Consider the following 121,896-nt stretch of genomic DNA (forward strand, 5'->3'; position numbering starts at 1 on the left):
ACCAGTTTGCCTGTTCTGATGGACCAAAAACCAGAGTTTCCGGGAGAAAAACCTCTACCTCCAAAGTCACCTTTAGAGTGACCAGATAAAAGTTTCTCACGTCATAGACGGGAATTGAACCGAGGTCTCTCTAACCAAAGGGCTTCGTCTATGCCGATTGAGCTACAGAGGCTCTTAACTATTAGTGATGACTAAAATTGAGTCTGGCTGTTTATTGATTTCCAAATCGTTACAACCAAGAGAATTTCTTCTACTCTTTTTGAAGAATAAATGCGTTTGACGATTTTTTTATAAACTTTTCTTAAAAAATTATATTGGAAAATACGGGTATTACAGATGCATAGTTCTTTAATGTATAAAGTAAAGGTAATACAATAATCATACACTATATACTTTCTCATTCATTTATAAAACAAAAATCAGCTAATAAGGGCTGTGTTGCTTAGTGGAAGTGGCACTTGGCCACAAAGATAGACTTATAGTGAGCCTAGTCACTGACTAAAGGAACTTTTTCTAAGCCTTTCTTCGACCAGTTCCCGAGTTAGTCGATCTCTGCCAAGCGAGTTTTTTTTTCCTTGGAAGCTTGGGTTTTTCATCCCATAAACTCAAGAAGATCGATCGTAGAATCCACATTTCTTCAGACAGTAGCATATCTTGTGTAGAGGCTTAAGTGCTGTGAGGACATTATGTTGGAGGTTTAATGGATTTTTTACAACACTCAAAAAGAATTAAAATAGAATTTAATACTTCCTATATTTCGTCGTAGTCACTAGGACCGGTATAACCTACACACAGCATATAAGCCCTACCGCAAACTGGCTACCCTTATCCGTTCTACGAAAGATCAGCTCCCTCCTCTCTCTCAGCCTGGAGTTTACAAAGTACCCTGTTCCTGTAAGCTTGCGTACTTTGGACAGACAGGCAGATCAGCATCCATCCGCCTAGAGGAACACAAGTCGTACATCGTTAAACACAACTATGGCCATTCAGGCTTGGCTGACCATGTTTTGGACACTACTCACAGAGTATCATGGAAGAAAACCACCATGCTCCACCACAGCAAATTCAAGAAAGAGAGACTTTTCTTAGAAGCAGCAGCTCTCAAAAACCAACCAAATCTTAACAAATACGGTTGTATTAAGCTTCCGAAGATTTGGGAAACGGTCATCACCAGAGGTCCCACCTTACATTCCAGGCCACCTACAACTGCCCTTAGAGGGCGCTCCACCTAGATAGGACTTTAGTGTCACCCACGTGGTTGGGCTTAGTATTGTAAGTTTTTGTGTGCATGTTACATTAATTGTCTTTGTAATCCCCGTAGATGTCCTAGTGACTAGGACGAAATATAGGAAGTATTAAATTCTATTTTAATTCTTTTTGAGTGTTGTAAAAAATCCATTAAACCTCCAACATAAAGTAGCATATCTTGTTAGGGTTAGGGTTAGGTACCAAGAGATGGCAGCACTTGTTCGCGCCTCTAATTAGTGACAGACATGGGCCATCTATCTCTGATTGCTACTGGTGGAGATCGAACTGTCTACTCAGTCTCAAAAAGCTAGATAGGGTTTAAATGCCTTGCCTACTTCCTATAAGGGAATAAAAAGCATTAGTTTATTATTTATTATTAACTCAGCTAATGCATTTTATTCCTTTACAGGGAGTAGGTGAGGCCTTTTAACCTGAACTGAATGCACAGTTTAATCTTCACTAGTAGGTGGCCCAAAACTATCACTAATTATATGCAGCAACCAATGAAGAGAATGGCAAAGAAGTGCTGCCATCTCTCAGTGCAATAACAATCTCATCATACCTGCTTGTCAGTAGGTAAACACACGAAACAAAAATGCAGTGCAAGGAAATTTATGCCAGTTGCATTTCTACAAAGCTTTTTGGTATATGCTCTCTAAATCTTTGTCCTTCCCTCATTGCTTTCATTCTGCTATGGCATTGATTTTCTTTTTCACACAGGAAAATTTTTCTTTGTAAGCTTTTAGTATACAAAAGTATATTAAAAGTATAATTTTAGTATACAAAAAGTATACTATGTCACTGATATAGTAACCCCCTTTTCACCAAGGACAAAAGATCACAGGAGAAGGAGGCTATGAGAAGAAATTATACATATAATTCAACTCGGTTGCTTTCCTTTGGAAAACACTATGAAGACCTAGAAGGAAATATTCCAATCTGCCTCAAAAGAAAAATATTTGACAACTGTGTATTTCTGGTCATTACATATGAAGTGAAAAGTGGACTTTGACTCCAAAATTGATCAACAAGTTGAGGACTATCCAGAGGAAAATGGAAAGATTAATGGAAAGTCTGACCCAAGTATTGTGCTCTTATCCAAGCAATAGGACTGATTGGAGCATTTTGGAGGAGGCCAACGTCCAGTTGGGCTGAAAAGGACTGATGATGAATCTTACAACAAGAGTTCACTAATTGCATTTCTATATTAACAAATAAGCTGTTTGACAACAATTTCTCTTTCACTGCCATATTATATACTGTACTACTAATCGTATTAGAGTTAGCTCACTTAAGAAATCTTCCTCTGTGTATCCACGTGAAGGTACTGTAATGAATTTGAGCATATTAGATTATTTGGACATCAGTTTCTAGTTTCGATCATATTATAATATGCTAGCATAAAAATTCACATCTCTTAGTGTACTTCTTTTGGGAAAGAGAATTTTTCATTTCAGTTTAAATTTATTTTCCCTTTTTACACATCTAAATAAGCATAGCAAAAAAAAAAAAAAAAAAGAAAAAGAAAAAGAAAAAAGGATCTTTTGATATTCTAAAAAGAATTGCAGTTCCCTTTTATGGCCGACATAGTTTTGGTGATTTTTGAATCTTTAATAACTAATTCCCTTATGTCGTGAATATGTGATGTGAAATTAGTTCGATCATATTATAACGTTTATACTAGAAGAAAAGGACGTTTATTTTTATATTATATTCACGTATTGTTCTCTGCATGTTATTATCCTATCATCAGAGTTAGACATGAGTTTCAAGTTTCGTACGTGGTTATTTTAAGAACTTGATATATTTCTTTTCACATTATTCGTTTTTGTCGATATTGTCTACTACTGTGTTTTTTATTAGCGTGGCACTACTGTTTCAGTTTCTACTATTTTTTTTTATGATTATTATTGGTGTTTGTGCGGCAACGCCGACTTAGACCTCGTTGCTCTAACTTGTCAGTCCTACCTGCCGTTGGTAGACATCGAAGGACGTTGCACCGCCTCACCTGTAGAACCCGGATACGAGCCGTAAGGTTAAACACGTAACGACGTAAGGTAAAAATGGCGTCTAAGGTAATGTGAAAAGACACGGATTGTTCAGGTTACTTATTGTAGAGGTAAGTGTGTATAATATTTTTATTCATATATTTTAAGCCTCAAATATTGGGGAAAAAAGTAATAGAAGGTATATGTTACCTGTAAAGAACTTTATCATCTATCTTATTTAGTTATGGACTTTCGCATTAAATTTATCGATACCAGTTTTTGACTTAATATGTACATGTTATTGCGACATGGGTGGTAGTCATTGTATGTTATTGTATAGAAATGAATGAATACTATTTATGTGAAAAGAAATATTTGCAAATTTTGAAGAGATTACAGTAAAGAATTACTGCTCTTAGAGACTAAGTAACATATGAAGGAATACTCGTACGCGATACTTTTGATGTCTTGGATAGGGGGCGCCTAGTAAGTTGAATGTTATGACAAGTTTCGAATTGGTCGTGTAGGTCTTGAAAAGCACATTGAGAAGGGAATATTACTATTTGATTTAAAGTAGATTTATAAGTATTACAAATCTACTTAGCTGTTCACTAGAACTTGTATCTTTTTGTTACCTATCTACGGAATACACTTAAAAGTGTTGTAACGCATATGTAGAACTTTTCTGTTATATTCCTTGAACAATTGTTGTCCCCCTAGATTATTATTTTTTTAATTTACGGGAGTAAAATGAGTTCACCATGCATGTACCACTATCATTTAATGAATATTATGATCACGTCGACAACACGGACAAATAACCGCTAACTGTACATAAATGAGTTCGTTTGAATTGTGCTTTATATCTTCGATGTTGCAAGTAGTCTATAGAAATGTCAAACGATTAAATGCAGCATGTTAACTGGATGCAGTGCCAGTATTCCTTTATGAGGAAAAGGGAGTTTGTTTTATCCATTTATTTTGATATTAACTATAATAAAAGATATAGTTTTGTATGGATTCCGCTACTGGGGAAATTTATTCTAGCTTGAACTTTTAAGTTGTAGTGTATATAATACATCAGGTCACTAATGACACTTATTTTAAATGAATTATCAGATTAACAACAAATCACTTATAAAGCGGACATTTTGTGATTAGTTTTGTCTTAGAGTAGTTGAAGACTCTGATCATTTTAAATTAAAATATTTTTCTCTGCTAAAGTGGCTTGATTCCATACCTTTTCATTTTGTCATTAATCACTTTTATTTATTTATTTGTTGTCTTCAAAGTGCTTAAAGCTAGCATTATTTACTTAGGTCCAGTGACCCACAAAAAACATGAAGGGATAAATGGGGCTGTATCTTTCATTTTAATACTATCATTCTATGGCTTAGATAAGATTCTGATATTGTTAGCAATTTTTTTTTTATTATTATTAAAAGAAATATAGTAAAATTTCTCCCAGAGGAGGATGAAAGCATCTCCCTGCTCCTGCATCAACTTCTGTCAATCACTGTATTGCATCTGGAGCAATATTACATATTAGCCATCATGGTGAGAATGACATAAATTTAAATGTGGTAAAGTCATATAAATATCCTATTTATATTATTGTTATTAACAAATATCTTCAGGGAGTCTGAGGAAGGTCACATATTACCCACACAATTGATAATACCTTTCCTTGAATTTATTCACACTACCTATGTAACATTTCAGAAGACAAGCCATGCCATCATTTACCGCTTTTTCATAAATTAACTTACTCTTGGAAATTTATTCTCTCCAAGAAGCATGCAGATATCTTCATACGCAGGAACATTTTGACATAATTCATAATTACTGCCAAAATTTCAAATTACAAAACCTGACATGCACATATGATATAACATGTAATACCACCAGCAGATAGGAAGAAATCATATAATCTTCACTTGAGTTGCCAAGAATTTTTCTTTTGTGGCATAATAAATTGTAAATCCTATAATTATGTACATGAAAATTTCAGTGCCAATTGTTAAATCAGATATACACAGCAGTTCAAAGTATTACGAATGCCATGCTGCTAGAATAGCTTCTACGTGCTATGATATAAGCTCAATAAAATCTTCAAATGGTGTAAGATGTATGCTCTACAACATTGTCAAGATTGCTTCTGTAGATCGGTGAGTATTTGAGGTGTAGAATTCAAGCGAGATCTCTCTTGAGATGTTTTATGGAATTCATATGCAGTGGCCATGATGACACTTCAATCAACAAACTGCTCTTGAGAAGTGCCAGTAATGTGGCATGGTACATTATCTGAGGTGTCATCATGGCTGCTGAGCTTTCTATTCAGGTTTTTGCATAACCCTCCACTTGCCAATTGCATGGTTTAACTGGAAATTAGCTTTTTCAAAAGGCAACTTTTTACAAGTCTTCAGTGGTCCAGTGATGATTCTTAGTTGACACAAGCATAGGTGCCTTGGCTGGGCACCTACATTGGAGGCTCATATGGAGGATGGTACATTAAATTGTGGTCTGGAAATGCCACCATTTGTCCATGGTCAGCTATTGCAGTTTTTTGCCTTTCACAGTTGTGCCAAGACAACTTGCATTTATCACAATCATCAATGAATGTGGATGCCTATTATTGACATCAGCAACTGTTTTGCCTAGCATCTTTCTGCTCCTGGAATGGAACACATTAATTACAGCACTCTGGAAATAGTGTGCAATATTAGCAATTTCCTGGATATTCCCATCCTTCAGCCAATATCCTACAATCATGTTGTTTTCAATGGCTGTCAGATCACACTCCTTAATCCATGTTGATCAGCATCTTCAAATGAACAGTATATGACACTTGCAGTATCATGTATGCTGGCTTTAACTGTGATACAAGTGCCAGCTTTAGGGTGAAATTACCAGTTGTGAAATAATGGGTTTAATCATCATGTTTTGACTGGACTGTGTGTTAATTTATCTTATTTTTTATGTTGCTCTAACCTACCAAAGGTTTTGTAAACCTATAGTGCATTTGTACTGTGGGTGGGCTAGGATTTTTTTACATGGTCTCGGATGTGCACTCCTCAGCACTGGAAGAAAGGGCGTTTTGTAAGTTCAGTTCTAGTTGCCAGCTAGAGGAACGTCTTCGACTGGTTCCCGAGTTAGTTGATCTCCGGCATGGGCAAGCAAATTTGATCTCCTGGAAACTGGTTTTTCGTTCTGTAAACTCAAATAAATCAACTGTAGAACCCCACACTGTTTCATACATTAAAAATATTGTTAGGGTTAGAGACCACGAGATGCTGACACTTGTTAGCCATGTCTTCACTGGGGTGCCACTTAAAAATTAGTAATAGTCTTGGACCAGCTGTCTCTGATTGACTACCAGTGGAGGCTGAACTTCCCACTCAGTTTCCAGAAGTTAGACAGGGCTGAAATGGCTTTGCCTACTCCTTATAAGGGATGAAAGGCATTAGCTGATAGCTGATTTTTAAATTGTAATCATCTTCAGAGATCTTGTGTTTTTAAATACCTTGTCTCATTATCTTGTGATGAATGGGTAATTTTTTTTTTTTATTAAAAAGAATATTTATCAATTTCTACCAATTTTCACAGTATATATAAGAGATACTTACATCCTAGTGTGCAGAAAAAGCAAGTATACACTATGGTAGAATTAAGGATTTATTAATTTCCAACATGATTTTCTTAATAAATTCATTAATTTACTGAAATTCCAAAAAAAATTTATAAAGATTTCCAGGAGAGAGAGGAAAAATAAAAACCTGTTCACAAAAATCCTTTTGGTTTCCTGATCTTACATCAGTTAGTATTCCAGTTGCTGTGGATGTATATGAACATATGTGGGCAGTAACAGGGTCACCAACTTTAGAAATTCACAAACCACGATGTTATATTTTTGCATTCTCTAAAATGCATATTTGCGTACACATGCACACCCTAGTCACTTGGCTATTCAGCTTAGTCTCATATGAATTCTTTGTCATTCAGTAATTAATAATAAAGTTCTATCCAGTAGCTATTTCCTTTCTTTTAGCATATATGCATTATTTAAATAAAGCATATTATATATAGTTTTGATTTGGCATTTGAATCCATTGATGGAAGGGAAAAAAGGTTATAATTGTGACATTGCTATTTTGGAGACCTACCTTGTCTCCAGAATAGCATTTCACTATTATGACATGCAAAATTGCATGTCATTCATGAGAAATTGTGTCATTTTTGCCACCACTTTGCATCAACTGACATGATTTTCTATTTTCTTATGGGATACTAAGGCAATTGATGTGAAGTTATCAGCCTCTATATGCAAGTAACCTAGTCATGAAGATACTTCATGTGCAAACTATCTTTACTTACGCTTGGATTAAACAAGAATATAATTTCTCAGGAACTATAATTTACTTTGTATCCAAGTGAAGAAAAAAAAAATTTTTTTTTCTACAGTTATCTCTGATCCAGAATATTTTAATAATAAGGTAATTAACCAATAACCTTTTTATTACTTGTATATGAGAAATGACTTGCATTAATTCAAGCTTGGCATCTTCCTGGAGCTGGATTCCACTGATAAGATCTCAATAAAGGTCAAATACATACACAAATACAATTGAATGAGGAAAGGAACATGCTTTCCTCAAAAGGAAAAAGTTAAAAGACCTGTATAAAGAGAAGTATTCCTAGCAAACCAATACGATGGTATAGAATGTAGTAATATTATCAGAAATGTCAACATAGAAGTGGCAAATAAAGCTGCCAATAAAGTATATATTCTTGGTTTAATCCTTTATGCAAGTGTAACCAAATAATGTTTACATGTGAAATATCTTCACGACTGGACCACATGTATATAGAAGCTAAATGACTTCACTTAGATAAAGGACTAACCAAGAATATAATTTCTACATCTTGGCATCTTTTAATTTATAATATAACAAAGTGAAAAAAACTTAAAAGTGGAAAGAAGCAGAACAACAAATAAAAAATTTAAACAAATTGCATTATTGGATGGGATATTAAGGCAATTGATGTGAAGTTACTAGTCTCTATATACAAGTAGCCCAATCATGATGATACTTCACACATAAACATTGTTTGCTTACACTTGGATAAAGGATTAAATCAAGAATATAATTTCTTGGAAATAGACAACAGAATAAGCAAAGCTGGTATGGTAGGAAGTCAACTGAATAAATTTGTATGGAATAAGAGAGAAGTTAGTCAAAATACTAAATTAGCTAATACAGTGTTCAAAATACAAAATACTAAATTATATAATACAGTGTTCAAACCAATTTTAATTTATGGATCTGAGAGCTGGGTCAGAAGTAAAGCACTTGACCAAAGACTAGAGACCGCAGATATGAGAGTCCTGAGAAAGATTATGGGCATGAACAGATGGCATCAATATCATATTAAAAATGAGGATATTAGGACAGAACTTGACATTGTTAGCATCCAGGAATGTGTTAGCAGAACTAATCTCAGGTTATATGGTCACTTAAACAGAATGGGAGAGGAAAGATTAGTAAAATAAGTGTTTTCTGTCCAGTTAGCAGAAAAAGACCTAGAGGAAAACCAAGATATAGGTGGATTGATACAATAAAAAGTGCCTGAGAAGATAGAAGTATAAAATCTGATAAGGTTGGAGTCTTGACAGTTAACAGACTGATTTGGAGGAAAATTGTAGACCATCATCAGCAACCATGGGTCCAATGCCCGTAGGTGTCCGATACCAACTTGATATGATTCTTCCATTGCATTCTATTTTGTGCAAGATGACTCAGTTTGTGTATAGAGTTTCTGCACCATTTGACAATGTTATCGCCCCATTCTCTGTTTGGTCTTTCTTTTTTGTTTTTTCCTTCAATCATCCCAAACAGCAGCATTTTTATTTTCCTCTCATCGCTCATTCTACATATATGGCCAAAGAGACATGGTTTCACTTAGTTTTAATCCTATTTCCCAAGTAAGCAAACAGACAAAGTTAAGTTTGTGCCTGCAAGTAGTGCAACTCAGGTGCAAACTTGACTTTCTTGTCTGTTTGCTTACTTAGGAAATAGGATTAAAACCAAGTTTATATAAAATTACTTGGTATCTTGAATACATAATATACTGTTAGATATTGAATGGAGAACTTCTTGACAAGTTATTCATTCAGGATCTAACATGTAAGCCTTACAAAATAACAAAGAAATTTGCATAATACCTGCTTACCAGTGGAAGGTGAGAAACACCTAAGTTGTTGTATGTGAAAGTGTATATCAGTATGCGTAATGTATTGGAATTATGTCAGATTAGCATTTCATGTAAAGGAATAATGGCTTAACTTTGTATTATTAAGCCGCAAGTGTCTGTTGTAACACTGAAGGCTGCATCTTAGGGGGAAGGCTGATGTAAGCGCATTATCTCGAAAACAACACCTAATAGCAAGGAGGGAAAGCAAGGGATCAACCTAAGGGTGATGTAAGTTATGGATCATGCGAAAAAACAATACAGAAAAAGAGGGCGCTGAGAAAGAATGTTTAAGGCAATACGTGCCAAGCTCTAGGCTTTTTTTCTGTTTCTTCTGGGATTTTGGAAATCGAGGACTCTCAATGAGTGATCGGAGATAGGACAAGCCGAGGGTGCTATGTCGACGGACAGCTGGCCGTATTCATGACTTGCGCTGAGAGGTATTCCGCGGAGACCCGTACGAGAATCAACAGCTCATGCCAAACGCTGAATGACCCACCCAAGCGAGCAGAGAAGGCTCGTGGTTCCAGCCATTTCTTGATTTGTGTCTGGTAGCAGAGAATGGAACAACTCAGTCACGAGACCTGACTCAGAACCAGCCAAGACGAAGGATGACCGGAGCAACACGTGGCAGCTAATAGACCTTCGGAGGGACTTGGTAAAGTTAAGATCCTTTTGTTTTATATCTTGAGATTGTTTGAAGGTAGAATTTGTATCTTGATAAAGCAAGACTGAGGACATTTTAGAGAACTTTGACAGGATAGAATAATTAATACAGCCAATTCTAGTAGACAAAGAATTGTATAGGATAAATCTCTAACTTGTATATGATTGAAGTAGTGAAAATCCTTTGTTAATTGAGTAAATTTAACTAAGAGAGAATTGAGTTGTGAAATATCTATTTAAAGTAAATGTGAATGAAGGATGGAACTCGACTTGAGTGTGACATTGTTTAATTATCCATTTGTATTACATGATTTTGCATGTAAGTTTATGTAAGAAGGTTAGACTAGTATTGGACAGTTTGTATAGCTTAGCATAAGACATTCACTTAGCTAGCAATTCAGAAGTTTTGATAACTTAATACAAGATTTAATGTACCTGTCTTTTAGCATTAATAAACATGTTTTGTTACTTGAACCTGAGTCTTGCCTGAATTTGAGGTGTCAAACTACCACTTGTGAAAATAGAACCAAATAGCGGGAAGGAGTTTAAATAATTATATAATTGTGATTAGATCTTAGGACACATGACTGCAAGGTACCGAGATCTATATACTTGCGTGTGAATTCTAGATTAACGTATATGCCTGAAACCTAGGAATATTTCTATGAGCCTGAATTATATTCTTGTTATAGGAAGCTGGCTGGTGCAGTTAAAATATAAATTTGCCAGTTTCTGAAGAGGAAATATCCCTAGTAGCCAAACCAGGTTATATATTAAGGAGAAAGATATAAAATGAAGGTAAAAGGATATAGAGAAGACTGGATCAATTTGGATCATACTTAAATATGTACTTTAATAAAGAAACGGAAATACAAAATACAGAGACATAACAAAACCCAAGTTAAAAAATTTTCTAGACATAGTTTCCTTTTGATTATTTTCTGGATCAGGTTTTCTTTTGGTTGTATTCATCTGTAGATTTTCTCATTGTTCACTTTCTCGATCTAGCTTATTCTCAAGATATTTCTAATAGTACTTCCTCTCAAATGCTAATATCCTCCTTTCAGATTCTCTCAGGAGTACCCAGGCCTCACATCCATAGAGCATGCTGCTGAAGATATAGGTTTCTACAATGCACAGTTTAGTTTGCGTCTTTATAGCTTGGCTCTTCCATACTTTGTTCATGGCTTTTAAAATAGTTGTTGCTCTGGCTATTCTAATTTTTCTCTCTTTTTTGGGATCCAAGTCATGCGTCATGTGGCAAATTGTAGGTAGGAAGTTAGTAATGATGTAAATTTTTCATGTAGTACAATCTTATCCTGTACACCCTTTCAGGGTATATGTTCAGGAATTTGATGATGAAGATGATATAATTTCTTGGCATTTTTAATTTATAGTATAATCAAGTCAAAAAATTTCAGGTCAGAAAGAAGCAGAAGAAAGAAATTTTAAAATAAGAATTCAGCAGCACTTAGCAGATAGCCCTTCAACTGCTTTCTTCAATAGATAGTTCACCAAATTCTGTGAAGAAAGAACTATCACTCGTGTGGATGGTGAAGATGTCCACCACATAGTATGAATGGGGTTGAGATCTGGACTGTTTCCTGGCCATGGTAGTCACTGAATGAAGTGTTCATTGAGCTACTTATTAACCTGCAACAATAACTAAAGCTTTTTTAAATACTAAACTCAATTCATATGGTACATTTAATGGTTATAACAGCATTTTTTACACTATGACAACCAGCAGAGTTATCCTGAAAGATGCAGTTCGTCGTTATAATAAAGTGGTCTTTGATAGTAGGCAGCAATTCTAATATTTTTTGGTACACTTGTGCATTCGCTAAACCTTTTGTGAAATGCAAACAACCAACACCATGATATGATACGCACCCCCAGATCATCTGACTGGCATCAACAAGAATTTGACTGTTGATGCCAGACAGTCAGGGTTGAATTTTTCCCCTGATCATCTTAGAACTGTCTGTGTGCTGTTGGCACCCTGCAAGTTAAAATGTTTCTCATTAGAAAAAAATTACTCTCTTCTGCTGATCGGGGAGGGGGGGTCCATTTGGCATGATCTTTGCACCAATTTAACCAGGCCAATCTCAATTTTTTGGAGCTTCTTCTTTGGGGTGCCTGGCTGTTAGTCCCTGTCTAGTGAGTCTTCTCTTGAGGGTTACAGAGCCAACTGCAACTTCTGTTTCAGTTCTCTGGATGATGTACAGAGATTTCTTAGGCAGAGCTGCCTTAGAACTTGATCTTGGCATGGTATAAATAGTGGCTTTCTTTCAGCAGATCCAATTACCTTCACTTTCGACATCAGTCGTACCACAGTAGATTGACTACATGATGCCCTTTTAGCTATTTCATGAGAAGAATAGCCTTCTCTATTCAAAGCATGAATCACTTTTTCTGCAAGGTATTAACTGCACATAACTAGCCATAGTGTGATCTCAGTATGAAAATGCGAAAACTAGCTCTTGCTGTCTTTAGCATAAAAAATTCTGACTCAGTAGCAGCAACTATTATATTATACAGAAAACCCATGATAGATGATGCAATATAGCAAAATATCTAATGATAAACTAATGAAAATGACTGTTTACTACTAAAAACTATTTATGTAAAGTGATGTGGATTCTACAAACATGAGTGGGTGTTTATTAATTAAAAATTTTTTTTCCTAGTATCAAGGGCATTCTTCAGTATGACTTCAAATTAAACAAGAACAGAAACTGGTATATTCAACAATGACATACGAATTGTGTGTACTTGGTGTGTGTATATTAATGATAATAAAAAATATAAGTTCTGGAATATATGAAGAACTATTTCCCATGAGAGGGATAATTTAAAAGTTTTTCATTTCTATTTAGATTCGGTCAATGTAGCAAAGTCTTGAAGTTCTCTTTGTATAAATATTCCAATAAATTATTACTTTTATGGAGAACCTTAATTTTCTTCCAAAAGAACTGTGTCTGGTCATGATATTGCGCGCTGCAAGTCCTGACTGTTCTGGCTCATGGAACTTAATGTAGTCTCAATGTTTATCATGATACAAGTGGCTGCAGATGTTCTTGTTTGGCCAAAATATGATAATCCACACTGGCAAGGAATTTTATTCACTTCAGAGTTGGCTAAAGACAGAAATTTATCTTTTAGCTGAGCCTAGAAAAGTTGATATCTTATTGATAGGATGGAAGGACACTTGTAAGCCAACGGATTTAAGTAGTTTGCCTTTATTTGCTGCTATGTGGAAAAAGCTGATACAAAAATTTAATTATTTTATTATTATTATTATTATTCAGGCCTCCATGGAGTCAAAAGACTCATCGTGGGAGGTCCTTCCTAAGAACATAAAGTCTGTCAAGACTCATCGAGGGTGCCCCCCCCCCTAAGAAACACAAAGTCTATCATACCAATCTTTAAACTCATTGACCGTTCTCGCTTCCACCACTCCATCAGGCAATGCATTCCACGGTTCAACTACGCTCCACGCAAAGAAACCACTCCTTACCCTTTTGCTCACAGTTTCCTTTCATAACTTCCAGGGATGGCCTCTTGTCATCACTCCTTCCCACTGTTCAACCAAGCAAAAGAACTCCCCAGTGTCAACCCTGTAACCACCTCTCAACAGTTTAAAAGTCTCAATCATATCACCTCTCCTTCTTCTATCCACCAAACTCTGCGGTCCACATTCCCTCAACTGATCCTCATAACTATCCTTGTACAGTCCTGAAACCATCTTTGTCATCTGTCTTTGTATCCTTTCCACAGTTAATTTATCCCTTTCAAATCCTGGGGACCAAATCTGAGAACAATAGTCCAAGTGTGGTCTGATCAGAGACTTATACAACGGAATGATAACCCTCTTATCTCTGCAGGTCAGTGTCCTTCTCATTATTGCAGCAATCCTCTGTGTTACCTTCACCACCTTTCCAAGATGTCCCCTAAACTTCAGGTTTCTATCAAACATCAACCCCAGATCTCTTGTCTCCAGTATAACTCCTCCCATAGAGTATGCAGCATCCCATCGATGTTTCCCAAACCTCAAGACCTTACATTTTGCTGCATTAAACTGACCCCCATTCATTTGCCCATCTATCTAGCTTATTTAAATCCTCTTGCAGGGCTACCACATCTGCACTATTACTAATAATCCTTCCCAGCTTCGCATCATCTGCAAACAACTGAATATCCCCTTGCAATCCACTGGCAATGTCATTGATATAAAGGTTAAACAATATAGGTCCTAGTACTGAACCCCGTGGGACCCCATTTGTTACCCTCTGCCTCCTTGAAACTGCTCCACCATACACAACTCTCTGATACCTATCAGACAGCCAATCCTGAATCCAGTTGACCAATCTGACATCCAGACCCATGTGCTGCAACTTAAATATCAGCTTATCATGTGGCACCCTTTAAAATGCCTTCGCTAAGTCTAAGAAAATTGCAGTATATGCCTTTCCCTCATCTAATGTTCTTGTAACTTTATTATAAAAGGCTAGCATATTGCTAAAACAAGAGCGCCCTTTCACAAATCCATGTTGACTCTCACAGATAACATTACCCTCATCTGCCCAATGCTGTATACGGCCCCTCACTACTTTCTCCAAGATCTTAACAACTACTGATGACACACAGACTGGCCTATAATTAGATGCTTCCAGTCTGTTACCACCCTTATGCAATGGCACTATCTTACCTTCCTTCCATTCCCTGGGCATCTTTGCCAAAGCCAGACTTTCATTGAAAAGCCAGGTTAAAGGCACTCTCAGTTTCCTAGCACATTCTCTCAAAACTCGTGGTGAAATGCCATCCAGTCCCAAAGCTTTACTGACATCCAGAGTACTCAGTATCTGAAACACACCCTCTTGTACCTCTAAACCTCGAACCAGCCCTATCCCTCTAGCATTAAAACCAACTCCTCCAGGATGAAATACTCCAATAAAGTGTTCATTGAACAATTCCACTATGTCCTCTGCATCAGTCACTCTATTCCCATTTTTATCCCACAATATCATTCTTCCACAGTCATTTCTCCTCCTACTGGCCACATAGCTAAAAAATTCTCTAGGATTTTCTTTGGATCTTAGGGCCAATCTCCTCTCATATTCCAGTTTCGCTTTCCTTACCACACTAGTCACTCTTCTGGCCTGTGTCTTATATTCTTCATGCATCTTCTCTTCACCTGTCTCCTTGTATCTCTTCCATAGCCTCTTTTTTGCATGCAATTCCTGTTTAATATTGTAATTAGTCATTACAACCTTCTCTTTCATCCACTGGAGATCCCAAAGACGGTCATTAATATTTCAGGACGTCCTCTTACTACTCAAGAATTAAATATGTGCCTTTTAAAGTTCTGTTTTGCATTAGCACCAAAAGTCATTCCAGTGATCGACTTTTTTTTTTCTGGTGATTGACAAAGCACTAAGTGATATTTCTTCAGGGCTTCTATTTCAAAAAAAAAAAAAACACAATTTGAATAAATATGGTTGCATAAAACTTCCTAAAATATGGAAAATACTAATACTTCAAGATCCCAGGTTACATTCTAGGCTGCCAACAGGTGCCCATAGAGAGCACCTCACCTAGTTAGGACTCTAGTCTTTCGTCTGTGTTTCACTTATTTTTGTGTTGCCTTCATCCATGCTTTACAAATCTGATATTGTACTTCCTTACGATGTCTCTGCGACTGTGACGAAATGTTGGGAAAAATTAAGTATCTTTAATCCATTCTTAGTGCTGTTTCACTCCCATTAAGCCTCTAACACATGAGTTTCTTCTCTTGCTTGAGCTTTAACACACAGATTATCTCCCTATTTGGAATAACTGATTGCATTGGTGCAAGAGCCAAGATTGTTTCTGACTGCTACAGCATCCTGGCATTGACATTCTTTCTATTAATAACAACAGAACTTGGTATTAGGAAATCTTTAATCTCTTCTGTGATGAACCACCACAATTGAGTACTAACAAGGACCCTCTGGTTCTAAGGATACCCCAAGATTCATAAGCAAGATAGGAGGGATCTTGCTTGAAGAATTGTATATGGCTTTCTTCCAGTAATCACTATCAAATTAGAGATACTTGAACATCAGATATCCAATCTGTGACATCTGATATAGATTGGAAACAGTAGAACATGCATTCTGTAGTTACCCTCTTATCCTGTGTATTTGAAGCAGATGACATCCAAATTCTTTACAATATTGTATTGTTTAGTCCAACAATTTTTATATTTATGGAAATATAAATTGTAGGAGATATAAAATTTTTGGTTAAATGATGAACTTTAACTACATTATTCAAAATCAACAGGTGGAAGATAAAATTATCTGTTTTTATTATGGGAGATTTTTCATATGGTTCCATCCTATTAGTTCTCCGATATAAAGGAGCTAAAGCTTCTCTCTTTTCTCAATACCATCAGGCTTTCTCGCACCTTTATTCTACTCTAAGATAATAGCAAATGTCCTATTACATTTTTTATGTCAATAAAGGTCAAAACCAGTCTGGATAGTGATCCTTCTTTAATAGAGTATTATGCACAATTGAAAGGTGTGCTTTGCATTATGGGATATTAAGGCAATTGATGGGAAATCATTAGCCTCTGTATATAAGTAGCCTAGTTGTGAAGGTACTTCATGCACAAACTTTGTTTGCTTATGCTTGGATAAAGAATTAAACAAGAATATAATTTCTTGGCAACTGGAATGTATTAACTAAAGGCAATTGCAACAATGGCTCAAACTAGAAATTAATACTTTAACAGCTTTATTATAGGTTTTAGTTTACCAAATTCGTTTTCCTTTTTTTTTTATTATAATATCTTGTTCATAAGATTCAGTCTCCTGTAGCTCAGTCAGTATAGACGAAGCCCTTTGGTCGGAAAGACCTGGGTTCGATTCCCGTCAATGACGTGAAGAACCTTTATCTGGTCTGTTTCGACTTAAGGTGAGTTAGCCAGTCTCATACAGAGGTAGGGGGATTTTTTCACCTAGAAACTCAGGTTTTTTGTTCCCTCAGAACAGGCAAACAAGCCCCATGAACACAAAGGTATTACAAGCATGAATATGTCCCAGCCATATGCCGGTTCCGAGCCCGGATAAAATTGGGGGATTGGGGAAAGCAATGGTGAACTATCCTTTAAAAATCTCACCAGGAATACTTTGTGGACAATGCCTACAAAGTCACCTATGGTCGGAAATGACTGAAAGGGAAAACCAGAACATAAGATTCAGAATTTTTGGCATCCCAGGCAGACATTTTCTGCCACAAGAGTTGGCTACTTTAGTAATAGACAATTTTCATTCCCTGGTGGAAAACCACCACTATACTTGTTGAAAGCCTGAAGTCGTCATCATCATCATGCATATCAAGGATTTAGGCCTAGCATGGCCTGTTCAGGCCTTAGAAGTCATGAATCATTTAAGAGGACGTGTGAGGAACAAACAGCCATGGTGCCCACCATAATAAGATGTAGGACCTCCTTTCACTGCAATGACTGTAGCAATCTATGGGGCATACTTTCCACATTTGTACAATAGCACTCAATGGGAATTTTGGACCATTCTTCCTGTACTCATGTAGTTTGAAAAATATTGCATGTTTTGTCTCTATACTGAGGTTTCCAGATAGTCTAGGCCCGTATTCTATTCAGTACTAAAAATGTCCTGTGTATCCAACCTTTTGTGAATGGGATTGATAAAAGAAAAAAAAAGTACAACATACTTTAAAATGGAAGTTAGATTTTACCATGTTGGGAATTTTACCTCTTTACTAATAAGGATCTAGATAGGCCCAAAATAGCTGTTTAGCCAAACTGACATAAAGATGTATAGCCAAAGTTGTTTCAAATATCCATCTTCCTTAAATCACTCTGCCTTTCCTGCAAATTTTTGATATAGCATGATGGCTGAACTATGTAAAGCAGAAGGTGTACAGTTTTGTAGATTGCTGGGGTGGCATCTACGAGCATACATCTTGAAATGTCATCATCACCACCCAGTCCATAACCAGCACTCTCTGTCTACTGATTCCTTCCACACAAAGTCTGTTGTTATTTTCCTTTTTTTTTGTAATACATGGAATAAGGAAGATCCATACCACCTACAATGCTTCTCATACCTCTCCTTAAAGTTGTTTTCTGTCATACCTTCTATCACTCATTCAATACTCTTCATGTAAAAAAAAAAAAAAAATATGATCTAATGACCTTGATAACTACACTTTTACATAAGGTACAGGGATGATCTCTTGTTTTCTCCTCTCCAGTGTATCGAAAATTTTCTTTTGTAATCTACTAGCTACTAGACAGTAGGGGTTTCCAAACATTTTTCTATCGGGCCTCTCCTAAATGTTCAAATGAAACAAATTTTTTTTTTTGTTCCTCGATTTTACTGCCTAGGCAAATATTATATCTGGCATCCAGTTGATTTCTAAACTTTGTCTTCACACTGACTACTATTGAAGTTCCAGATTCACATAGATAGGCTATAGCAAATGGAATTAAAGTTAAAAGAGCATTACTTGCCAAAACTGGATATGCAACCATTTGAGAACACCAGAATTTATCAGAATTTCTATTAATGATAGTTCCTTTGCAAAGATTTGTTCTGTAGTTCAATAAGATCATCCTTATCAGCATCACCTACCAATCAAATTCAAATTAATTTGATTTGTAAGTACAGTATATGATTTCGACAAGCCGACCCTAAATGAAAGCAATGTTTTTGTCTCCTCCACTGCCATGTTACTTGAAACTAGTAAAACTGTACCTCCCCAAGGGAGGTACACCTCACAGTTTGGGAATCCTTGGTATAAACCTTTTTTTAGTAAATTAATACATAATTTATCATATCCCATCTTTACCTGCTTGTCTGCTGAACTTTGTAACCTATAGAGAGTACTCTACAGACCAATCATAATTTTTGTCATTCAATTTTGAACCAACTTCCCAAGCAATCCAGGTGATAACTGTATATAGTAATCCAGATTTGATCATATCAAAATCATATATATAAAGGATAATAACCTTTTCTTGCTTGTCACTGTTTAATATCTAAGTGATCCTTGGATATGTTTTGTTCACTTTTGCAATATGGCATCTGAATTTCAACTCCCTATAAACCACCAGATCTCTTCATCTGAAAGTGCATAAGCTTCACTTATTATTATTTACGGCATCTCCATGGAGTCCGGAGACCCAAATCAACCATCATACACACAAATCCTGTCATAGGTATGATTCTTGAATCCATTCACTGTCGAGGAACTCGCAGATATTTTTTTTGAAAGTATTTCCACTTGGTTAGAAATTAAACTTTCCAAGAAATTATATTATTGTTTGATTCTTTATCCAGGTGTAAGCAAACAAAGTTTGCCAGGGTCTCATCACCTTTATTGAGATCTCATCAGTGGGAACCAGACTCAGAAGAAATGCCATGATTGAATTAATGCAGAGGTCATACAAGTAGTGAAAACATGTATCACCTTATTATTAAAATAATCTAGATCATTTAATTTCTAACCAACGAACATTCTATTTTAATAATAGGGTGATATTTTTCTTCACTACTTTATATATATATATACTGTGTGTGTGTGTGTGTGTGTGTGTGTGTATATATATATATATATATATATATATATATATATATATATATATATATATATATATATATATATATGGGAAATATATGACTTCTGCATTAATTCAATCTTGGTATCTCTTCTAAGTCTGGTTCCTACTAATGAGACCTCAGGAAAGGTCAACTGGTCTGGGTGGTAGTGACCTTTCCCATAGTGCATAGCAAAATATTTGCTATTTATTGGCCTGGTTAGCTGCGTGATTAGCGTATTCGCTCTCCAGCCAAAAGGCTACGGGTTCGAATCCTACCATGGGCATGATGTTTGTGATTGTCTGTGAAAATACTAGTGGTGGTGGTGGTAGATGGCATTGGTGTAAGTGATGAAGGTGGTTGTGGAGTGGTGGTGGAGATGGAGAGTTGTAGAGTAGGTACCCTCCCTCGATGAGGCTTTGGATTCCTGGAGGTGTTATGTAATAATAATAATTTAAACAATAATAATTATTAAATTATTATTTTTTTGCTGGCCTGGTTGGCTGAGTGGTTAGCATATCCGCTCTCCAGCCAAAAGACTGCGGGTTCAAGCAGTGTGCGTGATTGTGAATCCTAAAATGAGGATTGCGCTAATGGAAACCCTGACCTAATTTCATGAATTCGAGTTACTTTTTTTTTATGACCATTGAATTCAACAGATGTCCGTCACAGTCATTAATGCATGTCATTTTGTTATATTTAGATATTACAGTTCGACTCATTCATGCCTTCAGGTTCAAATGTAAAAGTTTTATTGCTAAATTCGCTTACATCTTCCCGAATATACATCAAGCGTTGTTTGTGGTTTATTCATGAACGGGCATTGACCGATGTTTTAAGTATAGACGTCATTAGGAAGCGAGTGACAAAGGCGGACTTGTTCTCTTTTTAAAAGAACTTGCACTCCAAGAGTGAAATTAAGTGATTCCTGAAATGACTCGATTTTAAAAATTATCAAGTGCATTCCTCTCTCCACATATCACAGAGAAAGAGGAACAAGAGCCTTAAGTACTACTTAAGGCTCTTGTGTCTTTTTGTAAAATGTTTTGTGATATTATGTGTCGCCAATGGGAGACGGGAAGCTCATTAAACTTACCAGGATCACGAAAGGATGTCCTGAATTTTTGGAACATATTTAATTCTGAAACTGAAGCGACTTGTTTTGTGTTTGCATAGTGTGTTCACTGCCCTGTACATCAGTAGCCTCAGTATCCCATAATGCAAAAACATAGGGAGGGGCACTACCCAGACTGATTTTGACTTTTATTCAGGCCTCATCAGTAAGAGCTAGAGCTAGGAAGATACCAGGGTTAATTCAGAAATCATACTTTCTATGTACAAGGAGTAAAATATTGTATCATCACGTTAAATATCCAGTATCAAAGATAGTTGGGAAGTGTTTTTTTTTTTTTTTTTTTTATATGCTGGGTTACGAAGTATGTTGTGCTTGACAAGAAATGAAACCATGTTTTATTTATTTACCCAAGGCAGGCATGCATATTCGCTAGTTGTGAAAATCGGTGCAAACTTTATTGGCTAACGCTTAGGTAGACTAGTAGTAAAGTTGTGTATCAACATTTAATAATATAGTGATACGCCATTTTACTACTTGCGTAATAAAAAACATAACTTTCTGCATTGATTTAACCTTGGTCTCTCCCTGGATACAGCTCCTATTGATGACACCTCAAAAGGCAAAATCGGCCTGGATAATGATCCCTCCGATAATGCTTTTGCATTGTGAGATACTGAGGCAACTGACATGAAGTTCACAGCTTCTGTATACAGAATTACACGTTCTTGGATAAAGAACTGAAACAAGAATATAACTTCTGGTCAAGTATAATATACTTGCTATTCTATACATATTCCATACGTTATTCGTTCAAGATGTTTGAATTGCTTGCTGTCTATATCACAGAAATCAGTTTACACCCTTCCCTACAATCCCGTATTTTTTTTTTTCTTTATCAAGCATTTAGTTATGCATTTTTTAATTTATCTCTGAGGTTTTCATTTTTTTAGTACTCCTGTTTTTCGCGTAAGGCTGGAAATCAACACCCCATTATAAAGCCCATGAGATGATGAGTGGAGCGTGGTGTGCCATCTTGCGGTGATTTCTTGGAATTGTTACGTAGTGATAATTGAATAAATTGTATTTGTATGTGATCTTATTGTTAGATATTCGTATATAGTGAACTAATAATTATCACTTTATGCAAGTGCATTTGGCACTGTCTGATGTCTACAAAATACGTTATATGATCCATTTCTTTATCTTGACGCCTTTTGTATGCAAATTTGGTAAATTTATTACATGGATGCTTCGTGGAGTCCAGGAACTCATCCCGGACACCGTTCATCCCATGAACTTTCGTGTTATTACCACGAGAAATGTATTTTTATCTGTTGAGTGTGTTCTTTGGCAGGTTTGCCCGTTTTGTGGAAGAAAAATTCTATCTTCATATGAGACCGAATAACTCATTTTAAGTTGAAAAGCGTAAAAAAATGTTCTATATTGCCGTATTCTTATGTCGGTATGTATCTGATAAAGATCTCGTCCATGCATACATACTGTTTCCCCCCCACACACACACTTCGAGAGTTAAAAACCCAGGAGTGCATATGTTTAATATTCATTCACTTTTATATTTCTAAGCGGGTTTATTTGCATCACCTGGGTAGTAAAATGAATCATTTCTAGCCCTTCATTAAAATCATATAACATATAATTTTGTGATTCGTATAAAACGTTGTGTTCTACTGTGTAGATAAATATTCGCAAGTGTGTATACGCAAATCATACTAAATTAGATTACGATGTGCATCCTTCCGTAAAATTAATACGCCATTCGATTTGTTATTTACTCCACAGTTAAAAAAAAAAAAAAAAAAAAAAAAAATGTTGTCCTGGAATAGTCAACATTCTCTCTCGCTCGATCCATATTCAGATTGTATCAGGGCCGCCTCACCCCCTTATTTTTCGTATACTTTATGCTAATTTTGTCGCCCCGTGCAAATGCACGTCTTGCACCGTCGGCCCTAGACTGCATGATCATAACAAGCCATTGTGAGAGGTCCATGTTATTCACACTTCTTTATAAGAAGTGATCATACTTCTTATAACCAATTCACTGATATGCACTCACAACCATCTCCTGCGACTCGTTCACCATTCTCCAAGAAATAAAATATAGTGCTCAGCTAACCATATACTTCTTATTCAGATTCCAAGAGTGATCTGATCCCTTGTGGAATGGGGAAAAAAAAAAATTCCCATGCTGTTCTATAAAACCATCCTTGACCATCATACGGTTTTATCATATCCTCGCTTCCGTCATAAACCCACGATATACATCCTCGTACAATGTATATCGTATGCTTAATACCATCTTGGTCACCTTTCTCAGAACCTCTTCGCCACTTAATTCCTAATTTCATTAGTAATTTAAGGAGATTGAAGGAATGATACCTCACGGCGTTAAGTTATGTCTTAGCAACATCTAATCCCGCACACGTCAAATCTTCGTCTTTGAATACCGATTTTAAAATTCCGTCTGTTGAAAAAAAATTAATAATATGTAATATAGAGATTGATAGTTAAAGAAAACACTTCAGAATAAAGAACAGAAAATGGAAATAAATTAGAAGGAACTGTACAATGTGTGTAACCAAAACCCACATTCTTGAATATACTTTATTGATAACGAGGTTCATAAATATAATTCTTCCAGATGACTGAACTTGTAAATCATCAATTACAGTGCACCATTTCTCATTCGTTATGCAAAATAATTTATTAAAATATTATTATGCGAATTTTTCATTTTTGACATTTTCAGTTTTCACAAAAATAATAACAGATATTTATTATTAACTTCAATTGTTATTAGTAAAAAATCGAAGTTAATTAGTAAAATGTAACTCTTTGTGGCTGACAAATACTAATATTTGTAGACAAACCCTCTCCCCACTCCAAGAACTTGTTTTAACGATACTTTACAAACAAAGAGAAATAAAAACCAGCCGTCTCATTGTTAGCCAAGTTCTGGTCATGGCAGAATGCCATAAAGATACATATACATTGTTCTCGAGCTAATCATTATCGGCTCATACGTTTTACAATACTGTACTTCGTTAGCTATTATAATAATAATAAATGCAACCTTATATTAGTTGCATCTGAAATCAGATTTGTGTGCTCACTTGTTGACCGCCTATGTTTAAATTTAACTGACTTAATACACTTTCAATGATTAGATATTTTTAATAATTATAATATATATATATATATATATATATAACACTTTCAATTATTAGATATTTTTAATAATAATAATAATAATAATATATATATATATATATATTATTAAAAATATCTAATAATCGAAAGTATATTTAAAGCACTTTGGAATAAAATATCTAAATCAGTATTTAAGGCTTCACTCAGTCGTTTTTTCCCTTCATGTGACCTCTCTTAACGCTCTGAGAAGAATATTGAGCATCATTAGTTTAGAAAAACCTTCGAATTCTTTTCATTTAGCCGATTTCAGGCGAAAGTTTTTTTTTTTTTTTTTTTTTGGAAAGGATGCCTTAAGCACGCGATACACTCGATTTCTGCGAGCATGAAAAATAGTTCTAGTTATCCTGATCATTCCACCAGAAAACAAGGTACATAAAAAGAATATAATTGTTTGCCATAATTTAGTTACTGCGTATTGTGAACTTCGTTGGATCTTTGCACACTTTGATTACACTAATTCTCTCCCAAAAAAAAATGATTTTATACATGTGTATGTATACAGCTTATCGTGTGCAAGTTACAATGAGAAACTTGATACTAACGTCTAATTTAATATCTAGAAACATGCGAATTATTTAATTCGCATGTTTCTAGATATTAGATATTAGTTGGTTTCTGAATTTCGATATTGACCCTAAATAGTTATCTAAATTTCGTATCTACTACACAACTAAATTAAAGTTTATACTTATTTTAGTCTGGAAATATATGTATTTCTAAATTACCGAGAGTAACATATCAGAAATTAAAAAGTTTCTCATCAATTTTAGACAGCAGCAGATTGTAAACAAAACCAAGCGCTAACGTTTATTATTTTACTGATAGAACTGACAATTACATGTATGAGACACTGATGCTCGTTTGCTTTTCTACGAAGAGTTATTACATAAACACCTTCAAATAAGTTTAATACAACGCCCTCTTTCATTTAATTTACACTCAATGATTTTTAAAAATTGTATTATAATTTACTAACCTTTAAGAATTAAAACCACTAAAGCACCTTACAGACTGTTTTTTTTTTTTTTTTTTTTTAATGCTATGTGTATATCAAAATAAAGATATTACAGATTTCAAAATAATTTTTACGGAGGAAGATTTACGAGATTTTTCCAAATCTTATTCTGTTGAATAAAACTACTTGTCACAGCTGGTAAATCTGGAATCGGAGTTATTTGTAAACTTATCAAATAGAGGAATATGAGTTGCCTTGCTGTATTGTACCTCACTCTTGCTGTTTTACTGTGCCTTAAGGTATCCTACCAGACAAGCGGCATTCCTTCATTAAAAGTTATCATAAATATATCATTCGTTACCTTGATGTATAACCTACTACAAGCTCATTGAACCCTACTTAAAAGTTCAGTGTATCGAGTTCTAATTTATGGATTAAAGATGTCGGCATTTATCCAAGTTGACGTATGTTACATTTGTGTGTATTATTATTATTTTTAACTATGTAGTTCAGACTTCGATTTACAGAGAACTTGCTTCTTAATGGCAAATTACTTGATTTTTTTTTTTTTTTTTTTAACGATAACTGTTCATCTCATTTTGTTTTTACTGGCTTTAGAGAATGAACCCGCAATCTTTTAGCAGGACTACTTTGTACGGTTCCATATTTAACATAAAGGATGAACCACATTTCATCGAGAACGGCCTTTTTATCTCTTGACCCACAATCAGACACGCATTCTTGACCGTGATCCAAAAAAGAAAAGTGACCCAGTTTTTCATAAAGCACGATAAGGCAGCAGAGATGCTGACTTAAGATATAGGTTCATATCAGAACATCAACGTGAACGCAAGTAATATTTATAGATTGTAGTTATATCTTTAGTCCCAGATTAAGCAGCTACATGCATAATCTGTAATCTCTGACAGTACTTGTAGACCTCTCCGCTTAGAGCAGTGTCATAGAACAATTACGCCAGTGTGGTAACTGTCATAAAGCGAAATATAGTCTGTGAATGCGTATAATTTTTAGCGATAACACTCCAGTATTTTCTTCACCTGTAGATACCATTGAACAGGTACTTGAGAAAGAAGAAAGGGGGAGATCAACTATTTACCGATTTTCAAAAATAAATAAATAAATAAGGAATGAAACACTTCAATCTATTCCTTTTTGGGGAATGCAAAATCATTAGGTCTTCACAAAAATTCCAAAGCACTGAGGAATGTAATGACTTCGGGATTGTTTCTTCGCGTTACAACATGTCCATGTACATATCTGGAACTTTATGGAACATACCTCGTATTTTATTTTGGGAAGGGAAGGTCATGGACCTTCCCTTCCCAAATGTGGTATAACTTTGTATTTTACAAACATATCATGGATATATTTGTAGAAAGATTACCAAAACAAGCCTTAAAGTACAAACCATTAGGGAAAAGAATACCAGGACGTCCTCTTAAACGATTCAACGATGACGTCTAAGGCCACGCTAGGCCTAAATCCTCGATATGCATGATGATGATCATGGATATCCACCCAAGGTTTCATTGCTACTTTCTGTTAATGTTTTTATTTCTAATTGGTCGGCTATATGGCAGGTCTCTTAATTTTATGAGATTCTACGTTTTTGCCTTTCTCCCGGAAACTCAGGTTTTTTCATCCCGCATACAGACAAATCGTCCTTGAGAACACACGCAATTTTACAGACAAAAATACTAGTGGTGGTTGTGGTCAGTAGATGGCTTTGGTGTAGGTGATGATGGTAGTTGGTGGATTGTAAATGTTTGCAGTGACCAGGTTGGATTGGCTCCATTTTACACGTATTTCTTGGAACGCTTGCCCCTCGTAAAACGGGAGTTACCTGTGCGGTGTACAAAAGAAACGACAAACGGCTGCAAAAATTTCCATATAAATTTAATCAGTAGACTTCCCCCAATAACAGGCAACCGGAACTGTTTGGGTTAAATTCGTTTTTTTTTTATTTTATTTATTTATTATTATTTTTTTTATTAACGGATTAACTGAAAAACTTTCTTACTCTATAGATCGAGAGCATCGCACTGAAACAAACAAAATAATAATAAAAAAAAAACACTTAGCTATTCACATAATCGCGTGCTATATCGTATACCTCATTTAAAAAAGCGGCGTTTAGGCCATCAAGCTTTAATAATCAGAATGACCTTGCTGTTTAGGAAGTCATTTATGCATTTCAAAATTTTTCCGATCTAATTTGCAGGTGGTGTTGTGCGTGAAATCTGCCGGAAGCTGTCAGTATAGCGAAATAACGAGAATCATGTTACACCGACATTTAAAACCTTTTTATTCTTTTAACACAAATGTATGTTGTACTTGCTTCGGATTTTCCTTGTTTCGTGGTAGAAGTACAATGATAAATGTAATAGACTAACTTTATGGGACGTGCCGATCTTTGAGATAGATAAGCTGTAGGTATGCGGTCATGTAACGTTTTTTTTTTTTTTAACTCACTTACAACAGACTGAATTTGAATTCTGAGCACCGTGTTGTCTTGAATGTTTGTAAAAATATTTAGGACGCTGTAGATGATCCCAACCATATAAAATCAGTATCATACTATTTTGTTGATAAAGAACGATAATATATTAGGGTTCTTCCTACTACATTACTAAGGTGGCACTTGCCAAAATTAATGGCGTACTAGAATTTAATTTACTCTTTTGTTTTTTTATTTTACTTTTTATTCGCCTCTCAGTCGGAATAACTTGAGTTAACTAGAAAACCGTATATGTTAAGAATGTTTCCTTGCAACTCAAAGTTTTATTTAATTGTTTTTCATTCTACAAAATAGACAGACTGGCCTCAGAACACACGAAATCAAAACCTATATTTCTTGAACATCTTCCGCTACATCCTAAAGATGCTTAATGAAATTGAGCTTCTGCAACTGAGGGTACCAGTCCATTTAAATTCATCCCCCTAGTCTTATCCCTCATAATATTGGCACTGATCCTATAACATCCCCACCCCTCCTTTTTTTTTTTTTTTAATCTCGGCAAAATGTATATAAAGACTTGTCCCTCAGTGGCGCACTCAGGATTTAGTCTTAGAGGGGGGGCCCAAGCACTCAAGATTTAATCTTGGGGGAGGCGAGTTGAGTAGACGATTTACGAATACACACTACGCATTGCATACTACCTATGACTCAGCATCTGCATTGATCGCCAATCCATGACAAATAGTATAGAAATAGAAGACACGACATAAATTAAAAAAAAAATCAATTTTAATTAGGAAAAGATTTTTTGAAAAATTTTCTAGTGTTTATATCCTTTTTCTTTTGGGGGGGAGGCCAGGGCCCCCTCCCTGGGTGCGCCACTGCTGTCCCTTGTGTGTTAAACTTGTTCATATTCACTTATTTGGTTATGAAATAATGATGGATTTGAAATATTCTCTATTTTTATAATCTTGGGGCTTGTATATTTTGTTTATAAACTATATTTTGGGATGGATTCTGTGTGTTACTTGAGCGTACTTTATTTTTTAGAATGCTCATTGTGTGAGATAAATTACGAAAATATTCATTTCAGCGCATTCAACTTGTAAAAGGAATTGGTGCATGTAAATTAAAATCTTGGTTTTGCATAAGCCTGAATAAAAGTTTCGACCTCAATAAAGGTCGAAACTAGTCTGGGTAGTGGCCATCCCTTAATGCATAACATTATACATATCTGCAAGGAGATGTGTTTTGCATTATGGGAGATACTGGGATAGGAAGGTGGTTAGCTTGGTCCACCTTTGCTACGAGTTTCCTGGTGTTGTACTACATTACTGGGATCAGTAGTACCTACTTTACCCCAGTGGGGTAGCACAACACCATATTCAGTCCTGAAGATATTTTCAGGCGCAAACTTTGTTTGTTCACACTTGGATAAAGGATTAAACTAAATTTATTAAAAGTTGTTTTTGAATGAGCCTAGTTGTTGTTTGACGTGCTAGCTTTTTATGCGGAATGTAGCACAAGTGAAAAAGTGGGGGGGGGGGGGGTAGGACGTCATTGCACCACTTCACTCAAGGGAAGAATTTCGATGAGTGGCCTTCAACTATATTTTACTGGTGGGGGGGGGGGGGATTACGATTTCATAGATCTTGGAATCCATTTAATGTTATGCTACTATTTGCATTGATTCTTTTGGACATACCCAACAATTCATCGACTTAAACTATGTTTTGGACCATAATTTTAACTAGCAGCCAGTGCGTATCATCAGGATACTTGTTGATAGCTGAAAGTATGCTCGGCGCTCGAAGTATTTTAAGTATAATCGACAAAAAAAAAAAAAAATCTACCGGATAGCGTTTCATTTAAGTGCTTTCATTGCTAGACCGATTTTAATTTTCGGTATTCGTTTGTTATTTAAATATATGTAATAGATGCCGATGTTTACTAAAACATAGCGATTTGTTTAGCATATAAACTTAAGGAAATATGCTTGCGTTGTGTATCTGTTGTGTACAAATCATTCTGGAACTCTGGCTGGCTGAATTTTTCCAATTTAGTACTTCGCAAATTCTTACAAAAAAATTGTTGAGCCGTCTAAATTGTTCAATTAATCGGGCTGAACGCGAACTTGCGTATTCTAACATATGACTCCTTATTGACCGAATGGAGTTTAATAAAATATAATGGTTGTCAATATAATAGCAAGCCAAATGTTTAGGAGTCAAATATTTGATTCAATGATGTCATTGAAGCGCGCGCGCACACACACAATGGAACTGGTTATTTTAATCGCTTTGCGATATAATTAGATTTGCAATAGTCCATTTTTTCCCTTTATTTTTAAATACATTGATGTCCGCAAAACACTGGTATTTAAATCTAATTTTATTTATTTATTTCTTTTATGAAGACGCATATACGCGGAATACTTCAGCTTTTTAACTCCGGAGGCCATTAAAATAACAGGATGTCTACACGCTGCTTCAAAACAAAGACGTGCTTGTATACCATGAAAAGTTAGTGTTTATCATACTTGTTACTCTTTTTTTAAATCGCCATTACTTGCGAATATTACTTTAGCATAGTCATTTTTGGACTTGAGAAACTATTGTTTGAACTTGATAATCTGAGAAAAGAGTGGGTTGCCTTCAGCTTGAAGTAGACGAACTAGAATGATGACGTTAATCCTCTTATGCGTCATAGACTAAAATACGTCACGCATATGACTGCACTAGGAATGAATTTCTCAGTATACCCACCTGACTGAACAAACACTGCATGCCACACTGTTCAAGGGTAATTTGGGCGATTTTTACTGGTTCATATCAATTATCAAGAATAGTCTGAATAACATCTGTAACTTAAGAATGCCATGGGTGACTTCACGATACTTGTATTGCCTTCTGAAGAGAGATGTAACTAAAAAAAAAAAAAAAAAGACATGGGGATAACAACGCTTTTAAAAATATTTATCCTTCAGTTTTTAATGCAGATATGTAAAAAATTAAATATTTTTTAAATAACTAAATAAAAATATTAAAAAAACTTGCGTTGTTTTAATGATCGCTTTTTCCGCAGTTTTTTTTTTAATATTATATATTATTTTTTACGTATGGGAAATTATTTTTGTAAACTTACATTAGGCGAAAAAAAATTCACAATACTGTTTCCAATTTAAATTACAATAATTTTTTCACCCTAAATTTCCAGTTAGTAACAATTTGAATATGCTCTGTAATTCCGATCATATAAAAAATCTTTCGTGTTTGTTTAGACATGATTATTTAAGTAGAACCATTTTGTTCCTTCCAAATCAGCAATTTACCCATAGTTGAATTTTTTTCAGTTGTATCCCAAAAGAAATTTAAGTCAGTGTCAGCGAGAGCGTTTTAGTTCAAGAAATCCTTTATATACAACGAATAAGATTTGTTTTTAAACATATTCCTGTAGAAAAGTATAGCTACTGCCTTATTTTTAGTAGTTTCGGATTTTTCGCGCCAATTTTCGCAATGCTTTTAATATTCTAAATTAGAAGGAAGAAAACGTACATTTCACCAATGTTATTAAAGAACTTTGTCGTTTGGTAGACGTTTAATGGACGACATCTTGAATTATGAAAATTTCGCGGAGTACTGTGTCAAAGGTATTGATGTAAAAAGTGAGTTTATTCCACGCTATATTTGTAAAATTTGGCAGAACTTGTCCGGTGCTAAATTTCTATCTAAACTTAAGTTGATTGATTATTGGAAAAGATTTTTCCAATTTTCAATAGTCTAATTTGTATAAGGAGACATTGATCTAAGAGTTTTATTTTTATTTCATTTTTTTTTTTTTATAAGCCGGTATTACGACTGGCTCTTTAATATCAGATGGAAACATGCCAACCATCAGTGATAATTTTAAAATGTACAGTAAGTGTCACATTAATGATGTACATCTGGCACACGCCTAGACACTATTGCATTGTATCCTGAAGTTTTTAGTCTTGGTGATTCATTTTCACATGGAGAAGCGATGCGTAGAATTATCGGTTCTTTTACAGTGTGATTAACTTGGGTGGTTTTAAACATTCCATAGATTTGTCACTGACCGGGACAAAATAATAATTGAATTCGTCATCTAATCTCTTTTCATTTACTGCACTCCTATCTTTAAATGCGATAAGAGTTGGCTGACGCATATCTTTACACTTAACTTATTCACAAACTTCCACTGTTATCTAAAATTGCCTTGGAATTTTAGGAATTCATGGTAGTAATATTCCTTCGTTACTTTTTTTTTTTTATTTAAAATATATTTGATTCTATAGTATTTTAAGCTCTCATTGATTTCGTTTTTTTTTTTAATTTTTTTTTTAATGTAAGTTAGTCTCGTCCTTTATTTAATATTTTGATCCATTTATAATACGAATTATCATTATTTGTTTCAGTCTTTATCAGTTCCCAGGTGCCAATATTTAGATCACATTTCAATACTCTCCAGTCAGTTTGGTAAAGAAGTATTCTCCGTGAGAGATTGATTTAGAACTGTGCTCGAATTTTGCTTCTGCTTACAATCGTAGCAAATTGCGTGATCGATACATGATATACTACCATTGAATTCTCTAGTGTAAATGTATTGTTTGAGACATGCATGGGTTACTAATTCCATATAATCTTTAGAACAGCTGCTGTTATAATATTGCCAAATTTGATCTCCAATTCTTGTTCTCTGTAATAATATACAGATAATACTGATCGCAGCATATTTGTTTCTCTAACGTTCCACTTTTTGATTAATTAACTGAAAATATATTTTCAGTTAATTTTCATTATCTTACGCTATGAAAGTTAAAAAAAAAAAAAACCAGTGAGTATAAAAATTAATTTTTATATTTACGTAGACCATGCACAAATGTTTACTTTCAAACTGTAATCGTGACATGCATATATGTAATCGCGAAATTGGGCCATGACCGTAAAACGCATGATTACTACTGCCCTGACGGCATCGAGATAAGAGCCAGAAAGAGGCTAATCATTGGAATCTTTTGTCATTGCAGTTGTATCCCATGTTTATTCTTAAAGCATCAGTGCCAACGCTCCCATCTCTCAGTATTTGTTTCTCCGTCGCCAGTGTTTTTTTTTTTTTTTTTTTTTTTTTGCAACTCCATTTTTACATTCCTAAATTCTGTATTCGTATAAATTGGAAATAGCAAACAGAACGTTTAGATTTAATTTTAGCAGCTCTTTCAATATTCTAAACTGGAAGGAAGAAAATGTACATTTCATCAATGTTTTTAAAGAACTTTGTCGTTTGGTAGTCGTTTAATGGAAGACATCTTGAACCTCGTCGATTCTTTTAGCACTGCTGGGTTTTCAAACGCCAGTAATAACTTAACTCATTATATCAGTGCTTTTGTTTTTCTTGGAGCTGTAAAGACATTCCTGTGGATTGATTTTTTTAGAATCTGGTTTTACTTCCTACATCATTAACAAATACAACGTAGTACTAAGTATTTGTTGCACAAAGGGAAAAGAGACAGTGGTATAGCCTTGGTATAGCCGGTTTGCACAGAAGTTTTGTAAGCAGACGTTAAGTAGATGCTAGAGAGAACGCCTATTGGACAATAATTGATACCGTATGTATCAGTACTTTTTTGTTGTTTTTCACGGCTGAGTTTGCAGCAGGAAGTATTTGTGCTTCATAACTAGCAGAACGAATTGCACAATTTTAACTGTTTACTTCAGGCAGTGTTTCTGGCTTGGAAGATCACATCTGTAAGGAATTGCAAATAATTTTGGATTTAAGATGTACATATTTGTGTTATTTATGTACTTGTTGCGTAGGGCTCAGACAAAATGGATGGCAGTGGTACGTTATCGGTTAAAGGTATGTAAATACATATATTATTTGAGTACGTTGCCATTGTAATCCGACTAGACCTATTTTTATTCCATTGCCTTTTAGAAAAGCTCTGTTGTATACAAAAGCATGTAATTTTGATGTTTTTAGAAGAAGAAAAAAATACTAGGCCTAATAATACGAAATTTACACTCATAATTAGGTTTCCTTATTTATTCGTTGAATTTTTGTTTTAAATTTTATTTAACAGCTTCTAAGCGATCTAGTTGGTTAATAGGAAGGCTTGGGAATATTTGAAATAATTGTTTAATACATGCTTGAACCTCCATCTGCCTGTACACAAGCCTCGCTTATTTTGTTAACGATGTTTAATCCCAAGTTCATTACTGACAGTGAATTCGCTCTCGCCAGCTTTAGATATCGGAATGAAGAAGGCGAACGATTTTGTTCCTTGGTCAGAGCCTTCATTAAATCTCGGAGTGAAAGTAATCCATAAACGATTTTAGTCATTTCATCAATCACGGATAAGCAAAACGCCTCTTGGTACTTCACAATTGATTCCTCCACCTTTCGTTTCTGTCTTTTACGGCGGATTCGCTTTCATATACGACAGTAGTATTCAGAGCCGGCGCTAGGGTCTCTGCCGCCCGCATGCAATTTCTATCTAAGCGCCCCTGTAACGATCCGGGCGTGTGTGGTTCTTTTACTATAATAAATTTTTAAATTATTTGAAATTTCTTAAATAAATTTTGACAGAACAGCTACACGTTGGTTCACTAAATGTAACGAACCGGCGGTGTTGATTAGGCAGGATAATCGTTAAAAATCCGAATATTCAAAAAATTCTCAAAAGTTAAAGCAAATTTTGATAAAGCCACTTCACTTTAATCGTTGAATATAATGATACAAGGATTATAGCCTTCTCACCGACCCGAATCGCTCACAAAATTAAAATGAATTTTAATTAAAGTTAAAATTTATTTGAACTAAAGTTTAAAAAATTCTTGCATTTTAGAAGTTACTAAATTTTTAGTAACTTGTAAAAATTGTTTAATATTTTTTATAAGTGGAACTATCTTTTAGGAAAATAAAAGAAACTCAAGATAGATGAGAAAATAAGAAAAGAATTCAGAAATAATTAGAACATTTAATATAAGTATTCAAAAAATGATATCTTTACAGAATAACAAAATAAATTAAATTACATAATTATACTTGAAATTTTTTTAATTAAAATTTTAGGGGTTTTGATTTCATATTCACAAAATTAGAAATAATGGTGTTAACGTCTAATTCCGCACATATATCATTTTCAATAGCTATTAACGCCAAACTAACAAGCTTTTTTTTGTGACATACTTGTTATTAAGTAGATTTTAATCAATTTCAACTTGGAAAAGGAACGTTCACCACTCGCTATACTAACAGTTAATGTTAATAGTATTCTTAAAGCAATTGAAAAGTTAGGGAAAGATAAATTATTGGACACAATAAAATTAAGAATATCGAAAGGCTTTTGAATATTTAAATTATCCTTCCGAAAAATATCCCGGAAAGCACATAATTCGTCATATAGTTCTATTGCATTTACGTCTTTATTGTTGCCGTCCTTCAAGAGAATTTCTAAATCGTTATAATTTTTTCGTAAAACTTCGTTATTAATTTGTAGTAACCTATACAAGAAATTGAAATTATCAAAATATGTTTTTGGCTGTTCAAAACGTTCTATTAACGAACACATTGCAACATCTAGAAGTGTATAAAACACATTCACTCTAAATTTATCTTCTGGCTATTGTGGCGTTTCGTCGTGATGCTCGTAGTCAAATTGTCGTGTCTTCTATCGTCGTCGAACTTCCGTACCAATTTTAAATTCTTGTTCTCCATCCACATCTTCCCTCAGTTCTTTTGCCGTTTTTAGAACTTCTTTAAAATTTGTATCTGATCGATACTCTTGTAAGAATATTTTTAAGTTTTCGATAGATTCTTAAGCAAGTGTAATGTTCATATTTTTGTCTTGAAGCATTTTACTCACAGGGTTTATTCTGTTAAGTAAATCATGCCCAGTTATAAGAGAGCAAATAAATTTGTAGTAATTTATTTTAGCACATAATGTTTGTGCTTCATGCTGAGTTTCTTTATTAAAATTTTCATTATTTAAATTTTCAAAACGTGCATCGTAAATTTCTCCTAACTGATATCGTAGAAGGTGGATTGCATTAATTTTACTTTCCCATCGCGTTTCTGATGGCTGTTTCAATGTTAATTTTTTATGAATTTTAAAAGGATTGCCCAACGTTTGTAAGAGAATGAAAAGAAATTGTATATTTCTTGAATAATTGCAAATAAACTAATTGTATCTGCATTCACTTTGGCTGCATCGTTGATGATTAAATTTAGAGTATGAGCAGCACACACTTTTTAAGAAAAAGCTCGAGGATTTTTGTTCAAAAGCAAATTTTTGGAGCCCATATTTTTTCCCTTTCATATTTGCCCCATTGTCATACCCTTGACCTTGAATTTCTTCAATGGGAATGTTCCATTATTGTTGCACATAACTGTGGAATCTGATATATCTGCAAAACCTAAAAAGTTTTCCTGATCTTGACAATTCCATTGTCACAGGAAACAAAGCGAATAATAATGGTCATTTGTTCTGTTTTACTTGCATTAGGTGTGCAGTTTAAAATTATGGAATAATATTTAGATTTTCGAATTGATAATAAAATTCTATTCCTGATTGCGTTACTTAAAGTTTCCAATATTTCATTTTGACTGTCTTTACTCAAATAGTGTACTCTATTGTTTCGTTGTAGGGCCCTTTCAACATGATTTTCCATAACGGGATCAAACTTCGCAAACAGTTCGACTAATTTTAAAAAATTGCCGTTATTCCTTTCATATAATTTATCAGATGATCCGCGAAAAGCTAAATTTTGGCTACCAAGGAATTTTATCATTTCAATCAAGCGTTCTAAAACACTCGTCCAATGTTTCTTTTCCATTTCATACATGCTTTGAGTCTGACAATCAATAGTAGTTCTGTTTTTTAAATTTTTATCAAGTTCCTTCCATTTTAAGAAACTTTTCATGTGAGTTAAACTAGTCTCATGTCTATCAAAGTTGTACTTACATTTCTCCAATCGTTATAACCTTCTACAAGACTACTTGATTCAGTAGGTGCGAAAAGTTTGCAACAAAATAAAAAAAAAAACAGAATTTAAAGTTTCGAAATAAATGAGTCATGTTCTTGGCACGAGCTCCCCGTTTTCCATTTTTCTATTATAATACGTCGCCAAATTTACGACCATATGTATCTCTGGTATATATTATATTTTTCTTTTGAACAGGCCCTATTTCAATTAAAACAACTCGTAATTTTTCATCAGTATTTCCCCATTCACCTGAATCTTCTAAATTTACAGACCTAACAATGTGTTAGTTTCGTGGTCAACTACAACTAAATCTTCTCCTAACTGTTTTAACTTAAATGTCCTAACTTGAATCCTGCGTCTTGTTATCTTGTTCAATAATTCATTCATGAAAACTGGATGATGTGCACGGTTCTTCAACTCGGATTTCTGATGTATCGAGTTGGTTACAATCTGCATCAGAATATTTTAATATTTTAACAAATTTATTAAGAGCCCCAGTTTGTTTCTTAATATCTTCTTTTGCAGCATGACGTGCACCGGATAACTTTTTTTTTTTAATTTTTGATTTTATTTCTATTTTATACCTACAAGAAATTATTACACAACACGAGACAGAGACGAAATAATAGTCCGTACTGCACTACTGTCAGTAGCCTACTGAGATGCGTACCATATCACTGGTCAACTAGCAACAAATGCTTTGTACGAAAATTCGTTACTGCGTATAAAAACTGTTCACCGTTTCACTTTAGATAGACTGCAGTAGACACAACATTCTGCAGGCAAGCATTTAGCCCTCTCGCTGCAAAATTGTAAACAGCCGGCTGATCAAAGAGGCGGCAATATACTTTTTTTTTTAATTTTTTTTCGGTGTATCCGGCCTTATTTATTTTAATATTGATCATTCTAAGAATTTTTTGTTTTTATGATAAAAATTTTGTTTCTTAAAAATGAACTTATGAACCGTGCTCCTGCGGCGGCGCCCCCCTTCGTAGCGGCGCTCGCATGCTCTGCACGCCCGCTTCCGTCGGTCCTGGTAGTATTGAACGTCTCCCTTGGTCATCCTCCATCCTTGAAACATGCTTTTTCTCTAAGTTTCTATGCATTTTCGCTATTCGATCTACGGTGTATAGCATTCAGAATTTTTCTAATATCTTCCTTATATGATCTAATCTCCTACATCCTTATACTAATCAAGAAATTAAATTTCTTTAGCTATACAAACTTTTTTTTATTTTTTCACGTATGTCTTGAATTAGAAAAAAAAAGAAGTTGTCCTTTTCACATCACTGGAGTCAAAGATGACGCATACCAAATGCTAGAAATTTTGTTGGATAAAAAAATAAATACCTAATGACAGAATTCCAGAAAGTTTAGGTTCTTTCTGGATAGATAATACCGACAGCTTGAAGAAATGCAACTATTCTAGAGTATTGCGTTCCTGAAGTGAAATCTGTTATTATTTATTTTTATAAAGTAAAAGAAAAATTAGAAAGATGCAAAACTTTTTTTCGGAAAGTGATGTTACAGTTAAAATTTGTTCGATCCTTACACGTTGAAGGGATTTTCAAGAAATACCATGAATTTAAAAATGAACTTTTCCTCTCCGTTTCAGGTCTCTGCTACACGTATGCCAAAATGTGTGTGGCCAAGTTTTATTATTCCTTCATTACCGTGATGTCTTCCTGATGAGTCTTTTACCTGTCTTATTATTTACTCCCCCCCCTCCCTTTTGCTGGGAGGACCTGGATTCGAATCCATCCCGTCTAGGACGCGAAGACCTTTTATCAGGACTTTTCACATGAAGGTGACACAGCTGGTCTCATACTAATGGAAGGATTTTTCATCCCTCCGGGAACACGCACAATTTAAAGACATAATACACTAGTCTCATAGTCCTAGTTGTCATCGTTATAGAATTCCTGATATGTACCGTCGTGCGGGGTGAGGTGTAAATTATATTATGATAGTACTACATGAAAAATTACACCATGGCTGAATTCCTATCGACAGTTTTCCTCCAAATTAATCTATACCAGATTAATTTGGCACTGATAAGGCACTTCATACTGTATCAATCCATAGAGATATTTGTCTTCTCCTGGTTCTTTTCCCTTACATCCTGGTAAAAAAATAAAAAATAAAATACAAATAAAAGTAACTTTTGACCTTTTCTCTCCTATTCTTGTTAATGTGAACCGATAAGCTCTGCTCACAGTCTCATATTCAAAATGATATCATAAAGGAATTTGACATCGAATGATGTCAAGTTCCTTGGTCTCTATGATTAAGTGTTTTGCTTCTTAGCTCTCAGATCCACAAGTTAAAACTGGTTTGAACCTTAGTTCTTTCAGCTGAAATCCAAATCAATGGGCATCCAAGTTTCCAGGAATGAAATCAATATTTATCATTGGTGTGTTGTAAATTTTTTATGCATTTTCAGCCTTTGTCACTCTCGACAACACTTTTGTTTCTTGGTTTCAAGTTGTTTGTGAGACTTTTCAAAATCGACTTTAATACTTCCCTAATTCGAGATCCAACAAATGACTTAAGTTTTGCTACTTTAAAATCACGATTATGTACTCAAGTTTTTCACGGATCCAGTTTAATCGGTTTAAATAGACAATAGTGGCAAAAGAGAAGTATGGTATAATATTCTGTCTTCTGAATTTAAATTTTTTTTCCATACTTTCTTGGCATAATGTTCCATCGTTGCTACTGCTGGGTATACGAGGATTTGCAAAACTGCCATCTTTTGTGGTTAGCGGTAGACTTGCACCACTTTACTTCCGTGAACCGTGGACGTATTTTCAAGCCGCCTTGAAGTCTTCTCATTTCGGTCTGCCTTTGCAGCCGAAGTGTGTGTGTGTGTGTGTGTTTAAGCTTTTTTGAGCCACAAACTCCTAGGGATTTGTTTCTGTTTTTGCAAACAGAAATAAATGTGCAAATTCAATTTAATTTTTTCTGTTTTATCAGATGAAAATTATTGACTTTTAAGTGCTTTCATCGATGCCAGTGACTTCTTCCTTTTCACACCGGAAGCAGTAGATTCACTATCTATTCGTATCCTCTGATAGTGGTGGAGCAGGTTCTCAAAGATCTAAGAACTGACACACTAGTCTTAATCTAAGTTTGAATGTGCTTCTGATGTTTCTAATAGAAATTCCAGATGCATTGGTTAAACAGAAGCAACAGTCTTTATATGCTGTTTTAGTTCTATTCAGATCACTGTTGCTATCCTTGAAACTCATACATAGACCGACCGGCCTTACTACAAATTAACACGACATGTAGAATGATAAGTAGCCCACTTTTATCTTAACCCCCCCCCCTCGGTTTCACGCCGAAAGCAATAAAAGTACGCATTCGTTACCATGCAAGTTTTGTTGCTGCTTAACTCATCTAGGTGAGTGGCATATAAAAAGAAAGCAGTCCGTATTTGTTTTACGATCTCTTAACTTTAAGCGATCGTAACAACTTAAACGAGATTTTCGAAGGCATCAAAGGAGGAGGCGAGAACGCTAGTAGCCAAGGATTCCTTCTAAGAAACAGGTCTCTATTCATTTTCATCACACTGCTGTAAAGCAGCTACAAAAGTCCAATTAAGTGACATTAATTTAGCCAGCTTGAATGGTGGCACAAGAAATTCATCCAAACGATAATCTCTTTCTGAATAATCGCGCTTCTTTTGGAAGCAATTTCCAAAAAAGGAAAGCTGTACACGATTTTATCTCTCGGGGTTTTCAGATTGCTGATAACATTAGCATTATCGCTCGGAATCCAACAGACGTGAAAACCACGTCACACAAGATTGGTCAGCAATGTTAAAACATTAAATAATAATAAAAATAAAGAACGTTCTAACATTCAGACAAAACCAGATGAATGATTACGCTTTCCAAGCATGCAGTAACATTCTTGAAATACTCAAAGAATTTTCTACAAAACATCCAAGTAAACAATATGACTCAGGAAATTAGCAAAATAATAGAAACTGTTTGGATACCCTTCAGCCGCATCAAGGATATTAAAATAAATCCTTCATTTCTCAGAGAGCAGACTGAACTCTTTAGCCCTATTGGTAGGTCATTTCTCTCTCTGCCCATAGTTGTCACCGTTAATCGGGTTCATAGCTGTCGACGATTTCAAGACGTCGGAATGAAAGTGCAATAGACATTGCCAATTTATCACATTCCTTAAATCCCATCTGATATATCGCTATCTGAAACACCGAGTTCTAAAGTTGATCTTTCTCTTTTTTTCTGGAATTATAGATGCAGAAACGTTACCCACAAAGTTTGCGCAAGCACCTTTAAGAAAACCATCACAAACCAAAATAACATAAAAACAAGATCAACAATAAAGAGCCAAGAGGCTATTTTTCCGGCGATATAAAGTTAAGGAGATAATAAATCCCGTATTATTTTACAGCCGAGTACGAAACTCGGAGATCGAAATCCATCTGGACTCGCCGATAGCTCTTCGGCATGAAACTCTTAGATTTCGATCTCCGAGTTTAGTACCCGGCTGTAAAATAATACGGGATTTATTATCTCCTTAACCTAACAAGATCAATAGTTAGAATATATTTAAATACGAAGATGATCTGAAATGTTCTTGGCCTCGACCATCGATGACAACACTATCGGCACGATTTTTTTTTTTTTTTTCTAAGTTGGTACATCTGTCATAAGCATCCATGTGAAATTGCAAGTCATTCTACCAAGTAGTTTGTTTTATGCAGCTGTCTGAAGCAAAAGTGTTGTCTGTATCCCTTGAAATGGATAAAATTGAGTATTGTGCAGTTATAAATTTCTTTGTAAAAGAAGGTTTAACGCCAAAAGAAATTCATTCGAAGTTCATAAAAGTTTATGGGCACTCTTCTCTTTCGTTTTCGACAATTAAGAAATGGGCTGCCGAGTTTATACGTGGCTGTACCAGTCTTGAAGATGATTCATTGATTAAGTGCACAATATGGTATTGGATGACCGGCGAGTCAAAGTGCTTGTAATTGCTGAGACTATAGGCATTTCAAAAGAACACGTAGGATATATTTTGCATGAAGAATTACAAATGAAAAAGCTTTTTTCGAGTTGGGTTCTGCACTTGCTCATAGCAGATTAAAAACATTCTCCCATGAAAATCGCTGAACAGTGCTTGGAGCATTTTAACAAGAATAAAACTGATTTTGTGCTTCGATTTATTACTATGGATGAGACTTGGATTCGCCATTACACAGCAGTCAAAACAGTGGACAGAAGCCGGTTGTTCAACACCAAAGAAAACAGAGTCGGTTCCATCAACAGGAAAGGTCATGGCATCGGTGTTTTGGGATGCTAAAGGCATTTTGATTATTAATTATCTTGAAAAGGGTAAAACAATAACCGGGGAATATTATTCCGATCTTTTAACGAGACTAGACGAAGAAATTCGTGAGAAAAGAACCGGTTTGCAGAAGAAAAAAAAATCATCTTTCATCAGGACAATTCACCTGCCCACAGGTGTTTTGGCAATGGGAAAATTAAGGGATCTGCACTATGCTATGAATTGTTGGAACATCCACCCTATTCCCCAGATTTGGCACCCTCTGACTTCTATCTCTTCCCAAAACTAAAACTCTTCGAATCAAGAGGTGATTGCAGCTGTAGAGGAGTATTTTGCAGATCTTACTGAGGACGGGATAATGGCGCTGGAATCAATGTATTAGTCTTAAGGGAGATTATGTTGAAAAATAAAAATAATTTTGAAATTATAAAGTCTTTTTTTCCTTGTTAGGCCGAGAACTTTTCAGACCACCCTCGTAAAATAGCAATAACATTTAGAAGCATCATTAGAGAATCGAATTATAAATGATTGAAGAAGTCATGCTTTTGTGGATGCTAATTAAAAAAAAAAAAAAAAAAAGAGTATAAAGATGTTATTGCAAGTCGAAATAGTTAAATTTAACTGTTAGCTGGTTAAGACTTCTTTCGTATACCAAAAAATTTGGAATTATAAAAATCGACTTGAAAAGGTATAGGCGCGGCTTGTAAGCATATTCAAGAAAGTAATTGCGACTGATCCGAGTTTGACATTCACTTCTGACAAATGATTTTCATGTTTTCGTTACTGACAACACCCTATGTGCTCTTCAGTAAGCAACACTGCCTATTCAGCTGACGTGTACTTTCTGATAGGAAGTTTTTGCTGACAACGCCTATGTAATGAGGCAAACGGATAGAAAAGCTATAATTAAGAATGACGACAGGTATTTTATAAAAAGCCCAAGGTTACAACTGCATCACGTATGTTTCACTCTTATTTACCAACTAATGTTATTGCAGGAAACTGTTAATATTTTTCCCCATTATACTCTGTTATTGGAAATGATGCATAATTGAGGTACTCTTAAAATGAACGACATCGTAAAATTAAAAGTATTAGGGATTTGAGATTGTTAAAAATAGGTCCTGAACTGTGGAGAATGCTTCTCTTAAGGACGTCACTGAGTTTTAAGGCGGGAAATTTCTTTTTGACTTGTGTAAAATTATATTCTGTTATGTCCGGAAAGATCACACCCAGTAAATCCATTTAAATATATTGCTTGTTTTGCTGGAAGAAGAGCCCTAGTTTCCAGGAGGAAAGATCCAGCCTACCGATGCATGGGGTGGCTCTCCCTTTCACACCCTGCCACTGAATTAGAAACTTTCATTTTTACGTATAGGCATGCGACTGCCAGTACCAATGATCCTCTTCAGTTCCCTGCCCATAGTTCGGTGAGATATGGGTCAGGAAAACAGCCTTCATTAAATGCTTCGGTTAATTGCTGCACACAGGAAGTTCTGTTTGTCTGTACAAATCTTCTCAGACGATGGCGATCTCGTTCCTGACAGGCTGTCTTAGGACCACAGTTACGCCTCTTAGACAGGCAATGTGGATTTCCACTGATTAAACATCCAGGATATCTCACCTTTTGAGAAATCACTCAGCTCTGCTGTTTTCAAAATCGTGGCATCAGCCAGGCAACCCACAATTTGAGCCCCTTATCATCGAACTCCTCAAAATCCTTTTGTTTTTCCATTGTGATCAACACTACTGACCAGCAGCATTCTTAAATGGTTCCGTAGGACGCAGGTAACTAAGCATTTTGAATATATTGCAAATTATTCTGTGTGCGTAATTTTGCCATTAAAATAGTCCACTCGAAACCATATGGCAAATTTTATAGCGGTCTTACATACCAAAGTTCATTAAATTTCGTCAAGCCAATGCGAACTATCATGTTGTTAATAGAAATATAATTAGAACGAAAAAAAAAAAAACTTAATACTACCGATACGTGATCTCGTATCTTTTAATGACTGAAAGCATATAGAATTAGGACCACGAGATGGCGGTATATACTGCAGTCATCTCTTAATCCTAAAATTGCGGAGTTACAGATCCTACTAGCATGTTCCAAAGATCAAGTATATCGGAACCGGATCCCTACAAAAGGTTTTTCTAAATCTGCAACTAGAAGCATATTTATAACAAACATTTTTTCTCTGCCACCAGAAACGTTTCCAGAAGGCTACATAGCACCTTTCAGTATAGTATTAAGCTAGATATATATTTTTTGTACACTACCTCAAATGTGATACCAGTATTTTAAGATTAGGTGGGTTTTGTGATTTATATTTTGTTAGGAGTTACATGCAAGAAGCTGTCTTGAATGGAAGAGGACAGAGTTTTGTGGATTCCAAAGGATGGGATATCCTTATCCCATACAAGGCTCGATGTCTAAGTTGTAGTAAGGAAGAGGAATCTTAGTCGGAACTCTTGCCATGTATATACAAGAGTTGAAGGAAAGGGACTGATTACCAAGGTGTCCTCTGGATGAGAGAGAGAGGTGGAAGCATAGAAATACAAGAGTTGCATCCCTTAGCTTAGCGAGGGACCAGAACTATCGATTGTCATTTAAACTGGAAGTGAATTGTCTGAATCTGCCCTCTGGTTATTTATTATTATTATTTTTTTTTAATAGCGACTTATGAATGTGAAACTTGCAACCTAAAGAAGTGTAATAGAAAAAGGATGGCTGCTTTTGAGAAGTGGTGTTACAGGAAACTGAGGATATCGTATACTGAAAGGTGGACAAATGGATGGGTGCTAGAAAGTTTCGGTAGAACTTTAAGACTCCTTAAGTGCATTGACAAAAAAAAAAAAAGGTCAAATACTTTGGACATATTAAAAGAATGAAAAGAGATTTCTAAAAACAGTAATAGAAGGTAAAGGCCCTGAAAAAAGAGGAAGCAGACTCTCAATGAGCTGGATGGATGGTATGTCTTAATAGAGTTGAAGCCTCCAGAAAAACATACAAGAAGACAACTTGGCGAGGATTGGTGTGGCACATTACCAAACAACAGAGTGACCATATGGCATCTGATGATGTCCAATGAACTTACAGATGGATTACTTTTTTTTTTTTTTTTGTAGTAACCGATGTTACAGATGGTAAGGTAAGCATGAAATTGGAGTTGGGAGTTCTGGATTTGCCGTTTGTGAGGTGTATAGATCATTATGTACTGTTTTTGGCACATTTGTTAGGCCTTGGTCTGTAGTCAGGAGAGTTGTATTGGGTGAGGAATGAAGGCCCTTATTCCATCAATGATTATTTCATTTATTCTATTGGAAAAGCTGTTTGGATCAGGAGAGTAGAAACCGTATGGAAAAAAAATGTAAAAATCACGCAATTCATGCCATTTTGGTACTCGTTCTAGTGCCCAAGGATGCGACACTGAGATTATCTGAAATATAAGCATAGACAAGGTTATGGTTGGAGTTTCCGAAAAGGATAGTTGTAGTATGCATAGCACCTTTCAGTATAGTATGAAGCCCCCCCCCCCCTTCCAAGGTCTAGTAAAACTAAGTTTTTCCTGAATAATAAAACATAATTTTGAGGAATTTTCCGAAGATTGCGTTTAAAAATGCAGTTGTATTTTAATATATGTTTGATAAATCTAATGCTCGATTCTGTTTCATTGAATCTCAAGTGTTGTTTATTTAACATGCATAATTTTCTTCCCTTAAGTTAGTCGACAAGGACTTGCACAGCCATCTCATACTCAGTACCCAAAACAACTTTGAATAGAGCATTGTTATTAGAAGTAATGGATCCTAACAAAGGTGTTTGGGGACTTTTTTTTATACGACTTCCACCTATGATAGATTATAAACCAACAGTTACATTGGTAACAATTATTACAGTTGTAGGTGGTACCCGGCTAAAAAATCTTTATTAAATTGTTTCTTATGTAGACCGGAAATCCTGTTCTAAAGATAAAACGTGGAACATCTACAAGCCACTCCAGGACTCCAAGAAGTGAGGCGGTGGCCTCACACCAGGCGATGAAATTCATCTTCCATCCATCACATACACATGCATCCATGTCTACGGCGAGATTCGAACCCATAGCCTGTTGGTTGGAGAGCGGATACGCTAACCACTCGACCAACCAGGCTGGCTTTTTTGATATAATATCTTAATTTAGTTAACTTGCTTGGATTGCGCGATAAATTCTAATCGATTGCAGTTGACAGTCCAGTGGACATACTTCCTGTCATGCTATTATGTGCTCTTTTGTGAATTCTACCAATGGCAGTTGTAAACCTATACATTAGCGCAGTGAGCAGGCCAAGGGTTGGGTAAAATTCGTAAACTGTGCTCTGGACCTTAAGGATTTTACCTGACCTTGATGAAATTCATCCACCGCCTGAAGGCATTAACAAACATCTAACAGACTGTTCACGTTGTCCAGAGTCGAGCTATTAGGCTCATGAATGATGTCTCTCTTACAGATTCAACTGCAAACACACTGAACCTGCTTCTCCTCTGCCTTATTCCATCTACCTCTGCCCTCTGGAACAGCCTTCTTCGTGAAGTATTACCAAAGAACTACAACCTACATTTCTTAATAACAGTAATCAATGAACTCCTGAGTCCTCATCTGCACACCAAACACACGGCACTGATGTGCTTATAGGTCTTTCGTGTATGGGATCAATGTATGTATATGTATACACACACACAATATATATATATATATATATATATATATATCTGTCTGTGCCCACAGTGGGATTCGAATCCACAGTCTCTTACTTCTAGTATATTATCTATTTGACCAGCAAAACCACCTTACTTGCGAATGTTGATCTATTTACTGAGTGGAATCCAACTTAACTAGATCATTTCACGCATTCCTTCACTGTTCTTTCAGGTTGATAGTTGCATTTTGTGCAAAAGAAACAAAACAAAAAACTTGCTCTGGAATGTTTGACAGACTTGGTCATGCGAAACATTGTTTTGGATGGTTTGCACCGGTAATCCATTTATCTTTTTTTTAATAAGTACATCCGGCATTTTTTTTTTTTTTTTTTTTATATCTGGACCCAGTTAGTCATTCTACTGAATACATTGTATAACTGTACTTCGTGTCAAAAAAAAAAACAAACAGCTGGCTTGACTGAAAATCATTGGTCATTATACTGATCTTTTCTAACAATTCAAAATGGCTCGTTCGTTGTCTACACGAATATTTTATTATTTACACTGTTTGGGGTCATGAATTATTTCAAGTACGTACGGACAAGGAAGCGGCAAATAAAGCATGTTTTGTTTTTTTTTTTAATTAAAAAGTCAGTGGTCATCTCAAAAATTAATAAAACTGTTACTTACCTAAAAATTTATTTAATAAGGTTTTCGCCTATCTTATCAAGATATCATCTGTATGAAAATAATAGGAACAAAAGCACAAATATATGATAATTATTACTGAAGTCTTAATAATTAAAAAAAAAGCGCGAACAGACGAGAACCCTTTGCTTTGGAGGTTGCATTAAGTTCCATGAGTTGGAACAGTCTGGACTTACAGAATGTTCTACAAGTCCAGACTGTCCCTGCTCGTGGTACTTAAAATTGAAACCGAACTGCCGTGGCCAGAGGGACATTACTCAGTCTGCTATCAATGAAAAAAAATAAAAATAAATCCCTATATTGATATGGAGGGGGGGGGGAAACACGGCGTAATGAAGAATTTTTATCACTAGAATTGCTTTCATATAACTAAATTTTGTCAGCTCTAGGAATTTCTGCTGAAGAATCGTTACTACTTCTAAGCTATATACGATTCTAAGATTGTACATCTATCCCACCCTACGCACTTAATAGCAATCTTTCTATTGTCGTAACTTGTATAATCAAAATATTAACTTTTGACGCTTTCATTGGTTCGCATTGTTTCTTAAAATAGACGGCTAATGCAAAGGTTGATTGCTTTATTTAACGCAAACTAATGAGGCGGATGTCGTTTTGGCATGCAGCTCAAGTGATTATACTTGTTCGTCGGTTAATGACTTTGTTTCTCTTATTAGATGCGTAATTATACTCCGAAAAAAAAAAAAAGAACAACAACAAAAAAAAAAAAAAAAAAAACTGTAGTCTTTGGTATTAAAATAGAATATTTTACGTGCACGCTTTCAACAGGAACAGTTTTTTCTGGCTTTCTAGAAGCATTTGCGGTATTGGCATAATTCATATTTTATATTTAAAAAAAAAACTTTCATTTCAGCCGTGTAAATATACGTATCCAATATATATCCTACTTAGAACAAGTTTCAAAGTTGCATTTAAATTTGAACAAACGTTTATCTTTGTATTCTAATTTCTCCTATTGGTATTGTAAAATGTATTATCCTTTGTATCGCATAGTATTCACTTTTCTCTCTGTGTGTGTGCATGCAGTATATACTAGCAAATATTCTTGATCTTTGCTTAATATTTTTGATAGTCCGATAAAATTCTGTATTTGGAATACATATACTAACGTGTTTTGTAATAGGCTAATATAAATTGAGTTAACTATAAATGCACTGCTGTATAGTTCGTCAGCTATAGTCCATCCCAAGCCCAAATAAAATGGGGGGGGGGGTGAATGGTGAATTACCCTGTAAAAATCTCACCAGAAACCTGTGGCCAGATCACTTTTTTTTTTGCTAGATGGGCGAAGCAAGAATGCTTTCATATTCCCCGTTATCTGTAGAAAAAACTGTATGGATGGGGTAATATAGGCTATAAGCTCTGATCATAGCAGGAGGGTAACTGCAATAGCCGAGTCTCAGTTAAAACTTCATTGGCTACAGCATTGCCATCCATTACCCTCCCTGAGTACCCATTTTAGTTGCCTCGTACGACATGCATAGGCTACGGTGGGGCTATTCTTATCCCGGCCACCACACGGTGTAGGCCAGAGCACTTGAACGCAGGACATTAATGGCGCAGAGGCAGAACGATACTGTTTTGATGGGTGAAGCATAAATGCTTTTCATATTCCCCTCCATCTGAAAAGGAAAGTTCTTTGGGTGGAGAATTATTGAGCTTTAAGCTCGCCCTGAAAGGGCAGTGAGATTAACTGTGTTCAGCTGAGCATAGAATTGATTTGGGTCTCTTGTATTTGCAGAAATCTGCTTCATTATAGTCTGAAGCTTGCTTGATCAGTGGGTTCGGATGATTAATTGTCTTGATGAAGAACTTTTCAGCTAGGTCGTGAAGGAGAGATGTGATGTAGGGTATGTTGACGTCTCTGAATTTCTGATAAACCACCGAGCATCCAAATTCATTCTCAAACATTTGTTCTGTATTCTCTGCAGCTTTTGAATATTTGTTTTCGAAGTAGGACTCCATGCAGGAGTTGCGTAAGTGGATGACTGGGCGTATTACCATCTTGTATATGAGCAGTTTGTTCTGAATATTGAATTTACTTTTTCTGTTGATCATGGGGTAGAGCTGCGCTATTGGCGCAGAGGGTGAAGCTTGACGCTTTTTATATTCCCTGTTGTCTCTTTTGGAAACAGTGATGGGAGAGATTTGTGAGCTATTTTAGCTGCCCTGAGGGGGCAGAAGTGGTTATGTGTCGTCCATGGGTGTTAGGATGGCTTTTGGTCTTTTATGTTTCCAGTGGTCATTACCGTCGTAGTTTCCGGCTTGCTGTATTTATCGGTTTGGATGCGTGGACACCTTCGTGAAGTATTGTTCTGCTAGAGGTAGTAGTGAAGAGATGTGGGGGATACTATGTCCCGGTGGATCTGGGCATTCCTGGAGAACCACGGGACGTCCAGGATCATCCGTAGGCAGATCACTTGCCTATGTGATCCCTCTTATATTAGTGACAACAGGTAGTTCTAAGAATTAACCAATTGTGACTTTACAAGGAATGCTGTTGGAATTTTAACGCATGCGTATTTTGATTTTGGTTTACTGTGGCTATAAAAATAGAGGGGAAGAAAACGAGAAAAAAAAAGTTTCATTTTTGGGTTCCGTACAATGTTAATACTTTTTTTAATTTCAACTTGTTTTAGCTGTAGAGGTAAATTTTTCATAATTAGTTGGATTCATTTATTTAGGATAAATCTGTTTTAACCCATTAGCGTATATTATTAATTTTTTTTTCTGAGCTGATCCTGTCATTGACAAGCGAGGTAATTTTTAAAAAAAAAAGTAATGGGAAAAACTTTAATAATTTCACTATAATCCTAATTTAGGGATTTTCTTCACCTTACACGTGATAACCTTTTTTGGTGTAATATTGATTTTAAATATTGATTTAAAATACGTTGATTGCATCAATCACGTTTCTTAATTTGCATTTTTAAATTCTCATTTCGTAATTTAACACAATTGTAAATACGATGTCATTTCAAAGTCTAAATTCCAATATATATTTTGGAATTCTAACTATGTTATTTTGATTGGAGCGGTTTGTCTGTGACGTAAACGAAACCGCGTTTGTCATCCTGCGTACAGATTTACTCTCCTTTTACACCTCCTGTTCTCCGTTCTAGTTACGGCCTGGTACCGTGTGGTATGTAAACAATGCGACTGTTAGTTTCCGTGGCTGTTTTTTTTTGCCTTGCTGTTCGTCACTCTCTCCCTCGTCTACTACACTGGCACGTGCACTAACTGTCACACGTGTTCAAAAGTTATCGGGGGTCTTCTAGAGTATTTTCTGTCAAGGGGAAGGGTGTCATTGCTATGTGAACACAGTTTGCCAAGATGCTAGATTTTAACGAGGTCTTGTCACGCAATTCATGCACGTAAGTATACTAAATGCTTTAGTTATCTGTGCTGGTTCAGGGACGATGGCAGTCGTTTAGAAAATTAGTTAACGCCTGATGATTACGCAATTCTTGTGGTAGTCAAAGAATTCGTTTGGCCGCATTTTGAATATGATACCGACCTGACAGGCAGGTATTGTGCATTGGTAGAAATGGCGATGCATTCGTTTCATCTCTTGATATGTATTCACATTCAGCTTATATTATATATTTATTTCTAAATACCGAACATTAGTCAAAATAATGTTCGGTATTTGGAACATTAATAAAAAATAATTGGAAAACTACTAGTTTTTTTCCCCTTCTTCTTCCCTTATCTAGAAATAGAATCATTGTTAATATGGTATTACTACTTTGCATCAGTCGCATTGGTACCAAACAGAAATCGATGTCCTTTTTGTGTTGGTATTCGGATTTTAATAAAGCACTGTTAATGATTTGTTAGCAGTGACGAATAAGTGTATAATAGAATTACAAGGGGAGGACATTAAAGATGGGAAATATTACTTAGGGGTGTAAGGAAGGAAGGAACATTATTTCTTCATCATAGAGCAGCAAAAGGAAAGAGAATATTTAAACGTTCTACAGCGAATTATTTATAACGAAATACTGAATGATATTCTTTTATCAAGATTAGTCTTCTCGCTGACCCGAGTACTTCACGAACACTGAATAATAATAATCACAAAAAGTGTGATTTGTTCAACTTGAAATGACATAATACCTATAGGGCTCCCATAAATCTAAATTTGGATGCAATAATTATGGAGTCCTGGGATTCATTGTGAGAAGTTACCTACTACGTTAATATACCTCGCAAATATATTTTCGCCTGTTAACTGCGTGTGTTCTCTATCCGGTTTACCTATTTCGAGGGAGGGGAAAAAAAAATCCGATTTCTGAGAGAGTGGAAAACCTGTTGACCCCACATGAGACTGGCTAACTTGCTTTTCGTTTGAAAAGGCTCATTTAATTATTCCTGGCATCGTGACAAGAATCTAGATTTTTTTTTTTTCCCCCGATCAAAGAGTATTTTTTTAACCAATCTACAGAGGCGCACTTTCGCTATGATTCCTTATGCGGATGCTTTTGTGTACTTAGATGAATCTCGCCTTATCCTGTGCCAAAGATCTGTGACTAATCATCCATTTAACTGGTTCAGATTATCAGGGCATATGTTTTGTTGCATTCTAGATTTCATTTGGAGCGGTTTGCGAGATACTTTACAACAGCACCTTCGTAGCCCAATTGATAACAACGATGCATTTTAATTGGAAAGACCGGTATTCGAATTCCGTCTACAACGCAATGAACTTTTACAAAGCTTTTCAACTGAAAGTGAGTTACCTCATACGGAGGTGTAAAGGTTTTTCGTCTCGCAAAACCAACTTGTTAGGGAATACCTGCAGTTGATAGACATAAAGAAGCGAGCAGAAGTATTAATGGTAAATACTTTCTGAATGTTTTAGGACATTATTAGGTCATTACAGTATTCAACTTAATGATATGTATATGTGCATATTATCCACATGGAGGGAAGACAAAAACGACATTGTTGATAATGATATTTTCACTACAGTTCAGCACAAACTAAACGATCACTTCGTATTTCAAACGATACAGATCGTTTGAAATACGAAGTGATCGTTTAGTTTTAAACGGGATAAAACTAAATATAATACTGAAAAGAAAAAAAAATGTACAAAGGTTTTAAAAGTAATCAGAGTCGAGCTTTTAGATGTGAACTGTAGACTCAAATGTACAAATTATTGGTGAAAAAAAGTTTGTAAACAAAAGCTAAATCCTTGGACATTCCTTGACACAATCTAAAGAAAAAAAATTAAGCCAGGAAGATGCTTGAAATTGTCTGCAAGGTTAGAAAGAAGTGGACTCAAAGCACTCCTGGCCACCTACCGACTTACCAACAACTAAAGTTGTTGGTAAGTCGGTAGGGGGCCTCACGGAGTACAGAGAAAAATGCACACACACAAAAAAAAAACCTTATGCAAGTATTATAAATAATACTTGCATAAAGGGGGATCATCGGAAGGTGACTTCTCATATGGAAGTAGCAGGATTTCTCCTCGTCTTGCAAAACTAACACAAGAACATACTTAGCTGATAGACGTAATGCAGTGACCTTTGAGTGTTGCTTCCTCGCGTTGGTTTAGCATTCAAATTATTATGCGGGTTCCTCCACGGAGCCAAGGATTAATTTTATATACTTTTAGTTTTGTCTAGTTAAAAAAATGAAGGGGTGAAATGAAGTTATCTCAGATAACATTTTACCAATCCCATCTCCTTCAAACTGATCCAAGAACACAAAAGTATCACCGACAGGAAAATAAGGAAAGTGATTTTTTTTGTACCATATATTAATAAAATATATTTGGTAGCTTAGGTTTATGCAATTATGGACTCTAAAGGATCCGGTTTTGAAAATGTTTTAGTTGACTGAATTACAAGGTCTATCTCAGAGATGCAGTACAATAATAGATAAAGATTGTTGATTCAGTAGTAGATGTTTGAGACCAGAAAGATACCGATATTGTGCTGTTCCTATTTTAAATCTACTTTCTGGGTCAGTGCACACGATATTACACACGCAATCCATTGTGCGATCTCCTATAATGTGACCCGAACATAGTTTGCATACATTTATATTGCTTGAACTGTTCAATCTCGTTTTGTTTTGTTTCGTATTTAATTATGTTACTAAAGAAGCCGTGTGCGCGTGCTTACCCTCATCTGTCAGTTTATCTTATGTATGTCACACTTTGCATTTAAAAACTGGGCCATGGACGCGTGGTCTTGTCAAATAGGTGGACTAGTAAGTTGCAATAAAGTAATCGGTATTTTTGTAACTGTTAGTAAATCTAATCTACGGGTTAGGCAGAAAAAGTAAATCGAACAGACGAGCTTCTGAATTAGATTACAATAAATCATCGCATTATGATGGGTCAGATCCATGCCAGAATTAGCCGTGGATCTGACCCTGAAATAGCTCGAAACCGTTACCCAGAACATGCTCTCTGGATGTTTTGTCTTATTCGTATTTAAGGAGTGAAATTTTGCTCCTTAAAGCGTATGATCCTTGGACACATGGTTGAATTAACGATGTCATGTTCGAAGGCAAGAAAATTACTTGGATATACTTGAACGATAAATTGTTTGTGTGTATAGTGCAGTTGTCTATCTTTAATTTAAGATCCCACTTAACTACCCAATTGTTGAAAATGTCATTAGTCATCCAAACATTTGCACTAGAACAGTAGTCAACGGACAAACTTTTGACACCTTTTAAACAACGAGGATTTTTACTTTTTCCAATCACTAGGAGCTCTCGTTTCTCACCTTTCATATTAGCACAACAAAGAACTGTCACTCGCTCTTTTGAAGATTTAAATCCTTTTGTATTTTCATTTTTGAACAAATGAGTATGCTCAGGCATTGCATGAAAATAGTCCTGTTTCGTCTGCATTGTAAAATATCCTCTGGAGAATATTCAGCAATAATTTTTGGCCACTCGGTATTCTTTTCATGAACATTACTAAACCAAATTTTTAATGCTGATTCAGCTTGAGTATCCTTACCAGATTGGGCTCTCTTCCCATCCATGTTTTCATTAGTAAGAGCTGAAGTTTCAATGTTTTATATTTTTATTATTATTAAGATCTTACACAAGAGTTGTGAAATTTTTAATTCACAGCCACACTACGCTGACTCATTTTGGACAACTTATCGTAGTACTCCAAAATTCTATGCTTTTCTTGAAAAGATAAATCTTTACGTTTTTTTTTTTTACTTACTTCTGCCATAATGTTTTAACGAGCACAAAGTCAAATTCACTCACTGAAAGAGAGCGAAAATAAACTCGAAAAATCACAGTTAAATTGTATTTACTCCCCTCCCGCATTTGCCTGGAAGATATAAGATTTACGGAAGAGTAAGATTAACAAAAAAAAAAAAAAAAAAAGTAAGATTTCAACAAATGTTCTTTGTCAGATTTTCTCCTGATTAACCCTTATTTCTTAGAATTCTCAGACTAAACGTTTATTCGATAAACTAAACGAAAATTCGCGACTAAATAAAGGGCTAAACATTCGGGGATTTTGATAACAATAACCGGAACTGATTATAATAGACGGATTATTTTTAATTCATTTTAAATAGTGTGTTTTGGGACCGACTGGTTTTGATAACAATAGCCGATTGATAAAATTAGCCGCGATCACAATAAGCGGATTAATAATAAAAGACAATAATAATAAGATCATTATTATTATTATTGTCTTTTATTATTATTATTTTTTTTCATGTCAGTTTCATTTAGGAAAAAAGTTGGAAAAAAACATAAACTGGAAAAACTTGGCTTGAAAAAAATTTTGCAACACGATCGTATTTCTTTCGACTTCAGGCCGACATTTTAAGCAGTTTCGTTAAAAAAAAGTGGTAAATCATTTTCATTGCACTCTGTGATTAAAATCATTTACCACGTAAAAGTAATTATACGGTAGCACTTCTGGTAGATGGGTAAAATGCAGTTATGATATTTCTGGATTTTGTGAAGGCATTTGAAAAAATCGTGTGGTACATTAGTATTCAAATTGCGACAGATGTTAAGTAATTAGCTAGTCAGCTTCCATTAATTACATGCTAACTAGTACCCAATTCCTAATCGTTTCAATCACATTATTTTGAGTTTTTTTTTTAATTATTAAGAACGGCAATTTTGCGAATAATTTCGATTGCTCTGCATTATGCAAATTAAGAGATGACAACTGTTAATTCACGCGTGCCACACTTCAGTTATTATATTTATTCATTAGATATACTTTTAGATTTAATAACATGTTTGAAAAAATGCCTTTTTTAAAACTTAATTTTGAAGATGAAATTTAAAAACTTGATAAATGGGAATGACAGCAAATGAAATTTAAAAAAAAAAAAAGAGATAAACATGAACAAATTTATATATGAAAGCCCGTCATGATATTTTGAAATTAATGATTATAAAAAATAATAAACATTACTTTTGCATGTTTGTAGCTACACTACTTCTATATCATTTTAAACATTCAGTTAGGTTATTATGTACTGGTATAAACTAATCAATCAAATAGACCTCGGAACACTTTTGACGGGCTCTACATCCAGAAGTATGCTAGAACTAATGACATGTTAAAAAAAAAAAAAAAAGATACAGCTTTAATTTTCAACTTCTAACTTTTATACGTATATTTTGATTTTGTTTTCAAAATCAAAATATATTTGAGCATTAAATGTTAAAATATATATATTTATTCAAAAACGAAATAACCTCAAAAGAATGTAAGTGGTCCGTAAATACACTGAGATGCGAAGTGTTTAGTGACAAGAAAAAGTTAGGGAAACGTTGTTTGTAGAAGAGTGCGGTGAAAATTCAAGTTTATGGCTTGGCAAACAATTCTACACATTTCATATACACTGCTTAGAAAGAAGTTAATGGACACCATGGTGTGTGAGGAACAAACAACCACTGCGTCCATTTTAATGAAATGGAAGACCTCCTTTCGCTGCGATGAATGCAGCAATCCCACGGCATATTTTTCACAAGCGTAGATACGGATCAGCGGGAATTTTGGACCATTCTTCATGTAGGCATGTAACGAGATCCAGGACTGTTGTGGGACGGACGTCCCTTGATCTCACCCGACGCTCCAGTTTATCCAACAGATGTTCAGTAGGGTTGAGATCCAGGCTCTGTGGAGGCCAGTCAAGTGCGGTGAGTTCATATCTACACAGACCACGCAGTTACAACAGCAGCTTTATGACGCGGTGCATTGTCTTTTGCTGAAAGAGACAATGGTCAGTTCTGTAGAAATCCTAAAAGTAGGAAGTGTTGCATTGTCCAGAATGTTCAGATACCCATCTGAGTTCAATGTTCATGGCACCACAAACAGTGGTCCGAGGCCAAATCAGAAAAAAAATAGGATAGCATCACACCGCCACCTCCGAATTTCATAGTTTGGGTTACGCAGTCTAGTAAGAGATACACCGAGCAGTCGCCAAACCGTCCATCTGCTCTTAGCGTGATTCGTTGCACTGTACACGCTCTTTGCACCACTGAAGACAATGCTGCATGTTGGTTCGGGTAATGAGGCTTACATATTGCGGCCCTACCATGGAAACCCAAGTTTTGAGTCTTCGTTCTGAATGTTGTGCAGATTTGTGTTCCAGTGAATTCCCAGAACTATGCATTCAACGTGTCGGCCGGCGAATGGCAGTTTTTACTTATTATCCTTCGTTGCACCGTACTTTCACGTTCGGTGAGTGTGGTGGGTCGTCCACAGTGGGTAGCACTTGCAGTCTACTCCCTTCGCCTCCATCCTAATATGGTATCGCTGATTGTTGACTTGTGATGGCTCTATCACAACGCTTCTTTCAAACTCCGCCAGTTCCCTTCTCGCAGCCTTTTCGCCCGGATGCAGTTGCACTGACTTGGGAGCATCATATTCCTCCACGTTATACCGGCGACAAATACGGGACTCGTTACATTGGCACAATGCACTTGTTCCCATTGGGGTTTGCGTGACTTCTTTCCAAGCAGTGTACTTTCTGAACATCATTGTACTATCTTAAACAATTAAGTACACATTGAGACTATTTTCGTGTCTATTATGATGCTCCATGTCCAATCTTCGAATATCTTTTTTTATAAACTACTTTTGCTGAAACCATGTTTTTCTCATTCTGTCAAATTGGTTTGTCTCTTGTCTTCTAATGCCACCTTCCTTTGTCATCTTTTCTATTTCTTTTCTTTAAATCTCGATTGCCTTCAGTCCAACTTTCTTAATAACGAACATTCAAATCTCCTTCCTCAGAGATAGAAGGATAAAAGCATTTAATGAAATGGAATCAGTCGGATTGTGGAGTGGCCTCTCGCAATTGGTTCTGGAAGTCCATGGAAATGTCAGTTAACAATAACGATTACTTTTTAAAAAAAAATTGCGGAAATGTCCATATTCTCCTCTCATCGTCTGATTTTTATAGACAAATTTATATAATCCCCAAAAAAGTATGAAGAATTATAAAGTGTATCGTGTATAAGTAACCAGATGCTTTAAAAGAATATTTCACGTGCATGCTTCATCGTTTCAAGGTTAGAACGGCCTCTCAAGGTACTCTACTCGCCAAGTAGCAGTTTCAAGGTTATTCATTGTTAGTTGGTAGTTGCTGCAAAGTGAACTAATTTAATTTTGAGCATAAATCGGAATTACATGAGATCGTTCAAATACTTCGTTTTGTGTGTGGGGGGGGGCGCGTTCGTTCCTATCATTTATTATATTCGTGTTATAGCAGAATACAAGTGAACGTGCCCCCTCCCCCACACACACCAGTATTAAGTTGAATAGTGCTGTTTTTTCGTCAGTATAAGGAAGGCGCCTAGAAATACAATTTCGTTAAAGCGAAGTGTTTCATTCATTGTAAGGAGATTCAAGAATTTCATCGCATCTCTGAGTGCGATAACGAAAATACGAATAAGGTTCAGACTACCATTTCCATCTTTATTTAGACTGGCAATTATTTATTAATATGAGATTCAGCATTTACATATGAAGCAAGTAAATTAATTTTTCATCATCCTGTCAATCAGCTCTACTCTTAATTGTTTGAAACAAATTTGAATGTTGCGTTATGCCAGCACAACTTTCGTAATGTGTTTAAAGTATGTACGTATTCGTTAACAGTTAGTTTTTTGTTTTGTTTTTTCTCGAATACTCATTGAAAATAAAAGTACTTTTACGTCAATACACTGAAACAGTTTCTCGCTTTTCATTCCATCGATGCAAATCTGAATGTGAACAAAAGCATGTTTGACATTTATTATATATATATTTTTAAATTTGTATTATTATAATTTGAATTCTAATTGGCGGTTCCGCTGGGATGAAGTCGCACTACTGATCTGTTGCTTAGTAACTGGAAAGAAAGAAGTCACCAAAATTTTAGGTGTCTCCTGATGTTTCGAGATTGTTCTTTTATTAGTTGAAGATTATAAAGTAACTAGGGAAAAAGTAAGCCGTCATTTTGAATGACTTATCTGCATAATTTAAGCAGCATGAATAATCTGTTCAAGTCTAACGAAGTTGCATAAATTAAGAGATTCCCTTTCATCAGCTGTGATGTCCCCCACCGTAACCAGTTAGAAAATGTTAACTTAATCAGCGCTAAAATTAGCGATGCTTGCATTGGAAGCTTTAGCCCACGAGGAGCTGCCATAACAGGTATTAGTAGTAGCTCAAAATTTCATAATTGGGGAGGGGAAAAATAGGGCAGGCGAACGTGTAATCTAAAGTGTGGGTAGGAAATATTTCTGTGGTCGATTTTTTTTTTTCTTGCATTTCTGCACTTTTTGTATAAAGTGCAGAAAGCTGCACTTTGTAGCTCTAGAAATTCGAGCTTTTCCTTGAAACGTATCCCCCCCCCCCCACACACACACTTACTAAGACACTTAAGAGAAAATGTTTGGGAAAAAATAATAAATTTGCTAACGCGCCTTTTAATTGTCCAAATGGAACTCTTTTAACCTTAATGTTGTGGACGTAGGCAGACAGCCAGTCTCCACCATTTCCACGGTCGAGTGCATTTCCACGGCATGTTTAATTGAGAGAGACGATAATCAGAATCCTGACTAATGTTGATTTGCATGTCGTTAATTTTTCTCAGTGAGTGGATTAAAAATCCGAGTTTCTTCCGGGGAAAAGGGCTTCCCTCCCTCCCACCCACTGACTTGCACCAAAAAGTCGGCGAACTCTGGCATCTGTGTGAAAATTAATTTATGAATTCAAATTATGAAATTTGAATCGGACATAGTAGCTATGCAAACCTATTACATCTGTGGGGAATTTCAGTTACCCCTCTGCGCACACTATCCCTGACTGTCCCCCCCCCTCCCCACAGCAACACTCACTCCTTCCCTGGAGTCCCTTAGGAACTGCTAACTGAACTGCCAATCCTCATATAGTGTTGTTGTGGGGGGGGGGGGGGGACAGTCAGGGATAGTGTGCGCAGAGGGGTAACTGAGATTTTTTCCCCTATCAAAAAAAAAACTAATAAATAATAGACGCTAAATAGATAATAAATAAATACATGCATTTTTTTTAATTTAAACAATTCCAAATATTTTATGACAAGTATTTTTTTTTTTTAGTCTTATGTAAAAACAAACACCCCCCCCCCCCCCCTTGTCAAAGATCTCTTCATGTGCTTGATATGTAAAACCAATCGGATGAAAATGTGATGAGGGGAAATCCACGAATTTGACATGTTAGTTGTTCCAACTTCCATTAACAATTTACGCTCATCGGTGTGAATGACTTCTCAGGGAACCTAACCATTATGAATCCAGATGTCACACCGGGTGCATGAGCGTTAGAAATTTCGTTTTTAGGATATCTATCGGGTTACACAGAACGAGTTTTCTCTTGCTTTGTGTGCCTGTGCGTGAAAAGAGGACGCATGTTGCCTTGTCGCGGGCTTCTTTTGATTTTCGAGATCACTTGGGGGCTTGATCATAAAGTGACGTAACACTTTGGTGAGGGAAATAAGGATCAGTATTTTGTGACAATAGGTCGGCATCTCAGTGTATTTTACTGGTGTATGACACTATAACAGAAGGGGAAGGATCTAAAACTTCGAATAACAGCAAACATAATTTATGGACGAGCCATTCAGATGCATATTTTGTTACCATTACCATGCAGGGCAATAAGTGATTTTTTTTATGTAGAATTTGAGCCGATATCGAATACTACGCGAACAAATAGTTCCATTTTGTTTCAGATGGAGCCTGTGCGATACCCTTCTGACAGATGGCTAACAGTAGCAATTTGTTTCTATAAAGCAACCTTTGTTGACATTTTTCTATGCATTATAGTATCTAATTTCCCTTTTCTAATAATAACCAGCAGTTTCTTTTCTCTTTGAGATCTAATGGTTTTCTAAAGGGAAAAAAAAAGTTCTTTGCTGTAATATGAGAATTCGTTGATAATACTTCGAACGTTCTGTAGAAAAGGGAACTGTACAAGTTTAGTCTTGAGCTAAATAGGAAGCGGACATCGAAAAACAGAGCACCACTGATCAGTTTCTAGGGAACAAAAATAAATAAATGATAAATTTAAATGTGATGTATACTGTTTCACAGCTTGCTTCTTAACGGCTTTCACTGTGTCAGATGAAATGACAATCACTGAAGTTATATTAAAACACTGACGTGCAGAATTGAGGCAAGTAACGCGGTGAAATTGATTTTACTCCACGTTTGTTATATAGGAGAATATCGTTAAAGCTAGACTTTTGAAATGCTTTATAACTGTATATAAATTAAACGGAATCGGAACAGATCATCAATTACACTTTTCTTCCTTCATCGATATTGTTTTTATTTAGCGATGTTGTTGTGTACATTTAAGAATTTTCGATTTTTAAGCAGCGTTTTATTATTTGTGTCTGTGTAGTGCGAAATTAAGCGGATTGTGTTCATTAAGTCCAGTTTGTATTTGAGAACTATGACGTCTGCATTACTTCAACCTTGGTATCTCTTCTGAGTCTGGCTCCGACTGATGAGACCCCCAAAGGTCGAAACCAGTCTGCGTACTGACCCTTCCAATAATACATAGTATTATGTACTTCTGAAAAGAAGTGTACTTTGCATTATGGGATACTAAGGCAATTGACATGAAGTCATCAGTTTCTATACACAAGTAGCCTCGAGTCATGAAGAGAATGCGCGCGCAATTTTGTTTGTTTACACTTGGATAAAGGATTAAACAAGAATATAATTTCTTGGCAAGTATAAGAAAGAATGAAAATTGAAGAAAGAAAAACATACACGAAATATACATTAACATTAAATGTATAATATGGAACAAAAAAGCAATGTTGAGCTTAATTGATTATAATGACGGGGATAACTGAGATTAAATGATGAAGATGAGATGGCTATTTAGCTGATTAGTTATTGTGCAAAGTGGTAGGCCTGAAGTAACTCTCAGATACTGCCCTGATTGAGATTAGGACAGTGCTTAAGTAACTATTCTCCTATTAACGATCGATCCAAAATATTTAATCCCAACTTCTTTCCACCAACACCAGAACATGTCGATAATTTGGCACTACAGATGCAGGGTTACATCTTTATCCAGGCCACTTTGAGTGATCCATTATACTCCTCGGTTTGTTCATGTGAGAGGATTAAAAAAAAAAAAAAAAAAAAGTCATTATGAGTCAGGGGGAGGGGAAAGCACTTATTCCAAAGAAATGTTTGTCACACTGACAATAATCGAACCCAATCTTTTCCAAGTAAAGAGCGGAAAGAAAAAAAAAAAAAAAGGACCAGATTGTCTGAATGGATGGCGTTTCCGGTCTCTGGGTTCGAACCTTGCTACGAGCCTGGCTGTTAGTCGCAATGCTTCATCAGGTTTTTGTAGTTTGTGTTGGCACATTGGCATTATAATGCTTACGAAGACGCTAACCATTTATTATATCCACTGATATAATAAATGTTGTCAATGTCTGACTCCATACAGATTATAACGTCGCTTTCATTTTGGTTTCGATTCACCTGACAAGCTTGTACAGTTTTGTGAGCAGTCAACAATATCAGTTGTAATCGTATAAAAAAACTTCGTGTAATTTTTAAGACAAAATTAAATTTTTATCCCCTTTGCTTCCTTCCCCCATCGGAACTCGTGTGTCTACTATAGATCCACTGCGTTCAGTATATTTTTGATAATGATAATAAAAATGCCATGATTTTTGTTTCATATGTTTCGTAACACGTATTGTGCACCTTGAAAAAACGTCTGGTATGTTATTGCAACATGTGTATATGTGATTGATATGTAAATGAAATGGTTGGATACTTGCGTGACGAAACTTTTCGACCAGTTTCCTGCAAAAGCTTTATTAAAGTTGGCACAAGCCGCTCGCGCGAAACTCTTGCGAGCTAGGCGTGGCTGTTTTCCCATACGGATGTTGGGCAGTCAATGGAAGCCAGTGAAGTGTTAAGCACTTTCGCCCCACTGATGTCAACAATGGAAGCCTCCTGTCTATCGTTAGGGCTACGGGATCAAGTGGATCAGATGTGCCGCTAGTGAAGGCGCTACTAAGGTTTCCAAAGTTATACAAATGAAGTCAACTGACAGCCAGTATGTTGCGATCAGAGTTGAACGATATCCTGTAGGGAAAACTTTAAATATAACTGTTCTACTGTTCTGGTTATATATTATGAAATACTAACGAAATGTAAACTAACTGATTGCAAACAATTTAGTGAAGTTTTATGGAGTTGTGTTAATTTTAGAACAGAATTTTTATGGGACTGAGCAAAATGAACGCAAAATCTTGGAAGAAGCTGTGAGTAGTATTATTTCAGGCGAGATTTTTACTTAAATTATCATCATAGTTTATATATGTCGTCTTCTGAATTTAGCAGAAAGGTGATTTTATTTTACTTTATTTTTTCAGGAACAGAACTGCATGCTTCTATAATTGTTGACAGTTGTCCCTAGCAATTAATCCCAACCATTTTAAACATTTTTCATAGTGAATATGGAAATATTTAAATAAAATTTCTCATAAACAGTGTAATACGACATAATGATTCTAGTTACAGTATTCACACCCAGAGATATTATTTTTATAGGATATTATGTTATTTAAAATTTTTATTTAAAAACGTGGCTGTTAACGTTACTTTCACACCATATTTCCATGAAGTTGATAGAAAAATAAGTTGCATTATATCGACTTAGATTAGCATTCATTATTATTAATATTCTGTAAACAAAAGAGATTTGGCAAAATTTAATAGGAATGTGATAATTTTGATGACTATGATTGCATCTGACATATTACTGTTGATGAGAAAGGGTTAATTTTGCAGAAAAGCTGGGCAATTTCATTGTCTAGAGAACAGTTTGGGATAAGTAATACAAAAAATATTTCTCCACCCCTCCTAAAATTTCTGAAATCGCAGTTCTAAAGTTTAGCTTGAAGTTTATAGTGAGCTTACATTATTAAGATGTGTATTAAAATCAATTTTATAGCCCATCACAAAACAACATTCTAACCAACTGCAGAACAAAGCATTGCAACTGACCACAATATTTAGTATTTCTTGTAATTTGAATACTAATATTAAAGTTCTCAATAAATACCTGGATTGTCAGTGGCTATTAGACTACAATTCTTTTATTTATTTATTTTTATGAGTAATAATTTTCCAAGAAGATATTTTAAGGTACAAAAATGTTGATTGGCTACTACGGAATGTAGCCATTTAGTGTGTGTGTGTGTGTGTGAGAGAGAGAGAGAGAGAGAAGAATGTGTATGCACCTGCAAGAATGTGGAGTCCATAATTACTGTGAATGTATATTTATGGATCTGTTTAGTTTGCAGGGGTGGGGGGAACCCTTCTATTTTCTTATCATATAATGAAGAGAAATTTATTTTTAGATGCATACATCTTTCTTCTCTTGATGTTTCTGTTTTAGAATATCTTACATAAACATGTAAGAAATTGGACTACTTCTGATAAGACCTGGGAGATTCTTACTGTTATTTTTTTTGTGGGAGAAGATCTTTGAAACTAGAATGAGTTTATTATTATTCTTTTTTTTTTTTTCTCTCATTAGATTAGTATTTTGATTTTTATACATTATTTGATACAATACAAATAGCACTTATTATTTTAGGTTGTGCACAATGTTCAATAAGAAAAAGAAGAAGCCAATTATATCTGCTCCTACAAATTTTGAACACAGAGTTCATACGGGCTATGATAGGAAGGAGGGAAAATTTGTGGGCTTGCCGCCACAATGGGCTAGCCTAATCCAGCTGCATCAAGATAGGCCAAAGCCAATTGTTGATCCTTCTCATATCACACCAACAGAGATGATGGATTTGAAGCTACATGTATGTTTTTGCTTTATATATATTGTGAAATTTAATGGTGTTTTTGAATATTTTTTAATTTGATTATTAATGTTATGCAAGCATGGAGTCAGACTTGTTGAGGGAGAGCCTTTTTCATGTCACACTGTGTCTAAATGCCTACTATATTTTTATTTGCAAATATTCATTGAAAAACGTACTAATAATATCCATGGGTGTCCATCCCACACACTCACCACTGCTATTAGGAAACCTGACCTCACATGCTTCCTAACCCCATATCTTTATGCGGTGGATGACTCTGAATTCTCTCATCTGCCATTGAGCTGTAAATATCTCATTTTTGTCTGTACTATAAAGATCCCCCACCTACTTATGTTTTCATCATATCTCCTCTTTTTCATCTATTACTCAGTTTTATAGGCTGGATATATAAGATCTTCTCTAAATCCAGATGTCTATATCTGAGCACAGTAGTAAGATATGCCTTATCAAAGCTATATGCAATGGAAAAATGACTTCTTTAGTATTAAGTGTTCTCTTCAAATTGCAGTTATCTGATGTGATGACTTAGCCACAAGTTGATTAAGTCATCAAATTGTAGCACTGTTGACCTCTAAACTTTATCATCATTCTTCATTGACTACTTCTCGCAAATTACTGTTAATATAATACTCTGCAATGTCCTTAGTCCAGAATGCATTAATTGTTATTGCAATAATTGCAACAACAATTTGATACAGACTCCTTGCCCATAGCTGCAAGGAGTCTGTATCAAAAATGTATATTACTATCCAGACCAACCCCAATATCTAATTAATATACAAGTTAAATATAGTCTGATACCTGTCAGTTAGCTCTTCTGTCCTTGTCACAAGCCTGTTTTGCAAACCTATCCCTTTCAGTTTCTTTAACAACCCCCCCCCCCAATGTGGAATCTAGTCAGATAACTTTGGCAACATTCAAAATAATGCAATATATCCATTCCTCTTTTCTAAGTCTACAGTCATTGTTATAACACATGAGCAGATTCCTAAAGTGATATGCTCATGTGTTATAACATGCTGTCCTCTGTAGAAAGAGAATCTGGGTACTCTTTACCATCCTCTGGATGTACCTGCTAACTAATTAGTCTTTCCATCATCTAAATCAGTGGTCTCCAAACTTTTTTGATCGCATACCCCCAAGACAGAAAAAAAAAATAGCGTGTACCCCCAATTGATTGAGCAAAAATCTATTGTAATAAGTATTATAAAGAGGAAATATGCCTTGTATCATCATATAATAATTAAAAACGCTAGATATTGTTGCACATTATTTTTATTATTAACAGCTTACAAACATATTTATTACAATATTTAATGTGAACAATGGCCTTGCATTTCTTTCATAATTTCTTGAAATTCTGGTTTGATGGCTTCTGATACTGCGATATGTTGCTTCTTTAAATTATCTGCAATGATTTCTATACATCTACCAATAGTATTTGCTGATAAGGGAATACATTTTAGTTTATCTGCATATTCTTTACATGGATTATTTCTACCATTTTTATGGTGGTTGGGAGTACAAGTGTTTCCCCAATGGTGTGTGGCTTTTGGTCTTTTGCAATTAAGAATGCAACCTCAAGAGATGCCCCCAAATATTTATCGTTAATTTTAGTGAATTTTTTTAAGTTGTTGGATTGAGAATTACATGTCTTCAAACATCGTTCAGAGAATTGTAAAGATTTGTGTTCATGTTTAGGTTTTAATTGTCTTACTAATAATGATGGTTTCATACTTCCATTACATAGTGTCTCATGACACAATACATATGTAGGACGAGGTTCATTGTTGACTATCGTCGATGTAAATCCTCATTTCAAGTAGTCTTCTTGATAATTTTGAACTTTCTTGGGCAAGGTTTTGTTAAGTTTCAGATTAATGTTTTTATCACTTAATTTGACTGATAATGAACTTGTTTGAATAGAAGAATCAATCCTATCTTTTCCTTGTTGTTCGTCTGATGTAGAAGTATTATCATAATTATCTTTAATTCACAGTTTCTTTGGAGGAAATTTTTTTTAACCATTTATCCATTTTGTGAGGGTTAATTTGTAAAATTTAAATATAATCATTTACTATTGATAATATCAAACACATTTATAAAAAATGTAAGCAATTTTGATAATATTAATTCACTATTTCTAGTGTAAACGTAAAAGTAAGCACAAAAAGGCATTGCACAGAAACAGTATATACTAAAAAATCACGTTAAACTTACTACTAATTGTCAAATAATTAATACAACTGTGGTGTCATCTGTAGAGAGCAGGATAACTAAGCAATTTTCCTTCTCTAGTTGGGCTTGTCAACACTAGGATGCTCTACAAACAATGGCAATAAGAAATAAGAGATTTACTCCCTAGTTTTAAAAATCACGACAGCTTTGCCACAGACGATTATGTGTGCAAAGTCGTCCAATGTGCGCTACTCGCAAATTTAAGTTTACAGGATCTTTATGACATCTTTGTCTATATTAGATATATGTTTAATTAATGAAAGAAAGTAATATTCTTTATCTTTAATTACTTAATTTTTTTCCTATCAATATAAAACTTTTTTGACGTACCCACACGTATTGACTCGCGTACCCTCTGGGGTACGTGTACCACACTTTGGAGACCACTGATCTAAATGACCATTCCAGAAATATTGGTCTATAAGTAGTTGCTTCTGCCCTAGTTCCACCCTTCTTTAATGGATTTATACTTATTGCTTCTACCCTTTAGGAATTGCTTGTGTTAAGACTCAAGTGTGAAGTCAGCTAATTCCCTTGAACCTTCCTTTATCACCATTGCGAAGATCCCATCCGATCTCGCTGCTGTGTTCAAGTCTGTGCAATAGCTTTAACATTTCTAACTCACATCCTTTCATCTAATTCTACCTCAAATATTATTGCATCTGCATTAGTTCATGGTAATGAGAACCATAATTGTCTTTAAAGTAATATGCACAGTTATCGTTATACACCCAAGTAATGTATAGATTGTTGCTATAAACCTTTTAAAGATTATGGCTTTTACCTAATGTAGGTGATCGATATTATTCTTCTGAATTTATTCTGCTAACAGTTTGAGCACTTAATGAAAAATTACTTTTACCTTATGACTGTGTTAAATCTTACCAAAAAATTACCAATGCCAAGGGCATTGGTAATTTAGCCTACTCTTTTTTGATCAGAAGCAACTTATTTGTAACATTTTATTAGCTCTGGAATGAGAATGCTGCATTTACTTATAATTGCATTAATCAGATTGTACTTTTTTCTTTTGCATATTGCAGCTCAAAATCAGTTCTGCATTATAATTATAAGCTTTGAGAGTAGTGATTATAAACAATCATTAACTTTCATCTGAACATGGGAGATGAAAGCTTGTATCCATTCTGCTCTCTTCTGTTTTCTTTTCTTGCAATATACAGACCAAGGAAATAGTATATCTATCTTGATGGCAGCTTTAAGGTTTATTTGTTTATTTATTTATTTTTTTAGTGCTTCTGTACTTGCAATTAAAGGTATGCTATTTTCTTGATGCAATAGCAGATCCAGAAAAGGATCTGGGAAACACTAGGGACGTAGATTGTCCTTACTCCTTCAAGAAATCAGAGCAACATTAATTGTGACTTTTGAGTTAAATTTCATTAATAAAAAATATTAAGATAATCTAATAAGCATTTCTCAGTCATTCTTCCCTAAATCATTCTGGATCCACACTGCCTTGATGCTTTTATTATGAAAGCTGTGAATGTCTGTAATCAGTAATCTGCAATACATACCCCTAGGTTGGAATGACTTATGTTTGAATCCTTTGTTTAATACAAGAAACTCTTTTGAGGTATTTTCTTGTAAAATTAATTGATCTTAGACACAGACAGATTTTTCTTGCAGAAATATACATGCAAAGCAAACTGGCCTGAGAATACGTATTTGATGAATATAAACTTTACCATATGGAAATAGTTCCCTTGTAACTATTTAAACAACCCAGCTAACTAATTCTTCCCAATCATAGTGTAGTGAAAAATAGCTTAGGAGATCTTTGCACAATTATTAAAACATGAAATTTGCAGAAATGACTTTTAAGTAAAATTTTTCACGTGAATTCTCCCCCCAGGTTGAACAAAATTCACAAATTTTTAATGTTTTCATCATGACTACTATTTACATGTTATGACGTCATAAATACTATTCTTAAAATAAAAATTTAATTTAATGATATTAAAATTCATATTAATTTGAAATCTATCATATGCCATGTGTGAGACTAAATCTTCAAAAATACTTCATTTTAATGACAGCTTTCATTTTATGTAATTCGTTAAATCCCTTTCACGACCTCATCATTCATGTAGTAGTCATCACTTGGAATCATGTGAAAGGTATTCCTAACAAACTACATAAAATGTAGTTTCTGTTAGCTCTCATTAAAATAGGCAAGGTACTTTTGCTGAAAAGTTAGCCTTACAAACTCATATCATAGGATTTAAATTAATCTAAATTTTGATATCATTAAATTTATGTATTCATATGAAAATGTAGTTTCTGTTAGTCAACTAAATTGTGGTTATGAGAATGTTTAGAATTTGTGAATGTTCAATTGAGGAAAAGAAAAGTTTATTTGTTTAAAGAAATTAAAAACCAAGTAATATATATATATATATATATATATATATATATATTTGTTAACTTTGGATTCAAATTACAAGTATATTTCTTCCCTGTTATCCATTTGCATAGAATGAAATTTAAAGGGAACATTTCTGAAATTTCCGGGGTGTACATTTACTATGAAGGTGTTCTAAAAAAAACCACATTCAAAATAAAATTACATTTTTCTAAAATTACTTTACTGTTTAGTCATTCATTATTGGACACTTCTTAAGGAGTAAAAAAAACCAATATGACATTAAAATCAGAGGAAATTAATAAGATTTGAACATTAAGAACAGTAATGTTCTGTTACTGTTATTTCAATATCATTTGCATGTGGTATTGTTAAGATGAAATGCATAATGTATGTATCATAGTTGTCACATATAGTTTTAACAAAAAATCAAGGTCTTATGTTATACTAAGTAGAGATGTATAACATCTCAAGCCTCTGAATTTTCAATATAATTTAACTACTGCAAGCAGTGTACACCATCTAAGTTCTTGCTGTAGCACTTCATCTTCAGCTATGTGAGGTGAGACTTGACTCATGTTTTCTTTTCTTCTTAACAATCTGTAATGTGCTCTGCTATGAAGATTTCTCACAAGCACTAGTCTGTCATGTGTAACAAATACCACAAGTAGTAATTTTGTAAGTCTCCAAGATTTTTAAGAATTGGCATGGTAGCTTGGGTGGATGTAAAAATGAGACCCTGTGCAGGAAGCTGAAGGTCACATTTACATCATGTTTCAAAATCATTGCATTTTATCTGTCACGTGGTGAATGGGAAAATGATTATGGTAGAGGTGTATTATGATAACAAAGTACTAAGAACCAGAACTCCTTGGTTCAACCTTAACACAAAATAGTTGTGATTAGAAAACTTAAAACTTCAGCAGTCTCTCAGGAAAGCTTCATATAACTAAGACTACAGAGGAGCTGTAAGCATACATCCAACTCATCACAGATAAAATAAAAATAATTTTGAAATATCGTGACATATATCATTTCTATGTTTATCACACCCACACACACAGCTCTAAAATACTGGCAGCAGTGGCGCACTCGGGATTTAATCTTGGAGGAGGCTGAGCACTCGAGATTTAATCTTTGTGTGTAGGGGGGGGGGGCGAGTTGAGTAGACGATTTGAGAATACACACTATGCATTGCATACGAGATATGACTGAGCATCTGCAGTGATCGCCAATACATGATATTGTGATCTCCTCTGGCCCGGCTCTGGCAAATGAAGTAGTGCCCGAGCAGTACTTTATTCGTTTGCGTTCACAGCGGCCAGGATTCCCGAATGCTATAGGGTATTCCCACCTTATGTGATCGCTAATTCATAAGTAGCATAGAAATAGAAAATACAACGTAAATTTAAAAAAATAAAATAATAATTTTAATTAGGAAAATATTTTTGGGAATTTTTCTAATGTTTTTTCCTTTTGGGGGGGGGGGGTTCCTTTTGTAGATTTGGGGTTCAGTGAGAAATAGCAGATAGGGTTTTGATTCATATAAATGGAGGGGTATATTATTAATATTTGTATTAATACTCCAGATCTTGGTGAAATGGACGTGAAAGAACTTTCTGTATAAAATCTTAATGTTGTTTCTGTTTTGGGGGGTAGGTATATTTGTTATTTATCTACTTTTAAAAATTTTTATGATAGAATTTTTAACAATTTTGCATTTTTTTTGTTATTTTTTATAGTTTTTTTTTAATAATCACAATGACACTACTGTTTGTTTAGTTATCTTTTATGGTTTCATGGTGGAAATTTGTAGATTGGGGCTCGTAGCTGAAGGACTGAGGCCCATATATCCCCCCCCCCCCAATGAATGCCCGAACTTCAGATGTGGCCTCCTCGACAGTGTTCCCTACATACTGCTATACCCAGACTACCTACAGCATGACTTGTCAGAGTAAGCAGCAGCAGGAGGATTATCACTAGCTGATTAGGAAACTTGTTTTGGTCCCATCTTAGGAGTCATGGAAACATTGGATCGGACATCCTGGCTCTGAATCAGCCATCTTGTTAGAATGTAGTTCTTATTTAAATTATCTGTTTTTTATTATCTTAATTAATTGTTGGTTGATTACTAATCCAAATATAGAGAAATTTATATTATCCTGCACCACCCTATATTCAGATTAGTCTATATAATATAGTGGAATCAATCATCAACTAACTTTAGCAATCTCACTTTTCTACAGGCCGAGGTTAATATTATCATTTAAGGCTTCCACAAGGTCCGATAAACTTTATGAGCGGTGCAATGAAAGAGAATCAGGCAAACACCAAATTGAAATCAATAAAAAAACATTTAATGCAGGATTATATAACATGTACATTAAGTATAACTCTGAAAACAAGATAATGCAAATCAACTTAGTTCAAATATTCATAACAAACATAAAACATTAGCATCAGACATCCAGCTGTCAATTTTACATTCTTCCAAATAATTAAAAATGGTTCACACAGTTCAATGTTACAGAATCTTACAATAAATATTCTTAAAGTAGAATTCTCTAATTCTCTCTTAGTCAACAAACACTTAATTCAATTATGAGGCAGTTATCACTTCAAGGGGGAAACACTTTAAAGCTCCATACTTCGGCTAATTTTAGTAGAACGTCACAGTTAATGTTAAGATATATCGGGCGGAGCTAACTCTTATTTCTTCACGCTGAAATATAAAAAAATGGACTGCTCTTACCGGGTTACATCCTTTGCACATTGGATTCGCTATGGGCACACTTAAAACTGAAGTTAACTATCACTTTGAAGTAACACTATTCAAAAGGAATCTTCACTATATAACTGAAATATTAAACATAGAGCTTCACAAGTCTTGACGCACTCGTTTCAGGTAATCTATTTATTCCTTATTTTCTTCTATGCATTAATTTCAGCTTTGCACTATCCTTCCTCAAAACAACAATTGGAATTTGACGTAATTTTAGAATTCCGTAGAAATATTCCTAATTGCCTATTAATTTCCCAGTCCCTTCTTAATTTATTTATGGCATTTCCAAATTCCCTTTACTGCCACACGTTACTTCACTCCATGCTGTCCTGAATGCTTCTCCCCTGTTTACTTTCGTTTTCCAATAAAATACCTCCATTCTTCTCTCCAAAATTTGGTTCTAGCCAGTTCAGCTCATATCAACTCTTCGAATACCACAGCTCATGCTCCACACACGTGCTATCTAAAATTAACTCGGTTTCCTTGACAACAGCCAATCAAATGCATTCAGAAGAATTGCATAAAATTACTTTCTCTTTCAGTAATGTTAATAAAAAAATATATATATCACAGTTCATATAATATACATTTAAATTTACTTACACACAATTTTTTACAACATTTACACAGGAATTAATAAAATAAACTGAATGATATTTTAATACAGTCCTGTCAGTACCAATACATATTTTAGATTAATTATTTAAACAATAATAAACAGACTCCAAGTAATTATATGAATAATAATTTACAAGTAAGAGACTAACAACAAATGATATGTACAAGTCTTGCTTATAACATTGTGGATTATGTTAAATGTGAATGAAGAATTAAAACATACAAAATAATTTCATTCACAATTTAACAAAACCTCTTTACAGCTATATCCTCAAATGGGGAAGATGCTACTCCATAGTTCATTAATAATTGTGTTGAGTATGCACAACAAGGTCATATCTTGCAGTGAATGTGAGAAGAAAAGGGGGTGACTGCTTTGGAGATTAAACATGACAGTAGCTGCTCCAGTTAGCAGGGCAATGAAAATCATCTTTCACCTTTTGGCATTTCCTCCAACTATGGAAGATATGCTTATAAGGTAGTGATATTCACCTCATCACCTCATTGTCCTGTTCAGGAAAGCAGCTTATCCCATGGGAAGGTGGGATTGACCTTATACCAGCCTTAATAAACTACTAATATTAATGAAAGTGCATTTTTAATATGCTGTATATCATAATAGTAATGCTCAAGAACCTTTTTACTCCTGCTTTGTTTGTATCATGTAGCAGATTACTATAACTGAATGAATATTAAAAAAATTGTTGGTGTTTTATATCTATTCCAGAATATATAATTCAATTTGAAATTAAACTGATCAGTATTCATTTCAGACAGATTATGGAAACTACGACCGTGTTAGAATTAATTACTTTAATTTTCAGATGTTTCGACCTTCATATTAAGGTCATCATCTTTAGTATACATATACAGTCTACACGTACGCACACACACACACACAGAGAGAGACCCAGCTATATTACATTTTAAACAGTATGCCAAAGAGACAATGATTTGACTTCTAGAGATCAGGCCAGTAGAATAGCAGTTGATCAGATCATTTTCTCTTTGGCATGCTGTTTTGAAATGTAATATAGCTTGCCTCTCTCTCTCTCTCTCTCTGTGTGTGTGTGTGTGTGTGTGTGTGTGTGTGTGCGTGTGCGTGCGTGTGCATGCTTATGTACTCCAGATGATGACCTTAATATGAAGATCGAAACATTGGGAAATTAAAGTAATTAATTCTAACATGATTCTGGTCTCCATAATTTATCTGAAATAAATGCTGATCACCTTGTAACACGGAAGGAAAAGTAAACTGATCAGTTTTCTTATACATTAACATGAAATTCCATCATACAAAATTATATGAAATCCCTTTTGTAATCTGCCATATTAAATATGCAGATCATTTTCATAGTTTTCATTTAGTTATGATAATTAATAAACTTAATTTTCTGATGGTAATTTTTAATTGAGTTATTTTAAAATAATTATGTAAGTTAATTTCCAGTGCATAGATCATATTATTCTTGAGTAAGATTAAAATTTATAAATTCCATAACTATCTTTTTGCTTTCTTCTCAAGCATTGAATAAAAATTCCTTAACCTTATCTCTTAATTTATTTTATTTTATTTTTCCAGACCATAGTGCGTGGAAGCTTTGGTCCTGGTCACAGAAATGGGCCTATCTCAGTAACCAGATCTAATTCACTGAGGAAAGAGAGCCCTCCACAGATGCGTCGTGACTATCTAAGTCGCCTTCCACCTCCAGTGCCTGAAGATGAGAGTACACACATATCTTCTCATTTGCCACCTGGAGGTCCTCCAGTGTACCATAGTCATTATACTCATCATCATCACATGCATCAACATCCATCTCATCAGCATCCTCAGTCACGTGGTCATCCTCATCATGGGAACTACTATTACCCTGAAGCCCATCGCGATCATGTGGATGGTCATTTTCCAAAGGACAGCACTCCTTCAAAAGGACCTTCTTGGGATGGAGTGGATAATAATATTGGACAGCAACCAGGACAGTGTGGAAGGGATCCAGACTGGGAAAGAGAACATGGTTATCATCCAGACCATACTACATCGAAATCTATGGGTATGGTTCCTCCCCCTCATCTTCATCAGGCTAATCCGTCCCATCAACTTACTCCACATCCAGCTGGAGTTTCTCCAGCATCCCAACCTGGACATATCACAAATGGTGAACCTCCTCCACCCCTCCCAGGAAGGCACCATACTGATCCACTTGTTAATTCAGGACATGTGCCGCATTCGCTCAGCCATAACAACAATAACAGTAACAATAATAATAATAATAATACCACTAATGCTACTAATAACAACAATACTACTTCTCATGCTCCTAGAAGTCCAACACCTCTTAGTGCCAAAAATCAACATCCTGCTCAGGTGCTACAGCCTCAAGTGGGAAAGGAACAATTGCCAGCAGACAATCAAAAGGATACTTTAAAAGTAGGGATTATTTTATTATTTTTTCAGTTTTAAATAAGAATGCGTGAAAGTAGAATTGATATTAGATTAAGTTTTTTTTCCCCCCATGATTTTGTGGTTTGTATGGGAAAGTTACTTACTCATGGGAAGGTTACTCTTTTTTAAGCAGCTTATATTGATGTTTATATCAAATAAGGCTTTTGTTGTGATACATTTGTAACATTTGGCAAACTATCAGCAGCAGTGTGTAAAACCAAGAATACCCACAACTATTAGCTTTTTATTTTATTTTTTTGTTGATGATGAAAGAAGGTATGAATTCTTTCAATATAGGCAGAATTAGATATACAAACAACTGGTAACTTATCAGCATTATTTGTCACAGAGATAACTGGTTTATAGTATGAACTGAATAAGCTCAACTCAAACTGATTGTAGCAAACATATAGGGACCACAGGAATAATTTGCAAATTTTCTTTATAATAAATAGTATTGTGCTTATTAACCTTTGATTGGAACTCTAGTTTGTTATAGAGAAAGACTGTTTATGATAGTGTTTGCCATAACAAGAGTTCACCTAACTTGTATAAATATCTGAATACCTCTGATTTACTGTGCGTGCACGAGTTTTTCTCCCAATAGTAGCCTTACTGTGAGGTTATTTTATGCATGCTCTGTTGTATGCAATGCATTTATTATATGTAGCTTCCAAGTACTGATTAACATTTATATTTTTGTATCAATATTCATATTTATATTTTTACATCTATACATATGTATTCCTATATTTACATCCATATTTATATTTTTATATCTACTTGTATTTATACTATATAATTCAAACATTATCAATAATTTATGTTACATCACAATAACTAGAAGTTGATCTTGTTGATAAAATTAAATAATTCTGAGTAATACTTTTGGATAAGTATGTTTTGAACTGGCCAGTCATCTCTAAAAATGATGTGTTGTATTAGAGACATCCAGATATAGTCCAGTAGCTGACAATCATAAAGTAAGTGATCAACAGTTTGTTGAAGGTGTGGACAACAAATAAATGTATGATGGAAATTTAGGATATTGAATCTGTGTAAGTAGTGTCTTAATTTTCCATGTCCCATTAGTAGTGTGGTTAAACCTGGAGAGATGGTATGTATTTTCAGCCAGTCTGCTTCTGATACTTGGCAAGAATTATTTTATTGTTGTTCCATTTTTAGATGCTTTCATTCTTCTTCCCACAAGTTATGGCTTATTTCTTCTGCAAGTATTTTTAACAGCTTTAGAGTATTTTTGGTAACTTGTTTATAACTGCTTCTTTAGCCAGCTGATTTACTTTCATTTCCTGCTGACCAGTATGCACCTTCACCCAGCAGAACTTGATTTCTCATCCCTCTAGAGTGAGATTCCATACCAGATTCTTGTCTGTTCTTTTAACACTAGATGGTTGCTCTGGTTTTTTATGCCATGTATAGTGCTTTTACTGTCTGTCACTGTAAATTGTTGCTGTCTTTTGATAAGAGTTGTTGAGTTCTAATTCCTTGAGATATGTAAGTCAGTGAACTATAGCAAGTTGTTCTGCTTGGTTGTTGGAACAGAGGGGATGCAGTCTAGAGTAGCATTCTTGTATAATGGACTATCTCTAATATACAATGAAAGAACAACCGATCTTTCCTTCAGTTTTGCTCCTGTCAGTGTAGATATGAAAATCATCTTTCAGAGCTTTCCTTCTCCTTTATATGTTTTCTTTGCTGGGCGTAGTTAAGTGGAAGTTCATAGCAGTTCAGATCAATGTTGGCATTTTCGTCATATCTCCCAGAAGTGACTTCATATATATAAGAGAGAATTCTTGCATTTTTCAGGCAGATCAGGGTTAGACAAGCAACACAAGCTGCCTTGAAAGATATTGTCCTGTATCCTTTAATCATTCATATGGTCATAAGTCATTGAACTCTGTTTAACTTTTGTCAGTGTTTCTTAGATTTTAGTGAATCTTTCCAAGGAGGTTCAGCATAAGATATCAATGGTAGTATCTGGTATATATTGTTTTCAGCTCTCTCATTCACCTAATCCCCATTTTATCCTTGCCAATTTAGCCAGAAAGTTTACTATTTGTGAGCTTTTTTTTGGCAACATATGCAATGTGCTTTTTGAAGGTAAATTTTTCATCTATTGGTACTCTTAGGTATTTTAGCTCACTGGCTACCTCAAGAACTTCCCTGTTTAGGAAGACCATTACAGGTTGTTTTGATTTTTTTGCATGAGATGTGGAGCACTTTAGACTTGGTGCTATTGAAGGTAACTTTCTTCTCATATGTCTACTCTGCAATTTTGAAGAGTTCTTCGCTGGCTGTTACTTCTAATTGTAAGCTGTAACATCCTTTAATCATTATGATAATTGGCGAAAGCTTTGACTTTTGTTTCAGTAGTAAAAGGAAGTCTTAATAACAAGTCATACTGGATGTTCCAGAAACCTGGTTCACAGCAAGAACATTGTGGACAGCCTCATTTGACTTCTTTCATTATAGCTGTGGTTTTCAGTTCATGGTTGTTCTTCTGTCTGTAAAATAATTTTTTGTAAAGCCAGAGTTTTTTGGACAAACAGTTGAAATCTCTTAATTAATTAATTATGGCTTGCTACCATGCAGCATTGAAGGTTCCTTGTATGTTGAGTGAGATTAGTATAAGTCTTTTTTTGCTGTAGACCGTCTTCTGTGAACTCTTTAACCTCCATAGTTGCATCTGCTGTGCTTGATGGAAGTCTAAATGTACTGATTGCTGTTTAATAGGTCTCTTGAATAAACAAAGTGCATTATTCGGTTTATCAGATGTTTTTCTAGTACCTCACCAGCAACATTTATGAGACTAATTCACCTGTATTTGCTAATTTATCTTATGTTTCTTTACCTGATTTAATTATAGGTATAATTTTAGAGCATTTTCATCAATATCATCAAATTCCTGACATGTACCCTCAAGGGATGTAGGATATTATGATAGTACTACATGAAGAACTTATATCATTACTAACTTCCTATCAACAATTTTCCTCTAAATCAATCTGCTATCTGTCAAGACTCCAACATTAACAGATCTTATATTTCTATCTTCTAAGGCAATTTTTACTGTATCAATCCACCTATATCTTGGTCTTCCTCTGGGTCATTTTCTTGCCAACCTGGCAGAGAACACTTGTTTTGCTAATCTTTCCTCTTCCATTCTGTTTAAGTGACCATACAACCCGAGTTTAGTTCTGCTAGCACATTCCTTGATGCTAACAATGTCAATTTCTTTCCTAATATCTTCATTTTTAATATGGTATAGCCATTGATGCCATCTGTTCATGCCCCTAATCTTTCTCAGGACTTTCATATCTGTGGTCTCTAGTCTTTGGTCAAGTGTTTTATTTCTAATCCAGCTTTCAGATCCATAAGTTAAAATTGGTTTGAACACGGACATCTTCAGTACAGAGATGAAACAGCAGTTAACAGAAAAGTAAGGTAACAAAAAAAAAAAAAAAAAAAAAAAAAATTATAAATATATAATTAAAAGTTAGTACTCCTTTCAGTCTGCTAATCTTTCCTATCTCCTAAAAAAGGAGATGAATATAGATCATCAGATCTGCATTTATCTCCTTTGTAAATCAGGAAATTTCCTGAAATGTACTCTCAGCAGGGTGTAGAGAGTATTATGATAGTGCTATGTGAAAACATTGCATCATTACTAACTTCCTATTGACAATTTTCCTCCAAATTAATCTCATATCTCAAGACTCCAATTGAGATATAAGATCAGGTCTTATATTTTGGGCTTCTAAGGTAGTTTTTATGGTATTAATCCACTTAGATCTTGATCTCCCTCTGCTCTTTTTCTTACCATCCTGGTGAATAAACACTTATTTTGATAACCTTTCTTCTTCCATTCTGTTCAAGTGACCATGCTATCTGAAATTAGCTCTGCTCACACATTCCTAATGCTAACAATGTCATGTTTGTTCCTAATATCATCATTCTTAATATGGTACTGCCACTGATGCCATCTGTTCACAGCTTAACAGTGGTCTCCAGTCCATTGTCAAGTGTTTGATTTTGAACCCAGCTCTCAGACCAATATGATAAAATTAGTTTTAACGCTGTCTTGTATACAGCTAACTTAGTGTTTTCACTAGTTTCTCTCTTATTCCATATAAAATCATTTGACCTCTGACTATACCAGCTTTGCTATCTGGTATAGTCAGAGGTCAAATGATTTCATTCTATCTGTTTCCAATTTGCATCTTCACTATAAATTGTGCCTAAATAACTATATTGTATTTGTTATAAAGGCTCTCTATTTAGTTTCATGCATTTTATGCTTTTAACGTTCATGCATATTCATAATCTTTGTTTCTTATTGCTGATTTTTATACCAAATTTATTACAACAGTTAAGAAATCCTTCATTCTTATACTGGATTTATTTAGGAAGAGTATCATCATCTACATGCAATAAAACAACTCGGGTTAAAACCCCCAATTTTGATATCAGGTTTAATTAATGTCTTTTCTTCATAATGTGATTCGTATAGATTATTATTTTATGGTATCTCCATGGAGTCCAGAGACTCATCACGTCAGACAAAAATCAACTATTATACACACAAATCCTATCAAATCCTATAATACCTCTCCTTGAATCCATTCACCCTCAGCGAACTCACAACTGGCAATTCATTCCACTCACTCACCACTCCATGCAAAAAATCTAGTCCACACACCCCTACTAACTATACTCTTACACAACTTCCACGGATGGCCGCTAATTCCCTGACTATTTGTCATATATTGAAAATTTTCACTTGCATCAGTTTTATAAAACCCCTTTTAAGAAAGTTTCTATCATGTCCCCTCTTTTCTGCCTATCAACTAAACTTTGTAACCCACAAACCTTCAACCTATCTTCGTAGGGGGTATTTCACAGACCTGTCACCATCTTGGTCATTCATCTCTGAATCTTTTCGACCACCTCCTGGTCTCCAAGAAACCCAGATGACCAAATCTGTGCACAGTAGTCAAGATGTGGCCAAATCATAACCTTTTAAAGAGGGATAATAGCTTCCTTATCTTTACCTTATTTTCCTTACCTTCCTTATTTTACCAACTTTTGCACCCTCTGAACTTCAACTCTTTGTCTGCCATTATCCCCAAGTCCCTAGCCTCACCAATTTCCTGCAAATCAATACCATCAATATGATACACCATATGCATCCTTTTCAACCATAACCTTACAAATTTGCAACGTTAAATTAACAACCATTATCCTTTGCCCTAGAGGATAAATAACAGCGGAGATAATGTGTACACTTTTCTCACACCTGATGTTATTCATTGTAATTTTCTTAATCATCAAATTGCTACTTTTGGTCTACATTAACTTTGATGTCTGTAATGATTTAATGGCATGGGGGATTAGCAATGACTCTTTTGTAGTAGATTTTTTATGTAATATTACACGTGTATTAAGTTGACTTTGCTTGTTTTTTGAATAAGGGTTCACATGTTCTGTTCTGTCCATGAATCCTCTTTTAACTACCATCTTGTTGACTTAGGGGTGTTGGTGGATAGGGAGACGAAGTTCAGGGGACACATTGCTAAGGTGTCCAAGATTGCACATAGGATTACTTAGTTATTGAGTATGTTTGGTTATGTACTCTTAAGGAGTATTATGATATTACTACACTAGGATATTATGGTAGTGTTACAGAATACTATGATAGTACTGCATAATTATATTTACCTTATTACCAGCTGCTTCTATAAACTTCCAAAATTAATTTTCTCATCATTACTAAAAATTGTGCTTAAATAGCTGAAATATTTTCTTGTGATTCAGAAAAAATTTCATAGTAGAAGTTGAAGCAGTTTTACTTGAGGGTATGGTACATGTTTAAAAACTGACAAATTAAATTAAATTACCTAGACAGTATTCTAAATATAGGTGGGGATATCAGAAGAAAAATTACAAAAGCAAAAAAACTAAACAAATGACAATTACAATTAAATATATTGTTTAATTGAAATACCTATGATTAGGTATTCTTCTATTGGTGAAACTTGAACTCTTAACAAGTGCCTTTTCATATTAATGAAAAGATGTTGCTTATATTTGAAATGAGGTACTGTAGATGTATCTTAAAAATATTATACACTAATAATGCCACAAATTCAGTAGTGAGGCAAACAACGGATTCTTTTGTCTTAGTCCGAGAGATATCATAACAAAGATTTATAGAAAATAACTCATTGAGCTTGGTCATATCAATAGATCTAATAGACTGCTTGTATTTGAAATGATGTTTCTTTAAAATATCATACACCAACCTCACAAATTCAGAAGTGAGACAAAGAATTTATTCTTTTTTCTAGTCTGAGAGAGCCCATAAAAATGATTCATAAAAGACAATTCTTCTGGCTTGGTCACATCAGGAGATCTAATGGACTTATTTGCATGCTGCTGAAGGATATTTCCAGAACTTAAAAAAAAAATATATATATATATATATATACAATATAAAAAAAATTGGATAAACACTTCATTTATAGAACTGAAAGCAAAGTGTAGATAAAACAACTGACTGGAGGATTTTTATGGGGAAAAGATACTGATATCTGCCTCTTTGGCTCTATTATGGACTATGGGATAGGAAGAAGAGGGTTGTAGTTGTTGAGAATTCTGCTGGTGTTTTTCTTCATGTTTTGGTATCATATATCCCTTTAAAAAAAAAAAAAAAAAACAGTAACTCATATACACTAGTTTGGGAAAAACTGCTGTAGGTAATTCAAATGACACTGATGTGTCTCATGGAGCAACACACACAGTCTTCATCAACATGTTTGCAACTATAAGAATGATATATGATGATCTTAGTGACATGATTTCTTTCTGCGGTTGGATTATTGTTGACTGAAGGAAATATTTGCGCTGAAAATGCACCGTTGAAACAATTCTTACTGGTATGGAAACATTCATATTCCATTTAACTTTAAATTCCATTCTTATCTAAACCTTGTTTTTTTTTTTTTTTTACCAAGAAGTGGTGTCAAAACATTCAAGAGAAGAACCAAGCATATTACAGCCAGCTTTTATTTAGATCTCTATTTTTCTTTTTGGCATATACTAAAGTTAGAAATATTTAGTTGTGTATTATCAGCACATTCAACACTTGGAAAGGACCAAAAGCAGAAAATTTTTATCAAATTTATAGGATTAGTCATGCTCTTTTGCCTTGCTAAAGATACTGGGTGTAACTTCTGTCCAACCCTGCTTTCACTTCTTTTGAACTCAAATGGATTCTATTAGATTGTTATCATTTTGGACAGATGATTATAATAAATGCCTACTTACATCTCATTATTCATTACCATTTCAGAAAAGTATTCTCCAAACTGTATACCAAAAAGTCTTTTACAATCAATCATGCAATTCTTTATCTAGTAAAGAAAATCCATGAGTAATCAGCTTCTAAAGTATTTTGAAAATCTTTGAACTAAATTATTATGTGACACCTCAGGAGTCCAAGGACTCCTCATGGGAGAGCACGCTACTCCACTACAACTCACCATCTCTTACTTAATCCTCCAGCTACATGAGTCTACTTCCATCAACATGCGCGCGCGCGCGCACACACACACACACACACACACACCACCATCTACTACCCACCACTAATAGTATATATTGTTTGTAAATTGGGTATTCTCTGTCTGATTTGCCTGTATGCAGGAGGAAAAACTCCCTGCTACCTGTATATGAGATCAGCTAACTCACCTTAAATTGAAAAAGACCCATATAAAGATTCTTATCATGACAATGAAAATTAAACTCTGTTCTTTTTCACTCAAAGGGCCTAACGTACCATCATTCTTCCAATTGCACTATGGAGGCACTTAAATTATTGCAAATTTACTTGATCTTATAGCTTACATCACCAAATTTTGGGCAAATTCCATGGAAAAATTTGAAGAAACTCAAGCAGTTGCTCTTGATAACTCAGCTTTGCTCTGTTGATTTTGTGTACAAAGGTCTATTAAGTTTGCTTCTTTGTCATGGTGTCTTCTGCATGCGTTGCTTATTCTCTGTTCATATCGTTATGTGTAATGATGAATTATCCTCGAAATTTGCAACTAATACTAGAACTTCATACGGTTCCATTCTTTCTCGTCCTCTTCATTCTATGTTTGATGACCTTATCCCTGACAGCAAATCCAATTCACATTTTGCTGATAACAGTACATTGAATTTCTCTTTATTTCACAAAACCCTGACGCACATTAATCACAAAAATCTCTAAGTCTACTTATATGACCTAAATTCAGTGTCAGACAGCTTTAATTGCAAAATTCATTTTTTTCTCCTGCAAAAATATTCTCTCTCCCACCCTCACAACATTTTTCTTTTAACACCACTCAAATATCTGGTTTGCCTTGATATCCAAGAAGTTAGATTTTCTTTTTTCAGTCAATGCTAATATTACTTTAAATCTGAACATCTATTAAATCCATATAAATTGAAAGACTTCAAAAATAGTACCTATGACAGATAACTTGCAAGAAAATACACAAAAAAAAAGTTGAAATTGCATATTTCATCAAATTATTAGTGATACAATAAACACATTCAAAAGGAAGAACATATAACTGATTTTTTTCGTGTTTACAGCAACAGTCTTGAGCTAGAATAGTAACATCTAATTACTTCCAATGGCATTATATTGCTAAGGAACTCATATACAAAAATGTGTTAAAAGAAAAGCTGTGCTCTCCAAGGAACAACATAAAGGGAAGTCATGTCATGTTCAGCAATTTGCTCATATTCTATAACAATGTAATGGCTAAGTTGGATAAAGGGAATAGATACACTACAAGGATGTCATTTGAAAGGCTATTGCATAAACTAGAACAGTATTTCTCAAACTGTGGTCTGCAACGATGGGACAGGTGGTCTGCAGGCAGACTTAAATTATTTAGATAAATATATATTTTTTAATTATCCGAACAAAACAAATTAAAATTGAATAAGTAAGTAAAAATTATTGAAATCAAATGGAGACTTAAAAAAAACCCAACAAATAGCATCAGAATGTTCAAAACTCTACAAATTTAACAGCGGAATGACGAATAATAAAAGAGGTGTGTAGTGAACAACGATATAGTTTTATTGCTTCTGCCTTACCTTGCTGTTTTGTCAGATTTGAAGTGAACATGTGTTATCCACATTTCAATCAATTGCTTGTTGATTGATTGATTTTTATTATTGAAGGTTTCCTTCCTTCAACCAAGGCTAATTATATCTTCAGAAGTGCTAAGTGATACTTGGGCAAAGTGTGTCGTGAGTTAATCTCAGTATTTATATATTTTTCAGTAACGTTTTTTAATAATGGAAAAGTGGCTTAGAACTTGGACTTTGAAAAGAAGAGCAAATGAAACAGGTGATGTTAACCCTAATTGTGATACACGTGTTGTAATGGCGAGTAAATCCGATACTATTAATGTAGAAAAAACAAGCAGTTCAAAGAAAAAATACAGTAGGAAATATAACAGTTCATATTTTGAATTCAGGTTGTGGAGATGAAAATGAACAGAAACCTCAATGTCGTTTGTGTTATGAAGTGTTGTCGAACGAGTGCATGAAACTTACGAAACTTTGATATTTAGAAACTAAACATTGTGATGTGAAAAATAATCCAATTGAATTTTTTTTCAGCGATGCTTCATCATCAACAAATTCCTGACGTACAGGATATGATAGTACTACATTAAAAATTTACATTACTAACTTCCTATCTACAATTTTCCTCCAAATCAGTCTGTTACTTGTCAAGACTCCAACATTATTAGATCTTATATTTCTATCATCTAAGGCACTTTGTACCGTATCAATCCACCTATATCTTGGTCTTTCTCTGGGTCATTTTCCTGCCATCCTGGCAGAGAACACTTGTTTTGCCAATCTTTCCTTGCCTATTCTGTTTAAGTGATGACCATACCACTTGAGATTAGCTCTGCCAATGCACTCCTGGATGCTGACAATGTCAAGTTCTTTCCTAATATCCTCATTTTTAATATGATATTGCCATTGATGCCATCTGTTCATGCCTCTAATCTTTCTCAGGACTGATATCTGCAGTCTCTAGTCTTTGGTCAAATGTTTTACTTTTGACCCAGCTCTCAGATCCATAAGTTAAAACTGGTTTGAACACTGTCTTGTTCAAACCAGTTTTAACTGGTTTGAACAAGACATCAATCATTCAATTGACTGCCTACCATGCCAGCTTTGTTGATTCTGTTGTTTGTTTCCATATTTAACTTACCATCTTCAGTAAAAATCATGCCTAAGGAGCTGAAATTTTTTACTTGTTCTACAGGTTTCGCATTCACAACACAGTTGACATTTTTAACAATTCTACCTATTGTCTTTGTCTTTTTAATGCTGACCTTCATACCATATCTATTACAACAGTTATTCAATTTAGTCAGGGAATCTTGCAGACTTGTACTGGATTTAGAAGTATAACATCGTCCGCATAAAGTGAAGAGTTGACATCAACATCTCCAATTTTGATATCATGTTTAATATCACTTTCCTTCATAATGTGATCCATATAGATAATGAATAACAGAGGGGATAATGTACATCCTTGTCTCACGCCAGATTTAACATTAAACCATCTTCATGTACTTCAGTTCTAACTGCTGACTTACAACTCAAATAAAGTCTAAGTATTGCTTGATATAATGCCCCATTGACACCAAATAACTGCAGTGTTCTGAATAGCTTCTCTCTTGGCACCTTGTTATAAGCCTTTTCCAGACCTGCAAAACTTAAATACAGATATTTGTTATATTCCCAAGATTTCTCAACTATTTGTCGGTACACAATAAATAACAGAAAAAACTCACATAAACACTAACTGACAATTCCAAAAAGCGCCACTTAGGTGGCCTTTTTTGGAATTGTCAGTTAGTGTTTAATTTTGAGCTTAATGTACTGAAGATGCCCGTGACACACAGGCGAAAATTATACTAATAAATAATCTTTCTACGCGAGTTTTTTCCGTTATTTATTGTGTACCGATATGTCTACTCACGGTTTACCTCTTTTAAAACTTTCAACTATTTGTCGTAAAGTGAAAATCTGATCCTGACAGCCTCTATTTGGACTGAATCCAGCTTGTTCTTCACCAAACTTCTCTTCGCAATCTTTCTCAACTGTTTCTCAAGTATACTTGCATATATCTTACCAGGAACACTCAGTAGAGAAATATCGCTGTAATTCTTACATTCAGTTTTATTTCCCTTTTTTATGTATGGGTACTGTGAGAGCTCTACTCCAACCATCTGGAATTCATTCCTCTGTCCAGGCTTTCTGAACTATGCAGTGCAGCTACTGTAAGACATTTATACTGCCATACTTGAGCATTTCTGGTTGAATATTATCTACTCCTTCTACCTTTCCACATTCAGGCTTTTGATAGCTTTTTCTACTTCAAGTATTGATATTCCACTGTGCTGCTTGTTTCATTTACAATTTTTCAAAGTAATTACTTCACACTTGAAGGATATCTTTTTCTCCAGTTTTCATGTGGCCTTTCATTCATAATTCCTTTTACAGTACTCTTTCCTCCATTTCTGAACTTCTTCAACAACCTTCAGAATATCTTGCCACTTCCTTGATATTTATTTTCTATGTTCTTACCAAAGTCTTCCCATGACTTTTGTTTATCTAGTTTTACAGTGTTTAACTTTTTTTACATTTGTCTCTGTATTCTCTAAGAGCAAAAGCTGACTTATTTGCCAGGAACTTTTGATATACTTTCTTCTTTTCCTTCACTGCTTCTTTAACTTCCTGTATCTATTATGGAGTTCTGATTTTTCTATCCTTAAAGACAACCTCACCATGCCTCTCTGACTGAATCAATCGGTGTTTTCTTCAAGGCTTGCCACCGAATCTCCAAGGTTGGGTTCCAGTTCTCAAACTCTTTCATTTTTTCTTGAATATTGTTTGTGTATTTTAGTCTACAGTTCACATCTGAGAAATGCTCAACTTTAATTCACTTTAAAACTTTCTGACATTATTCTTTTCAATATGAAATTCAATTTTATCATGGTCAAGACTAAATAGTGATCACTTCCAATTTCAAATCCTCTGTACACTCTGGTGTCCTGCACCAGGGAGAAAACATCACTATCAACAATAACATAGTCAATGAGACTTTTTTTATTCCTTGCCTCTTCTGTCCATGTGAATTTGTGTACATTTTTATGTTGGAACATGGTGTTAGTAATAACCAGTCCAACTCCTGAGCAGAAATCCAACAGGTATTTGTAATTATTATTAGCTTTGCTCTTTTCTCCAAATTTTCCCAAAATATTTTTATATGTCTGACACTCATTTTCTACTCTGCTATTTAGATCCCCAACAAGGACTAACTTTTCCTTTTTTCATTGTGTCAGTTGCTTCCTCTAAAGCATCAAAAAATTCCTCCACTTCTACCTTAGTAGAACCTTCTGTGGGACCATAGGCACAAATAAGTCTCATTGTCCAGTTCCCCATTCTGATATTTGTCCACATCACTCTACTTGAGACTGCCTTCCATTCAAGAAGATTCCTCGTATTTAGTGTCGAATACTATGGCTACTCCTTCTTTTCCTTAATTGTCATTGCCTGAATGTAACATTTTCTATTTATTACTCAGAAAGATCTCTCCAGTTTTTGCTTTTTTCTTTGTCATCCCTATTATGTCGATCTGGTACTCAGCTCAACATAATAGGGTCCTCAGCTAGCTCGAGCTGAGGACCCAGTTCCTCAGCTGAGTTGGGATGTGTTTTAGGATTTGTTCTAGAAGCTGACTCTTCACTGTTTGCCCTGATCCCCTGGCGACAAGGGGAGGGGCCTTGTTTAACCGGTCGACGCCCCAGCTGGCATGAAATTCTGTCATGTTGTCCCATCATTTTATGTTTTGGAATTTAGCTGACCAATAAGAATACAATTTGGTCAGCTAAATCTCAAATTGCCAGCCCATCCTCATTCGTCTAGTATCCACGTAGATACCTATCAGGGTGCACCACGAGAAGGTGAAGATTGGAAATTAGGTCAGAATCCCTGGTCTGTTCTTTGCATTCCTTTAAAGGCTACGTGGAGGTCTCCTCTCAGTTATATATCTCTGACCCTTAAGCACCCCCTCCTTTCATCAGCCAAACTCTGCAGATTACATGACTTCAATCTATCTTTATAGCTAACATTCCACAGTTCTGAAATCATTTTTTTTTTCAACTGTTTCTGCACCTTCTCCAAACTATTTTCATACCCTTTGAACCCTGGTTACCAGATTTGAGCACAGTAGTCCAGATGTGGCCCGATCAAGGCCTTACGGTGGAATTGCTATAATTTTAATCAGCAGAGATAATGTTCATCATAATATTGCAGCAATCCTCTGAGTTGTCTTAATCATCTTTGCGACATGCCCCTTAAATTTGAAATTTCATTCCATTATAACCCCAAGATCCTATGCTTTCTCAACTCCCTCCAGCATACTTCTATATATAGAGTATGCAGTTCCCAGAATTCAAAATCTTACATATAGCAATGTTAAAGTGGATCCATGTTCATCTGCTCACATTTTCAACATATTCAAATCCTCCTGAAGAGCACTACAACAGCTTCACATCATTCACAAACAACTGAATATATCCTTGAATTTCAGTGACAACATCATTGATATAAAGATTGAAAAATAGTGGTCCCAGCACAGAGCTCTGTGGAACTTCACTAGTAACTTTCCTTTTCCCTGATGTTATCCGTCCATTATCAGACAACCAATTGCTAATCCACTCCATGAACTTAATATCCAAACCCATATGTTGAAGCTTAACCCTTTAACTGCTATGGTTGAGTTAACTCGAGCACAGAAAAAAATGGCGACCTTGCTATGATCGAGTTAACTTGATCGATGAAAAATTGATTTAACTCAATTTTTCATCCCGCATACAGACAAATCTGCCCTACAGAACACACACAATTTACAGACAAAAAATACTAGTTGTGGTGGAGGGCGGTAGATGGCGTTAATGTGGATGATTGGTAGTAGAGGTTCGGGTGGAGACTGAGAGTTGTACAGTAGGTGTCCTCCCGCAGTGAATCTCCGGACTCCTTTGAGGTGGCACGAATAATGATAATATGCAGCACTATGCATAAACTACGTGACTGCGGGGATTTCCGTGATGTCACAATATGGCGGCTACCAGTAAATATCCACGTTATCGTACTAATGATCAAATTGATTAATTGTTAACAACAAATGAGTAGGGAGAAGAATTGTCCGAGTTAAGTGAATTGTGTACTTCAGATGAAGAAGATCCTGGTGATTCTACATAAATTAATGTGTGTAATTTGCTTAATCAAGTGGACACCCCTTGATTATGCAAATTTTATAAAACACTATTATTGCCATTTTTGTGAGTGAACAAGTATATCAAGAATGTAATGATGCTGTCCAGACTTCTTACTTCAGTAAGAATTTTAATCAATTTTATTTATAAATTTTTTGCAAAATTAATTCAGCACATGGAACAATATCAGTAGAATATAAAATCAGCAGTTAAAGGGTTAAATATCAGTTTATCATATGGTATGCTATCAAATGGCTTTTCAAAATCTAAAAAAATTACAGTGTATGCAAAACACTGTGTATATGAGGGGGCTTGAAATGTTCTGATAAACACCTAGAACAAAAATGATATCAAAACAACTGATATAACCACAAGAAAGAACATATCTTAAGGCTCATTAATCTTCCCATGTTTCATCAAATTGTAGTAATTTGTTCTTTTTCTTTTAGGATATATAAGAAGACATTAATTCTTCATGGTGATTATGATAACTTTTCCGCACATCCTTGTATGTATATATATGTTACTGTGAAAGACTGAAATTAGAGAATGTCGATATTCTCCTGTGAATGTCGACACATACCAAATACGTCGGTGAAAGACCGACATATTTAGTTATATTATTATACATTCGAACCATCGCCGGTATATGTCGACAAGCATAGATAAGCTCTGGTGGGGATCGAAACGAAAAGCCGAGAACCTAACTTAACCTACCACGTCTTCATATCAAGTCCTGATTGAACAACACAAGTTTATTTCTATAAAAAGAGCAGTCGCAACAGAGAATCTTCTACTGCAAGGAACAAAAATGTTACGAACCTCAAAAAGAAAATTTCCTCCTGCTCAAATTAGTGATACTGTACGAATACAAGTCCCTGATGTCGACCGTGGTCGTACAGATGCCCGAAATGTGTTGGTGGTGGTTGTTGGAATAGAAGACTCCGACTTTTATAAATTAGCAAATTTATAAAAGCAGTACCCTCAAGCAGCTTTATACCCGTAATCAGTTTGTAATTTGTAAAGAAAAGTTGCTTTCCATAGATGAGATTTCTTCTCAAGAAATGTCACTGAGAGAAGCAGCTGCAACTAATTCGAGAAGTGGAGGACAAGGCTATACACTCTGTAATTGCAAAAAGAAGTGTTCCACAACTAAATGCAGTTGTAAAAGCAAAACTTTCTCCTATTTTGACATATATCATAATATTATTTCTCCTATTTTGACATATATTAAAAAATTGCATTTTTGTCTTAACGTAATAAAAATATTTTTATTCAACATTCACCATCATGCATGCTGAATGTCGACATTTGCAGGTGTAAGCGAGAAATAATGATATTTAGTAAATATTTTGTACATACACCAAGCGACTATGTGAATGCTGACATTCACCGGAGAATATCGACATTTGCCAGATATTGGTCTTAATTTGTATGTAAATGACATTGGAAAGAGCTTAAATGGTGATATACAGTTGTTTGCAGATAATGCAAAGTTGGGGAGATTTATGAGAAGTAGAGTAGATACTGTAGCTTTGCAAGATGACCTAAATAGAGTGACTGATTGGGCAAGTGTGGGGATGTCAATTTAATGTTGCAAAGCATAAGATTTTAAAATTTGGGAAGCAAAGATGGGATGCAGAGTATTCGATTGGCTGTGATATTTTAGAGGAGGTGGAGGAGATGAAAGATTTGTGGCTTATGGTGGATAGAGATTTGAAAATTCGTGGACATTTTGCTAAAATTGTGAAGACAAATTATGGGAATGATTCAGAGAACACTTGCATGTAGAAGTAAGGATGTTTTGATTCCATTGTTAAGGTGTTGATCAGGCTGCATATGGGTTATTGTGCACAGATTTGTTTGCCAGATTTTCAGAGGGATGATGACTGCTGGTTTCTGTCTCTGGAATGTGGAATATGAAAACAGATTGAGAGAATGCAAATTACAGAGCCTAGCGGATAAAAGGAAGAGAGGACACATTATCGAGACATATAAGTGGGTAAGTGATAATTACCAGATTAGCATGAATGAGATTTTTCATAGAATATCTGTAGACAGGGATTGAACGAGAGGCCATCCCTGGAAGCTATATAAGATGGGTGTGAGCAAGGGGGTGAGGAGTAGATTTTTTTGCATTGTGATTTGTCGGTTAACTGGAATGCATTGCCTGAGAGTGCAGTGAGTGTAGATAGGGATAGTGAATGCAATTGAGTCTAGGTACAATGAGCTGTGCATATGAGTGGGACCTCCCAGAATGAATCTCTTGACTCCATGGAGGTCTATTGATGATGATGATAATAATATGCATTCTTTTACAAAAAAAAAAAAAAAAAAAAAATGCTGTGTGATATATGCACTACTTGGAAATAAGTCAAAAGATACTCATCATGCCATGTTTGAGCCGGTATAAATTGGAGGAATATGATGCTCACAAGTCAGTGCAACTGCATCTGGGTGAAATGGCTGCAAGAAAGGAATTGACAGAGTTTGAAAGAGGTATTGTAATAGGATGCCATGTTGCAGGCCTATTATCTATTTGGCAAATTGTTTACAAATTGGGCCATTCCAGTTCAGCAATCAGTGATACCATATTGAGATGGAAGCGCAGAGAGTTCACTGCGACTGCTACATACAAAGGATACTTGCCAAACATGCTGTAGAGTGCTACAAAGGGTAATATGTAAAAATCACAATTCATTGGATGACATGTTGAGTGAAGAATTCTGGGCATTGGCTGGAACAAGAATCTGCACAAAAACATTCTGAACCAAGGCTCACAACATGGTAGGATTGCAATGTGCAAGCCCCACATTCCCTAAACCAACATTCAATGTCTTCAGTGGTGCAAAAAGCATGTACAGCGGGATGTGGAAACTTGGAAAGCTGTCTTATTGAGCGACGAATCACACTGCACCGTCTACCGAGCAGATGGATGAGAATGGTGGATGTCCAGTGAACATCTTTTATCAGAGTGTGTAACCCCAACTGTGAAATTTGGAGGTGATGGTATGGTCCTGTCTTGTTTCCCCGGTTTGGCCTTGGATTTCTGTGGTGCCATGAACATTGAACTCCAACAAGTATCTGAACATTCTGGATAATGCAATGCTTCCTACTTTCTGACATTTCTATGGAACTGACCATTATCTCTTTCAGCAAGATAATCCACCGTCATAAGAGTGCTGTAACGGTGTGGTTTGTGGACATGAATGTCACCATGGTGGACTTTCCTCCACAGAGCTCTGATTTCAATCCTTTTGAACATCTGTGGGATGAACTGGAGCATTGAGTTCATTCAAGCAAGGGATGTCCTTCCCACAATAGTCCAGGATTTCATTACATGCTTACAGGAAGAATGGTCCAAAATTCCCATTGATCACAGTCATATGCTGGTGGAAAGTATGCAAAGGATTGCTGCAGTTTATTTCAGCAAAAGGACATCCTGCATCTTATTTAGGTGGGTGCCATGACTGTTTGTTCCTCATACTGTGGTGTCCATTGACTTTTTCGAAGCAGTGTAATATACATCATTTCACAAAAAAAAAAAAAAAAAGCCACACACGCAAAGCGTATTGTTTTACAGAAAAAAAAAAGGGCTGTATATATATATATATATAAATAAGAGTTTGATAAAGCAAAAAACTGGAATAAGATCGTGACGATTATTTTATTTAAAAACACTACATTGCATCCTGATGGATGCAGTGTAGTGTTTTTTTTTTCCTTTCTGTAAAACTGTGTGTGTGTGTTGGGTGGGTGGGGGGGGGGGCTTTTTGTAAAATATAGAATTTCTTCAGGTATAAACATGAAAACTAGTAGACAAACAGTAAACACTTACAAAGGTGACAACCACTATGTAGTTATACAAGAGACTGATGTTTTAAAATATTTCTAATTGTTCATCGAGTTGCTACACACATTGTACATATTTGCATGTGTGTGCACACTCAAAATAAGAGAACCTTACTTTGAGATATTTTCTATATCATGAAGGAGTTCATAAGTGTTAGTTTTACATAAAAATGCTGTCAAAAATAACTTGAAACTTGCATTATATACATATTGATGATGTTTAAAAATGTGTGTGCCCAATGCAGAAAGGATGTTTCATGGTCAGATGAGCACCTGCCAGATGCACAGCACTTGTGAAACACTGCCCAACATGAATGTTTTAAGTGATGTAAGGAGAACAAGAATAAAAGCATGAGAATGAGAGCAATGTAAGAGAAAGGGAGAGAGTAGGACTAAAATGAAGAGAAATGGGGTGGGGGGGACACAGAGAAACAGAATCCTTCTCGGGATAACTGTTACCTCAAATCTCTCTCTTGGCACAAATGTATTACAAATATTTCCTCTTCTGCCTCCAAATATGTATTGTTTTGATCCAGCATTACTTCAACTTCAACCAGCTCCTTACCTTATACAAATCTGTCTGACCATTGAATATTGCTCTTACATCTGGGACAATGTCTCTAAGAACTCCCTAAAAATACTGGATTCTCATACTGAAAGGGGCAGATTGAGTAATGACCCTACTCACTAATACAATCCACTCACTTTCACATAGGCATTCAGTTTCCCAGAATTCATCTTCTGTAAATACTTCTGTAGCTTGCCGTTCATCAGAATTGGCATCAGTAATTCCCACATTCTGTCAGACCCATCCTAATGTGTGCATCAGCCAATCAACATACTCTTACAGTTCAATTCCAAACATACAGCACAAATTTCTCCTCCCCTTCGTTCATTTTCTTCATTCCCCGCTGCCCTCTGGAACAGTCTCCCAAAGATTATATTCCCAAAGAATATAATCCACAGCTCTTCAAGTCAATTGTAAACAAGTCCCAGCTTGTCCATCCACAGTACTAGTGTGCTATAGGTTGACAAACCTCTCATGGATGGGTTTGCCATAAATATCAGGCTGAGGACTACAGTTCCTGTGAAACATGGTCAGTTCTTGACCATATTAATAAATTTGAGGGGACAAAAATAAAAAAGTTTTATACAAAGATCACCAGAATGAAAATTAAAATATTGTAATTACTATCAAAATAACCGTTTCATGTTGTAGCAGCAAAAGTCCTAATTTCATATAGATTAGCTTCATTACAACTGTTGGTGCCAAATGTAGAATGTCAATATACTTAGTATTTAGATGTTTGTATTTCCCATTTGTGGAGGTGCGGTGAAAATTAATTATAGCCTAGTCCTAGAATTTTCATTGATTTTACAAGTACTCCTTAAAGCAGATATTATATATTGGCTGAGTTTGACCGGTTATTTTGGAGCTTTCCTAGTTTGGTGATAAATTTGTGCTTTGAATGTTAGTTAATTGGTGCTTGTTTGATATAGGTTAATTGATAACTTTATCATTAGTTCTATGGAGTTCTGGCTGTCCAGAGTTTAAAAAAAAATTACAAACTTGCATCAAACATCTGAATATTTTCAGTGACCGAAAATATCCAGATAATAGACAGCAGAGTTCTTTTAGAATTAATAAGAGCTACGTACTATCCCATCTCAAAAAATCCTATCAACTAGAACTAGGGATAAATTTGTTATTGGATCTAGAAAACCTCCAGCAAATAACCATTCAGCTAGTAGAAAAATTTTCCATATACTTGAAGTAGATAAATAGTTAAGATCTAGTAGTAGAATGGCATTTGAATATAGATATTTCATCTTTTATGAAATCCAGTAAAAGGCATATTAATTAAAGCATTTGAAAAAATTTTGTATCTTCAGTTTTTCAAATTGCAAAAAGATGAAATCATGAGCAGATGCAAACCTAATACATAATAATTGTTACTTTATTTAGGAACCACTTCCTAAGGGTACAGTTGAAAGACCTCCTGGTAACAAATCCCAAGCAGGCCATGGACATCACTTAGAACAGCAGCGACTTTCACATGAACAGGTAGGTACTTATGGAAACATTAAAACAAGAAATTTAATATTTAAAAATTTTTTACTAGCAGTGATAGAAAACATAGCAAAAGTGTAATGATAAAAGAAAGATAAAATTTTGATAAAATAATTGAAAAATGGTATTTAAAGGTGATTTTTTGTAGGATGCTTTGAGCAGCATGTTTTTCCTTGAAAAACATTTGAAACAATGAACTAAAATATGTTCTATTTGTTAATTGTCACATTGATTAAGTGGATCGCATTCCTACTCTTTAACAAGCAGGCTGTGGATTTGAATTCCACTGTGGCAGTATGAAAGTTTGGGGCTTAATGATTTTTGTCACTCACATTCTTCCAACTTACTGGAGACCTGGTATCAAAACTCAGTTCTACAGAATTCTATATTTCAGAATTTGTAGATCGGCTTCAGATTTCAGTTAGTCTTTAAAGTTACATGTTAAAGAATTTGACAGCATTATTCTTCAAATGGAGAAAGTTCTAACTATATGGATAAGTGAATAAACACATTGATTGAATATGCCTGTTACCTATTCTTCTATTTGTGAAAAAGCTTTATTCATTTTTAAGTTGCATAAACAAAGGGGAGCCAAAAAAGGGGAACAACTGTTAAGAAATTTACTGAGTAGAGATGCTTTGATTAAAAAAAAAAAAAAAGCTGCTTATCATAACATTAAAATGCAAGAAGAATCTTTGAGTGCTGATACTGAAGCATTAGAATTATAATTTGCTTAATTTTCAAAAGCTGTTTTCATAGCTTTGAATAAATAAATGATTAAGCATAAACTATTGTTTTGTTTACCTTTATTTAACATTGGTATAGTCAAATTTTATTGCTGAAAGCATAACCCTGTTTGTAACATATCTATGGGGGAATAAATTCCTGCTTTGAGTTTCATTTTACAAGCATACGCTAAGAACAAATTTAACTCATAAAGTTGGAAACTACATATAATTTTAAATATTCTTCAATAGGGTGTATACTGTATATCACTTTTATGTGTTTTTTGACATATAGGTATATGTAATCATATCACTTACTGCAGTCAACTTTCACTATAGCAAATTATAGGGAGAAGAAATAGTTTGGAGTAATGGAAAATTTGCTGTAGTGAATATCTTTTAAATAGCATTCCTTCAATAGAGAATTTGGCTGGGACTTTTATGTTTTCGAATATGTGAAAAAATTCACATATTGAAAAAAAATCTTTAGTAGGAGTTACAGGTTTCTGTCCTAACTAAGCTTGTTCCTATGGTTAGAAATGGGAGAGGGGACATAGTCATCTTATAAAGCCACAGCCTGTTACCACAGCCAGTAGGTAACAAACTGTGCCAATTATCACCTGTGATATTGCTATTGTGATGTCATCAAATGAACAAAGTTAATCTCTATATCACAGTACCAGTCAAGGGATTAATGTGCACATACTGACTGATCTCATTCTGTACCATTGCCATTGTGATTTCTAACTTTCAGTTATTCTGTGAATGTAACAAGTGATAGTTAATATATAAATTTATATAAATCAGTATCTTCATATAAATTTGGACAAGATAACCAAATATTCTCAAATATTTGGGCATAATCCTGGAAGGCTGGAGGTATCGCTTAATAATAATAATCCTCAATCCAAAATTATTTTGAGCATAATCTCAAAACAAAAATAATTATGAAACTATGAATAGGATAGGAGAAATGCGAATGTATGTTATGTTCCATCGAGTCGTTTTTGACTCCTGGTAATCCTATGAACATACATTCTCCATTCAGATCTGTCCCTGACCATGTCTTTCAAAATTATCAAGTGCTCTCCAGTTGCTTCTTTAACTCCATCCACCAATCTAATTCTTGGTCTTCCTCTTCTCCTGCTTCTATCAACTTTAGCAAGCATCACCATCTTACCAGACTGTCATTTGCTTGCATAATATGTCCGAATTATGATAATTTTTGCTTGATGATCATAGCTTTGAGGGAGCAATCTGGCTTTATTCTATCACTGATTTTATTGGTTTGCTTTGCAGTCTTATTCTTAGTAAGCTAAGAATAAGACTTGCTTATTCTTAGTAAGCATCTCCAAACCTATAATTCAAATGCATCTATCTTCCTTCTTTCATTATTAAAACACTTAAGGAATAGAACAACGTAGTTAAGGATATAAATTAAATTAAACTTTAATAAATATTTTCCGATATTTCGGCAACGTCACGTTGCCATTTTCTAAAGGAACTTACAAAAAAGTTACGTGCACGTAGGCACTACAACACAGAAACTGGGAATGAAGAGATGAAGCTATTGTTCTCCTAACAGTCCTGATGGTGCCCTCTAGCGGGCTAAGTAGGTGTTCTTGGCCGTTGGGCTGAAGGTCTGCAGATGTAGGCTTCCCAAATTTGGGGCAGTCGCATACAACCAAATTTGTTGAGGTTTGGAGAATTTCTTAGGGCTGAGGCTGATTCCATAAAGAGTCTTTCAAATTTGTATTTGCTACGGTGTATCACTGTAGCTTTCTTCCACCGTATTCTGTGGCGTGTATCCAGAGCATGGTCCGCAAGCCCAGAATGACTCTATTTGTGAAAAATTGTTGCTACGCGAACAAATCACCGCCACGCGGTCGCTCTTAGCGGATGTTAATGAAGCTATTCGTGCCGTCGAAGATGAGCTTTCATGCACTTTGAACCACGAACTTTGGTCGATTTTACATGACGTCTCATGTACCGCTGCCGAAAAAGAATTTAAAAAAATACGAGGCCGACAGATGAAAAAGTTCGAAAAATTAAAAAAGAACTGTACCGTCTCTCCAAAACCTGCTACCAACACGGTAATCAACCTTTCTTCAGTCACCCTGAAGCACTCAACGCGCTGTCACGTGGACACAACTTCGCCATTGCTCCCAATAAAATACCTAGTGAGGATATAATGATCCAGATTGAGCGCGGAATCCACCACCTTCCACATCAAGTCGCCAACAGTGTAAGACTGGATGTAGCCTGTGTCCTTTCCAAAGCAAGACCACCAAAAACCAACATAACAAACAAGGAATATAAAACTACAGGAAATGAAGAATAATAAAGAATTAGTTATCACCAAAGCGGATAAGGGAAATGCAACTGTAGTACTTAACCAAAAGGACTACACAGGTAAGCTGAATGCTCTTCTATTAGATCGGGCCACTTACCTCCCTATCAATTACAATCCCACCAACTCTCAAATTAGAAAACTTCACAGGCTCCTTAAGAGAGTCACTTCTTGGCCTGTAGAAGTTACCAACAGATTAAAGCCGTTTAACTCTCTACCCTCTATTTACGGACTCCCAAAAATACACAAAGACAATGTGCCATTACGTCCCATAGTGGATGGCATTGATTCCCCCACATACAAATTAGCTAAACATTTGGCCAAAGAGCTCACACACTATACTGGCAACACACCATCACACATAAAAAAAACTCAGCCCATTTCAAAGCCAGCATAGAAAACCTTACACTCCAACATACTGACATAATGGTCAGCTTTGATGTGTCCTCTTTATTTACAAATGTCTCACTCAAGGAAACTTTAGAGCTAATCCAAGCTAAATTTTCTCCCGATATCTCAGCCTTATTTCAGTTCACAATGAACTCAGGCTATTTCGTTTGGCAGGGAAAATTCTACAAACAAATAGAGGGGACAGCCATGGGTTCACCACTCGCCCCACTCTTGGCCAATTTCTTTATGGAGACCTTTGAAGAAAAAGCCTTAGCCTCTGCCCCACAAAAACCAACCATATGGCTTTGCTATGTTGATGATGTGTTTGCTATTTGACCACATGGCCCGGATTCACTCCTCTCCTTCCTAACACACTTAAACAACCAACACCCCAGAATCAAATTCACTCTGGAAAAAGAGGAAAACAACAGCCTCCCTTTCCTAGACACACTAGTCACCCGCCAGCATAATGGATCCTTGGTTTTCTCAGTTTACAGAAAACCCACCCATACAGGCAGATACATTCACCAACAATCCCGCCCCCCCCCCCTCCCAACAATATGGAGTAGTGAAAACACTATACAACAGGGCTAAACTAATCTGTTCAAACGACTTGGCCCTATACACTGAACTAAATCACATCCTCAACACTTTCTCAGCCAATGGCTACCCCCCAAAAAAAATCCAAAAAATATTAGAACCTACAAACCACAGATCCCCCCCCTCCACAACAAGGATTACTCTAAATCCATCACCATTCCCTACATCTGAGGCACCTCGGAAAAGATTACCAAAATCTTAAAAAAACATGACCTGACCTCCTGTTACGAACCTTACAGAAAATTGGCATCCCTTATCCGCTCCACTAAAGACCAACCACTTCCCCTAGACCTACCTGGTGTTTACCAGGTCCCTTGCAGTTGTAAACTGTCTTACTTTGGCCAAACAGGCAGGACAGTGAATATCAGAATTTCGGAACACAAGGACTACATCCGTTTTCACAAATACAGTCATTCTGGGCTTGCAGACCATGTTCTGGATACACGCCACAGAATATGGTGGAAGAAAGCTACAGTGATACACCGTAGCAAATACAAATTTGAAAGACTCTTTATGGAATCAGCCTCAGCCCTAAGAAGTTCTCCAAACCTCAACAAATTTGGTTGTATGCGACTGCCCCAAATTTGGGAGGCCTACATTTACAGACCTTCAGCCCAACGGCCAAGAACACCTACTTAGCCCACTAGAGGGCACCATCAGGACTGTTAGGAGAACAATAGCTTCATCTCTTCATTCCCAGTTTCTGTGTTGTAGTGCCTACGTGCACGTAACTTTTTTGTAAGTTCCTTTAGAAAATGGCAACGTGACGTTGCCGAAATATCGGAAAATATTTATTAAAGTTTAATTTAATTTATATCCTTAACTACGTTGTTCTATTCCTTAAGTGTTTTAATAATACATAACCAACGTATAAGCCTGTCTACGAGAATCAACTTCCTTCTTTCACTCTTTCTCAGGTCCAACTTTCACATCCATAGAGTACCACAGGGAATACCATTGCTTTCACGATTCTGATTTTTGTTGTGAGGCTAATATCTTTAAAGATCTTGCTTAAATTTGTCATTGCTTTCTTTCCGAGTAATAATCTTCTTCTAACTTCTTCAATACAATAACCATCTTTATCAATTCGGGATCCTAGGAGCACAACATTGTTAACTGCTTCCATTTTCTCCCCATCTACTTAAAAATCATTAAGTTCACATGTTGCCATAACTTTTGTCTTTTTGAGGTTGAAATGTGAATAGGATACATCTATAGTATAAATGTAATAAAGCCTTAATAAAATGTGCAATGCAGAAAGCACAATGTGTTTTGTATAACTTTTCTATATGTATACACGTAATAAATTGTTTTTCTTATTCAAAACTTAAATCAGTCATTAACAAAATATTGTATGTCATGGGTAGAAAAAGTTGTGCAATAAATGTCATCTTTATTTAAAAAATTGTATATTAATCCTTTAAGTGGTGAGTTAAAAATACATCTCACTTTCTATAGCATATAAATAAATGAAAAAAATGTAAAGTTGCTAAGAGATTGTAGTGCTTCCCTGCAAAACTCAAAAGCCAATATTAAAATTTGAACATATATACACTGATGCTGTTTTTGGGACATGGTTTATGTATATATACTGCTTTTCTGCTCACAGGGTTAAAACACTTTAAAAAACTTTATTCTCCCTCCCATTCTTAAACATATTTCACTTTTCTATTTTGTAAACTTGTGTGCAGTCTCTAGCCATTTGAACCCCCCCCAAAAAAAGTGGCGCTTTTACATCAGTAAGTTGCCATTACTGATGTATAGAAAATATGAATGAAAATACTGTCAGCACAAAAGTTGATGAATGGCCTTAGCCTTAGTATATAATTTTCATAATTGATCATCACATTAATCTGTTTGCTGGTATTCTGCTTTTATTGTTTATTAAATAATACTGTTCTTTTTTTTGTTTGTTTGTTTATAGTTAGTTTGCAGTTGAATTTCTTTAATGAAATCTTACTTATTTTCAGTTCCGTGCTGCTCTTCAAATGGTTGTAAGTCCTGGTGATCCCAGAGAAAACCTTGAAAACTTCATTAAGATTGGTGAAGGCTCAACAGGAATTGTATGCATTGCAACTGAAAAATCAGTCGGACGTCAGGTTGCTGTTAAAAAGATGGATCTTCACAAACAACAGCGTCGTGAATTGTTGTTTAATGAGGTTTGTACATTTGAAAATGATGCGACCTTAAAAGATGATTATTGTTACTTTAATTTAAACAAGCATAAATACTTTGTTACATATCATACTTTCATGTAATGTTTTTCTTTTGAAAATTAACTTTATCTTCAGTTATAAATAATATAATACTAATGTAATGATAATTCAATGATATGTTTAATATAATCAGAATAGAAAAACTTTTTAAAAAAATTGCTCTTAAGAGAGAGAGAGATTGTTGGGATATTTGGTATAACAGTGTCCTGAAATAAATGTTAGCACCATCATAATAATTAGAAGAACAAGAAGACATGCACACTTCACTTGTGAATGATCTAGGTTTGAATCTCATCTGTGGTGTGAGGAATTTTTAAATGCACATTTTCAACTAAGATGAGTTAACTGTCTCATACTGAGGCAGCAGGGTTTATTCCTCTTAGAAACTCAGATTTTTATCCCTGCAGAATAGACAGACAGATAACACATGCAGTCAGCAGACAGAAGGCCTGTATAAGCTGGTGGTGAAGATAGTGGATTATGTAGTGTTGCATGTCCTCTAAGTTCACAAAACTTTTAGATTATGGCTAGGAACAATTAGATTACAGGACCATAGTCACAAAACTTTCTAGACCTTTTTCATATGAAAAATGAGTTTTTCAATATAGATATTTAGTAAAATTTTGAATTGTTAAAACAAAAACCAGACTAACTTAAGTACAGAATTAAATATGTAAACAATTGATATAAAATACTGCAGCTTTCCAAGCTTCCACATCCTACTATACATGCTCTTCACACCAATAATTGAAAACGATGTTGCATGTTGTTTCGGGTAATGTGGGGCTTGCTTATTGCAGTGCTACCATGGAAGCCTATGTTGTTAGCCTTGGTTTTGAATGCTTTTGTCCAGATTTGTGTTCCAGTCAATGTATAGATCTTCACATTCAATGTGTTCACTGACAAATGGTGGTTTTTGCATATTATCCTTTGTAGCACTCTATAGTCGCATTCAGTGAGTGTAGTGGGTCCTCCACTTAGTAGCACTTGCAGTTGACTCAGTATGGTATCACTGATAGTTGACTTGGGATGGCCCAATTTGTCAACAATTTGCTGAACAGATATGCCTGCAACAGCCTCTTTCAAATTCCCTTCTCGCAACCATTTCACCTAGACACAGATGCATTGACTTTTGGGCATCATATTCCTCTAATTTATATTGGTTGTAAACACATGACTTGTTACATGGTACAATGCACCTTGCCCATAGAGGTGTCCATTGACTTCTTTTCAAGCAGTGCATTCATCATACTTCACTTGAAACTCTTCACCATCTCTAACTCACCACACCCTGTGGCAACACGTTATGCTTATCTACATTCTCGCAGTAAAAGATCTGTATAAAATCTCTTACCAGATTGTATTTATCATTTCATGAAATTACTTTATCTCCCATCCATTTCATTGGCAGGCTTCATAATTCTCTGCAAGAAATGAAGTATCATATTATACATTAATCATGACAGAACTAACAGAAGCATGAGTTATCACTGTGCAGTTTAAGCAATATCTTGTTTAGCTTAGCTTGATTTTTTGGGTTATTGTAAAGCCGAACAGAATGCACAGTAATGCTGCAGGCAATTATGACATGACATCAACTTGGACAGTTGTCATTGGAAGTAGTAAATAAATAGCATACCTTAATATGTAACAATAAAAGGGATCTTCTTGTCGCTAGATAACACTTCATGAAGGTTTTTGTGACAATGATGAAATATACAATAATTATAATTAAAATGTGACGTTAAAAACTCCTAATATACAAAGTTGTTTCATAGTGAATTGAACTATTTCAAACATCTTCATAAGAAGCCTAATTACTGAGTAACTACTACACTTCATGTGCATTTGTAAGATTATAACAATAATTATGATAGTTCCTTTACAAATTGGCTTGGGGTTCATGTTCATATGAAACCAAGTTACTAAGCAATAAATATTTGAAAGTATTTAGTTCATTTTGGAACACCCTGTATTATAAAGCAGTCATCAAACAAGTTTCATGAAGTTTCACTATCAAGGAAGAGTTTCTCCTTAATGTAAGATTTATGTCACTGGAAGATAAATTATTGTCCTGTCTTTCTTACTTTACCTGCTATCTGTATACCCTACATTGATTTCAGGTGCCTGCCTTGGTAGATACCATTTAATGCATACCTTTCATACCCTTTAATGTGTTCATTGCACATGAAATTAATTTGCATTTACTTAGAGTGCAACTATATTGGAGTGTTCTTATACTTAACCAGGTTTCAGTCTGATATTGGCATGATTTGCTTTTCTTATAAACTCATTTATTATCTTCTAGCAAAACTGGCAGCCCTTGTTATTTACTTTGCAAGACGTCTTTGATTTGATACTTAATGCTGTTAGCAAATATTTGCATGGATCATGCTTTAATCTTTAATATAGTAATATTTTACAAAGCTCTTTCATGCTATCCATAGTTATGTAATCTGTTTTTATCACATGAAGGTTACATGTCATAAACTGTTACTAATTTTCTCTTAAGTAATTATGGTTATTGTTATATACTGCGACAGATAATATAAATAACATTTTGTGCTTTAACAATCCTTAAAGTCAGTGCCGTAACTAGCTCTTCATGGGGCCTTGTGCAATTTTTTTTTTCCCCTCATCCTTGTTTTATTTTTTTTTTCCAAAAAAAAAAAAAAAAATACAATAGAAATAGATTGGTTAATTTTTAACTTTAACCAAAAACGTTATGCAATCAGCCCCCCCCCCCACCACAGTGGATTTAAAATTTGAAAATGAAAATATAATACTGATTATTATTATTTATACTTCATTTCAGACCCCCTGCGGCCTATGCCTCTGCACCTGTTGTACCTGCTTAATTACAGCACTGGTTAATGTGCTGATTGATTTTCCAATATCAATTGATATTGAATTGAATTGAAATTCCTTGATTGGAATATCAAAATGTATGTTGTCTGAGCTTTTCTACATAATTTAAGTTTAATATTTGTGTAATTTTGTACTTAAAATTTTAAAAATGTTTGTTTATTTTTCATGGTTAGGTTGTAATTATGAGGGATTATCATCATCCAAACATTGTGGAAATGTACGACAGCTTCCTAGTTGGTAATGAATTATGGGTTGTAATGGAATTTTTGGAAGGTGGTGCTCTCACTGACATAGTTACACATGCAAGGTCAGTAAAAGAATTTTTTTAAGTACTAGTAGAATTATTTTTGCTTTTCTTTCAGTGGAAAGAATCATTATAAAATCATGAAATATCAATTATATAAAATAATGAAATTATTATTTGAATTGTTCAACATTTTACATATTTCGAATACGTGCATATTTTTTTACAAGTGTTTATTGAGCCATTGATTGTATATCTGATTTTACTTAATTGCATTTGACCAATAATTTTTATGTTCTTCAATATTACAGAATGGATGAGGAGCAGATAGCTACGGTTTGCAAACAGTGCCTGAAGGCTTTAGCATTTCTGCACTCCCAGGGTGTTATTCACAGAGACATTAAGAGTGACTCCATTCTTTTAGCCAGTGATGGAAGAGTATGAAAATTTTGTCTTAGTATTTCAGTTTAGCTTCTATATATATATATTCATTCATAGCTAAGAAATGTAGCGAAGTAAAAGTCTTGAAAAAAAAGTTGGATAATCTCTTATTAAAAAAAAAAAAAAAATCTGGCATTCTGTATTTTTTAATTTATTTAGGATACATTATGATTTTGTTAAAATGCATTATGATTATAGAGTGAATTAGAAATAATTGCTGTCCTCTGTTTATTCTAATTTTCTTCAGAACTGTTAGCGTTCTCTGAAGAAAATTTAAGTAAACAGATGACAGCAATATCAAAATCATACACTTAAAATTAACATGATTAGGAACAAATTTGGCATTCAAGAAGGTACAAGCAAAGCTAATATGAGGTGGTATAGTTACATAAACAGAATGGGAGAAGAAAGATTAGGAAAAATAGGTGTTTTGATTTTGAGGATATCAGGAAAATGACTCAAAGGAAAAATGCAGGTGGGTTGATGCAGTTTAGTTTTTCCGAAGTCCAAAATCTGACCACACTGAAAACCTGACTAATAACAGCCACAAAAAACAAGCACATAAATCAGGACTGGCATCTTAAATCAAGCATGGGTGGCATATATAAAAGACCTGCATATTAATGGATTAGGCTATGAGTGTATTTTAGTCTACAGTTCACATCTGAGAGCTGCTCAACTTTTATTCGCTTTAAAACTTTCTTACATGTTATTCTTTTCAATATGAAATTCAATTTTATCCTGCTCAAGACTAAATAGTGATCACTTCCAATTTCAAATCCTCTGTACACCCTGGTGTCCTGCACAAGGGAGAAAACATCACTATCAACAATAACATAGTCAATGAGACTTTCTTATTTCTTGCCTGAATGATATAATCACGTAATCACAAGAAAGATATTTATATATTGATTACGTGATTATATCATTCAGTCTTATGTCGCAAGTATCCTTAAAACAACAATTATTTCTTGCCTCTTCTCTCCATGTGAATTTCTGCACATTTTTATGTTGGAACATGGTGTTAGTAATAACCAGTCCATGTCCTGAAACTAATAATAATGCAAATATAGTTCTCTTGCTATCATGTTATATCCTGTACACTCTTTGAGGATGCATGTAGAAAATAATGATTTATATATGAAGGGAAGGCTATTGTTTTTCAAAGGAAAACACACAATTCCCCCCTCTCCCGAATATATTCACAGTATATTCTCATTTTATTAAAAATAAATAAATTGGAAATTACTTGTCTTGAAATCTTCCTTTTACAACATCAGACTGTTTGTTGTGGTTTATTTTTAGTCTCTTTGATTCTCTATTTCCTTTCCTTTGGTTTATATTTTGTTGTTTTTCCTTAGTATTTTTATGGCATTCTATTCACATGTTGAAAATCCATTTATTTCTATAATTATTTGTTGTTCATAAGGTTGTTCTTGTAGAATTTCTGTGTTTATTTTATTATCCATTTTCTTATCTTAGTTTAGTGTAGCCTACTATTTCTTCTCAAAAATTTCATTGCCTGTGTTTCACTTCCATATAATATGTTTAGCTAAATGTTGAATATTCTTAATGTTGTATTTCTCTGTATTAAATCCAGCTTAAAATATCATTAATCATTTCATTTTTATTTATTTATTTAACTTATTTTTTGTATCTTTTTTTTCGATGTAGCTTATATTATAGCCAAGATAATTAAATTATTAATTTGTTCTGTTGTTTGTTATTTATTACTATTTCGGAACTCTGTATAAAACATAGTGTAGATATATGCAGTTCTAGTAGCCATGGTTAATAGTTACATGAGCAGCAGTCTCAGACATTGCACATGTACTTATGTGGCTTATAGAATTTGGCATAATCCAGTAGTGGTAAGAGTATGACTGAACACCTGTATGTTGCATTCTGGTAGTTAAGGACTGAATAATTCTACGTCCATATCTATGTCACTGAATGCTTGTCAGGATTCTGTCTAGCCAGTGGAACAATACCATTCATACCCAGCATGAGTGCTTGCTGGAGTTGCCTTTCATACTGTTATAGTTACTCTGGCAATGGAACCTTTAGAATAGAAGCATTGATGCAGCCAATTAGACTATGTGGTTACTGTTTCCTATGCTGCACCATTTGGGTGTGACGTAAGTACCAAAGCAGATGACCTTGATACTGGTCTGGACGTCATGCTTAGAATAGTAGCTACCATACTTGATCTATTTACTCATCCTCTGGCTCATAATCCCTGCTTTCTCACACTAGCATGACAGTAAATTTATATAGATATGGTATCACTTCATTCAAAATAAAAAATTTAAAAACAAACCTCCCTCAAAAAAAAAATCCCTTTCACATTCACTTCACCAACATTCATGGCATAAGCACTACCTTAAATTTTGCACACCATCACCTATAAACCCTATTGCCTGTTTGGGATGGAAATCCAGAATTATTAACACATGACCATTGGTAATTCAGATCATAATCTCTTACAAGTTTCATCTCTAGTGGAATGCCCTATCTTCAGCCATCAGCACTTGTATCCTTTGGCACTGTAACGATGTCAAGTGAAAGCATATTATTAAAGTACTCTGAATCCAAGTTATAGAAAGTTTTTTCACTTGGTTATAAAATGAATTATTCTTGACAAGAAACTATATATATAGTTTCCATCCTTGACTGAGGTGCAAACTTTTCTTGGTTCTAGTAAGGGGTCTTGAAAGAGATGAATAAGAAAATAATTCCATTGCGCAAAGAAGGTTCCAAGATAGATGTAGCAAATTATAGGCCAATCAATATATCAGGAGTAGTAGGTTAAGAGAAAAGTTCAGTAGTGGATAAATGGATACTGAATGGCCATTAAGTGTTATTGCTGGATCTTGGATCTTGCAACAGGATATGACATGGAACTTATGTAAATTGGAGCAAATAGGAATGAATATGAAGCTTGGGAAAATGGACAAGGGTAGCTGATTGTCATACACTGCTCTTTGATGTCTGAGTAGAATCCAAGAGAAGGCAGATGACTGTGGTATGCTCCACAGGGACTGCTGTTCTTGAAATTATACATCAAAGATAATAAATTGTTTGTTGAAGGGAAATATTTATTTTCTGCTGATTGCAGGATCCTACTGTAAAAATCTTACATAACCATTTTACTTATGTTCTTTTTTAGTTTTATATACACTGAGTGAAAAATGCATTAATGAGGAATACGTTTTTGTTATATAATAGTGATCTTTAAAAATATGTGTTTGAATTTATTAATGCAATTGTATATGTTAGTATTATCAGAACCACCATGTAGTAGAGTGGTAGCATAATAAAGGAGACTTAAATATAGATGAGTAGTAAAACTTCCTTACCGTTTGTTGTAAATAGTTAGTAGAATAATATAACATCTCTATATTATTCCTTAGGGAATAATATAGAGATGTTGCATGTATGTTATTGTATGCACGTTTATAGTAGTGTTCATATGCATACCATACACTATTACTGTAGTAACAGCAGCCATTTTGTCATTAAGCTTTCCTCTGAATCTCCGTAACAAGCATGTGCATTAGTTATTTTTAGGACTGCTATCACTGGGTAACAAGAATGCTAGCCAGCAAACAGTAGGCAAGGAGAGCTGAAATGGTGAAGTAAACTACTGAGTTAAGTTCTGTCATCTTGGAGAAGTGTTTATGTGAATCTTTAACTACTTCCGAGGAGGAACTGTGAAGTTAATAATTGAAGGAAAGTATAATGCTTTCATATGCAAGAAGCAAGTGATATATGTTCCAAGGAGCAAGATGGAATCAGCAGTAAAGTTTTTTTGGTTGGAAGTGCATCTGGAACTGTTTGTCAGATACCTACTTCAGCAAAATGAGGAAAACATGCATTAAGGAAACTTACTCGCTAACTAGAATATATGCAAGTATACTAGTCAAGTGAGATCTTTTGATTTTTACAGTATTGTAAGGAATTTGAGAGATAAGACAGAATGAATGAGTGAGTAAAAATTATAAAAGAAGTAAACAAAACAGGAAGATAAAGACAGTAACTTTCCATGTGGTCAAGTAAAATGACAAAACTTTTAGCTGAATGCTGTACTTAGTTTGTACAGTTTTGTGTAGTGTTTGATGTTATCTGTTGAATTTTAGCTGTGATAATCAGAGAATGAAAGAATTTGCTTTAAGCCCATATACAGTAATTCTAAAATGGCCATATACAAGGATGGTCTGAAACATTCTCAGCCTCGACCATAGATGGAAACACTATTTGCAAGATATTTTTTTCTAAGTTGGTTCATCTGTCATAAGCATCCATGTGAAATTGCAAGTCATTCTAACAAGTAGTTTGTTTTATACAGCTGTCTGAAGCAAAAGTGTTGTCTGTATCCCTTGAAATGGATAAAATTTGAGTGTCGTGCAGTTATAAATTCTTTGTAAAAGAAGATTTAATGCCAAAAGAAATTTTTTTGAAGTTTATAAAAGTTTATGTGCACTCTTCTCCTTCATTTTCGACAATTAAGAAATGGGCTGTGAAGTTTAAACGTGACTGTACCAGCCTTGAAGATGATCTACGTGAAGGATGTCCAAAAAGTGTAACGAATACATTCAACCAGAAATCATTGATCCAGTGCATGATATGGTATTGGATGACTGACAAGTCAAAGTGCATGAAATTGTTTGAGACTATAGACATTTCAAAAGAATGTGTAGGATATATTTTGCATGACGAATAGCAAATGAAAAAGCTTTGCACAAGATGGGTGCCGCGCTTGCTCACAGCAGATCAAAAACGCACTCGCATGAAAATCTCTGAACAGTGCTTGGAGCATTTTAACAAGAATAAAACTGATTTTGTATGTCAATTTATTACTATGGATGAGACTTGGATTCATCATTACACACCAGAATCCAAACAGCAATCAAAACAATGGATGTAAGCCGGTTGTTCAGCACCATAGAAGACAAAGTCGGTTCCATTAGCAGGAAAGGTCATCATGGCATCGGTATTTTGTGCTGCCAAAGGCATTTTATTTATTAATTATCTTGGAAAGGGTAAAAAATTAACCAGGGAATATTATTATTCTAATCTTTTAACCAGACTAGACAAAAAAATTTGTGAGAATAGACCTGGTTGGCAGAAGGAAAAAAAAATCATCTTTCATCAGAACAATGCACCTGCCCACAAAGCTGTTTTGGCAATGGGAAAATTAAAGGATCTGCTCTATGAATTATTGGAACAGCCATCCTATTCCCCAGATTTGGCTCCCTCTGACTTCTATCCCTTCCCAAAACTAAAACTCTTCCTTGCTGGTCAGCTTTTTTCTTCGAATCAAGAAGTGATTGCAGCTGTAGATGGGTATTTTGCAGATCTTACTGAGAACCACTGCAGGGATGGGATAATGGTGCTGGAGCATCGCTGGAATAAATGTATTAGTCTTAAGGAAGATTTTGTTGAAAAATAAAAATAATTTTGAGATCATAAATTCGTTTTTTCATTGTTAGGCCGAGAACTTTTTTTCAGACCACCCTCGTAGTTATTCTTTGTATTTACTAAGAATTTGGAGATTCAGCTATATAGAATAATAAAAACTGTTTATTAACTGTGATTCTACAGTTAGCTATGATCTCCTTAAAGAGAAAGTCAAATACTTGATATACATAATTCGTATCTGTTGTATATATATTTATATATTGCTTGTCAAGAAGGCAGTGCACTGTTCCATTTCTCCATTGGCAAAGTGCATTGTTGCATGTAACGAAGTCACATGTTTATAGCCAGCATAAATTGGAGGAATATTGATGCTCCTAAGTCAGTACAACTGTCTGGGTGAAATGGTTTGCAAGATGGGAACTGAAAGAGGCATTGTGATAGGGTTCCATGTTGCTGCTGTTCCGCATATTGTTGACACAAATTGATGACCACACTTTGACTGACTTCTACAGAGCCCTAATCTCAACCTATTGAACATATGTGGGATGAAATGGAGAGTTGGGTGAGGTCAGGTGATGTTCATCCCACAACAATCCAGGACCTCATTACATGGCTACAGGAAGAATGGTCCAAAATTCCCATTGATCACCATCATACGCATGTGGAAATTATTTGGCTGTTTGTTCCTCACACTAGGATCTCAAAATATTAGTGTTTCCCATATTTTAGGAAATTTTATGTAACTATATTTATTCAAATTAGGCTGATTTTTCAAAGCCATATCAGATTCTAAAAACGGGATTTCTCTTCTAAATTAACTATGATTGAGCTATTGACGGATTTGTCAGTTAATGCAATACAATAGGTATTGTGAACAACAGTTAGTGTGGATCACTCATAAGTATTCTAACTCCATGATGTTCATTTAATGATAATTATAATTTTTCTACACAAGGGAATGAAAAATTGATTATATTGGTTTGTTTTTTAACAGATTTATTCTAATTTCATTTTCTGTTTCATATCAAAATTATTTACTAATTGTTGTGTAAATGGATTTCTCTTTTTTCTTTTAGGTGAAATTATCAGATTTCGGATTCTGTGCTCAAGTTTCTCCAGACTTGCCTAAGAGGAAGTCTTTGGTTGGAACACCATACTGGATGGCACCTGAAGTCATATCTAGACTTCCTTATGGTCCAGAAGTAAGTAATGTTTTGTTATTTCGAGAATTATATTGAGAAATTTGCAAGTTGTAAAGTAAGAAATTCAAAAAAACACAATCTGAAATAGTTGAGATAAGTGTTGAGTAGTATGAGAGGTGTAATCTGTATGATATTCTGAACTTTGTCACAAATATTTTACAGCAGTTGATGGAATTTTGGTTACTGCTCTGAAAATTGCAATTTTTTTGTGATTTTATATTATATACATTTTCTTTTCTTAGTTATCAAATGTCCTTGAAAAACTTGCCTGAAATTTGGCTTTTATAGGACAATTGGCTTCAATAACCATTCATCCTAGGAGAATAAAAAGTTTATACAATATTTCTTTCTTTAGATTTTTTTTAATTGAAAAAACAAAAGATATGCTGCTTCAGGATGATATGTTTGTTACTTTTCACTTACTGCTAGAAAAGTAAAGGTTGTTCAAGCTTGGCTGTTTAAGCCTAGTGGCAAATTCAACAACATATCATTCTCACCCCTTCCATCTCACTGCTACGTATGGCCATATTTCTTTTTTGTTGATACAAGAATAAAACTGTTGGGAGAAAGAAGGGTTTATTAGTGAACTTCAAAAGGTTGAAGCTGTGGTGGGTTTGGGTGGTGGTGGGGGGGGAATTAAAGACTAAAGTTATTAAAATACCTTTTCATGGTTATTCACACAACTACCTTCTTAATTTGCATATCAAAGATTTTTTTCTGGTTGCATGGTGACAATATGCAGACCATTGAAAGTAGTTTTTCAGCATTTCAGTACTTTTTTTTGTTGGTGTGTGTGTGTAAGATCTACTGGTCAATAGCTTCGTATTTTTGATTTTCATTTATGATGCTGAGAATATCCTGGATGGACAAAAGGTCTAATGAAAGTATAATAAGTCAACTAAAAATCAAGAGGCAGGTATTCTCAAATATTTCGGTCACATTTCAAGACGTGAAAATGACAACCTGGAAAAACTTATCATCCAGGGCAAAGTGGAAGGACAAAGAAAAAGAGGATGCCCAAGACCATGATGATTGGACCAGATTAAAAACATCACCAGACTTACTTTAGATTTGTCCACTGCTGCAACAAAAGACAGAAAGAAATGGATGGAGAGACATTGTGGCTAGAGGGTCATGAATCCTCAGACTCAAAGAGATTAAGCAAGATGTGTGTGTGTGTGTGTGGACAGAGACCTCCCCCCTACCCCACCCCAGGAAACAGGAAATAGCTTGCTGATGTAGGAGGCAACTGACTGCTGGAACTGAGTCGGTTTATTTCCAGTATATAAATGATTGTTCTGTACTACATAAAATTTAATCAAAACATACGTTACAGTTTTCTTTAACTAAAAAAAAAGAATATGCCCTGGCTTTCTACAAAAAAAATTTAATATTCCAGCTCCTTAAATATCAATTACTAGATTAGTTTCTACTTCAGTTGGATAGTCAGTGACCCGTGATGCTGAGTGTTTTACGGAAATGAATTTTCCTTCATTTATCACCAGTAATATCCACGTCTTGACAAGCATATCACATTACCTGCAATAACCCATAAATTGTTATGATGACTGACTGACTAAGAAACTGCAGCATATAGTCTAATTAGTAGTGGTTGTATTTCAGGAGAGCAAGCTCCATTGGCTTTGTTCTACTGCCAGTAAATGCATCATTCCTAGCACACTGCTGGAGGAAATCCCATAAAATCTGAGTAATAGTAAGAATGTAGTTGGCAGTTGAACTGTAACATAACAAACTTGCTTAATAAAACTCAACAAATACACTACAAAAAAAGAAGAGAAAAAAGAATGTAAAGCAGAAGTAAAAGTTATGATTAATGCACATAAATTATAACAGAAAATTCATGTTTTTGATGAGGTGTTAATTCTTCACTATGTAACTTCATATACACACAGTTGACTCACTATAGCAGACTCTGAGTAAACCATAAAATAGTTTGCTATAGTGAATTTTCTTTAGAATACATTGTGCCTATAGGCTTCACTTAGAATTGTGTACACACACACTGTGTGTGTGTGTGTGCACGCGCGCGCGCATGTGCGCAAGGTTTAAAGGAGAAAGAACCTATTTAATATTTTTCTTGAAAAGCTTGAAATTTTAAAAAATTAGAAAATGAGAACACTGGAAGTGACAGAAGAAAGATCTAGAAAAAATTCTGCTAATCATTGATTACAAAATAAACCTTTAATGGTCTCTTTTTTCAGATATGGCACCATTTCCATGGTGCTATATCTGAAAAAGTAATGACTGTTTAAATAGTTAAAAATGCATTATTTTCTATAGTTTCACTGTTCAGAATGAAGCTGATGTTTTTTTTTATTTTTTATTGCTGATTTGCATACCATATTTGTAGCAGTTATTTAATTTGTTACAAGGTTTCATTGACTTATGAAAATGTATCTAAGAGATAAGATCAATTATTGTAAATGAATAAATAACTGAGCTTAATACTTCCTATTCTGAAATCAGGTTCTAAATGCTGATTTGCAATATTAGTATTAAAATGTATCATTTTGCATATAATACTTGTGCATTAAAATTTCTAATATTTTGAGCAGTTTTTCCTTTGTATCCTGTAGCATTTTACAGTACCCACACTCATCAGTATCATGTGGGTGCAGTGAAATGTAAAACACTATTTTACATTGGTCGTTATTTTCTTTTGTAGGTGGATATTTGGTCTTTAGGTATCATGGTGATAGAAATGGTAGATGGAGAACCTCCGTTCTTCAATGAACCCCCACTGCAAGCCATGAGGAGGATAAGAGATATGCCGCCACCAAAATTAAAAAATACACACAAGGTTGGTAGATTTTAGCATATTGCATTTCTAATTTGTTTTGGGAGTGGCAGGTTGATTCTCACATGCTCATTGAGTTATTTGAAGTTTTCTGTTGTGTGTGTAATTAGATAACATATTGCATTACTCATAGGAAAGTTTTTAATTCTGGTTTTGTTTGGTTCTGGTTACTCTTGAAGGATATTGAAAACTGCAATTAAAATGCATTTCTTTATGTACTATATTATGATGCTATTGTGCTGTTTTTATATACCAAATAAATCACTTTGATCTCAGCTTGCACATTCAAAGCTTTTCCATATGAAAATGATCCTGGTCATTTGGTAAAACAGTACACTGTTGTGTTTGTGTTTTCCCATCTGCCTACAGAGCAGTTTTATTTTCCTCTAACAGCATAATTGCAGAACTATACCTCCACCCTAGTCTTTTGTAAGATATTTGCAGTTATTTGATTGGGAGAGAGGGGAAAAAAAAAAAAAAAAAAAAAAAAGCCAATGCATTCTAGCTATTCACAAATCAAGTTAGACTTTTTCTTAACAGGATTCGAATATCATTAGACCATATATTCCAGTCTTCTAAGGCACTTCTTACTGCATCAGCCCACCTAGATTTTGGTCTTTCTCTGGATATGGTAATAATAATTTTACCTACTATCCTGACAAGAGACACTTGTTTTGGTAACCTTTCTTCTCCCATTCTGTTTAAGTGATCATACCACCTTAGATTAGCTCTGCTCATATGTTCCTGAGTGCTAAAAATGTAAAGTTCCTTCCTAATATCCTCATTTTTAATATGATTCTACCACTGATGCCATTTGTTCACTCCCCTAACTTTTCTCAGAACTCCCATATCTGTGGTCTCCAGTCTTTCATCTTGTTTTATTTCTAATTCATCTCTCAGATCATAAGTTTACATTGGTTTAAACACAGAATTGCACACAGCTAATTTAGTGTTTCAGCTAATTTCTCTCTTCCATATTTAATCATATTTCATATGATTTAATCTTGTAATCTTGTGCTATGTTTTTATTTTCAGATTGCTTGAAAATAAAGAAACATTGCTTATTTGTACAATGCTTTATTTCAATTATTTAATTTATAGACTAGTATGCCACTAGATTAACTAACTCTAAATTTTTAGAGTTAGATAATCTAGTGGTATACTAACTGTAAAATTTATTTAACAGAGGCTGATAACTCTCCCCCACACACGAGTACTTCCCCCCCAACTCAAGAAAAACACCTTTTTTAATATTGGGCCTAATCATTTACAATAATGATTTATGGAAGTAATTTTTTCTTTTAATTTGATTGTTGGTTGTTTCTTTTAATTTTGCTTCCATTTGATGTATATTTTAAGCCCTTCATCCAGTTCCATAGTCATGTATCCCTCACTCACTTAAGGATTAAATTAATGGAAAACTTGTCTGTTTTATGAATTTTTCCTTGAGTCACTTTCCAGGAATGTGATTTGTGAAATTAATGGCAAAGTAATTTCATGGAAACCTAATTAATGTAGGAGTACATTTAATTCTGTCTCTGCATAGTCTGTTATGTCATTTGTTTATATTTTCTGGCCATGCCTTTCTGTATGGACAGGATCATTTATTTATCATGTGTATGGAGCATAGAATGGTTATTGGTATGTAACATCATATGTCTTGCTTTTATGACATTATTGTACAGATATTATAAGTGGATATCACCAGGCTTAAAGATGCAATTATTTTTCTAGGTATCTCCAAGGCTACAAGGCTTTTTAGAAAAAATGCTTGTCAGAGATCCAGCACAGCGTGCCACAGCTTACGAACTGTTACAGCATCCATTTCTGCGACAAGCAGGGCCACCTAGTTTGCTGGTACCACTTATGCGTAGTTTTCGTCACAGTCCTTGCTGATTGGATTTTAACGTGACAAAGGAATCATGTTATAGTGCTGACTTGTTATTTCCATTTGCCAGGAAACAGTTGAACAACTTTAATTATACTAAGAATTAGGTTATGTTGTGTGCATTGCTCATTTGGCAATAAGAAAGAAAAGAAAAAAGCATACAACATTTTATAGTTTTATACCTCCATTCAAAGAGCTGAACATTGTTCTGTGCTGCAATGAAGCATTTAAAGAAACTGTCTGGTATTAGCTGGTTGGTATATTTTGTTATAGGAAAAAAATAAAATAAATATCACAATTTTGAATTGTGAATAAGCTAGGAATTTTTGCATGTACAGCATTCATGAAAAATACATCTTATTAATTTTTAATGAATTTTCATTTGTAAAATCTGACATCAACGTAAGTGTGCATATTAAAAAAACGTTTTAGTCCATAAATATGGCCTAGGGCTTGCAGATATTGCATTTTAAAATATTTTATTTACTTAGAATATGAAATGCAGAATTTTCATAAGTCATCCTATAATTTTAGTATTTTGTGTCATCTTTACGAAATAATGGTTATTGAAAAAATTTATCTTTTTTATGTATGCTTGACCTTAATTGTCAATAAACTGAAATCTCATAGGTTGTTTTATATTACTTGTAAAGACTTTCAATTTTTATGTTGCAGACATTAGCCATTGATTATTTCGAGATTAATTGGAATATGGTAATTGTTTCCTTTTTTTTAAAAAAAAAAAAAGGTGATTGATTAACTATGATATTGTCTTAAGGAATAAAATAGGTTTTATTGTTAAACAAAGGAAGATGATTAAATTTTTTTTATTTTTAACAGAGACTTTATTCCATTCCCACAATATTTGGTTAATTGCAGCAAATAATTAGCCACTTTGGAACAAATAATATAGAATGAAGATGTTATGTCTGTTATTTTTATTTATTTATTTTTATTTTTTTCTTCCCCTAAGTTATTTAAAAACACAGTAATTAACAATATTCCAGAATCAAGATTGTGACATCCTTTCAAAACTATTCACATGAAGCATACTTTTCTGGTATTTGGATTTCATATAGATTCTGTTAAGGTTCCCTATTAGCATTAGGATCACAGAGAACATCAGGTTCTATAATAATCTGATTAAAAAGCTTAATTATTCCTGTTTTGAATTACTTGGATATCTAATGAGAGTTTGAGAGATGGGCTCATTAAGCATCTATTTAAACAAATACAGCTTGAGATTTGATCTCCTTACAGTTTTATATATACAGGTGGCTTTCTCCTCTCCTTTCCCCCACACAACAGTAACAAATACCAACTTCTGTAAAGCTAATATCTGTAAGATATTATTTTAATAATTAGGCATAGGAATATCAGCTTATACATGCAAATCAGTTGTTGCTTACCCTCAGGAGTTGTGAGCAGGGAGTAGCATCCAGATTACTGTGTTCTGTTAATCTCTCTACTCAGTTCATTGTTATTATTTTGCTGTTCAGTTTTTCCCCTTCCTGTTTCATTACTATTATTGTAATAGTATTACTTTCCACTGTTATTCATTTGTAACTATACAGTACTTCAGCTTAGCTAGGTTAACAAGCATTTTTTTTGCATTGAGGTGGTTTTGAACAAAAGCTTCTGAATGAACACTTTTGGAATCTGTTCTTAAATTGAGGATCCCCTTCTCCTCCCCTCTCCTCCTTGATATATCAACAGTCTTTTATCTGAACAGTTGGTTCTCATTATAGCAAACACCATTATAACAAGGTAACTCACTATTAAAAAGAAAAAAAAACCTACTGAAATATCCTGACCAAGGCTCAATGCTGTACTGAAAGAAACTGACAATAGTAACCTATCTACTATCACAAGTTAAGTGGTCCCAACAAGATTGCTACAGTGAGTTGGGTTGACCGTATTAGATTTTCATTGCATTTTCGTTGTCATTGACATCTGATACAGTATTAAATATTTTTAACAGGAAGTTTATCAGTAAGAACTATTTAATTTTGCATTTCTGAAAACTACTTTTTACTATTTTTTTTCCTACTATAAAAATAAAATCATTTGATTTTTTTAAAATTGTTTTCATTATTTATGCTTTTCTTTTATTGTTTGCCATTTTATTTCTTAAAGTTTCACCTACCTTAAGATTTAATTTTCAGTTATATTTGAGGATAAGTGGGAAAGATGCTTACCTATATGAATGCATGCATGTATATGCAGAGGAATCTTTCTTTGTAGGATTATTGTATATTTAAAACTCGCTTCTTCATTGTAAATAGCACCACGAAACATTTGACTCGAAAGCATCCAGTGATCATGAATGTTGCCTCTGTGTTTAGTAATATCTTTCAAGAACATAAACGTTTGTACTATTAACTAATTTCTTTATTCTTTGTGCTGTTATGATGTGTGTAGTTTGTATATATGCTAATTTAATGCACTGTTAAACACTTCATACTGTAAATGTATGGCATCTATAAACAAAATTCTAGTTTTATTATATATTCTGCATAATTTTTCTTCATTTTTTTTATCACTTTATATTATAATTAGAAGGCAGTCTTATAGACTTCTTTTTAAACACCTACTACTTAGTTTATTATATTGTAATATTTTATGTAAGAGATAATCAATGTATATGAAGGGAAACATGCATTCATGATCAATTAATACAGTGTGTTTTTAATATTATAATGCAGTACCTCCAAAATCTATTCACCAACATTCATATTTTGTTTATATTAATGCTTGAGCATTTGGCAAGATTAATGCATCCAGTAATCTGATAAACTGTGTAATGATACGTTCTCTAAAATTCACTAAATGCATTCAAATTATTATAGCAATTATTATGAAACAAATTATTATAAGAATAATGAACATAAAAAAGCACTTATATTTCCTGTAAATACATTTCTTGTAATCTGTATTTGATTTTCATGCCTATGTGCTTAAAGTTTGAATTAAATTTTCAGTTTAGCTCCTTCAGTAGGCAATGGTTTTGGATTCAGTTTAAGAACTTCAACATTATGGTAAATAACTCCTATCATAAAGCATCATCCATTATTTCATTATTTTGCTCAAAATACATGTACCTCACAGAGATGAATTGCTTGTTTAAAACTGATCGTAATCTCCAGAGCTTCTATTTGTTAATTCCTAAGTTATCTTAAGCCTATGTGTTACATATATTTTTCATTTCATCAGATCATAAACCAAGAATTGTTCATGATTGTAATAAAATAGGATTCAGCAATAAATGATTTCAGTTAATGTTCCCAATGCATTTTACTGAAATGAATATTTAAAAAAAAGTATTCAGGTATTTTTAGCTGTACACCCCTTGAGGGTACATGGCAGGAATTTGAGGATGATGATGGTATTTTTAGAAATAGGGAAATAGTTGATTTCATTTTTGTGCCTACACACATGCACACAATAAATCTATAATTAATATTCTTAGCTTAAGATGGTTCGTATATACATATGTGCAAATCGTTTTTAAATTTTTTTTTAGTGATTTCTTTAACATTTACTACATCTTGATCACATTTCATTTGAATATTATTCTCAAAGAATATTTTATAAAATTACATTGTATCTACTATGAAATGTCAAGATTTTCCATTTTTCTTGGCATATTTTAGCTTATGTGAAAAGAAAGAAATTTTAATATGACATAAAATTTCTGGAAAAAAATTTAAACAAGGTTAAGAGAGTAAATATATTCTCTAATATTTTCTTGAAATAATTTGTTCTGAAAAATTAATTTATGCATAAATAAAAAAAATTGGTTTGTATAGTTATATTTTTCTTGATGGAATTTAGAATGCAGTATCTTGTAAAGTAGAGAGATAAATAGGCAGTTTTAAAAACATTTTATTTAAGTTTGATGCATAAATTAATAAGTTGGTTACATTTTTCATTATTGAACGTCTGTTGAGGTCCATGGGAGGGGGGGGGGACTGCAGTGTTTAGACTTGTATCCATGTCCTTTTGACATGCATAAGGAATATGAAACAAAATTAATTCTGTTCTCTAAGGAAAAGCAGTATTTATAACAATAACCTCACAAAAAAAATTATATTCAAGTTTAGTATGATGCTTCTTGTTAATGAATCTTCTTATTAATGCAATTTTTTTTAAAATATAAAATTATCATAATGTGTGCTTTAATATTGCATTAAAGATCTGTCCATAAAGCACTGTCATTTGTTGAAAATGACAGTGTGATGATATGGAAAATGAATTAGACATTAATTGAATATGTTCTTATATAATAGGACTTGCAACATGTGGTTATTTATTTTGAATTTACATTTTATTTGCGTTAATTATTTATGACATCCTCATTGCTTATATGCTACATTCATTAATGTATTAGAACAAAATAAGTCTACTGAACAAGGTATTTTTAATGAATGAAGTAATAATTCTTAATTATTACTTCTCATGGTTACAAGTAATTTTCACAGCATTTTTAATGCTCATTTTTTTTCAACTTTTTTAGACTTAAATCCATATCTTTATCATATCCATAATAATGGCATGCTATTTATTGTGCATATTTAATCTTTATAATATTTAGAAAATTAAACAAACATGCAAACTACTCTTATTTTAACAAATTCTGTGTGCTTTTTTAAAGTGCAAGACTAGACTATTTATATTATATAAAAAGTTGGCCTTACCCAAATTCACTTCCCAGTATTTTTGTATGTTGTTGCATCCTTTAAGCAGTCACAAATTTAAATTGTCATTAAGTGATTTCACATAACCAACGCCTCATTTGCCTCAATCAGTTGGTCATGTTTAGGTTTCTTTTCAGCTACTTTGACTTTAAAACACTTGTCAAAAGCTTTCTTTTGACACGTGTTTATTTGTTTGTTTACACTTGTTCTAACAATTAATTGACAAGATTGTCACTATGCAAAGATGCAGTATTATGTATCAAGTTATGGTTCAGAAAAGTGATCTCTAGAGGATTTTTCCAGAATTCACTTTACTTTTCTTTATTGAAGGACAATAACAATGTCATTTCATCTTGTACCTTAAGAACTAATGCAGTCTTGCAATACAGTCACAATTTGTATCTCCACACTATGCATTCTGAATGCTAATTAGCCATATGGTGAACCGTTTATGTTGCATCAATCTTATACTCATAACTAAAAGTTGCATTTTCTGATTTTCTCTTGCAAGGGGTGTGTGCCAGATATTATGATGTCCATAATAATTAATATTTAGTTTCCTGTCAGCAGTTTTCTTCCAAACTGGTCTATTATTTGGTGAGTATCATTTGGTTTGCTCTT

At 34.6% G+C, this 121,896-nt stretch overlaps 1 protein-coding gene across 4 annotated transcripts; it reads left to right on the forward strand.

Annotated features, from left to right (window-relative positions):
- The first annotated feature begins 3,167 nt into the window (after positions 1-3,167).
- On the forward strand, positions 3,168-119,575 carry mbt (serine/threonine-protein kinase PAK mbt). Of its 4 annotated transcripts, XM_090399151.1 has the most exons (11): positions 3,311-3,367; positions 29,934-30,039; positions 64,395-64,614; positions 74,242-75,087; positions 95,311-95,409; positions 101,451-101,639; positions 104,738-104,871; positions 105,120-105,246; positions 111,747-111,872; positions 114,559-114,693; positions 116,425-119,575. In XM_090399151.1, the coding sequence occupies exons 3-11, from the start codon at positions 64,405-64,407 to the stop codon at positions 116,584-116,586; spliced, it is 2,028 nt and encodes a 675-aa protein (XP_090255277.1). In that variant the 5' UTR covers positions 3,311-3,367; positions 29,934-30,039; positions 64,395-64,404; the 3' UTR covers positions 116,587-119,575. The 4 variants fall into 4 exon arrangements, with proteins under 4 accessions (XP_090255275.1, XP_090255277.1, XP_090255276.1 ...); XM_090399149.1 differs by lacking the exon at positions 29,934-30,039 and having other exon boundaries at positions 3,168-3,367; XM_090399150.1 differs by lacking the exons at positions 3,311-3,367; positions 29,934-30,039 and adding an exon at positions 32,762-33,394.
- The last annotated feature ends 2,321 nt before the right edge of the window (positions 119,576-121,896 follow it).

The sequence above is a fragment of the Typopeltis vanoorti genome, chromosome 10 (genome assembly GCF_054136105.1).
Source record: "Typopeltis vanoorti isolate ZY-2024b chromosome 10, IOZ_Tvanoo_1.0, whole genome shotgun sequence".
NCBI classification, from domain to species: domain Eukaryota; kingdom Metazoa; phylum Arthropoda; class Arachnida; order Uropygi; family Thelyphonidae; genus Typopeltis; species Typopeltis vanoorti.

Excerpts from the sequence above, each read along its gene's own strand:
- mbt (XM_090399148.1), top strand. The coding sequence starts at position 50,594 with ATGCTAGATTTTAACGAGGTCTTGTCACGCAATTCATGCAC. Across the intron at positions 50,635-64,394 it reads TTGTCACGCAATTCATGCAC|GTTGTGCACAATGTTCAATA; the intron begins GTAAGTATACTA and ends TTATTATTTTAG. Across the intron at positions 105,247-111,746 it reads TTTTAGCCAGTGATGGAAGA|GTGAAATTATCAGATTTCGG; the intron begins GTATGAAAATTT and ends TTTTTCTTTTAG.